Source organism: Phacochoerus africanus, chromosome 8 (genome assembly GCF_016906955.1).
Source record: "Phacochoerus africanus isolate WHEZ1 chromosome 8, ROS_Pafr_v1, whole genome shotgun sequence".
Lineage (NCBI taxonomy): Eukaryota > Metazoa > Chordata > Mammalia > Artiodactyla > Suidae > Phacochoerus > Phacochoerus africanus.
The window spans coordinates 104410154-104554332 of record NC_062551.1 but is presented as its reverse complement, the minus strand read 5'-3'; the positions used below and the strand labels follow the sequence as shown (position 1 = coordinate 104554332).

The following is a 144179-nucleotide window of genomic DNA, read 5'->3' as shown; positions in this document are numbered from 1 at the left end:
TATATAATGCTTTATTGTAATCATTTTTATGTTTCATGTGCAGTAACTGCTTTTTCCAGTAATAGTTTGTGAACTTCCTAGGCATAGGGTCTGGCTCTGCTTGCTGAGAATATCTATAACATTGATCAGTGTCTGACACAAAGCTGGCACTGTGACTACTTGGCTGGACCAGTACATAACTGGATGAATAAATGTTGAGTAAAGAAAAGCAATCACAGTCATACACAAGCATCTACCAACTCTGCTGAACATTAACATAAGCAAACATTTATCTTTTGTCTCCCTCCCTCTTACAATGTAAGCTTCATAATGGCAAACATTTTTATATTATTTGTTCACCTCCGTGTCCCCTACAGCTATGCCAGACTCAAAAAAAATTATTCCATAATTGGGCATTGAATAAATTAATTTCTCCATATTACTAATTTCTACCTTCTCATATAAAGGGAGAGTATTTTCTCCAAAGTCTGTGTCATTGCTTTAGATTGATTTGCTCATTAAAATTTTTGAGCATCAGATAGGTGCCCAGCACCATACTAAGTCATGGAAGTAGAAAGATGAATAAGATGCAAAGGGCTTAATTACTGATAGTGACAAGATAATTATCTTTTTGAGAAACACTGATGGCTGAAATAAATAGTTTTCTGGTATCATATTTGGGTTCACCAAATTAAATCCAAACTGTCTGGATTAAACTGTCTGGATTAAACTGTGTTTCTCCAGGTTTTTCATCTGGCAGAGCAATGATTAGCCAACACAAAGGAGGAAGGGGCAATTACAGTGTGACAGCCTATGGCCTACAAATTCTATCATTTGTGGATTCATAACAATTTCTGAAAACCTAAAGTGTTGAAAAAACTTCAAGGGATTTTTTTGTTAAATATGAAGTATTTGCATTTCCACTTCCTAAAAGATAATCCCTATTATAGTGCCTTGTTAATATATCTAAAACAAATTCTCTAAATAAATAATCCATAAAAATAAATATTTCTCTTTAGTCTCTAACAGTCCTCTGCTACAATTTCCAGAGTATGACCAAGGTGTGCCATTTTTAGCTTCAAGGCATTTTATATTAAACATCATTTCCACAAGTCAGGGAAACAGAATGAAATGTTTTGTGTTAAATACAATCTATGATGATCAGTATATTTAAAGAATTGTTGAGAAACTCAGTAATTTTTCACAAAAGGAATAACTTTTAAGAGAAAAAGAATAGTCTTTCGTACATTCTATCCTTCTTTCTTCCTTCCTTCTCACTCTCCCTTCCTTCTCGACCTTCCTTTCTCCCGTCCCTCCCTCTCTCCCTTTCTCTCTCTCTCTCTCTTTCTTTCTCTTTTATCAACTTTACTTACTGTGAGTCTTAGTAAATGGAGTGGATATTTGGACTCCATTATGACGTGGTGATTTTGAATTTCAGAGGACCCTTAGATGTTATGGCATCTTGATCTTGATTTTTCAGACTGTGTGAATGACTAGTACTAAAGACTATAGTATAAGGATCTCAATCCCAACATGGTTTGTGATTTAACTAATAGTATAGGTTGCATGTAAACCTTTATGTGAACACTTATTTTTTATTTTTTTATTTTTTTTAATTTAAAAAAAAATTTTTTTTTGTTGTTGTTATTGTTGTTGTTGCTATTTCTTGGGCTGCTCCCACGGCATATGGAGGTTCCCAGGCTAGGGGTCGAATCGGAGCTGTAGCCACCGGCCTACGCCAGAGCCACAGCAACGCGGGATCCGAGCCGCGTCTGAAACCTACACCACAGCTCACGGCAACGCCGGATCGTTAACCCACTGAGCAAGGGCAGGGACTGAACCCGCAACCTCATGGTTCCTAGTCGGATTCGTTAACCACTGCGCCACGACGGGAACTCCCACTTATTTTAAAAAAAAATCTTATTAAGTAGTTGACACCAATGAATTGTATACTATTTGGGAGCAAGATACCTGACTTTTAACAAGTGCTTAAAGATTGTTGGTCACTTGCTGGTTTAATATCAAAATTAATAAAGTCGGCAGAAGGGAGGAAAAAATCATAAAGATGAGAGAAGAAATCAATAAAATAGAGATTCAAAAAAACAATAGGAAAAAAATCATTAAAACCAAGAGGTGTTTCTTTGAAAAGGTAAACAAAATTGACAGACCTCTGGCCAGACTCACTAAGAAGAGGAGAGAAAAATCCAAAATAAGCAAAATTAGAAATGAAAAAGGAGAAATCTCAATGGATACTGAAGAAATACAAAAAACCATAAGAGAATACTGTGAACAATTATATGCCAACAAATTTGACAACCTAGAAGATGTGGATAACTTTCTAGAGACTTAACAGTCTGCTAAAACTGAATAAAGAAGAAATAGATCAACTGAAAGACCAAACACCAAAAATAAAATCAAATATGTAATAAAAACCACTCCCTATAAATAAAAGTCAAGGACCAGATGGTTTCACAAGTGAATTCTACCAAACATATAAAGAACTTATATCCATCCTCCTTAAACTTTTTCGAAAGGTTGAAGAAGAAGGAACACTCCCAAAGACATTCTGTGACACCACCATCACCCTAATTCCAAAACCAGACAAAGATACCACCAAAAAATAAAACTATAGGCCAATATTTTTGATGAATATAGATGCAAAAATTCTGAACAAAATCTTAGCCAACCAAATCCAACAACATATAAAAAAGATCATACACCACGACCAAGTGGGATTCATGCCAGGTTCACAAGGATGGTTCAACATATGCAAATCAATCAACATCATACACCACATTAACAAAAGTCAAAAACCACATGATCATCTCAATAGATGCAGAAAAAGCATTTAACAAAGTCCAACATCCATTCATGATAAAAACTCTTACCTAAGTGTATATAGAGGGAGGAACATACTTAACATAATAAAAGCCATTTAGGACAAACCCACAGCAAATAAAAGACTCAATGGAGAAAAGCTGAAAGGCTTCCTGCTAAAATCTGGAACATGACCAGGATGCCCACTCTCACCCCTTTTATTCAACATAGTATTGGAAGTCCTAGCCATGGAAATCAGACAAACAGAAGAAATCAAAGGTATCCAAATAGTAAGAGAAGAGGTAAAATTGTCACTGTATGCAAATGACATGATACTATATATAGAAAACCCTTAGGACTCCACACAAAAACTACTCAAACTGATCAAAAAATTCAGCAAAGTAGCATGATACAAGATTAACATTCAGAAATTGGTTGCATTTCTGTATACTAACAATGAAATACTAGAAAAGGAATACAAAAATACAATACCTTTTAAAATCACACCCCCAAAATTAAATACCTAGGAATAAACCTGACCAAAGAGGTGAAAGACTTATATTCTGAGAACTATAAAACATTAATTAAGGAAATTAAAGGGGATATAAAGAAATGGAAAGATATTCCATGCTCTCGGGTTGGAAAAAATATCGTAAAAGTGGCCATACTACCCAAAGCAATCTACAGATTCAATCCCTATCAAATTACCCATGACATTTTTCACAGAACTAGAACAAACAATCCAAACATTCATATGGAACCACAAAACACCCAGAATTGCCGAAGCAAATCCTGAGGAACAAAAACCAAACAGGAGGCATAACTCTCCTAGACTTCAGGCAATATTACAAAGCCACAATAATCAAGACAGTGTGGTACTGGTACCGAAACAGACAGACCAATGCAACAGAATAGAGAACCCAGAAATAAACCAAGACGCAATGTTCAATTAATCTTTGACAAAGGAGGGAAGAATATAAAATGGGAAAAAGACAGGTTTTTTTAGCAAGTGTTGCTGGGAAAACTGGACAATTGCATGTAAATCAATAAAACTGGAACACAGCCTCATAGCATGCACAAAAATAAACTCGAAATGGCTTAAAGACTTAAATGTAAGACAAGACACTATCAAATTCCTAGAACATACGCAAAGCGTTCTCTGACATCAGCCTTACAAATGTTTTCTTAGGTTGGTCTCTCAAGGCAAACAGAAATAAAGCAAAAATAAACCAATGGGACCTCAGCAAAGTGACAAGCTTTTACACAGCAAAGGAAAGCAGAAAAAAGAAAAAAAAAAGGAAACAAAACAAAACTCCAAAAAGAAAACCTACAGAATGGAAGAAAATAGTTTCAAACGATGGAACTTGACAAGGGCTTAATCTCTAAAATATGCAAACAACTATACAACTCAACAGCAAAAATGACAACAACTTAATGGAAAAATGGGCAAAAGACCTGAATAGACATTTCTCCAAAGAAGATATACAGATGGCCCACAGACACATGAAAAAATGCTCAGTATCACTAGTTATTAGAGAAATGCAAATCAAAACTACAATGAGGTGCCACCTCACACCCGTCAGAATGCCCATCATTAGCAAGTCAACAAATAATAAATGCTGGAGAGGGTATAGAGAAAAGGGAACCTTCCTGCACTGTTGGTGGGAATGTAAATTGGTACAACCACTATGGAAAACAGTATGAGGTACCTCAGAAGACTAAATATATAAACTACCATATGACCCAGCAATCCCATTCCTGAGTATATATCTGGACAAAACTCTTTCAAAATGATACATGCACCTATATGTTCATTGCAGCATTGTTCACAGTAGCCAAGACATGGAAACAACCTAAATGTCCATTGACAGAGGAATGGATCCAGAAGATGTGGTACATATACACAATGGAATATTACTCAGCCATTAAAAAGAATGAAATACCAGGATTTTTTGCAACATGGATGGACCTAGAAATTATCATGCTAAGTGAAGTCAGCCATACAATGAGACACCAAGATCAAATGCTTTCACTGACATGTGGAATCTGAAAAAAGGACAGAATGAACTTCTTTGCAGAACAGATACTGACTCACAGACTTTGAAAAACTATGGTCTCCAAAGAAGACAGTTTGGGGGTGGGGGATGTCCTGGGGGTATGGAATGGAAATCCTGTAAAATTGGATTGTGAAGATCATTGTACAACTATAAATGTAATAAATTAATTGAGTAATTAAAAAAAATTTAAAAAAGACATGGAAACAACCTAAATGTCCATTAACAGATGAGTGGATTAAGAAGATGTGATATAACACACAATGGAATACTACTCAGCCATAAAACTAATGAAATAACCATTTGCAGCAACACGGATGGAACTAGAGACTCTCTTACTAAGTGAAGTAAGTCAGAAAGAAAAAGACAAATACCATATATATGGAACCCTAGAAAGTTTTTTTGTTCACTCACCTAGCCCCTTCTTTAGACATATCCAGAATAAAAATATTGTAACATTCTCAGCTATAAAGCTGACAGTGATACCAGTTAACATGTAGTAGCCTAACTTGTGAAAGCCCCAAGTTGCTGGCAGAGTTTTACCCATTACAGTGAAAATCAATGAGTTAAATTGGCTAGAACAAATAAAGTGACAACGGGTAATGATGAATGGCAGAAAGAGGGAGAAATTGGCAATTTAGGAACCAATAGTCATTGCAGTTAGTTCAGCACAGCAACTTGATAAGACATAGTAGATAGTTAATTATATGTTCTATAAGTGGCAGCTAAGGATTTTATTGTTTTCTCTTGTGTTATTAAAAGGAGGGTTTCTTATTGAGTATCTTGCTTGGATGAAAAATAGGAATCTCATTCAAATGAGAATTATAGAGGGAGCCATTGGCCAAAGGTGTTTAGAGGAATTGGGGGAAAGTGGAAAAAGTAAAGATATCAATGAAAACATAAATGAACATGGAGTTCCTGTTGTAACTCAGTGGGTTAAGAACCCAACTAGTATCTGTGCAGATGTGGGTTCTTGTGTGTTATACCATATCTGCATGCATGGTACCAATGTGTTAGTCACTCATGTACTTGGAAAAAAATGTAGGCCTGGATAGCAAATGGTGCATGATATAAAATGGTATTAATGTAAAGAAAATATCAGATATATGTTACCTGTGAATAAAAGTGTAGTTAACTGTTACTAAAACTTAATGGAGTGGAATAAGGGCAGATACGCTTTTGCATCCTTCCTTTTTAAGTACCATTTTTTGTCATCCCAGAGCTCAAATGTGCTCGGAAATTTTGTATATAAACCAAAAAAGGGTTTGAATCCTCAGAACATAAGTTGTCAAGCTTTCAAGTTTCTTAGCTCAGATTGCTATAGCAAATTGCCATAGATTGGATTATAAACAACAGAGATTTATTTATCACAGTTCTAGAGGCTATGAAGGCCAAGAGTTAAGGCACCAACAGATTCAGAATCTGATGAGAGCTCTATTCTGGTTTTTAGGAGGTTTTTGCTGTATCCTTACATGGGGAAAAGGGCAAGGGAGCTCTCTGGAGTCTCTTTTTACAAGGAAACTAATCCCATTCACGATGGCTCTCCTTTCATGACCTCATCACCTCCTAACGTCCCCACTTAAAAATATTATCACATTGGAGATTAGGTTCAACAAATGTTTGGTCTGTAGCACCAAGACAAAATTATTTTATGTAACATACAGTAATTTTTGAAAGAATTTTACATTATGATTTAACCTGAAGATTGGAGCACAAAGAATTATGGATTCTGACCCTTGTTCATTCTGTTTCAGGGAGAACTATGTTTTTTGTAAGGGAGAAATTTTCAAGAAATTAGATTGAATGCAAATAATATCTTGGACTTTTTATGACTCATTCATCTTAGTGTTGGGCTAGGAAATGGGAGCCACAACCAAATTCTAATACTTAACTTGTTATAAGCAGTGGTGCTATATGGGGGTAGGACTAATTTTACAGCAGCCAAAACCACTAGGTCAATTCTAAACAGAATACGAGACCTCTTTGCTATTTTATTTTATTTTATTTTATTATTTTTTATAATTTTTTTTATTTTCCCACTGTACAGCAAGAGGGTCAGGTTATCCTTACATGTATACATTACAATTACCTTTTTTCCCCAGTCTTTCTTCTGTTGGAACATGAGTATCTAGACAAAGTTCTCAATGCTATTCAGCAGGATCTCCTTGTAAATCTATTCTAAGTTGTGTCTGATAAGTCCAAGCTCCCGATCCCTCCCACTCCCTCCCCCTCCCATCAGGCAGCCACAAGTCTCTTCTCCAAGTCCATGATTTTCTTTTCTGAGGAGATGTTCATTTGTGCTGGATATTCGATTCCAGTTATAAGTGATATCATATGGGATTTGTCTTTGTCTTTCTGGCTCATTTCACTCAGGATGAGATTCTCTAGCTCCATCCATGTTGCTGCAAATGGCATGATGTCATTCTTTTTTATGGCTGAGTAGTATTCCATTGTGTATATATACCAGTTCTTCTGAATCCAATCATCTGTTGATGTTCATTTGGGTTGTTTCCATGTCCTGGCTATTGTGAATAGTGCTGCAGTGAACATGCGGGTGCACGTGTCTCTTTTAAGTAGAGTTTTGTCCGGATAGATGCCCAAGAGTGGGATTGCGGGGTCATATGGAAGTTCTATGTATAGATTTCTAGGGTATCTCCAAACTGTTCTCCATAGTGGCTGTACCAGTTGACATTCCCACCAACAGTGCAGGAGGGTTCCCTTTTCTCCACAGCCCCTCCAGCACTTGTTATTTGTGGATTTATTAATGATGGCCATTCTGACTGGTGTGAGGTGATATCTCATGGTAGTTTTGACTCTTTGCTATTTTAGATTCAACCTCAGCCATTTGAGGTGAATCATCTTGACATTTAAAAGGGAGAATTTGAATGAATGGCACTGACCTTTTAGGCACTCAATTCCACCTCTGAAATATCCCTCCTCTCCATACACTTCCCTTCATCTTCGCTGTTACCAGCCAGTCTAAGCTACCATCATCTCTCACTGAGACCAATGTGTTTCCCCTAGTTGGTATTTCTGCTTCCACTCTTGTTTCCTGATAATCTGTGCTCCATGCATTAGTCAGTGATCTTTACTAACACAAATCAAATTAGATCATTTCTCTTAAACATTAGTAGTGACTCCCCCTCTCGTCTTATAATAAGATATAAATTCCTTTATCTTATCCCTTGCCTGCTCTGTGATTTCATCCTATGCTGCCCTCCCTCTCATAGGCTATGTCCTAGCCTTGCTGTCTCTGCACCCCTCAACTCTTAGGAAATACTCATAACAGTCAGCATTTGCTGTTCCCTTCACTTTTACTCCCAGTTCCCTTCTTTATTCTTAAGACTCCCCACACCTGCATACCACACCCCTAATTCCTGGCATTTCATCCTTCTCATCTTGGTTTAAATGTCATCTCTATGGCTGAGCCTCCCAAAAATACTTCTTTAAATTAGGCTGATGGTTATATTCCATCACAACACTTTATTTCTTCCATAGCACTTAACAAAATATGTAATATAAAATGTATTTATTTGTACTCATACAGTACAAATAAAAGGACAGTATGGGAGGGTGAGAGAACCACACTATTCATTCAACAACAAATATGTACTGAGTACCTATTATATGCCTGGCACTACTCTAGGCACCGTTCTAAAAGTGAGAAAAATCAGATAAAGTTCTCATGAAGCTTACAGTCTCTTATGAGTAAGTTATGTATTTGAATGTTATAAACTTTAAAAAGGGGAAGGGGCATGGTAAAAGAATTGAGAGTTCCAAGTGATATTTGAAAAGACTTAAAGGAGGGAAGATGTTGGCTGTGCCAACATCTGGAAAAGAAGCATTCCATGTGGAAGAGATGGCACAATCAATGATGCTCATGCAGGAGAGTCCCTGGTGGGGTTGAGGATGAGCCCAGAGGTCAGGGTGTCTTATGCCTGGAACAAAATGAGTGATGGCAAGAATAGTAGAGATTGGAGCTAAAGAGAGCCTTGTAGGTCTTGGTTGGACTTTTGGCTTTTACTTATTTCCCTCAGATTAAAAGCTGCCAAGATATGGAAGCAAACTAAATGTCCATTAACAGATGAATGGATAAAGATGTAACACACAGACACACACAAAATGGGAGATTAGCCATAAAAAAGAATGAGATGTTGCCATTTGCAACAACATGGATAGACCTGGAGGGTGTTATGCTTGGTGAAATAAGTCATAGAGAAGAAGACAAATATTGTATGTTATTACTAATATGTGGAATCTAAAAAATAAAGCAAACAAATGAATATAACAAAACACAAATAAACTCACAGATACAGAGATCATATGTGTGGTTTCCAGTGGGGAGAGGGAAGTGGAGGAAAAACAAGATAGGGGTATGAGATTAAGAGATACAAACTATGTATAAAATGAATAAATAACAAGGACATATTAAACAATGCTGGGAATGTAGCCAATATTTTCTAATAACTTTAGACTATTATCTATAAAGATTTTGCATCATTATATTGTACACCTGAAACTAATACAATACTTTCAATCAACTATAACTTTTTAAAAAAAAGCTGCTAAAGCCATCACAATGGCCCAAAAGGTCCTAAATGATCTGCAATCTGCTGCCTCTTACTTCATTTCTCACCCTTCTTTCCCTCCCTCATTTCTCTCCAGCTGTACTGGTACCCTTGTCCTGAAAAATGGTCACAACCTTCATATCTTGGCTTAAACTGTATCCTGAAGTCCCCTCTGACCATGCTAAATTCAACTTCCCCACAACACCCGGTGTTCTTATCTCTTGTTGTTGTTCCTAGCCTTTAATTTGTCATATTCTTGTAATTTACCTTTTAAAAATATTTATTGTTTATTGTCTATCATACCTCACTAGAATGAAAACTCCACCAAGGCAGATAGGTTTTTCTGCCTATTTTTTCTTGTGACCTATCTCAAGCACCAAGCATAGTGTTTGATACATATATCTATTGAATGGTAAATTTTTATAAAATTGGAATCCAGTCTGCATCTGTTGTGGAGAGCCCCAGCGCTGTATTAAACAGAGGAAGCTTAATTAGAAGGACACTGGCATCACATAGAGAGTTTTGAAAGATGTTATGTGAAGAAGCAGTGCTGTATGAAGTCAACTCTGTGTTATGGTTTAGATCATGTTACTCTGGAAAGAGACAAGAGACAGGAGCAAGTCAAAAGCCTATGGAAGTAATATTATGTTGTGATAAGATCTGAAGTAGGATATATAGGAAAAAAGAAGCATAGATGCAACAGATTTTAAAAAAAGAACAGATAGGACTTGAGGTCTGATTACTATTAAAAATTAAAATCAGTCATGTGATTGGGAAATCATCAGGAATGGAGGCAAAGCTATGCGTTTTTGAAGGGGAGATGCAACGTTTCATTTTAGGCAAGGTAGTTTCAAGGTGATGCTAGAACTTCCAAGAAAATAACCCAGTTCCAGTAGAGCTGTGGACAAGAAGGACAGGTACTCATAAGATATCAGAGTTACCTGAAGAAGAAAGAAAGCTGAATCCAAGGAGGTGAGGGAGGTCTACTTGGGAGAGGCTATGGAACAGGAAACGCAGACAGCAAGTAGAACCAGACTTGGAATTACAGAAAAAGCGACATCTCTGAATTAGAAAGAAATGGTGAAACCAGAAGGATGGGAAGAGAATCCGGATGACAACCTGGTTAAAAAGAATGAATCTTGAGAGAAAGATTCATTGACTTTAAAAAGAAGGCAGTTTGTTTGTTTATTTATTTATTATTTCCCCAATGCAATTTTTTTTTCGTACTGTACAGCATAGTGACCCAGTTACAGATACTTGTATACATTCTTTTTTCTCCCATTATTGTGCTCCTTCATAAGTGGTTAGACATAGTTCTCAGTGCTACCCAGCAGGATCTCATTGCTAATCCATTCCAAAAGCAAAAGTTCATCCATTAACCCCAAGCTCCCAGTCCATCCCACTCTCTCTGTCTCCCTTTAGGCAACGACAAGTCTGTTCTCCAAGTCCATGAGTTTCTTATCTGTGGAAAGGTTCATTTGTGCTGTATATTAGATTCCAGATATAAGTGATATCATAAAGTATTTGTCTTTCTCTTTCTGACTTACTTCACTCAGTATGAGAGTCTCTAGTTCCATCCATGTTGCTGCAAATGGCAGTTTTAAGAGTATATTTCAGTATTATGATTTTAGTAGAGTCAGTTGCAAGGAGTTGAAGGTTAAAGGCTAAAGAATTTAAATATTTGTAGGAATGAAAATTGCAGGGAGGTCTCTCTCTCTCCCTCCCTCTTTCTCTTTATCATTGAAGAGCTCTGCAGATTTATGTGAGACAGAAATTGCCCATGTAAGGCAAGAGACTGATGGTCATAAGGCAAAGTTCCCCTTGGTGAAACAAATAAAATATCCATATCAGAAAGGAGAAAGAGGGCTTGCTTGCTTTTCATTCCTTTTTTTTCCAGTCTTGGTTTCATCAAGAGTGACTGAGATTAGTAGGGACAGAGGACCAGTGCCTGTCTCATCCTCCTCATTTCTTTCAGAGAGAGCTCTAGGTATGAGAGAGCTCTAAGCAGATTGGTCTACTGGACAACGGGAAGCTGACATGGAGTGAGGATAATATTCATGCTGTAAATCAAGAAAATTAAAAGGTTCAGAAGATACTATTAAAATAACAGAATATCTGGAATTGCACTTGATGAGACTGCCTGGAAATTTATGTCTGCTGGCACGACTGGTTCTATTACTGTGGGGAAAATGATTTGTGCTAATAGTAATTTCATCAGAAGGTCTCAGAGTATTTCATAAGCATTAAAAAAAATTCTCTGAATTTCTGATGCAAGTACAGAAAACTTTAACTCTGAAGAACATAGCTATTATTCTTTCTCCTACAATGCTTTCCTAAATATTAAGAAGTAAACATTAAACACCTAATATATTGGGCAGAGGCTTGGGATGGAGCCTGAATACCACTTTTTTTCAAAGCCTGGCTGAGAGATTAGGGGTAATTTACTTACCTGTTCTATTTCTCCACTTATAAAAATACAGGGACTAATAAAGTATATAAAACACCAACTATAGTGCTGGACATGTAAGTCCAGTTCAGGTGTGTTTTGGTATCCTATCATTCGTTCTTTACAGGAAGAATTTTATGACTCTAAAATCTAAAGACCTACATGTTCTCTTATGATAACTCAATCTGAAAATTTATGGCCCACAATGCCTCCATAAAATCATGGTCTGATGCTTCCATCTGTTCCAGACACATCCCAGTAATGGATAAAATATAAAAAATGGAAACTGAAAAGATACATAGCTGGACTTGAAAGCAAAATAAAGACCTCAAGGAGCAGAAATTCATGTGATGAACAGGGCTAAAGGCACAGCTATTGGGGCACTGGGTCTGTGAGTCAACATGTGTAGTAAGAGTCAGATTATTTCTGTGGAAAAAAGAGGAAAGAGAAAAATGCTTCACATCAGTCCAAAGTTAGGCTCATGACTGATGCCAGAGCTGAGGATGGAATGAGGCTCTCTCAAAATGAAAGGAGACTGAATATCAAAATTGTGCTGGTCACTGTGTAGGATAGAGCTCTACTGAGCTGTAGACTCAGAAAGACCCAGGCTCAGCCTTGTGACCAGGAAGCCCATCAAGCTTGGCCCTGGCTTCAGGATTCCCTCAAATCACTCCAGAGACTCACTCTCTATGAAATTACTGCTATTAATATTATTACATCTTTTGAGGAAGACTTTAAAATATCACCTCAAAGCACTGAAGGTGGGATAATGGCAGATGTGGATTTTGATGTCCCATCCCCTCCTGAAAACCATGAGTGAAAAAGCAAATTATGTATACTCATGACTTAATCCACAGCATTCTCAGGAGGTAAAGAAGACTACAAACTCCAATTTAGCAGGAAGTGGTAATTAAAGATTCGAGTTTAGACCAGAGTCCTTGGGAATGCAGGAAGCATAAAAAGTATGCACAGGGACCAAGGAGGGTAGACAGCACTGGTACTGGGGGGGAAGGGGGGAATTAAAAAAACACATCAAAACAAGAAGGGCGGGCAGCACGGTGTGTGGGAACTCTTGAGAACAGGTCTGAAACCTGGTCAATCCAAACACTTGCAACAACGATGGAAGAAAGAGCTTGTGATGTTTATGGGGCCAGAGGGGAAGTCTTGGGAAGTCTGCTTTTGAAAGAAAAAGGGAGAGAGTGCCTCTTGGCAAAGTCAGCGGACAGTGAAGGCCTTAAGGAAACAAGATGGTGTCAAAGATTCAGCATGAAGTTGGACAAATTATAAAATAACACAAGACAGAAAATAAACTAAATTTTCTAGCAGATGAAGCACACTAGAAAAAAATCATGCCAGAAAACAAAGGAAACCTATTAAACAAGACCCCAATGTAAATAATAGCTAATTTTAAAAGAATTATAAATAATTTAAAAAGTACTTGTAAATAGGAAGTAACACAGGAGAATAGAAATGCAAAACCTCAGGGGAAGAAAGGGAAAAAGTAGGGACTGTCAAAATTCAGAAAGGAAAGTGAGGAAAAAGACAAAATTAACTTAGAAATGAAGGTTGTATTTTTAAAATATACAAGGGAGAATGGTTATCATGCAAAGTATAGTCAGTGCTTTTGTGAGTATAAATGAAAGAAATTAAGAAAATAAAGGACAAAGATATTATACACTCCTTAGAAACGATATATCCAAAATCACACATGGTTGACGTATAAACATACACTAGATGAAAATTAAAGGTGGAGAAAAGATTAGCTAGGCAATGAAAAGAAAAGCAATGGTAGCAATATTAAGATCAGACAACACAGACTTAATAGCAAAACTTGTAAGAAGGGATAATTCAATACTACAAGGAACAATCCACCGAAAAGATTTGATGACTCTGACCTTGTATGAGCAAAACAACATAGTCTAGAACTAAGCAGCAAAAATGGGCATAAACTGATTTTTAATCTATCTTTATTTGGAAATGAGAGAACAAATAGACAAAAATTAAGATTTATCATCTGTCTGTCTATCTGTCATCTTTCTATCAATCCAAAATAGAATCCTTACATATGTTTTCTAAATAAAGATTAACCACAGGAAAGATCTCATATTGAGTTTCAACATATTTGACCTAGTGATTTTTGTAATTTTATTTTTTATTGTAAAATATTCATAACAAAATTTACCACCTTGGTCATTTTTTTTTTTTGGTACCATTCATAGTGTTAAGTACATTCACATTGTTGTGAAACCAGCTTCCAGGGCTCTCACTTTGCAAAACTAAAATTCTGTACTCATTAAATAAAATCTCCCCATCTTCCTGTCTACCTTCCTGTGAATCAGCATTCTACTGTCTGTCTCTATGAATTTGACTATTCTATATTCTTTATATAAGTGGAATTATACAATGTTTGTCTTTTGTGACTGGCTTATTACACTTAGAAAAATATCCTCAAAGGTCATCCATGTACCATGTGTTAGAATTTCCTTCCTTTTTAAATCTGAATAGTATTCTAGTGTATGTATATACCATATTTTGTTTATCGATTCATTCATTGATCAATGTCAGAGTTGCCTTTACCTTTTGGCTACTGTGAATAATGCTATGAACATCAGTATACAGATATCTCTTTAAGACCTTGCTTTCAGTTCTTTGTGGTGCATGCTATATCTTACAGTGTTAGTTATATTTTAATGGCAGAGTTTTACTTTCTTTTTAAATCTCTTCTGTTTATTGGTCTATCTAGGATTTAATCTTTTATGCTCAATTTTAATACTATTCTTTCATTTTTTACTGAGAAATAATTGACATATAACATTATATTAGTTTCAGGTGTACAACATAATGATTTTACATATTTATACCTTGTGAAATGATCACAAGTCTAGTTAACATCCATCTCTACACAAGTTACAATTTTTTTCTTCTGATGAGAACTTTTAACTTCTGCTCTCTTAAATACATTATAAAAAAGTCAAGGTTATGCAGCCATTTAATTGCTCAAATTTGCTTTCCACTCTATAACATAAGAGTAATATGAGTATTCACTTTATCCAGTGTAATTTTGAGTATTAATTAAAATAATAACTTTCTGACACATAAAATGACAAATTACACATGACTATTTTCTCGCTATTATCATCACTATCAAATAGGAAGGGATTTTTCTGACATTAAGCACCAGTCATAAAATAATTAATTGCTGTAACATTGTACATATGTTTTTCATATGCTTATCTTCACATTTTTCAAATTCCTTACTGATTGTCAAATGGATGATAATCATGAGTACCTACCATAATTATGGTTCTTTTCCTGTCAAGGGAAATAGAGTTACAGTGTTCTGCCTAGATTAGTTTAATTATGACACCTGAATAGTCCTTGATTTTTGTTTTAAATCATACTCTCTTTACCACACCAGCATCATCATCTGCCTGTGGTGCTGAGAAGGGATGACTGAGGTGATGAAACACACTGTAGTTTCTTGAAGGTTCTAACATCTTCTATCATCCTATCAGGGTGCTTTATTTTCTTAATTTAACAAGCAAAATTTAATTGGAACCATTCACTTATTTAACACATTTTAAAGCACTCACTATGGATCACTCACAATACTTGATGCTAGATATCCAATAGTGAATAAGGCTAATGGTGTCCCTTAGGTCATATAATTTACATGTTAGAGTAAGAGAGACACTCATTTTATAAGCAGTTACATGAGAAACTATGTAGTTGCAATGTAGATAGTGCCAAGAATCTACAGTGGGACCTATGAGATGATTTAACATGAGGGTCTGATCTAGCTTGGGAGTGGGTAGAAAATGTTTCTGGAAATGGTGGTATTTGAGATGATCCACCAAGGATGAGTGGAAATTTAGTTAAAAAAGAATAGACATTTCTCCAAAGAAGATATACAGATGTCCAACAAGCACATGGAAAAATGCTCAACATCACTAATTATTAGAGAAATGCAAATCAAAACTACAATGAGGTACCACTTCACACCAGTTAGAGAGGCCATCATTATTAGCAAGTCAACAAATAACAATTGCTGGAGAGGGTTTGTTATATATGGACAAAACTCTCATTGAAAAAGATATATGCACCTGTATGTTCATTGCAGCACTATTCACAGTAGCCAAGACATGGAAACCACCTAATGTCCATTGACAGATAATTGGGTTAAGAAGATTTGGTATATTTTTTGAGTCATGGTTTTCTTTGGATAGATGCCCAGGAGTGGGATTGCTGGATCAAATGGTAGTTCTATTTTTAGTTTTCTGAGGAATCTCCATACTGTTTTCCACAGTGGTTGCACCAATTTACAATCCCACCAACAGTGTACTAGGGTTCCTTTTTCTCCACACCCTCTCTAGCACTTATGGTTTGTAGAGTTTTTGATGATGGCCATTCTGGCTGGTATAAGGTTGTACCTCATGGTGGTTTTGATTTGCATCTCTCTAATAATGAGTGATGTTGAACATCTTTCCATGTGATTTTTGGCCATCCACATGTCTTCTTTGGAGAATTGTCTGTTTAGATCTTCTGTCCTTTTTTTGATGGGGTTGTTTGTTTTTTTAGGATTGAGCAGTAGGAAGTGTTTATAAATTTTGGAGATTAATCCCTTGTCAGTCGCTTCATTTGCAAAGATTTTCTCCCATTCTGTGGGTTGTCTTTTTGTGTTGTTTAGGGTTTCCTTTGCTGTGCAGAAACTTTGCAGTTTAATTAGGTCCCATTTGTTTATTTGTGTTTTCATTGTCATGACTCTAAGAGGTGGATCTGAGAAGATGTTGCTGTTGTTTATGTCAGAGAGTGTTTGGCCTATGTTTTCCTCTAGGAGTTTGAGAGTGTCTGGTCTTATATCTAGGTCTTTAATCCATTTCAAGTTTATTTTTGTGTGTGGTGTTAGGAAGTATTCTAATTTCATTCTTTTCCATGTGGCTGTCCAGTTTTCCCAGCACCTCTTGTTGAACAGGTGCTCTTTTCTCCATTGTATACTCCAGTGTTCATTGCAGCACTATTTGCAATAGCCAAAACATGGAAACAACCTAAATGTCCATTGACAGAAGAGTAGATCAAGAATATGTGGTACATATACATAATGGAACATTACTCAGCCATTAAAAGGAAGGAAATAATGGCATTTGGAGCAATATGGATGGACCTAGAAATTATCATGCTAGGTGAAGTCAGTCAGACAATGAGACACCAATATCAAATGCTATCACTGACATGTGGAATCTAAAAAAAGGACAGAATGAACTTCTTTGCAGAACAGATACTGTCTCACAGACTTTGCAAAACTTATGGTTTCCAAATGAGACAGGTTGCAGGGTGGGGGGATGCACTGAGGGTTTGGGATGGACATGCTGTAAAATTTGGTTGTGATGATTCTTGTACACCTATAAATGTAATAAAATTCATTAAGTATTTTTTTTAAAAAGATTTCAAATGTAAAAAAAAGAAGAAAATTTGGTATACAGACACGCACATATATCTTGGAATGGAATACTACTCAGCCACAAAAAAGAACAAAATAATGCCATTTGCAGCAACATGGATGGAACTAGAGACTCTCATACTAAGTGAAGTAAGTCAGAAAAAGACAAATACTGTATGATATCACTTATATCTAGAATCTAATATACCACACAATTGAAACTTTCCACAGAAAAGAAACTCATGGACTTGGAGAACAGACTTGTGGTTGCCAAGGAGGAGTAGAAGGGAGTGGGATGGACTGGGAGTCTGGGTTAATAGATGGAAACTATTGCATTTGGAATGGATAAGCAATGAGATCCTGCTGTATAGCACAGGAAATTATATCTAGTCACTTGTGATGGAACATGATGGAGGATAGTGTGAGAAAAAGTCATATATGTATAACTGTGTCACTTTCCTGTACAGTAGAAATTGACAGAACACTGTAAATCAACTATAATGGGAAAAAAAGAGCAACAGGAAGTAAGAAAAGAGCATTTTTGACAAATGGGAATGCACTATGGTGAGACAGAACAGGACCCCATGAAGGCCTTGGTAATGGGATGGGAAAGCTGAGGAAGATTTTTAGGAATAGTTTGGTTTATTCTCAATGTTTTATTGGTGATCAGTAACAGTACCTGCTTTACTGCTGATGGAATCTAATTACAATGACCCCAGATGGTATTTAAGTTTATAATCAGTTGGAGATTAACACAAATCCACTTGAATCAGGATTTGTAATTCAGCATTGAAAGTCCTTATAAATAACCATGAGACATTATTTCAGTATATGTATGTTCATTTATGTTTTCATTGATATCTTTACTTTTCCCACTTTCCCCCAATTCCCTAAAATCTTTTGTTGTGAAAAATCTACATATTTTAATTTTTGTAACTTTAATGTGTGAAAACACTTTAAGAGATACTTCTCCATAGCCTGTAATTAAAACAAACAAACACATGCAGCAGATGAATACACGTTTTTGGAGATGAGAATTAATGTGAAGAGATGTAAGAGCTCTGACTGAGTTGGGGCTGCCAGCCCCAGGTGAGGTGGCTGTTGATGGTGGTCCTGGGAGCTATCATATACATCGAGTGGTTCAGGTCAGGGCTCTTGGTGACTGGAGCCACCTCCAGTGGACAGTCCGCATTTGTAGGCACAGTCTGTTTGTCCATGTGCCCTTTCACTTGGCAACGTCAGATTAAGTTTGTATATTTATAGTTTTCATATAGTGTTTCAACCAGGAGTGAGTAAAAAATAAGGTTAATTCTGTTTTTCAAGGTCATGCTCACCAGCATCTTGGTGAAAGCAATTTACACTTTCTGTAAGTTGAGGTTAACACTGATGTGATCTTATGAATACTAGCTGAACTCCTCAAGATGCTCATTAGCAGTTCTTTGACACTTGATGAACAAGCCAACTACCCATTCTCTAGGTTAGCCTATTTTCTGTTTTTGTTTGTTTGTTTTTTGCTGGTTTGTTTTTTTGTGTGTGTTTCCTTTTTTTTTTTGTCTTTTGTCTTTGACTGCCTAGTATGTACTAATAAATAAATGCCATTCAATCTAAGCATTCAAATTTTGTTACTTTTTCCTCCCAGCTTTCATAGCATTTTATTTTTCCATGATGTCACTCTTTGATATATGTGTTTCTGTGTTGTAAATGCGCTAAGAACACAGGAGGAATTGTATTCTTTCCTATATTCCTTATGGTGCCCATTGGCAAATAGTGGGTACTTAGCAAGTGTGTGTGAGAAATCAATGGAAATTCTCAGATGCAAGTCCATTGAAAGGTTCCTTCACAAAATCATGAAAGCATCACTGTGTTCAAGCAACAAAGGAAGGCAGATCATGCCATGCCAGAGGAACCATACTGCGCGTCCTGTGAAAGCCGCATTATCTAACCCAGCTGAATTGTGGTACTCAGTGTCAACACAGAGCTTATTTAAATATAGATCTTTTGACAGAGAAGTTTCTTTTTTCTTAAAGGGCAGAACTTGTGAACATATTGATGCTGTGGCAGGAGATGGCAGGGAGAGAAGGACCAGCATTAGTGTGGGAGTCTAAAACTGGGTAATCCATACAATTTCCATTTAACCTTTGTGTTTTTAGGGAACTCTGCCCTTAATTTCAGTATCAGTTGGAAAGGATCACAGATTCAATCCTCCACCACTGGGACCTATTTAATTTCTGGCAGTCCTCAGGAAAGTGCAGATAATCTTCATTCATCTTTCACATGGCCTTCTTGTCAGCTCAGCAATCTTTTCACCTTGAATTTTCTCCTTCCTTCATTTCTTAGCTCTCTTCCCTGCAGCTTGCTCTGACCTCTCAGTCAATTCCTGTATGTTATGGGTTGTCACATCTTCAGGGTGAAAGATCTGCTTTTTAAGACCAATTGCCATTCACAACAATAGTCTGATAACTTTATCATGCCAACAATCTCTTCCCCACACGTGAGGAGGATGCTATGAGTACAAAGAAGCAAAGGGACAAAAAGGTGCTATCCTGCCTTATGTTCTCTCATTTGAATATAAATGTAAGTGGTATTTAGAATTTTAAAACATTCTCATGCTTGTTACCATTACCTGTTACATGTGTGGGATTCATGGTTTCATTGAATTTAAAAAACACTTCTTACCTCAAATTCATAAAATAACAGTTTTTCTTATTTACAACTACAGTTACCCCTTGAATGACATGGGTTGAACTGTGTGGGTCAAATTATGCGCGGATATCTTTCAATAGTAAATGCTACAGCGCTATCCTGTCCATGCTTGGTTGAATCCTTGAGTGTAGAGGGCTGACTATAAATTATATTCAGCTTAACCCACTGGTTGCTTAACTATAGACTTTTGTTAATCCTCCTTGGAAAAAGAAGACGATAAACATGTATTGATTGCCTGCTAATTGCCAAGCACTTTAAAGTACTTCATCTGTAAAGATAAGAATACTATTGGCTCAGATGTATTAACTCGTTTAAGATTAAAAAGGTAGAAAGGATAGTCTCAAGACTGGAAGTCAAATTCATTAGATCCATTTCACTGTAACCCACAGCCTCCTAAATGTATTTCTTTGTTTGGAACATACTTCTTATTCTATTTACTATAATGCACCCCTACTCCAAGACAGGCCTTCCTTGCTATGTAAGATTTTCCTTAACTATTAGCATTCTCAATACTCTTTCCTTTCTTTAAATTTCTGTAACACTTGTGAACCATGAATGTTTGTTCTTGTTTCTTTATTTATTAATATTAATTATTTACCCTTGGCAACTGGATTTCATGTCTCTTGAGGTTAGTGACCTTATGAAGAATCTGTAGGACATACAAAAATCAATAAAATGCTCAAGTTTGTGGTTTTCAGGACTCTTGCAAGGAGGTAGAATGAAGATAGGAAGTTGGCAGACTTGTGCCGATTTGTGGGAGTAATTGAAGGAAGCATATAGGAATGCTTACAAAAAACAAGTGTATGAAGCTGTGAAACATGAAATTTTAGTTTGAAGAAAATATAGCATAAGTGGTTTAAGATACACAGAGATTTAAAAATGGGGTCAGCATTTGCAAAAAGAAGATGACAACTAAGACCAAAATTGGGATGTCAACAAAAACCACTCCTTCTAAAGCCCTGGGCCTAATGTTGTTTTTGCAATGTGTTTTAGGGGACAACTTCTTTGGAATTATTCCTGAAGGAGGGAATTACTGATACCCGGGCTATATGACTTATCACGAATACTCTGGTCCTTTTGAAACTCTCTTTTTCTCCCTGTCTTGATCTCTGATTTTGCCTCTCTTTCTCTCTCTCTCTCTCTGTTACACACACATGCACACACCAGCTTCCTAAACTGAGGTTAACAAAAGAATCAAATTCACTTGCCACACAGAATAAACTCTGAAGTACCTATGTGTGATACTGTTCTAGCCCTATATCAAAGGAAGAAGTGATTGGCAGGTTCTATACCTGCTTCTTTTTACTCCCTCTTCATACAAATTACTTATTTTAAACCTGGTTATATTGTTGTACAGTGGATACAGAAGTAGATATGAAAGCAAAAAATGAAATTCTGAGACTATGTTTTTGGTAGACTATTAATTTCTGGGAATGACTTATTTCAATAAAATTACTTATGGTACACATTCATAGGGTGAAATTAATGGCATTATACAGTGAATGCCATTTGTGTCCAGATCTCTGTCTAGGGTGAGATCACTTTCGCTGTATTTCTAATCTGCTCACAGTAAAAGGAAAACATGGAACAAGACACTAAGGTGCTTCTTTAGATCATATAAAACTCAGAATAGAGGAGAAAAGACCAAGTTACAGCTTAGAAGCCATTACAAGAATAGTAACTAAAACAGTCAGCCCTCATTTCATAGCGCATGTTGGAGGGAAGAACAATTTTCTTGGTAATGTAGCAGGGCACTTGGAATTAAGTATCATTTTAAAATAAGAGATTGAGTCTTTTCTCCAATTAGTAACATTTTCCTGTCATAAAAACTACTTCCCTGTGTAGATCAATATTTGAATACTCTGAGAAGAATAGCAGAATTCTAACATTCAAAACAGAGATGAATGAAAAGTAAAGACAATGACTACAGTATCCTATTACAGTAATTCAAGATAAGAATATTTGCTATTGCAAATTGACACATAAAGGGATATTTATATTAAAATGTATAATATGGAATCCACTTATCTTGGATAGTATTTTTAAATTTGCATTAATTGTATTTATTAGGGGTTCATGAAATTAATGCAATGGGTCATAAAAAACATTTAAAAATGAAATAGACTAAACCAGACCAGAATAAAATACAATAGAAAATATTAGCATGAATTGCATGTGTTAAGGTTAAGCATCCATCCATCCATTCAGAGTTCATATGTGAGTCATGGTCAAAATGTATCAAAGATATTTGCCTTTTATGATAAGAAATCATGGAAGGAACTACAGTTGTGGTGATATTTTGGCTTATTATTAATAAAGAAGTAGAAGTTTTTAAGACAAAAAGGGATGGGGATAAGGTTGACATTCTACATAGAAGAGGTAACATTTACAAAGGCAAAAATAGTACTTTCCAAAATTATTATTGTAAAGGATGTTAATATAATTACATATATATATATAAACTCAGTAAAGGATGTTAATAAGATTACATATAAAAACTCTGTGAAAACATTTTTTTGATAACTCCTTCACTGAGATGTAATTCACATAAGAGACAATTCACTCATTTGATGAGCATAGTTGAATGGTGTTTAGTATATTCACCAGAGTTGTACAGCCATCACCACAATCAATTTTGGATCATTTTCCTTACACCCAAAGGAAAAACCATCTTCTGTAGTAGTCACCTGCCTCACACCTGCTGTTCCCCCTATTCTGTCTCAGCCCTAAGCAACTGCTAATCTACATTCTGTTTCTATAAATTTGTATAGTTTGGATGTTTTATGTAAATGAATTTTATGATTATACTAATTGATTTTCAGATGTTAAACATACCTTGCATTCCTGGGATCAGACCCACTTCATCATGGTGTATGATCCTTGTTATACATTGCTGAATTTTGTTGAGCATTTTTTTCCTTCTTTTTTTTTTTTTGTTTTGCTTTTGTAGGACCACACCTGAGGCATATGGAGGATATGGAGGTTCCCAGGCTAGTGGTCTAATTGGAGCTACAGCCGTTGGCCTGCACCATAGCCCCAGCAACATCAGATCCGAGCCGTGTCTGAAACCTACACCACAGCTCACAGCAACGCCAGATCCTTAACCTGCTGAGCAATGCCAGGGATCAAACCTGCAACCTCATGGTTCCTAGTCAGATTCGTTTCCACTGTGCCATGAAAGGAACTTCTATTGAGGATTTTTGCATTGATGTTTATAAGAGAGAATGCTCTGTAGTTATCTTTTCTTATGTTTTTTTTTTTTTTTTGGTCTAGTGGGAATTTTTTTTTTTTAACTGCAGGACTTTTCAGAACTTTTAATATTCTCAGGTCATTGTGTACCTTTATGTAAGTTCACATACTTCTTAAGTTATTTTAAAAGGAAATCTTTATTTTAGGTATGGAAAGGGGACAGTGTTTCATGGAAAATGCTTTGGGAAACCCTATTAGTGACTAATAAATGAGCATGGTGTATTTTGGGTCCTAGAAGAGTTTGATATTTACAAGTTTTTTTTATGAGTTTCTTGGTGAGAAGAAAATTGGAAATGAAAATTAATGTCAGAAACTCATTCTGTAATTTCTGGTTTGTTAGTAGAACATAGATTCTAATTATATAGAAAGGTGATTCTCTCCCTCTCATTCCACAATTTGAGTTCAGGAGTTTTCAGCTTGTACTTTTGTTGTCATCATGGGATCTGGAAGATATCTTTCTTCTAGATGCTGATATTTGAGGTCGGTAGAATCTTTGTGATGATCATGTAAACATTCTGAAGCCAGCATGAGGAAATTGGGTAAAAATGGCAACCATTTAAAAAATTTTCTAAAAATTTTATTAGTGTATAGTTGATTCACAGTCTTGTGTCAATTTTTGCTGTACAGCATAGTGGCACAGTCACACATTTTTCTCATACTGTCTTGCATCATGTTCTATCCCAAGAGATTAGATATATTTCCCTGTGCTGTAGAGTAGGACCTCATTGCTTATCCATTCTAAATGTAATAGTTTGTATCTATTTTTTTTAAGGGCCAAACCCATGGCGTATGGAAGTTCTTAGGCTAGGGGTTGAATTGGAGCTATAGCAGCTGGCCTATGTCACAGCCACAATAAAGCCAGATCCAGGTTATGTCTGCAACCTACACCACAGCTCACGGCAATGCTGGATCCTTTAACTCACTGAGTGAGGCCAGGGATTGAATCTGTGTCCTCGTGGATCTGTGTCAGATTTATTTCCCCTGAGCCATGATGGGAACTCCAGAATGCCAACCATTTCATAATGTTATTGCAAAAGACTTCATTTCTGTCAGAATATGAAGTATAATCTTTCAGAAGTTGTCTTTGGTTTCCCAATGGCCAGTAACACTGTTTCCAGTGTGCGTTTGTCCTTTTTAATTCCCTTCCACCTCAGACCATGCTAGAAACATCTTGCTTTCTCTTCTTTTGCCAGATTTATTTTTCATTTTACCATTTTCCTCTCTGCCTCCATTTTCTCTGTGGATTCATGGCAAGGGTATACAGCCCTGATATACTATCAGCCACCCATAATCCTCCAAGCATTTGTGGTGGTTATTAGGCTAGTAAGCATGTATGCTGTGGTGTGGAGTGCTATGTACATAATTAATGAAGTGTCACCTATCTTGTTACTTTCCTAGCCAAGACATTTACCACTTCAACTTAAGGCACAATTTATCCCTCTTGAGTTATTACAGAGCCAACATCACTTCCTTTGCAAGCACACTGCAGGAAAGCGAGCATAAACACAATCGTAGAGGAAGTGACAGCTATTTTGTTGTCTCAAATGATTAGCTTGACTGTTCTCCCAGTTTGGGATTCCTAGAAGTTAGAGATTTCACTTAAATTGCACCAGGTATTTTAAAAAAGAATGCCTGTAAGAGCTTCACAATACCTAGATTCTGAGTTGGTAAGCAGAAGGTAGCACTTTTAGTCTTTTCCAATTATCTGCACTATTTTCTCATACCCTGGTCATGGAACATTGTGTTCACTATTTTTCGAAGGGAACATTGCAGGATACTTAATAATAAAGCTTTATGCTCTGCATTAGTCTTAGAGTCTGGTATTTGCCATCCCTCACTCTCTGCAAATTTTCCATGGTAACTGTTGACTGCATCTGGAGAGACAGGTGCCTAGCTTAGATATGCCAATGTAATTCTTTCCTTTGATGTGTATCGAGTCCCACAAGTTATTAGAAACCAAGCAATAGACCATCACCAACTTTGAAAAGAAAGAAAAAGTCACAAGAAAAAGGGAAACTCTTTCCTACATTCTTCTTTGTTATCATTGTGACTCAACTACCTTCACGCTCATTAGAAGATTCCTTTTCTTTCCTCTCTTCCAGGTTTGGTTTCAGGCCAGAAAATTGAGAATCATTTGAGATTTTGGTTTCAAAACCTCTCTATTGGTTTCAAACCTCCAGGAAATGATGACAACATAGAAGTTCAAGGGGCATAGGCGATAAGAGCACCCCTGAGGTCCCTGACAGATTGTCTGGCCTGAAGAGTTCCACTCTGCTCCCCTGTAGGGCTCCTTGTTCCCAGAGCTAAAGAATCTTCTGCCTTTCAATTCTCTCACCTGCAAAAAAGGAAGACAAATATTAACTTTCTTTCCAGGCATTATGCCTTCGTAAATAATAAATCCGTGACCTCAGGTTTCCATATCAATCCAAGTAGACCTTTTCTCTCTTTGGCATATATTTGAATTGACATTAAAATTTCAAGAGGAGGAGTATATTAGCCAGGTGGAGCCTATCAACAAAAATTCAGATTTTTATTTATCCATATTGAAAACATACTCACTTTGATCCAAATAAGCTGTCTTACAGGTAGGTCTCTTTTCAGTTTCCATGAGTACCTCCAGTGCATCTGACTCACTGAGAATTGGAAGGATTATTTGACTTCTGCATGAATTGTTTGCACAATTAGTGAGAAAGGGGTAACTATATTCCTTTCTTCTGCCTTACCTTCTTTGTAAAAAACACGATAAGGACTTATTACGACCAGTTTTCAGGCTACTTGACTTCCTATGAAAACATATTTTTTTCTATAATATTATTGTCATTCATCCTATGAAAATTACTAGCTAACAGACCAATTGCTGTTATATGGCCATTTATCAATATGAAAGATAAATAGCTTCTCTCAGATAACATACTTAAAGATCTTCTGTATTTCCTCAGTTAGGTAAACCTGAAGCTGTATCCACAGGAAAAAAAATGCTCCTTGTCCTAAAAAGAAAACAAATAATGTGGCAGATTGGCAACTATAGATCTCCAGTAGCTTAGTACAAGGCTGGCAAATCTATCAGCAGGTCCAGCCCTCCTGACTCTTAGAATACAATTTTGGGGATGGAGACAAAAGCATGTCAGTCAGTTACCACTTGGAATATAGTTGAGTTCTTGTTGAAGACATTTAAATTGCCTGATAGTTGTGTAAATGGTGTATGTTTTTAAATTTTTTTGTAAAATATCTAATTTCTTTCTCTTAATTAGGGTAAATAATTTAGGATGCCAAGAATCCCTCATCTAAAAATAGTTATTGATTTTCTATTGAACTGTTTTTTTTTTTTTCTTCAGTAAGCTTGCTTTGTTTGGTCTTATGAGAATGGGTTCTTATTTTTACTTGCTTTTGAATTTGAAATGAATTAAGCTCATATTTCCTTCCCTAAGGAAAGAGCTGAAATATTTTGGTTATCATACCTTCCAAAAAATTCCATTAAAATATAAATGATAGCCATTAATTTAGATGAACCCCCCCCCTCCCTTTGAAAGCAGATATTTCTTCTTATTCCTATAAAAAAGTTTATAGGGAGGCACTCCAAAGAGCATTTCCTCTGGTATCTGCATGAATATTTCTGATTCAGCAAAATCAGAATTGAGAGCAGATATTTCCTCTTATTCTTACTTGTTATGTAACTTTCTGGCTAATCAGTCACAGGCAGCACCTCATTTCTTCACAGTTCCTGTGTTGTTCTCTATCTTTTTTTAACATCTGGCATTTCCTAAATTGGCATTGGAAGATTATAAGGAAAGAAACAGTTTTCCACTACCCATAAGATAGAGATTCCTTTTTCCTCAGTGTTTTCCTTTCCATTGCATTCTCCTGTAAGGTAGTTTCATTCTTAGTTATTATTTTAGTTACAGTGCTACTCTGGCTTTCCTCCTTGCTTTGCTCACTGAGTGTTATGGCTCTGCTAGTCCTTTATAGTCCCCTGTTTGTTCAGACCTAACATTTATGAGAATTGCCCTTTTTATGACTTGAGTTACCTAATAAAAATGCTGCAGTGACTTCTGTGGAAGATTGAGGGATATGTTTCCTTGGAAAATCATTTTAATGGCACATAAATGTGGGGATAGAAATGGACAAGTTCCTTTTAAAGGTAAGAATCATGACATTTACTTCTTTTATTTTCTGATAGCATCTAGTATACTGAAAAGACATTGCAGGAACCTAACAAATCTTTAGTGAATTGAATTGGACATTCCTAGCAGTGATCCTGATATATGAGCTGACAGTGGGTTTTCTGCTTTTCCCAGGCAGCCTCATGATAGGCTTTGGATATTTTAATGGTTTATGACAAACAACAGTGCAGCATATTTCAAATAATGATATATGGTTGGCATATTCGCAGAGCTCTGTTTACTCTGTAGATGTCTCCTCTTGTGTGGTGTCAGGTACAGTGATAGCCTAGATACCAAACCTCTTTCCAAAGAGCTCACAGCCTAATGCCCTTACCCAGCTGCAGGTGCACTTTTAGAGATGAGGGTGTTTTTGCTAAAAGAGGTAAAGAATTCATGAGACAATGTTTTTGTTGCAGCTGAGTACACATTCATTTCACTTAAAAATTTAAAGCAAACCTTGAGCAATGTTAAATTGATGCCCACATTGTAATTCTTAAAATACTATTTATGTTGATTTTTCTCTAAAATTTACTCAGTCAGCCATTTTTGTGTGTGTATGTTTCACATGCTAATATTCAGGTAACTTGAATACCTAAATATTTACTCTTAACTTCATATTAACACTTTTCAAACTGGCTATCTAACATAATATTATCTTTACTTTGCAACTGCTTCTCAGTTTGTTGGTGAAGTATGCTATGATGCCTGATATTTGGAAGTAAAATACAGAAAGTGTTTATTTGGCTTCTAGATTTTATAGGTTGATGACAGCATTCAGATGATGACAGCATTGTTTTAATAAATACACTGGCATCACCTTAATAATATCTATTGGTATTTTAATTTCATCTGCTCTGTGCTATCTTTCCCTTGGCCCTTGCCTATGCACAACAAGGATTTGGAGGTGCAGGCAGAGAAACACAGTAGTATCACTGGACTAGAGCCAGGGGGCTTCATATTGCAAGGATGAAGGCAGGCAGTCTGGTGGGAGATTGTTCCGCTGGGAGTTGCTACAGTAGCACTAGGATAGACCCAGTGGTCTTACCACTCAGGGAGAGAGGTGGGCGGTCTCTCCAGCCCAGCGCAATCATCTCAGGATGGGAACAGTTCTGGGTCAAAGGGAATTTCCCCACTAACCGACACCACAGTGTAACAGGCTCTTTTAATGATCCATTCTGGTCTCATCTAGGCTCTTTTAATGATACATTCTGGTCTGTCACCCTGAGCGAAAAATGCTCCTGCACATTGCCTCTGAGGTCGCAATCAAGAGTCAGGTAGCAGTGTACACAAGTTTTACTTATGCCCTCAGAGAGAGTGGGTCGCCCTGGGTAGGGACTGACTCCAGCTGCAACTGGGTCTTTCCTTGTATCTCTATGTCACAGACATGTCTGGGGACTCCTATTCTCTTGAGCCACCACTCACTGATTTCCTGTCCCATCCCCCTGCGTTGTGTGTTGTTTTGATCTCCATATGGGGAGGGCGCGTGTTGGGATCCTCTGATTGATTCTGGGCTAGGATGTCTTATTTGTATGGGAAAAAGTTTATAGGGAGGTGCTCCAAAGAGTATTCCTCTGGTGTCTGCATGGGTCTTTATTGTTTGATTGCAGGCCTCCTGCTTTTGGTAATTAGTAAATGGCCTATTTTGAATCACCCAGGTCCTGGTCCCTATCCTGTCCTACCTAACACTAACATTGCATTAGACAGAAAAGGGATGTGCATTACTATAGCAGATCCATTTTCTGTATGAAATAATGATGCCCCATGAGTTTAAATGGTATGTAATTATTATCTGAAGCCATTTTAGCATTTAAAGTACAAGTAGAATACATGAGGCACTCGGTGGACATTCCACACTTTATCATGTTTGAAATTTTCAGTGGAAGAGTTAGTACGGAAACTAGAATTTAGACATCCAATTGATGGAGTTAGCTAGGATTAGGGCCCTACCTTCACGACCTTACCTAACTCTAATTACCTCCCCAAAGTCCCCTCTACAAATGCCATCACATTCAGGCTAGGTCTTCAAATATGAATTTTGCAAGGACACATTCAGCCTCTGACTGAATGGGTCTTGGGCCCCTCCCAAGTCCTCCTACTTAGTTATCAGGGCAGCACCATGTTCTTTATCAAGTCTTTCCATTGTGAGACAACATTCAAGCATTTGTTGTGGGCAGCTTCAGTGAACAGTTCCCTAAAACTTTGACCAACATGTTATCAGCTAAACATCAAATTGATTGTAGTCATTTTTTAAACATTTGGGTACTGACACTGAGATAAAGTTACAGTGTCTTTGGAAGCAACTCTCTCTCATAACCTGTGAATTATAAATATGTAAATATACACCAAGTACAACCCATAGGGTGGGTGACATAAAACTAAAAGAAGAATTTAACATATCCATGTAGATTAAACAATGGTCTTACCTTAACTATCCTGAGAAAAAGACCTACATTTCCTTACTTTGTATCTACTGTAGTAGCATGCAACTTTAATGTTTTCTACAGAAAATACTAGAATGACCCTTCATTTGAAATGCTGGCCCATTGCCCTCTCCCTCCCTTCCCCAGTCCTGGATACATCTCCAGTGCTGGTCTAGGTCTATTTCCCACTGCTCTTTAATGCCTGTGGCAGTACTGTGCTCTTGCTCTTCAGAGTGGAAATGCCAAGGTGCAGAGGAGCATGGGAGGACTTAGCTGTATCTAAATGTCCAAGCCCCCTCAGAAACTCTAGAGCCATTTAGGTTCACTTTCAAACCTAACACACTTTGAAAGCTTTCCTTGCTGGCCAGTTCTCAAGTCTTCAATTATAATAACTCAATTCTTCTGTAAGAGTCTGAATAACAGAAGACATAAAATAAAATGATTTGCATTATTTGCTATGTTGATTTGCATTCTGAACCCATTCACTTGATATGTAGAGTGTATTAAGCTGAATATTTTAACACCAGCAGCGTAAAAGTTTTCATGAAGGACAAATGATATACTTGGACCATTCATTAATCATTTTTCAAAAGTCTAAAGCAGTTGTCTTGACTTGACTATACATATGAATCACCTAGGGATCTTATGTAGTTAAAATGTCAATTTGAAGGTAGGCCTGGGTTGGGGCCTGAGAACTTACTTTTCTGTTAAGCTTCTAGAGGATGCTAATGTTGCTTGCTTGTGAACCATTTTGTATAAGACACATTAAAATACATGTATGTGTATATATATATATTTATTCTAAAAGTATCATGAAAACATTTTTCAAATTAACAATACAATAAAGGAATTAAGTAGTGTTTATCTCAGAAATTGCTTAATATCGCCCTAGAAAAATTGGCTTTCTTGCACTTATTAAAATTTTTTAGAGAGTTCTCTTTTATGAATACAAGAATGAATGGGTAACTTGAGTCTGCTCTTTTGTATGGCTTAATTCATACAATAAATCCAAAGTAATTGTAATTAGTTTGCTAACTCTGAGTTAATAGCTCAAAGCGGCATTGTAAACATTTGTAGGTAGCAGCTTTTCTTCTTAATGTCAAGTGAAATATTATAAATTTTTTCTTTCTCTTTGTTCTCCTTCCACTATTTTGTTAAAACGTTTGGTAGAATTATTTTTTAGTCTTCCTCAGGTGACTTTTTTGGAGAAGGTGATTATTCCAAGACTTCTCTAATCAGGAAAGGGGTCACTAAGAGAAGACGGAATTGCCAGAAGACATCCAGCCCTTCTTTCTTCTGTCTGTCTGCTTAAGAAATGCTCAGGGTTTTTTTGATTTTGGTTTTTTTTTTTTTTGCTTCTTAGGGCCACACCCACAGCACATGGAAGTTCCCAAGCTAGACGTTGAATTGAAGCTGCAGCTGCCAGCCTGTGCCATAGCCACAGCGACACCAGATCTGAGCCGTGTCTGCGACCTACACCACAGCTCATGGCAACGCTGGATCCTTAACACATGGAGCTAGGCCAGACGTCAAACCCTCATTCTCATGTATACTTTTGGATTTGTTTCCGCTGTGCCACAACTGGGAACTCCCAAGAAATGCTCATGTTTTGTTTTTGCATTACATGCCCTGGGCATCTGTACGATTCGAGGACTTCATGTCACTTGGATTTTCCATGTGTACACAGAAAAAAGTAGCATCTGGAAATATTCTTTTCAAACTATTCTGCCTGCAATTAATGTGAATACATTTACTTCTTGGATAAAGGAGAAAGAAGCCCAGGCTCAAGCCATTTGATGAGATTAGGCAAAGGAAACAAAAGGGGATTGCTTTGTAGCTCCCTGGTGGCTCAGCAGGTTAAGGACCCTGGGTTGTCACTGCTGTGGCACAGGTGTGATCCCTGATTGGGAACTGCATGCTGCAGGTGTAGCCCCCCACCCCCACCCAAAAAAGGGAGGATGGCTTTGTTGCCCAAAGTTCAGTAACCTATAGTTAGGTTGGATTGAGAAACTTTTCTTGGTTAGTTGGGGGAAAACTGTGATTTTTCTTATTCAGATTCTTTAAGACTTCCTCTTTGGGTATATTTTCTCTCTTTTTTGCTCCTCTTCTCTTCATTTTAAGGGCACCAAGATTCTCTTCTTTTAAAACTGTTAGTCTGTTTTGATCTATATATATCTTGAAGGTACCTGTAAGAAAAATATTTCTTTTTCTTGAGTGAAGTTTAAAAACAGTGAAGGAGGAGTTCCTGAAGTGGCTGAGCAGAAACGAATTCGACTAGTAACCATGAAGTAGCGGGTTTGATCCCTGGCCTCACTCAATGGGTTAAGGATCTGATGTTGCCGTGAGCTGTGGTGTAGGTCACAGATGTGTCTCAGATCCCCCGTGGCTGTGGCTGTGGTGTAGGCCAGCAGTCGTAGCTCTGATTCGGCCCCTAGCCTGGGAATTTCCATATGCTGCAGGTGCGGCCTAATAAAGCAATAAATAAATAAATAAATAAATAGAAGCAGTGAGGGAAAGAAACATCCTAGTTGGGTTAATCTAGAATATAAGGACACCTGGAAAGAAAAAGATTTTTTTTTTTGTCTTCAAGATCTCTGTTTTGTTTTTAATAGTTATTTCCCCAATACAATTTTTTTCCCTACTGTACAGCATGGTGATCCAGTTACACAAACATGTACACATTCTATTTTCGCACATTATCATGCTCCATCATAAGTGACTAGACATAGTTCCCAGTGCTACACAGCAGGATCTCACTGCTAATCCATTCCAAAGGCAATAGTCTGCATCTATTAACCCCAAGTTCCCCAACCACCCCACTCCGTCCCCCTCCCCCTTGGCAACCACAAGTCTGTTCTCCAAGTCCATAATTTTATTTTCTGTGGAAAGGTTCATTTGTGCCATATATTAGATTCCAGATATGTGATATATGGTATTTGTCTTTCTCTTTCTGACTTACCTCACTCAGTATGAGAGTCTCTAGTTCCATCCATGTTGCTGCAAATGGCGTTCTTTTGGTTTTTTTATGGCTGAGTAGTATTCCATTGTATATTATACCACATCTTCCTAATCCAATCGTCTGTTGATGGACATTTGGGTTGTTTCCACATCTTGGCTATTGCGAATAGAGCTTCAATGAACATGCGGGTGCATGTGTCTTTTTCCAGTAAAGTTTTGTCTGGATATATGCCCAAGAGTGGGATTGCTGGGTCATATGGTAGTTCTATATATAGTTTTCTAAGTATCTGCATACTGAAAGAAAAAGATTGACTTAAACAGTTGAAGTAATGCAATGATATCTGGAAGAGGGCTGTGCAGGTAGCTGTTTCTAAGATAAAACAAGAAAATCACTGGAGGTTTATTTGTTTATTAAGTTAAATTAAAACTTCAGTTAAATATACAATAATGACCATATGGTGAAATGCTCCAAGAAAGCTAGTAGCCTCTTCAGCATCCTACAGAGTTCAACCTAAATATCTCCTTAGGAATAATGCAATAGAAAAAGTATATTTCAAAATGACAGGTTATTTAACAAATTATTAATGCTTTTCCCAAATGGTCAAAAATTTCCCACCCTGTACCCTTTAGACAATTTTTAGTAATTTTCTTGGAATTATTGCTAATCTCATCATTTTATTTTATTTGACACCTATGCTTTCCCTGTTCAACCACCTGTCTAGTTTAATTCCTGGGCTTCCTCTATTTTCTATAATTTCAGATATTTCTTGCAGTGATGTAATATATGCATCTATTTTCTGATAACTTTGTAACATAATTTGTACAGATCAGGAGAGAAACTAGATGATGGGCGCCATGAGGTCAGCTGTGCTCCGCTGTGGTCATGAGTATAACTGCCCGTCACAGGCACTTGATCTGTTTAGAATCTTTCCTCCAATATCTGTCATTCTAAAATATTTGACATATGCCTTTTCCTTTTGAGACTTGACTACTGATAAGCAACTATTTCAATTTTAGATGATAAGAATAGGATATGAAACTAAAAGTAAAAGATCTTTATTTTTCAATATTTAAATTAGTTGTAGAATATTATGTTCACCATAATAAGGAGGTTTAATTAGTGAAAGCATAAGGAAGTTTTATTTTGTCTATATTCTTAGCTATTGCTGACATTTTAGAGGGAGCACAGAGTAGCCTTATTTTTCCCCAGGGGCCAAAGGCAAAGCATGATAATTAGAGATAATGAGGATGGTGGAGTAGTTTATAATTTTCCCTAGCTTTCTAGAAGGTAACATATTTTATTTGACATTGCCTTAAAGATAATAGAGCTTTCAAAAGTATATTTAGGAGTTCCTGTGGCTTAGTGGCTTAAGAACCTGACATAGTGTCAGTGAGGAAGCAGGTTCAATCCCGGGCTTCACTCAGTGGGTTAAGGATCCAGCATTGCTGCAAGCTGCAGCATAGTTGCAAATGGGGCTCAGATCATGTGTCATGATGACTGTGGTGTTGGCCTGCAACTGTGGCTATGATTTGATACCTAGCTTCTAAACTTCCATATGCTACAGGTGCAGCCATAAAAAGACAAAATATATTGCAACAGTACAATATAAAGCACTGTTTTATTTGTTCAGCTATAGCTTAAAAATCATAAATTTTCCTTTGAAAATTATCAAGAAATTTTGAGTGAAATTCAGTGTTGAAAATATCAAATCAACAAATATCCAAAAAAGTAAGTTATGGTATTTTGTATGTGCAATTGATCATGTTATTTTAATAGTACCACTTTTATCTGACTGATATTATATGGTTCTGTACATATAATTAATAAAGAACTATCAGTTTAATAAAAATAGGTTGAATGATATAGAATGTATATGAAATTTATCATTATATATATTCACAGTGTAGAGGACATGGTAAAATTATTACTTCTATAATTATGGCATTTATGAGTTTTTCTCTTGTTTTTGGAAATCACAGATTAAGCTAAATGAAAGGACACATTTTAACTTATGAGTTCACAATTGATTCCAATAAATAAATGAAAATCCAGAAGTAAATCACTGGAATAATGAGGAATTAAATGTTGTAGAATCTGGTGATTGTTACAAGTGTTTCTGCAACTTAATAGTAAGACTGACTGGTCATGAAATTCACATAAAATGCTTTCAGAATAGATAAAAGTCTGTTTTAATAAAAAGGATTTTAAAATCTCATTGATATTGAAGAGATGATCAGGGCCAACTTACAAAGAGTTAAAATAAGTTCATTGTCAAAAATAGAACTTGATTTTAATAAAAGACTGCACTAAAATAGTACTGCTGGAAAAAAAAATGTAAAACTGAGTGTCATGATGGCAAAATTTAAGGTGAGTTAGCCAGAGTTTTGTTTTGTTTTGTTTTGCCTTTTCCAGGGCCACACATGTGGCATATGGAGGTTCCCAGGCTAGGGGTCTAATCCGAGCTGTAGCCGCTGGCCTATACCACAGCCACAGCAACGGGGGATCCAAGCCGCGTCTGCGACCTACACCACCGCTCACGTCAATGCCAGATCTTTAACCCACTGATCAAGGCCAGGGATCGAACCCACAACCTCATGGTTCCTAGTCAGAATCATTAACCATTGCGCCACGACAGGAACTCCCAGAGTTTTTGATACACATTGTCAGCATATCTTTTGGACATTGTGATAATGAGGATCAATGATGAAGAATTAGAACTCCAAAACACTTAATACACTTTCAGTACCATCAGTTCTTCATGAGCTACTAAGTATGCAGATTTAAAACACTGGAAAGCATTCCAGGTATTTATAAACAAAGGTTTAACAATAGGAATGTGATGTGTTTTATTAAAAAGCACATTATACAATGCTGTGTGCTATCCATTGTGACTCAGGAATTTCTGGAGTTACCTCATAAATTGAAGGTTGTGTCAGATGATTTAAGTATGAATATGATAGTGAACAGAACATTTGTTAATATGATTTTCTAACTTGAAGGTTTGCTTGAAATTTCTTTACCTTTTTCCATTTGTTAGATTAATTCTTTCTAAAGACTTTTAATGTCAAACCTATAGAAACATGGTTTTAACCTTTTATGAATCATGACCATTATGAGAATCACTTAAAATTACGGACTTCTTAAGAAGCCCACTTAACTGTATATAAAAGACACTTAGTATATAATGGATTTTACTCTACTGAATACTCACTTATTTCACAAGGACAGCATCTAGTGAAATTTTGTTCTTTGTAAAAAATTTTTTATTTTTTTCTAAGCAAAGAATTCATGGCAAAAAAGAAAACGTAAATAAATTTAAATTCTGCAGATAGAATAAAGTAAAATTTTACTTCTTGATAATGTTCAATAAGAAAATTATTGAATTTTTGCTTAAGAGGGAGGTTAAAACTGAAAAGTCACATTTTTTAAAGATTATAATTTTTTCTATTGTAGTTGATTTACAATGTTCTGTTATCTTTGACATTGCAAAGTGCATGTTATTTTTGACACCCAGATGATTTGGGATTTTTAATTTGTATAGCACTAAGCACAGTACCTGAAACATGAGTTGTGCAAAAGTATTTGCAGAATGAATTAATCAATGTGTGTCAAAGACCTTGACACCAGTTTTGGAACTGAATTTATCACTAGATGCAATTATAGACAATACAGAAAGCATTGTTAGACTTTCTACTGTGTTCCTAGATTTCAGGCAGACCACAACTGTCTGTAAACTCCATGGAGAGATATAGATTATCCTTCAAGTGGGAAGAAACAGAACATACTTCTTGCGCTCCAAACTTCTTACTAGAGAACATGAGTGATTGTATCAGTCTAATTTCATTGGTGCTGTGATCTGGGCTCTCTTACTAGTTTTTGTATTCACTTTATTGAGTTATCTATGAAATTCTTATGTATCCATCATCTTCCGTAAATCAAGAGTTCATTTATGTAAGGACATTTGCAAACTCTTAAAAATCACTCAGGTGCTTACCCTAAATAAGGAAATTAGAAATGATCAGTTTGTTCTAGGTAGGTCTGCACTGTAGATTCCATTATATCCCTGGAGAAAAAATTTCTAGTAATTGATGATGGAAAATAAGTTAGATATCACAGAATCACTTCAAAATAAACCTCATCTCCCTTCAGTAATGTCTACTGACATGTTTGTAATAAACTGAATAATTTCAAATACTTTTTACTATTTCTTAGCTTTTTAATTCATTGATTGGTCTTTTGATTCTGTGCCAATGTTTCCCCTTTATTATTCTTGAGGCTAATGCTAGTTATTTTATTTAAAAAAATATTTTATTGTTATTTCCCCAATACATTTTTTTTTTTTTTTTGCTGTGCAGCTTGGTGATCCAATTACACATACATGTATACATTCTTTTTTCTCCCATTATAATGCTCCTCCATAAGTGAGTAGACATAGTTCTCGGTGCTACACAACAGGATCTCATTGCTAATCCATTTCAAAAGCAATAGTTTGCATCTATTAACCCCAAGCTCCCAGTCCATCCCACTCCCTCCCCTTCTCCCTCGACAACCACAAGTCTATTCTCCAAGTCCATAATTTTCTTTTCTGTGGAAAGGTACTACTCAGCCGTAAAAAAGAACAAAATAATGCCATTTGCAGCAACATGGATGGAACTAGAGACTCTCATACTGAGTGAAGTAAGTCAGAAAGAGAAAGAGAAGAGAAGACAAATATCATATGATATCATATGATTTGTGCCAACAAATGCCAGTTATTTTAATTATAAAAATGTTAGCATTTGTGAGCACTTACTATATACCAGGAATTATGTTAAAAGCATTTATATTTAATCTGATTCATGATGCAAGACACCTCCGAGTTATTTGTTCTCATTTGAAAGATCAGGAGAGACAAAGTGGCATGAAGCAACTTGCTCAATGATGACAACTACTTTGTGGAGCCTATATTGATACAAGTCAGCTTCCTTTGCTGGGGTATTTGAATCTCCATGAATTCTCTCTTATTTCTCTTCTTTGCAAATACGAATATTTATAGCCATTTTCCCACTTTAGTCCTTCGTATTAGTCCTAGTGTCACTTTGTCATGACCCTCTTCTAACAAACCTTTCCCTCAAATTTCACTGTAATTTTATAAGTACTTAATTTTTGTATATATATTCAAAAAGGAATTATTATTCTGCAGGTGTGATTTTTGTTCTGTCTTTGTCAGGATTTATTGTATAACATATATAACCTTTATAAAATAAATTGTTCAGTGTTCTTTCTTTTTATATGCTCTGAGAGAATTGGTATGCTGTGGAAGTTACGAGCTCCTTCAAAGTTTGATAGAATTTAACCTAAGTCATTTGACCTCAGAGCTTATTTTAGAGCTTATATTTTTGACCATGGAGAGATTTTTGGTTTCTCCCTTCTTTATTATTAAATTGTTCAGGTTTTCTACTTCTTATTGAATCAATCACAGAAACTTATCCATTTGGAATTTTAATATTCATTAACATAACATCATAAATAATATTTGATTATAATTAAGAATATAAAATTGTTACTCATTTTTCTTTGTGATTTTGTTACTTAAGTTTATTTTTCTTTTCTTTATTAGACTTCTGTTTATTTTCCGCCAAGAACTTGCCCTTATATATCAGTTCTGCTATTAAAAATAGAAGTTTTATAATTCACTGAATAAAATTTTACACTTTTCTTAGGCTTGTAGAACTCATTGTCATTGATTTAGTTTTAAATGATATACAAATTTACAATAATTAATATGACTTAGTAAGTTTTGCCATATGTTACAGAGTTTTGCCATATGTTACAGCTTCCTTTAAATAGCATATATTTGAGGTTTTGACTGTACACTTTATCCAATAAATTAGTATGTAAGCTGAAAACAAAAATTGGTTGTAGCTTTGATGGAATTTTTGTTCTTTTTTATTTTCCAATTTTTATTAAAAAAATTCTTCAAAGTTTTGTTTAAAAAGTTTCTTCAAGTGTTCTCATCATGGCTCAGTGGTAATGAGCCTGACTAGTGTCCATGAGGATGTGGGTTTGATCCCTGCCTTGCTCAGTGGGTTAAGGATCCAGTGTTGCTGTGAGCTGTGGTGTAGGTCACAGACATGGCTCGGATCTGGCATTGCTGTGACTGTGGTGTAGGCCGGCAGCTGCAGCTCCAGTTTGACACCTAGCCTGGGAACTTCCATATGCCATGGGTGTAGCCCTAAAAAGCAAAAAAAAAAAAAAAAAAAAAAAGTTTCTTCATAGAAACTTTGTATTTTTGGGGAGTCAAATTTTTTATAAGTCATGTGATGTAAATTTTAAATAATTCTATGAACTTTTGAATAAAATATGTATCCCTATTTATATACATATAGCTTTCAGCAATTAAATCACCTTGATTATAAAATTATAATATTATGAATAATATATATTATATTTAATAACTATAAATGTTATTATGTATATATATCACATTCCAGTGTATAATATTCAACTGTATGTAACATATTATATATATTAAAGTCTATACTGTGATTATTTTTTCCTACCAGATGAGTGTGCGGAAATAGACATTTAACTTTTTACTTTCTGAGTCCAGCTTTTCTCCTTTTGTTCTTTGCTTAATGGAAATTCCTCCTTGGGTCAGGTAGATCATTTATTACTGTTTTTTTTCTCAGTACTGTTAGCATTTTACATCTCTGTGTTGTTTCGTAGTTCATTGAGCATGTATCAAAGGTCAGATCAAGTACTGTGAGCTTTTCTTTTTCTTTCTTTCCTTTTTCTCACACTGTCCCTGATGCCCAGCACAAAGCCAGATACATAGCCAGCCACTGCTCCAAAACATGTGTGTCATGAATTCCTGGAAAATCCCCAAGTTTCTTTTCTAATTTTAATATAATATCAATATTTGGTGACTTCATTCTCTCTCAATTTCTCTCTCTTTTAAACACATGGATTGTCTAAAAATACAGAACTGGGGAGTTCATGTTATGGTGCAGCAGAAAAAAATCTGACTAGTATCCATGAGGTTCCTGTTCAATCCCTGGTCTTGCGCAGTGGGTTAAAGATCCAGTGTTGCCATGAGCTGTGGTGTAGGTTGCAGATGCAGCTCGGATCCTCTGTTCCTGTGGCTGTGGCTCAGGCCAGCAGCTATAGCTCTGATTTGACCCCTAGCCTGGGAACTTCCATATGCTGTGGGCACGGCCCTAAAAAGCAAAAATAAAAATAAAAATAAAATACCAAACTGACTTGTGGCAATCAGTTCCTATCTTGTACTAATAGCTTTAACTATGTATAAAGTATTCATGTTGTTTAGGTTTATCTATTTTTTAAACCTTATATAATAGAACTATAATGTGCATTATTCAGATGCTTATTTTTTTCATTCAGTGTTATTTTTGAAATTCATTCTTCTTAATACCTTTAGCTGTGATTCATTAATTTTTACTGTTTTTTTTGTGCTTCATTATATATTAAAATTCTTTTGCTTTATCAATGACGGATATTTAGTTATTTCCATTTTTAGGTATTTTGGAAATGATTACTCTGAATATTTTTATTTATGTATGTCTTCTCGTTGTCCACATGCAGTGGTTTTCCTAGAGCAAATAGATGGGGGTAGAATTTCAGTGTTATGAGTGTGTACAAGTTAAATTGATTATTCATTGCTATACAGTTTCCCCCAATATTATATGTAAGGATTTATATCCCCATGATCTCTGTAATCTTGTTCACATTGATTCACATTCTTACCAACATTTGCTGCCTTTAGAATTTAAATATTTCCTGTTCTGATGTGTTTGTTAATGACAGCTTTTCACATATTTATCAGCCATTCATGTTTTCATTAATTTGAAAGACTTATTTGTGTCCTTTGTCAATTTTTATTCCTATTGTGTCATTTGTATTTGCCTTATTGATTCATAGGAAGTCTTTGTATATTTTGAGTACTTTATTATAAGTCATATGTGCTGCATAGATATATTCCATAGAAATTTGGGGATCAGATTTTCATGTTTGACTCCAATTGAGATTTTTATTAGAATGACACTAAATAAGTAGACAAATTTGAAAGTAATTTATATTTCTATGAATTTGAATCTTTCTATCCATGGTTATGACATGTCTGTATTTTTAAGTCTTCTTTGATGATTTTTCAATGAAGTTTTGTCAATATTCCATAAAAATCTTGGGCACAGTTTGAAGTTAATTTAGTGACAAAATTTTTTGCTTATTATAAAGTTTTTTAATAAAATAAGTATTTCTTCTCCTGGTATTTAGAAATGTGATTAACTGTGGATATATGTTTTGTGTCACACTAAAAATACTAAACCCTTTTTTTTTTTGTCTTTTTGTTGCCATTTCCAGGGTCGCTCCCACGGCATATGGAGGTTCCCAGACTAGGGGTCTAATCGGAGCGTAGCTGCCGGCCTACACCACAGCCACAGCAATGCCAGATCCCAGCTGTGTCTGCAGCCTACACCACAGCTCACGGTAAAGCCGGATCCTTAACCCACTGAGCCAGGCCAGGGATCAAACCTAAAACCTCATGGTTCTTAGTCGGATTCGTTAACCACTGTACCTGTACGACAGGAACTCCCACTAAACTCTTTTTAAATCTATCGGTATATCTGAAAGTTCCTTTGGCACCTATACATAGACAATTATATCATTTATTAAAAGAAAGATAGTTTTGTTTCTTCCTTTTTAATCCTTATACTTTTTATTCCCTTCTCTTCTCTTATTATTGTCATCAGTACTTCCAGTAGAGTATTCAATAGGAATATTGGTATCCTTGAATTGTGAGAGATGTTAAAGGAATTTTAACAATGTTTCTCATTTTGTAGATGAATGATTCACTTTTACGATAGGATAGTTTGCTTTATGTTGACCCATGTTTGGCTTGTTTCTAGTGTTTGATTTTTATATTAAACCTCCATTTAAATTCATGTACAGGTCTTTATTGCGTCTATGTTTTCATTTCTCTTGGACAGATACTCAGGAATGGAATGTCTGAGTTGTTCAATTTTACACTCCCACCAGTAGCATATGAGTTATCCCATTTGGTTCCTAATACTTGATGTTCTCTTCTTTTAGTTTCAGTCATCATGGGGAGTATGGAATGGTATCTCATTGAGGTATAAAGTGCTCTTTTCCAGGTATCTAATATTTTTGAGCACTCCACTTGTTTTCTTTTTCTTTTCTTTTCTTCCTTCCTTCCTTTCTGTCTCTGTTTCTCTTTCTTTCTTAATTTTTTTTTTCTTTTAGGGCCAAACCTGTGGCATATGGAAGTTCCCAGGCTAGGGGTCGAATCAGAACTACAGCTGCTGGCCTGTGCCACAGCCATAGCAACGCAGGATCTGAGCCACATCTATGACCTATACCACAGCTCACGGCAATGCTGGATTCCAGACCCACTGAGCGAGGCTAGGGATCGAACTTGCATCCTCATAGATAGTCGGATTCATTTCTGCTGCACCGCAACAGGAACTCCCTATTCATTTTCTTTTCATCTGTCTTTAATCTGTTATGAAAGTCATCTTTTTAATTCAGTTCAGTTTTGGTATAAGTCTTGTCTGAATCTGAAGGCCTGGGATCCAAGAGTTTGCCATCTGAGGGCAGGGGAAACTTCCTGTCCCAGCTCAAGCAGAGGGAATAAATTTGTCCCTCCTCTACCTTTTTGTTCTGTCTGAACCTTCATCTAACTGGATGATGCCCTTTCATCTTGAGGAGGGCCTTCTGATTTACTCAGTTCACCTTTTCAAATGCTAATCTCTTCCAGGAACACCTTCACAGACACACCTAGAAATAATATTTTCCCGGCTAACTAGGCATCCTTTAGTCTAGTCAAGGTGACACATCAAATGAACCATCCCATCATCTGACCTACCTCCCAATCTGATTGGACTCAGGCTTGTTTTGTTGCAAAAAACCAAAGATTCATATCAGTAGGGACTGGCAGATATTTTCAGGGAAAATGGCATCATTTACTCCAGAGCTTGGTTACCCTTTTTGAAGATTCTTTTATTTTTGACTGTAGCCTTCTACAGATTTCCTCAATAGCTAGCTAGCTAAGCTTTTTTTTTTTTTTTTTTTTTTTTTTTTTCAGGACTGCACTGGCAGCATATGGAGATTCCAAGTCTAGGGGTTGAATTGGAGCCAAAACTGCCTGCCTATGCCACAGCAACATGGGATCCAGGCCACAACTCAGAGCAATGCCTGATCACTGATACACTGAGGGAGGTTAGGGATCAAACCCGCAACCTCATGGCTACTATTTGGATTCATTTCCGCTGTGCCACAACAGGAACTCCCAGCTAAGCTTTAAAATATGTTATGGATCATTTGAAACTATTTTCTCCCATTCTGTAAGTTGTCTTTTTGGTTTCTTTTGGGTTTCCTTTGCTGTGCAAAAGCTTTTCAGTTTGATGAGGTTCCATGGGTTTAGTTTTGCTCTTATTTCTATTGCTTTGGGAGACTGACCTGAGAAAATATTCATGAGGTTGATGTCAGAGAGTGTTTTGCCTATGTTCTCTTCTAGGAGTTTGATGGTGTCCTGTCGTATATTTAAGTCTTTCAGCCATTTTGAGTTTATTTTTGTGCATGGTGTGAGGGTGTGTTCTAGTTTCATTGCTTTGCATGCAGCTGTCCAGGTTTCCCAGCAATGCTTGCTGAATAGACTTTCTTTTTCCCATTTGATGTTCTTGCCTCCCTTGTCAAAGATGAATTGACCATAGGTGTCAGGGTTTATTTCCGGGTTCTCTATTCTGTTCCATTGGTCTGTCTGTCTGTTTTGATACCAGTACCACACTGTTTTGATGACTATGGCTTTGTAGTATTTCTTAAAGTCTGGAAGAGTTATGCCTCCTGCTTGGTTTTGTTTCTCAGGATTGCTTTGGCGATTCTGGGTCTTTTGTGGTTCCATATAAATGTTTGGATTGTTTGTTCTAGTTCTGTGAAAAATGTCATGGGTAATTTGATAGGGATTGCATTGAATCTGTAGATTGCTTTGGGTAGGATGGCCATTTTTACAATATTGATTTTCCCAATCCAGGAACATGGAATATCTTTCCATTTCTTTACATCTTCTTTGATTTCTTTGATTAAAGTTTTATAGTTCTCGGCATATAGGTCCTTTACCTCTTGGTCAGGTGTATTCTGAGGTATTTGATTTTGTGAGGTGCAATTTTAAAAGGTATTGTATTTTTGTATTCCTTTTCTAATATTTCATTGCTGGTATACAGAAATGCAACTGACTTCTGAATGTTAATCTTATATCCTGCTACTTTGCTGAATTTGTTGATCAGTTCAAGTAGTTTTTGGGTTGAGTCCTTAGGGTTTTCTTTTTTTTTTGTCTTTTTGTTGTTGTTGTTGTTATTGTTGTTGTTGTTGCTATTTCTTGGGCCGCTCCCACGGCATATGGAGGTTCCCAGGCTAGGGGTCGAATTGGAGCTGGAGCCACCGGCCTACGCCAGAGCCACAGCAATGCGGGATCCGAGCCGCGTCTGCGACCTACACCACAGCTCTCGGCAATGCCAGATCCTTAACCCACTGAGCAAGGGCAGGGACCGAACCTGAAACCTCATGGTTCCTAGTCGGATTCGCTAACCACTGCACCACGACGGGAACTCCCTTAGGGTTTTCTATGTATAGTATCATGTCATCTGCATACAGTGACAGTTTGATCTCTTCTCTTCCTATATGGATGCCTTTTATTTCTTTTGTTTGTCTAATTGCTGTGGCTAGGACTTCCAAAACGATGATGAAGAGCAGTGGTGAGAGTGGGCATCCCTGTCTTGTTCCAGATTTGAGTGAGAAGGCTTTCAGTTTTTCCCCATTGAGTATTATATTTGCTGTGGGTTTCTCATAAATGGCTTTGATTATGTTCAGGAATGTTCCCTCTATACCCACTTTGGCGAGGGTCTTGATCATGAATGGATGTTGGACTTTGTCAAATGCTTTTTCTGCGTCTATTGAGATGATCATATGATTTTTGACTTTGTTTTTGTTAATGTGGTGTATGACGTTAATTGATTTGCATATGTTGAGCCATCCTTGTGAACCTGGGATGAACGCTACCTGGTCATGGTGTATAATTTTTTTGATATGTTGTTGGATTTAGTTAGCTAAGATTTTGTTGAGAATTTTTGCATCTATAAGGGCTTAATTACTAGAATATATAAGCAACTTATACAAGCCAACAGTAAAAAAGCCAATCAATCAATGGAAAAATGGGCAAAAGTCCTACATAGACTGTTCTCCAAGGAAGATATATAGATGGCTAGCAAACACATGAGAAAATGCTCAACATCGCTGATCATAAGAGAAATGCAAATCAAAACAACCATGAGATACCACCTCACACCAGTCAGAATGGCCATCATTCATAAATCCACAAATAACAAGTGTTGGATGTGTTGTGGAGAAAAGGGAACCCTCCTGCACTGTTGGTGGGAATGTCAACTGGTACAGCCACTATGGAGAACAGTTTGGAGATACCTTAGAAACCTCTACATAGAACTTCCATATGACCCCGCAATCCCACTCTTGGGCATCTATCCGGACAAAACTCTACTTAAAAGAGACACGTGCACCCGCATGTTCACTGCAGCACTATTCACAATAGCCAGGACATGGAAACAACCCAAATGAACATCAACAGATGATTGGATTCAGAAGATGTTGTATATATACATAATGGAATACTACTCAGGCATAAAAAATGACATAATGCCATTTGCAGCAACATGGATGGAACTAGAGAATCTCATCCTGAATGAAATGAGCCAGAAAGAGAAAGACAAATCCCATATGATATCACTTATAACTGGAATCTAATATCCAGCACAAATGAACATCTCCTCAGAAAAGAAAATCATGGACTTGGAGAAGAGACTTGTGGCTGCCTGATGGGAGGGGGAGGGAGTGGGAGGGATCGGGAGCTTGGGCTTATCAGACACAACTTAGAATAGATTTACAAGGAGATCCTGCTGAATAGCATTGAGAACTTTGTCTAGATACTCATGTTGCAGCAGAACAAAGGGTGGGGGAAAAAAAATGTATACATGTAAGGATAACTTGATCCCCTTGCTTTACAATGGGAAAAAAAAAATGTTATGGAGTTCCTGTTATGGCTCAGTGGTTAATGAATCTGAATAGGAACCATGAGGTTGTGGGTTCGATCCCTGGCCTTGCTCAGTGGGTTAAGGATCCGGCTTTGCTATGAGCTGTGGTGTAGGTTACAGATGAGGCTTGGATCCTGCGTTGCTGTGGCTGTGGTTTAGGCTGGCAGCTACAGCTCCGATTAGACCCCTAGCCCGGGAACCTCCATATGCCATGAGTGCAGCCCTAAAAATGGCAAAAAGACAAAACAAATAAATAAATATAAATAAAATATGTTATAAATATATTTTTCCTGTGTGTTCTATATCAAAAACTGGTTCTCTGCACAGTTTTTTTTTTCTAATGTTGTTGGAAAATGGAAGTTCGTAATAATTTCTTTAGTGATTTATTATCATGAAGAGGAAAATGTGCACATATGTATGAGGAAGTATTTGCACTCTTTAAAATGCTATGAAAATATTTAGTATTATAATTCATATCTTTTCAGAGCCTGATAGAAGAGATTGCTCTACGGTAGATACATATGCTGCAGTGGTTAATCTGCAGATTTTTTTTGCTCTAGTTATACATTCCTCTATTCGGTTAACATACTTTTACTGAATTCCTAGTATATGCCACATACAATATGGTTTTGAGTTATTTATTTATCATGACATTTTGAGAATATATCCATTTTTGGAGACCGTGAATAGCAGATTTACATTGAGTGAGTTGTGTCTGGTTATTTCCCAGGTACTCAACTGAGTTTTTCAGTGACTAAAGAAATTGCTTTTTTTTGGCCATGCCTATAGCATGTGGAAGTTCCTGGGCCAGGGACTGAAACCACGCCACAGCAGCAACCCAGTTTGTTTCATTAAAAAAACTTTACAAAGGTAGTATAAACAATTTTTGTCAAATAAATTATGACTTTATTTTTCCTTATAAAGTAATACCAAATTTTACTTAAATTTGAAACTCAAACCATAGTGATTCTTTTTTTTTTTTGTAGTGAAAACACTAATAAACAATGTGTATGAAGCTACATCAAGCTGTCTGTGGTAATGTAGTGACAGTGACAAAAAGATTTATAGAATCGGAGTCAGTGAGTCCAATTAGTTCTTTCCTGAATGGTTGTTAGGATTGTAGAGATATACTTCTGCCTTCCACATTCAAGTCATTCCACTATCAGCAATGACTTTATCTAAGTGCGTTGAAAGTGAATAAAAGCTACATCACAAAGGATAATTCTTTGAATTAAAGATCCATGTGACAGTCACTACACTTCAAATAAAAACTAAATGTTTCATTGAGAAGCTATAGGTCTGTGGAGCCTGAAAGATGGAGGCTATCCGACCTCAGGTCAAAGTGTTGCACATAGCTCTGAGAGTAGTGAGGCCACACAAATCACAATCCTGCTTAATGAGAACAACTGGACTGCAATGACCACCAGAACTGGCCCACATGGCTGTCTTCTTTCTATTTTTCCTGGCTCCAGGCCTGATTATTATTTGCCCTGCCCATATTTCCATTCAGCCACCTTGCCCTAAAGGTAGTGGTGGGGTCAATTCTATTTTAATGACTGTCAGGAATAACCTTTATTGTTGTAATCCAGTATCCTTATTTCAGTGGATTTTTTTGAGGGGTGGGATGGTGGTTCTTTTAGCTACCAGTTCAACCCACTTCAAGCAATTCTTACCCATATCCAAGATTCAGTCCTCTCTTTAAGACACTCTGATTGCATCATCCAAAGCCTCTTGTGGTGTTTAGACAATATATTTCAAGTGCCCTGGCTAGATATTAAAGGTCCTCTATAGTCTCGCTCCTCGAACTCTTGTGACCTCCAGCCCATCCCCCCATGTACCCACTTTTCCCTCTGAATAGGTTGTTTGTACTCCTTGCATATGCTTTGCACATTTCTAAGAAATAAGGCCATGTAAGGAACTCCTGTTTACTTAAAAAATCTATGTTGTCAGATTATTTAATACAGAAACTAGTCTTTCTTAAATGATAATCCAGTGAAGAGAAATTCATCCTTTTCTGTCTGTAAAACTAGTCAGAGATTGCTGTCTTTGCTCTAGAATAATATGTTCTTTTTTCTTTTTTTCAATCACAAAGACATTGAATAAGCTCACTCTTATGTATTGACGTGAATCATGTTAATGCAAATTGTCAGGCCAAAGAAAATGGACACATAAATAAATGAATTCAGAGTGAGTAAAGTTTCTGCATATTTTACTGGTTTTATTTACATATGCTTTATTGGTCTTTATGAAGGAGAAGGAAATAAAGGACTTTTCTGGAGGGTATTTAATTTCTAAAGACATAATTATTGGTTTCTGTAGGCACCATTTTTATTGTGGTCCTGTACATAATATTTTACAATCTTTGATCTCTGGTCTATTCCTGATCACATTTCTATAAACAGCTATAACTAAATGTTTCAATCAAAAGAATAAAGAGGGGTTCCAGTCATGGCTCAGTGGTTAACAAACCTGACTAGTATCCAAGATGTAGGTTTGATCCCTGGCCTTGCTCACTGGGTTAAGGATCCTGCGTTGCTGTGAGCTGTGGTGTAGGTCGCAGATGCAGCTTGGATCCTGAGTTGCTGTGGCTGTTATGTAGGCCAGCAGCTTTAGTTCTGATTCGATCCCTAGCCTGGGAACCTCCATTTGCCACAGGTTCGGCCCTAAAAAGATGAAAGGCAAAAACAAACAAACAAAAACAACCCCCCAAACCAAAAGAATAAAGGGACAGGCAAAGGAGGACCTAGTACAGTTTGAAAGTTTTGGGATTTTACTGCATTGTCTGTGTGGCCTATTTTTTTTTTTTTTAGGGCCACACCGTGGCATATGGAGGTTCCCAGGCTAGAGGTTGAATTGGAGTTACAGCTGCCTGCCTGCACCACAGCCACAGCAACATGAAATCTGAGCCATGTCTGAAACCTATACCACAGCTCACAGCAATGCCGGATCCTTAACCAGCTGAGCAAAGCCAGGGGTTGAACCTGTGTCTTCATATATACTAGTTGGGTTCGTTACCACTGAACCACAATGGGAACTCCTGTGGTGCCTGTTAAAAATTTGAAAACATTACTTTAAGTCATTGTTTCTGTTTAGCTGAAGAACTGGTTCAAGTGTGGAGTTGGACTGGAGATAAATAAGACTTGAAGTAGAGAAACTGATTTGTTCATAAGTAAATGATTTGATGTAAACAAAGAATAGAAGAGCCAACAGAATGGGGGATATGGTTTAGTACTGATTAGGAAGTATAACTGATGGGATGAGTTTGTTGATCGAATGTGAAAGGATATAGGAAATTTAGTTAATTGAAACTTCTAGCTTGGGTAGCTGGATGGTTTGAGTGGCCACCAAATTAGACAAATGTGTAGATCACATACTATGTATCAGGTACTGTTTACCACATGAAGGATACTTACAATAAAAAAATAGCACCTTTCTTGTCCTGAAATAGCTTACAGTCCAGTGTAATCAGTGTCCAGCTCTAGCATAAGACAGGATGTGAAAGCCTCAGCCAGGGGTTGTGTGTATCTGTCTTGCTCACTATTATGACCTGACACTTTGTAGGTGCTCAATAAATATTTATTGGCCGACCTAAGCCTGGGAAGAAGGGAGGTAGGAGTGAAAGATCAAGCCCTCTGCATTTGTCTTGCTCAGTAAGTTATTTTCTCTGTTGTGGTCTTCTTGACATGAGACACACTTTTAAAACAATGCCTCACTTTCACAGAGAAATGTCAGATGGTGGGCTTTGTATATAATTTCCAGCAGTTCTTTTCAACTACTTTATTGCTTGTTTTCATGGTTGACTTGAAGGCTTCTTTACACATTTTTATTAGGCAAGTGGTCTCTGTAACACAAAAGCTGCCTTCAAGTCTAAAGAAAACTCTTGATTTAACAATAAACCCAGAATTACCAGTTTTTCCAGCCCCTGAATGCCAGAGGATCTTTTGAAGTTTCTTGCCCTCTTCTGGCAAGAATCACAAAGAGATCAAAGCTGCTTCTATCTGTGTGTATGTGTGCTCATGTGCACATGAACACACATACATGCATGCTTATACAAACTTAGGCACAAACACACATGCATACTTACACACATATACACACCTCTGAGGAGCAGATGCTCAACTGGTGATGTAGAAAGATTTTTAAAAAGATGTTTGTTATTCCTTTCTTTGATTAAACATCCAGTCAAAGAAAATAAAACCCGCAGGCAATAAAAATTAGGAAATGTGTCTAAAAGCTGGGAACTTTACTCCAGTAAAATATCCTTTTAAAAATAAAAGTTTTATAAAGGCTGTAGTTAGTAAAGAACATTATTAGCCTTTTTCCAAAAATTGGTTATCACTGTTTTTCTTATAAATTTTAATGCCTCTAGCATTCTAGACCAAAATGAATCATTTACTAATCCATGTTAGAGTCTTTATATACACAGATAAAGATATAGATATGTTTATGTCTGCTATTAGCATTGATAAAATATTCTCATAAATCCCTTGTGAAGTAATGGAAAAACACTGAAACAATATATTCACTGCCTGAAGAAATGAGATTCAACCACAAGTGTAGGCATACAAGTAGGGCAATAATAGTGATTTAATTGCTTTGCTAATAGACTTTTCCATTTCCTTAAAACATGAGAGAATTGCTGCTTCACTTCAGTGTGGCATTCCTGATGGTTACTAAGTGTAATGTGCTTTTAGAAGAAAAAATTCTTAAGATATAGATACATGCAATACCCCATTTCCCTTATGCTTGCTATTACTAAATCTCAACGAGAGAGTATATAGGCTGCAAAAATACACTATAACATATATAACAAAGGGTTAGACATGTAACAATTAATAAATGTCCTACATAGGTTAAAGTACTAGTTTTGTTTTAGTTAGTACTGACTCTTGCTAAGTTTCTTTCTGAATAGTTTCAGCTATACAGGAGTATTCTTAGCTCCTGATTAGAAATTTTTATATCATAATGACTTAATAATAAATATAAAGAATAACTGAATTTTGAAATAGCTAGAATTAATAGGATAATAATGGGGAATGACATTAGTTATTTCTTTTACTAGAAAAGCTGCTAGAAGAAGCAGTGTAGATAAATTTATAGTGAGGTGAATATGCCTAAGGTTTAGAATTTGACCAGTCATAACTCGGAAATCTATTGCTATAATTGAACCTATTGCTTGAGAACCTAGCCAGGATCTAATGCAGTAGTTCTTGGCTGGGACAGAAATCTGTGTGTGTGTGTGTGTGTGTGTGTGTGTGTGTGTACTTTAATGATTTCTTAGGAAATGAATGAGGATGGAACAACTGTATAAGGCCGTGTATCAGTTTCTTAAGTTGTATTCTATTTATCACAGAGTCTGTGAGAAAAGTATTTATTTAGTGTGGCATTTTCCAAAAGTATTTGACTACAGAACCATTTGTGCTTGTGAAACTTCCAGCAACTTGGATTTAGTTTTCAGTTCTGACACCTCATTATTAAATGCTGGTCTAGTCATGGTTCCAGACTGCTGTGGATGGTCCATAAATGAATGAAAAAAAAGTGTTTCCACTTAGTGTTGAGCCTGGTGATTAAGAACATAGTTTCTGGAAAAAGACTGCCTGGCTTCAACTGCTGGGTCTACTCTGTTTGCTGTGTGACCTCTGGCAAATTACCCAACTTCTTCTTGTCTTAGTTTTCTCTTCTTGAGGTTGGGAGAACAAATAAAATGACATCTTAGGACTGTTCCAAGGCTCAAGTGGGTTAGTACATAAAAAGCACTTTGGAGCAATGGCTGGCACTTAGAAGCACTTGTTATTATTGTCATTAATAACAGTGGTAATGTGGTATCACTCTTGTCATTTGAGGACACTAGCACAGAATTCTAATGTTCTATTGATGGCAATGTACTGTTGGAATCTCAATTTTGTTCTTTCTGAAGTTTTGTTTAAAAAATGTGTAAATTACTTCATGTTATTATTTCCTTGCAAGTGTTTATTGTACACTATCACATGCATGGCAATATTCTAGCCATGGTACAGAAAGAGGATCAGGGAGGTTTTGTACTGGGTCTTAAAGAACTTATAACATGAACTAAGGTCAGTTTTCTGTGCAATCAGATTAAAATCTGCACTGAAATTCATATGCTTTCATAAGTCTGTAAATAATGTCAGCAAAACCGTCTCTTAAATCTTTCATGTATGGAGTTCCCGTCATGGCGCAGTGGTTAACGAATCCGACTAGGAACCATGAGGTTGCGGGTTCGGCCCCTGCCCTTGCTCAGTGGGTTAACGATCCGGCGTTGCCATGAGCTGTGGTGTAGGTTGCAGACGCGGCTCAGATCCCGCGTTGCTGTGGCTCTGGCGTAGGACGGTGGCTACAGCTCCGATTCAATCCCTAGCCTGGGAACCTCCATATGCCGCGGGAGCGGCCCAAGAAATAGCAACAACAACAACAAAAAGACAAAAAAAACCCAAAAAAACCCTTTCATGTAGTCATGAAAAAATACTGCTGGCATTTCAGCCCATTGTTTAGAGAAGCCAAGATGCCATATGCTCAGAAAAAAATTATTATACGAGGTCCTCTGATTAATACTCTAAAAGTGAAAGAACTAATTCTATGAAAAGGAAAGCAATCCAGAAGGATGAGAGATCATATTGAGGTAGAAGGATTGAGAAAAACTTCATGGAAGGAGTGGTATTAGAGCCAGATCTTGAAGAATATTTTAATTTCAGTAGCTCCAGAGATAGAGGCATAGGGTAAAGAAGATTGGTGGAGACACTATGCATTTTATTTATTTTTAATTTTATTATTATTATTTTTTGTCATTTTTTAGGGCTGCACCTGTGGCATATAGAAGTTCCCAGACTAGAGGCTGAATTAGAGCTGCAGCTGCCAGCCTGTATCAGTCACAGCAACACTTGATCCAAGCCACGTCTGCAACCCACACTACAGCTCACGGCAACACCGGATCCTTAACCCACTGAGCGAGGTCAGGGATTGAATCTGCATAGTCATGGATACTAGTTGGGTTTGTTGCCACTGAGCCACAATGGGAACTCCAACACTTTGCAATTTAGAAGAAGGAACAATGCAAACACACTAATGGATGGGGAATGCTGCAGACACATGCAATGTATGAGGGATACCAGTTGAGATATGAAGAGTAGTGAAAGATTACATTTTATGCTAGTCAAATCTCAATGACCCAGTTCTCAAAATTACTAAATAAAATTGTGTCCATCTTTCCCCCCAAGTCTTTCAAAAATCATTTAAACCTTTAAAAGTTTCACAAAAAATAAACAAGAAGGTTTTTATAGCCCATAGAATCAGACAGATAAAAATAACAGTTGATGTTGCAACGGGAATTGTTAATATTTATATTCAAAGCATTTAAAATGACATGTTCTAATATTCAGTTAATGTAAGGTGAACTTATCCACAAGTGCATGGGTCATAAGAATAAACACAGGAAAAGTAAAATCATAGTTAATAACACTACATAGTGGTTTGTTTATTTTTTTGTTTTTTTGTTTCATTTTGTTCTTTTTGGCAGTGCCCATGGCATGTGGATGTTTCAGAGATCAAAGCTACACCACAGCAGTGATGCAAGCCACTGCAGTACAATGCTGGATCCTTAAATCACTGAGCCACAAGGAAACTCCAGCACTATATAGTTTTGAAACTAAGTTTAACTATGGCATGCAATAGAAAAGTCTAGAGAAGGAAAGAATTATGTACTTTGATTAGGAATAGCTCCCCTCTTGATTGAGCTTTATAGGAATTCTGACAGAGGGGAAGTAATGAAATCTCTTGAAGACATCGTCCCAGAAATAATTTATCCCAAAATGTGATGAGAAGAAATACTACTAATAAAGTTATAGTGTCTACTTATATGGTATCAAGAGAAAGCTGACTTGTGATAAAATGTACTCAATCAAAAATGCTCTACTTTTGAGATATTTTAGGACTGTATGATAAAATGAGGAAGGCAATAATTGAATGACAAGAATAAAGAGAACAGTTCCCGTTGTGGCTCAGCGGGTTAAGGACCAGTGTAGTCTCCACAAGGATGTATGTCAATCCCTGACCTCACTCAATAGGTTAAGGATTCGGCATTGCCACAAGCTGGGCATAGATCACAGATGCAGCTTAGATCCAGTGTTGCTGTTGCTGTGGCTGTGCTGTAGGCCAGCAGCTGGAGCTCCAATTGAACCCATAGCCCAGGAACTTCTATATGCCATGGGTGTGGCTGTAGAAAGAAAAAGAGCAAGTGAAGTGGTCTGGGGCATCTCAGGGGTGAGAAAAGACCGCTGGAGGATAAAAATGTATCATACTAACACCCAGTACCACTGAGGGGAGGAAGTACCAGGGCTTCAGGGAACCCAGGTAGCACTGCTCTCTCTGGGCACTGCCAGACAGAGCTGGCTGGTTTCCAGTCCCTCAGCAGAGCAGGGCACAACCTACATAGATGCCCACAGTTGCCCTGACATGCTAACACCATGGTATGTGGTAGTGTTTATAGGAATAACTTCATAATATAAAAAGATATTTCACCACACCACTATAGCTCACTGATAATATTCCTGAAGACTTTCCAATTCTTACGTGTAACAGGGTCATACATTTTTCTCGGCAAACCTCTGATTTTTAGTATTTCCTAAGTAACAGGGGTGGAGACACCCCTCAAGTTAACTCAGACTTTTGACGTACAAAACTCTGAGATAAGAAACTTGGGCTATTTTAAGCCATAAACTTTGTGATAATTTGTTACAGAATCAATAGGAAACCAGTACACGTATTGCATGTTGGCAGTAAACATGATTTAACATGGCTGCCTCAGGGGAGACAAATTGCAGCCCTGCAAATAGACAAAGTATACTTAAGCCTCCAAACCCCTTGAGAGAAAGCCATGTGTTATCTAGTCACCTTCACAAAGGAGACTCCCAATGCCCCTTTCAGTTTCCACCTTCCTTAGAAGTTCCCTAATCCAAACAAATCTGGTTTCATGCTTGGCACTTATACTTTACTTACTCTTGACTTTAACTTTTCTGTTAGTAATGTGTCTACCTTGACACTATCTTCCTTGTTGCTTACTGTCCAACACTGCTATTGCTATTAACCCAAGATGACTTGATTTGGTCCTTTATCCCAGTCAGTCTAGCACTCACTCCCTGGGACATCGTTTTGGCATCTTATCCAATGTCTGGCTCATGGCTAATCCTCTTTGTGAGTTAGGAATATATTCACTGAAATTTGACCATTCCTTGGGGGAACTGACACCATTGAGTTTCTGAACATGTAAAGCTGAGATTTCAGTGGCAAGGCTGAGTTTCCAGCTTAACAAAGATGACAAGCTCTTCACCTTGTCGGCTGGTCCCTTGGCCTCTTCTTTTGCTAGATCTTCTCCTTGCATATTTTACATAATTTGGTAGTTTCCCAGCTTGCTTGGGACTCATCTCATGAGTTCCTGTTGTAGTGCAGCAGAAACAAATCCAACTAGTATCCATGAGGGTGTGGTTTCGATCCCTGTCCTTGCTCAGTGAGTTGGGAAACACATTTCCATGAGCTGTGGTGTAACTTGCAGACGTGGCTTGGATCCCACATTGCTGTGTCTGTGGTGTAGGCTGGCAGCTGCAGCTCTGAGTGGATCTCTAGCCTGGGGACTTAGATATGCTGTGGGTGTGGCCCTAAAAGAAAAGAAAAGAAAGAAAGTAAATAAATAAATAAATAAAAAACAAAAGCTCAAGAAAAGTATCATGTCTACTGGAGCTTCTGTCAAAAAAGTAGCTTCAACCATGGAGGAAATAGCTCTAACCCACAACATTTAGAAAAAAATGCAAAATCCATGCTGCTTTCATTTTGACTGTCATTGTATTACAGAAGTGATTCTCCCTCTCCTTTAATTTCTTAAAAATGTGGTTTGGGTCAGACAGTAATTATGTCTCCTTTTTTATCATTCTGTTCATAGAAATTATCTAGTGGGGGAAATAACTTGGCTTTGGAATTTATATTAAGAATTCTTCCTTTTTTAAAATATAAGATCATTTTCTAGACAGTTTAGAAATTTATAAAGTTTACCAAGCAAATCTTTTCTGAATACAGATTATGTTAAAGCAATATGTATATGGCACTATATATGGTATATATATAGTGTTTGCAAGAGTAAATTAAAGTTATTATTATAATTTTCCATAATGGGAGAGGCTTCATAAAAAACTGGACCATCGTTATTAGACATTATCTGAATTTCTTCTGTGAAAAGCACTTATAGAGGTCACATAAGGTAATTTTGCCCTCAAAATATTTGAATTTTTTTTTCCAATTTTTTTTATTACTCAAATGAATTTATCACATCTGTGGTTGTATAATGATCATAACAGTCTTATTTCACAGGATTTCCATCCCACAGCCCAGGTACATCCCCACACCCCCCAAACTGTCTCCTCCGGAGACCATAAGTTTTTCAATGCCTGTGAGTCAGCATCTGTTCTGCGAAGAAGTTCAGTCTGTCCTCTTTTCAGATTCCACATGTCAGTGAAAGCATTTGATCTTGGTGTCTCATTGTATGGCTGACTTCACTTAGCATGATAGTTTCTAGGTCCATCCATGTTGCAAAAAATGCTGGTATTTCGTTCTTTTTAATGACTGAGTAATATTCCATTGTGTATATGTACCACATCTTCTGGATCCACTCCTCTGTCGATGGACATTGTTGTTTCCATGTCTTGGCTATTGTAAATAGTGCTTCAATGAACATTGGAGTACATCTATCTTTTTGAGTCATGGTTTTCTCTGGATAGATGCCCAGGAGTGGGATTGCTGGATCAAATGGTAGTTCTATTTTTAGTTTTCTGAGGAATCTCCATCCATACTGCTTTCCACAGTGGTTGCACCAATTTACAATCCCACCAACAGTGTACTAGGGTTCCTTTTTCTCCACACCCTCTCTAGCACTTATTGTTTGTAGACTTTTGGATGGTGGCCATTCTGGCTGGTGTAAGGTGGTACCTCAGAGTGGTTTTGATTTGCATCTCTCTAATAATGAGTGACGTTGAACATCTTTTCATGTGTTTCTTGGCCATCTGTATGTCTTCTTTGGAGAATTGTCTGTTTAGATCTTCTGCCCATTTTTGGATGGGGTTGTTTGTTTTTTTGGTATGGAGCTGCAGAAGGTGTTTCTAAATTTTGGAGATTAATCCCTCGTCAGTCGATTCACTTGCAAAGATTTTCTCCCATTCTGTGGGTTGTCTTTTCATGTTGTTTAGGGTTTCCTTTGCTGTGCAGAAACTTTGCAGTTTAATTAGGTCCCATTTGCTTATTTTTCTTTTCATTGTCATTCCTCTAAGAGGTGGATCTGAGAAGATGTTGCTGTTGTTTATGTCAGAGAGTGTTTGGCCTATGTTTTCCTCTAGGAGTTTGAGAGTGTCTGGTCTTATATCTAGGTCTTTAATCCATTTGGAGTTTCTTTTTGTGTATGGTGTCAGGGAGTGTTCTAATTTCATTCTTTTCCATGTGGCTGTCCAGTTTTCCCAGCACCACTTATTGAACAAGCTGTCCTTTCTCCATTGTATAGTCTTGCCTCCTTTGTCATAGATTAGTTGGCTGTAGGTGCGTGGGTAAAATATTTGAATTTATACTCTAAAAGATACAGGAGCTTAAAAGCTCAAAAGAAACTTGATATCCCAGTTTAACCTGACACTCCCACTGTTATTAGGGCAAGAGGAAGGCATGACTGAACAATGAGCACAAGGATGGACCATGTCTCATATGCTTATAAGTTGTAGTGCTGCTTTTGTGTCCTTTGTCTTGGGTTCCATAAAAGCTCGAGGTAATAAGTAACTGGTATGGGATTTAGGCATAAGGAACAGAACTGCAAAAAATATTGGTTCACTGTAACACAGAAAAACTCAGGTGTAAAGGAGTGTGTTTATAAATATGTATATATAGTATCTTTGCTGTATGGTGAAATTGGCACAACATTGTTAATTAACTACCCTTTTTTTTTTTTCAAGGGCTGTACCCACAGCATATGGAGGTTCCCAGGCTAGGGGTCATTCAGAGCTACAGCTGCTGGCCTACACCACAGCCGTAGGAACATAGGATCTGAGCTGCATCTGTGACCTATACGACAGCTCAGGGCAACACCAGATCCTTAACCCTCTGGGGATTGAACCTGTTCCTCATGGATACTAGTCAGATTCGCTTCCACTGAGCCACAACGGGAACTCCTCAACTATACTTTTTTAATTTTTATTTTTATTAAGTGTAGTCAGTTTACAGTATTGTGTCAGTTTCTGCTGTCTAGCATAGTGACCCCATCATACATTTATATATATACATTCTTTTTCTCATATTATCTTCCATCATGTTCTATCCTGAGAGATTGGATATAGTTCCCTGTCCTATATAGTAACACCTCATTGCTTACCCACTTTATTTATTTATTTGTTTGTTTGTTTTTTGGTTTATATATATGATCTTATTTAATATACCAGTTTTACAGACACGAGGTAGAGGAGATGAGGAGGTGCCACACCTAGCCCAAGGCCACACACAACTGGAAGGCAGCTTTCAGGACTGCACCCAGTTCTGTGGGTGTCCAAAACCCATATCGTACTGCCAAACTGCACTCTGTCCTTCCAACTACTTGGTGAACTTGGTCCAGTCAAAATAATATATTGCATTCTCTGATTAAAATATATAATTGTCACATAGCCAGTCACCCTTTGTTCCTTCAGCTTTAGTAAGGGTTGGACCAGAAGCCTGAGAAGTCCCATTCCTTAAACTGCATCCCTGCCTCTTGACAGTTTTCTTTTTAATGTATAAGATGGTATGTTTGACATGAGCACTACTGTGTTGCCTTATTTGAGGTTGGGGGTTGGCAGGGCCATTATACTCAGCCTTGCTTCTCATGGAGGCTGTAGTAGTCTTTCCTAATGGCCATCAGCAAAAGGAACAGGAAACATAGCTTCTTCCTTTCACTCCAGCCAGCTCTTTCCACATCTCTACCAGTGTTCATCCTGATGCCCTTTCTCCAAGGGCCTCTCTTCCAAGAGGTGTGCAGTTAAAGCTAATAGGACTGCTTACTCATTTTAAATGAAATAGTTTGCATCTACCAGTCCAAACTCCCTGTCTATCCCACTCCTTCCTCCGTTTCTCTGGGCAACCACAAGTCTGTTCTCTATGTCTGTGAGTCCTTTTCTGATTTGTAGGTAGGTTCATTTGTGTCATAGATTCCACATATAAGTGATATCCTATCGTATTTGTCTTTCTCTTTCTGACTTAATATGAGAATCTCTGGTTGCATCCATGTTGCTGCAAATGACATTATTTTGTTCTTTTTTATGGAAAATGTGCACCACATTTTCCTAATCTATTCTCTATATTTTAGTAAAAAATTAAAAAGGATAAATGTTCCTTTTATAACTCTTCTGTCTTTTCCAAATATATTTATAATTAAGTTTCAAAAAATAAAATATTGCATTCTCTGATTAAAATATATAATTGTTATATGAATCCAAAATAAGGATAAGAGAAGGATCAAGATGGTGGTAGAATAAGACATTGCATTCACCTTCTCCCATAAACACATCAAAAAAAAAAATCTACGTGTAGAACTGAAAGCTGGAAGAAGTTAAACCTCCAAAAAGGGCAAGAAACCCTCTGCATAACTAAGTAGAACAAAAGAAAAAAGAGAGAGAGATAAAAGGAATCAAGATGGGATTAGTACTCTGAGAGGGAGCTGTGAAAGAAAAAAGGAACCTACACCCTGGGAAACCATCTAACTGACCTGGAGATCAGCCGAGACTGAGGGACCTCTAAGTCACCAAGAAAAGCACAGCATCTGGACTGAGGAGGGCCAAGCAAAGGGAGAGCCATACAATCATCTGCACCAGTGCTCTGGAAACCACAGCCTGAGATACTTGGGTGGGGGCTGGGCACTGAGATTCAGGCTCCAGAGGTCAGTTCTGGGGAGAGGACTAGGGTTGGCTGTGTAGAGACAGCCTGAGGGGCTAGGGATTAGTGTGCCACGGTCTGGGGAGAAGAATATCACAGCCAAGGGAAACCAGGAGGAGGTCTGAGCCTGCAGGAGAAGCAAGGTGTCATTGTTGGGGAGGGTAAGGAGAGGAGGGGCAGACCACCACAGGAATCTTTTTCCTTGCACATGTGTGTGGGCTCTCAGAGGACGGGGCGCCTCTAGCACAGGCTATAAGAGGCAATAGACCACTTGCTCAGGATAGGGAGACTGGACACTTCTTGTGCTGGCTACAGGTGGCCAGGCATCTCTTGTGTGGTCTAAGAGCAGCACGGGACTAAGCACGATCCAGCGCCTCTTGTGTGATCTTCAGGCACTGGGGACAAATCACAGGAGTTATTTCAGAAACCAAAGGGGGGTGTGGCCTAGACCTAGGGGCCTGTGAACAGGCTCCACCTGTGGCCCCAGTCACCACAGAGGTCAGTACATAAAGAGGTCACTGCAACTGAGAACTGCCTGTTGTTCTCACTCCCCTGGAAACACACCCACCTGCTGCTGCCACTGCCAAATGCTACAGGCAGCACCCATTCATGCCTGATCACTGTCACTTTCCAGGACCCTATGTGGGCTAGGTGGGATGGGATGCTCATTGTGTGGCCTACAGGTGGCAGGGGCAAACCACTGCAGTTATCTCTGACTCCATGGGTGTCCATGAACAGGCACCACTTGTGGCCCCAATCACCTCAAAGGGCACCACAGAGGAGAGCATTGCAACTGAACACCACCTGTTGTTGCTCTCACTCCCCTGGGAACTCATACACCCTGCCTCTTCCACTGCAAAATTCTCCAGGCACTGCCTAAATCTGCCTGAGGCTCATTATCACTTCCCAGGGCCCTGCAACTAGGAGTAGGCTGCGCCACCTTCCTGCAAGTGCTTGCTACTGTCAAGAGCCTAGCAACCAGACACTGATTACTAGCCCTGCCCATTGTCTCTTTCACCCTGGAGGTACACTCAGCACCCTATCAAGGCGATATACTGCTCACACTGAAGAGACAGCAAATATCCAAACTCCCATGCCAACAATAAACAGTAACCCCTCATGAAATACAAAGGGTCTTCTTGCATAGAAATAGCCCTCCAAGACTACAGTAGTCGGTTTCCCTAAACTCACAGAAAAAGAAAAATATAAGCAAAATGAAGAAGCTCAGGAACCATTCTCATTTAAAAGAACAGGAGAATTCACCTGAACCAGCAAACAATGAATTGGACCTCTGCAGTCTGATAGACTGAGTTCAAAAGGGAAACAGGAAAATACTGAAGGAATTAAGGGTGAACATGAAGGAATTAAGAGTGTATATAAACAGTAATGCAGATTACTTTAGAAAGGAATGAGAAAATATAAGGAGGAACCAGGAAAAATTAGAAGATTCATTTGCAGAGATGCAAACTGAGTTAAAGGCACTAAAGAGCAGAATGAAAAATGAAGAGGAATGAGTTAGTGACTTGGAAGATAGAATAATGGAAATCACCCATTCAGGACAGCAGACTGAAAATCAAATGAAAAAACATGAAAGCAATATAAGATATTTATCTTTATCTATATAAAGTGGGCCAATATATGCATAATAGGGATTCCAGAAGGAGAAAGAGAAGAAGAAAGGGGAATTGAAAATATATTTAAAGAAATTATGTCTGAAAACTTTCCAAATCTAAAGGAAAGAGATGTCAAGATACAGGAGGCAAAGAGGGCCCCAATAAGTTGAACCCAAACAGGCCCACACCAAGACGTACTATAATAAAAATGGCAGAAGTTAAAGAGAGGATTCTAAAGGCAGCATGAGAAAAACAAAGTGTTTATTATAAGGGAACCCCCATAAGGCTTTCAGCTGATTTCTCTGCAGAAACACTATAGGCCAGAAGAGAGAGGCAAGATATCTTCACAGTTCCAAAAGGGAAACATTTGCAGCCTAGAATACTCACTCTACCCAGCAAGAATATCATTTAAAATAAAAAGAGAAAGAATTTCTCCAACAAGCAAAAACTAGAAGAGTACAGCAATACTGAACCCATTCTAAAAGAAATATTGAAAGGGCTTCTCTAAATAAAAAAGAAGAAGAAATAGAATGGAGGAAATCACAATTGGAAAGCAATTACTTAAGCCAGTATACAGATCTAAAACGAAATTGCAAAAGTGATGAAAAACACAAGGAACAGCAAAAGGACAAAAGGACTTCAAAATCATAGAGTGTGGGGAGAGAAAGTAAGACAATCTAGACTCTTTTTTTAAAAAATGTGTTTGAGCCTATAAGGCTATCAGGCTAAAACAAGCAGATATAGGAAGGGGTTAACATGCTTAAAAAACAGGGCAACCACAAATCAGAACCAAACATTACATTTACAAAAACTAAAAAGGACACAAACATAAAATAAATGGAAATCATCCAACCAAAAAAAGAAAGGATCAAAGAAGAAACAGAATAAACTGGAAAACAAGGTTTAAAATGGAAGTAAATACATATCTATCAATAATTACCTTAAAATGTCAGTGGGCTGAATGCTCCAATGAAAAGACATAGAGTGGCAGACTGGATAAAAAAGCAAGAGCCTCCAATATGCTGTCCACAAGAGACCCACCTTAGGGCAAAGGACACAGATAGATTGAAAGTGAGGTGTTGGGAAAAGATATTTCATGCCAATGGACAAGACAGGAAAGCAGGAGTTGCACTGCTCATATCAGACAAAATAGACTTTGAAATGAAGGCCATAAAGACAGATAAAGAAGGACACTATTTAATGGTTAAAGGATCCATTCAAGAAGAGGATATTATAATTGTCAATATATATGCTCCTAATATAGGAGCACCCAGATACCTACAACAAATACTAACAGACATAAAAGGAGAAATCGATGGGAATACAATAATAGTAGGAGACTTTAACACCCCACTCACATCAATGGATAGATCCTCTAGACAGAAAATCAATAAGGCAACAGATATCCTAAAGGACACAATAGAAGAGTTAGACTTAATTGACATTTTCAGGACATTACATCCAAAAAACTCAGAATATACATTCTTTTCTAGTGCACATGGAACATTCTCAAGGATTGACCACATACTGGGGCACAAAAATAACCTCAAACAATTTAAGAATATAGAAATTATTTCAAGTATCTTCTCTGACTACAATGGTATGAAACTAGAAATCAACCACAGGAAAAGAAATGAGAAAAAACTGACTACATGGAGACTAAACAACATGGTACTAAAAAACCAATGGGTCAATGAAGAAGTCAAAACGGAAATTAAAAAATATCTTGAGGCAAATGGTAATGAAGACACAGACATTCAAAATCTATGGGATGCCACAAAAGCAGTGCTTAGAGGGAAGTTCATAGTAATACAGGCCTTCCTCAGTAGAATTGGGGGAATGGGGTTTACTAAGTTTAGATTACCTTAATAATAGGAATTGTTACCTTGAAACAAAGGAGAAGAAACCTATGGCTTGTTTTGAGCCCCCATTTTGAGATAAGGAATGCTATGGAGAAATAGGCCACTCCTTAATGTAAGATCAGAAAGCACACTGAGTTACTTAGCCCCATGCTCACAAACAATAACAAAGGTTTGAAATCCCTCAGAGTGCCCATTTGCCAGCCTACAGCAAAAGGAGTACTGTAGATTGATTTTGAGATTTGGCATTACTGTTAAAAATATGTAAAATTCTGCAACCTTTTTCTGTCTCTCCCTATGTATTGCTTTCATATGCCAAATTTCTATTTTATAACAGAAACAAAATCCTTTTAGTTAATAGATCTATGCATTTTAATTTAATTAAAAATTTTTTTGAAAGAGAGAAAGGTAGGATGAAAAAAACTATTTCTGTAACTAGGCTGGAGGAAGACAGAATCTTAAGGGAGAGAAAGAGAAAGGAACAGTCTGTATGCCATGGAGACTGCTGTGAGGGAGAAAAAGAATTTACAGATTATTTTCAAAGAATAGAGATAGCACAGGCTAACCATTTTCTAAGAGCAAGAGCATCTCTTTTTGTCAAATAAATACATAACCTAACACCATTAGCAAATTTGGATATATGGTACTGATATTTCAACCATGAAATATATCTTTAGTTCATTCGTGGTTAGCCACTTTGAAAAACCTACAGTTTATTACCTACAACTTTGAATTAGAGAATAATAAGTCTTCCTAACAACAGCTTTTCTTATGCATTCTTTATGCTTATATTTATTCCAAGTATAATGACATGATTATGTGTTTTGCATCTCTAAATGTTATCAACTTTCTTTTTGCTGGTAGTGTTACATACAGTCATGGATAATCATCTCACATACATATGATGAAAAATACCTAAAATATATTCAGAGTATTTAACTTGACATTAATGCTCAATTTGATTGTGATAATTACCTGGTTGAAACACTATAGCAAAATTTACATTGATTTCTGACACTTTATGGGTAATTTAAAATAACTGTCCACAGGAAAAAAAGTATATATATTCATTAATAAAATTAGTTCTGTCTCTTTGAGGGACATCAAACATCCAATAGCCATCCAAATTAAATTTAAATTTACTCTAGACCATGGGAAACCTGCAAATGACCCTGTTATCAAATAAACCTAATCTAATCCACACCTAGTCAATAAAGAAATCTTTAAGACAAGCCATGGTAAATGTGAGTGGGCACTGCCAATTTTATAGGGCAAATATTATTTAATTATTTATTTATTTTGCTTTTTAGGGCCACACTCATGACATATGGAAGTTCCCAGGCTAGGGATCCACTCGGAGCTGTAGCTGCCAGCCTACGCCGCAGCCATAGCAATGTGGGATCCCTGACCCACTGAGCAAAGCTAGGGATAGAACCCGCATCCTCATGGATACCAGTCAGATTTTTTTTTCCTCTGCACCACAACAGGAACTCCGGCAAATGTTGTTTTTGAAAAAGTTTTGATAAGTCATAAAAAATGCCCAATAACCACTTTATTTGTAGTTATAGCTGTCTTGTCCACCATGGAGCTGCATTAGTGTTTGGGGTCAAAGTCACATACTTATGGAGGCAAAAGGGGAATATTTCCTATCTATTTTTCAGTACATGTAGTTGAGGAATAGTGGCTGTGGTTGGACAGGATTAGGTATTTTAAATTCTAACTTCATTCTGCATTCAGTATTCTCTTTTATCCTATGTCTTCTTACATGCCCCTTTTATCATTGCTTACACTATACTTGACAGGTCAAGAGATTCCTTCAAAATGTATCTATTTACTTTGATGGTCAACTGGCATGGGCATTTAAAAATGGTCTTAAAAGGCTACAGTGCTAAAAACAAAACACAGTGAAAACTCACAGCCCATATTGTGAAAATGAAGTGCATCAATGCTCCTGAGTTCTGTAGTTAACTCCTCTGCTGACTTCACTTCTATTGCATTATCTGTTTCTTCTATCACATCATGCCGATAAGCAACTTTCATGGCCTATTTTAACACAGTATATCTAATTTCACATAGGTATTATTAAGACTCTTGTAAGACACAAACATAGAAATATTTTTGTTGTATACAGGAGTATATGCTATTTACACAAATTGGATATTACCCTTTTTTATGAATACTTTTAATATACATTGCTTATAAAAATGAAGATCTGAGCCAGTCTTCTGGAGTCCCTAAAAATGTTTGCATTTATTTGACCTCTTTCCACCTCCAAGCAGATTTTGACCTAACTAGACTATTTTTATTCTTCAAACTCACTACTGCTCTTGTTCTTTCCTGATTAACATGGAATCACAACTAAATATGGCACAAACAAAGCTTTCCTACCTTCTCTAAATTTCTTTATATATTTGTCTCAGAACATTTTCTATTAATGACACTCTAGTAGGAAGAAAGGAAGCCTCTCTGGAAGCACGGTAAGAGATTCCATGTGAGAGTCTGGCAGCCTGAGTTTTAACATGATGCTTCTTAATGTTGCGACCTTAGTAATTCCATAACCCTCCTAACTTCTCTTTATATGTCTTAAAAGTTAGAAAATAAAACTAAAAAAATAGTCTCTGTGGACTTACTATCATTTCTTTTCACTCTCAGAATGTCCTGGTTTGGGCAATAAATATATATAGCCACACAATTGATAATGAGTGCAAGCTGTACAAGCAATACATGTTAGTGTTACTTGTTAGTAACCTTTGCCAGAGCAACCATAAGATAAAAAATGGCCTAGTGGGAGTTTCCTATCGTGTACCGGGAAGTTATAGTAACCACCTTGAGGGTAAAAATGAGCAAAGAAGAGATAAAATATGCAATTAGAAAGTAATTTTCTGGATACTCCATAAGTGATTGTGTTATTGTGCTGTCATGCAAACAGGCATGTCAGAAATCTGATTATTTATTCCATAATTCTTGTGCTTAGTTATTATTATTATAAATGTTTTCTCGTTCCTGTCATTATATTTATAGTCACTTGCTTCTTTTTATTTTTTATTTATTTTTAAAATTAATTTCTTTTTTTCTTTTTAGGGCCGCATCTGTGGTATATGGAAGTTCCCAGGCTAGGGGTCGAATCAGAGCTATGGCTGCTGACATATGCCACATCCACAGCAACATGGGATCTGAGCCACATTTGTGACCTACACCACAGCTCACAGCAACACCGGATTCTTAACCCACTGAGCAAGGCTGGGGTCGAACCTCCATCCTCATTGATATGTTGTATTTTTTCTGCTGCACCACAATGGGAACTCAAAAAAAATTTTTTTAATAAAGTATAGTTGAGAAGTTCCCTTCTTGGTGCTGTGGAAACAAATCCGACTAGGAACCATGAGCTTGAGGGTTCGATTCCTGGCCTCGCTCAGGGTTAAAGATCTGGCCTTGCAGTGAGCTGTGGTGTAGGCTGGTGGCTACAGCTCCAATTGGACCCCTAGCCTGGGAACTTCCCTATGCTGTGGGTGCAGCCCTAAAAAGACAAAAAAAAAAAAAAAAGTTAGTTCAAGTTCATTACAATGTTGTGCCAATTTCTACTGTTCAGCAAAGTGACACAGGCATTAGGGGTCATTCTATACACACACACACACACACACACACACAACACACACACACATTCATATTCTTTCTCTCATATTATCTTCCATCATGTTCTATCCCAAGAGATTGGACTATTTCCCTGTGCTATGCAGTAGGGTCTCATTGCTTGGTTTTTTAAAATTTGAATGGTGTATTACATTATTTTCTTAGAAGTAGTAATACCAAAAATCCATTTGCTCCTCTACATTTTTTTAGACACTTTACAACTAGGAGGAATCATGCAGACCAGATCTGGCCAAAAAGTTGTGGAAGTAATGCTTAGTGTCATTTCTAGCCCAAGGCTGTGTGTGGGCTTATTGATTTTCCAGCTAGTGGAAATCTCAGAGAGAGGGTCTCCGTTGGGATGGCTGGGGCACATGTGCTGTGATGGGGAAACACCGTTTGGTGTGTGAAGCCACAGAGATGGAAGCTATTGGTTATATCAGCATCACCTTACCTGCCCTAATAGAGACACTGGTACCAGGAGAGATGTGCTGCTGTAACAAAGGAGCCAAAATCGTCAAGGGCAGGGCCCTGGGTTTTGTGGCAACTGAGGAAATGATTATTGAGCTAGAAATGTAGAAATAATTTTTTTCAATAAACTTTTTAATTTTAAAAATATTTTAGATTTATAGTAGCAATCTGTTTTTTCAGGGGTAAAATATTTTATAAAATTTGAACCTGTGGTAATCTGGGAAGCAGATCTAGCATATCTGATGCAGCTCCCTGAGAAGGGGTTAGAAGATGAAAGATGAATAGTGTATGCTGGTTGCTTATGGGTTGTAAGAAGCTTGAGAAAAGTTTTATGAGATACCTACTCAGTACAACCTTTCAACTAATTAAAATTCTTAAGGGAACAATTAAACTAAGAATCAGAGCCCAGAAAAAAATTTTTTTTTTCACTGAATTACAAGGGACTGAAAACCACTGTTAACTTTAGAGAAAGTGAGAGTTGCAGGGGTGAGAAAGCAAATAACTGTTTTGTATATGAGAACTATGTCTCAAAGAGAATGTTAGGCACATTTACTGACATACCAGGCTGACTGGAGTGGACTGGATAAGAAACTGTTAAGCTGTTGAAATTATATTGCCAAAGAAACCACTGGCCTAACAGAGATGGGCCTAAAAATGACTTAAGCTTGTATATCAATTTTACATTAATTTATTTTTATTTTAAAAATTGTAGTTGATTTGCAATGTTGTGCCAATTTCTGCTGTACAGCAAAAATTGCAAAAAAGTGACCCAGTCATATATTTATATACATTTGTTTTCTCATATTATCTTCCATCATGTTCTATCTCTAGAGACTGGATAGCGTTCCCTGTGCTGTACAGCAGAACCTCATTACTTATCCATCCTAAATATAACAGTTTGCATTTACTAACCCCGAACTCTCAGTCCATCTCACTCCCTCCCCTCTTCCCCTTCCCAACCACAAGTCTGTTCTCCATGTCTGTGAGTCTATGTCTGTTTTGTAGGATAGGTTAAGTTATGCTGTGGCAGCAAACAGCTGAGAATATTAGTGACTTAACAATCGGCAAAGCTTACTTTCACACACATGAGCATCATAGATTGCTGTGCTCCATGCTGTCTTTACTCTGGATACCATCTGAAACAACCACTGTGTGATATCTTGCAAATCAAAGTGGCAGAGAGCAAAGAAAATATGGGAGCAAGTCCTACCCTAAATGGAACACATGCCACTTCCCATGTGATCTTGACTGAAACAATAATAAGGCCTGAGATGAACAGAGTGGGACAGATGATCCCCTTGCTCAGAGGGGAGGTAATATTGGTGAGCCGTGATGGACACAACTATGGTTACTAACGTCCTGTGCGCAGGAATTGGGCTCAGAAGGTTACACAGCCACAGTGAAGGTGAAACTCCCCAGTGCCCGATTCCAATATGAACGAGGAAAATCAAGATAAAAGAATCAAGGATAATCCCCCACCGCAGCTGAGGTTGCCCTCAGCAATGTGGATTTGGAATTGGTACAAAAAGTCATTACCGTGCGTTCCCTATTTTTCTCTCAAGTTTTTGGTTTTCTATTGCTCTTTTTTGTTAGTTAGGACAGTAACAGATCTTTTTAGTTCATAAATCGCTGGACCTGGAAGAACCATGTATGGGCTGATGTTGAAATGGCTGTGCATCTCCAGAGACCCAGGATTTAAGCTGGGTCTGTGACTTGCTGGAAGTTTATGTGAACTCCCTTGGGATGTGGTTAAATGTGGCCCTTCTTTTGGAAGAAGAGAGCAGAAAGACATGAGGTGATTAGGCAGTAAACTGGAACATAGCTGGTAATGCTCACCAAGTGGTCCATTTCCACTTGTGGGAACATGATGGCCAATGAACTTTGAGTGGAAGCAAAGAGTCCCTTCAAGGCAGAGATGGTGAGAAGCTTGCATGTGATCTACAGCCTCTCCTTCCCAGCGTGGGGCCTGAGCATGCCTCCTGTGGCAGAGAGCGCAGTCCCAGAGGAGAACCCTCCACAGAATCCATCTCTGAGAAGAGGTGTGGACCTGGGCCTTCATCACCCGGCCTGAGGCCTGAGGCCTGAAAGAAAAAGCAGCCTTTCTTAGGTGAAGTGCTGGTGCTTAGGGAGTGGTGTGTTCCTCAAGAAGATTCTGGTCTATCAAGTTAGGCTGGGTAAATCTGACTATTCTGTATGAAGAATTTTTAAAAAGGTCGTTTTATTTTCCCTTCACATTTATGAGGACACTTTGTGTAGCTTATTCCTCCTATTCACCCGTCTCCCTGCTCCTGGGGAAAAAATATGGATCATAAGAATTACTGTGAAGAAGCAGACAGACAGCACTACCTAACCATAAAGGCCCTGTTTCAAATACAGCAAATGCAGTTGGGGAGTTTGTTTTTCCCTCTGCACATAATGGTGCATCAGAGGTTAGACACACTCAGGAGAAGGTTACTGAGGACATCCGTTGGGAATTCCATAACGGGCACTGGCTCTTTATGCATCCTTCTAATCAATGCAAAATAGCAGATTGTGGGTTCCATAAGCAAAAACACAGACATTTAATCACATGGATGCACACACATCCAAAAGAAGAGTTAATTATTAATGATGCTGTGGTTAGGCTCCACTTCAATTAATAAATAATTTAAAATGCTGTAGACAAGGAAACCACATTATAATAAAAAATAAGGTAGAGTCTTAACAGAAACCTCCAAATCAAAATGTAAGAAGTCCATTTCTGGACATTGATAATTCCTATCAGTGTAACATTCCACTTAGTCCACTCCTCTTTGTTCATAGCAATATCCATAGACAAGCATGAGATCTTTTTTTTTTCTTTTTGTCTTTTGTCTTTTTTAGGGCTGCACCCATGGCATATGGAGGTTCCCAGGCTAGGGGTCTAATCGGAGCCACAGCTACCAGCCTACACCAGAGCCACAGCAACACCAGATCCCAGCTACGTCTGCGACCTACACCACAGCTCAGGGCAACACCGGATCCTTAACCCACTGAGCGAGGCCAGGGATCGAACCTGCAACCTCATGGTTCCTAGTTGGATTCCTTTCTGCTGTGCAACAATGGAAACTCTGAGAAGCATGAAATCTTTATTAATATTTACAAAGTTATTTTTGTAAGTGTTTGATAGTTTATTGTAAAAAGGACGTAATTCAACATGTAATGTGGTCTGATAGTATAAAAATAGGTACCAGCCAAAGCATCTTTCACTAATACATATCAAGGCAATAAACTTATTTCTACTTGCAGTTAGTTATGCTTAGACAGTGCCAAAATCTTTCAAATTGCAAAACTACTTTAACATAAATTAACAGCTATCTTAAAAAATAATGCTACAGCAGGTACCCTTCTCATCCAATGGTCCATCTGCTGTGGCAAATGTACATGCCAGGTGCTTATTCCAGAATCTACTAGCATTTAGGCTTCAAAATAAAAAGAGAACAGCATCATGAGATATTGGTTTCTTTTGACAGGTACTTGGTAAACACTCCTTGTGGTCATCTAGCTACAGAGTTAAAATGACTTCAACAGGATGTAGACATAAGAGAAATTAATTTGGAAAGTCTAACTTGAGAATTACTTTCAAGAATCTGTTGTCACTCCTTCCCTCCCCTTCCTTCCACGACAGTAATATAAAAAGGGAAAAATTAGTTCCAAGTTAGTTTCAAGCTTCTTTTGGCAACAATCACAATTCCAAAACCCAAAATGCTTTTGGATGACTTCACATTCAGTAAACTGTGTATGATCTTTCCTGTTACTCCTTGTACAAGCTAATTTTTGGACAGTGTGATGTTGTGGCTAAAGCTGCCTCTAAACATAATTTAATTTTCATAATTTATTGTCTTTCAAAACCCAGAATTTATTCTAGGCCAGACAAAATATTAATCATGTGTGCTGTCTGGAGCTTTTGTCTGAGATTATAGAATTAGAAAATAAAGATGTCGATATAATGCTCAGTTTTGTTCTACTGGCTTATTTTCATTCTTATTTCATGTTAAAAGTGATAGCCCTTAAAAAATTGCTCATACAAAGTTAACAAATATAATAAAAGGAAATAAGAGCCTTGTGAATGCTTCTGGTTCTACTCAGTGTTTAGCTTTGTTTTCTGTTTTTCTTTTCAGACCTTTAAATAGATGCAATAGTACCAGTGCCTCAGAGATAAAAGAATACTTGCAAATTTTGTAATACACATTGTGTTCTTATGGAATAGGTATTCTATAATTCAGGGGGTTAAATTTTAAAAGATGTGCCTCATTTGTGTATTTAGAACTATAAGATAGGCAATTAAAATTAGTTAAACTGGAGTTCCCATCGTGGCACAGTGGTTAACAAATCCGACTAGGAACCATGAAGTTGTGGGTTCGATCCCTGGATTTGCTCAGTGGGTTAAGGATCCGGCGTTGCTGTGAGCTGTGGTGTAGGTTGCAGACCTGGCTCGGATCTCCTGTTGCTGTGGCTCTGGTGTAGGCTGGCAGCTGTAGGCTGCTGTGGCTCTGGTGTAGGCTGATTAGACCCCTAGCCTGGGAACCTCCATATGCTGCGGGAGCGGCTGAAGAAATGGCAAAAAGACCAAAAAATAAAAAATAAAAATAAACTATATTGGTATATTTGCGAAAATAAAAAGGAATGAGAAGAATTTGTCTTCTAAGGAAGAAGAGGAGTCCTCATGCTGACATTTATTCAGTAGTTTCTACTGTTTTAGTGCCTAAGTCTCATGGACAAGAGGATCTTTCAAATGATAGGTTCCAAAGGGTCCTTATCCTAGTGATGGGCAATAGAAGACTTCAGGCTTAGGTATCAGCATGTATAACCAGAAGCTCAGGTGATTCCAACAGGCACAATCCCCGTCCACATCTTTAAAGATAAAGATGAAAGTGGACACAAAACAGAGATAAGCTGGGTGTTAAGAAAGGAGTCTCTGGGGAGGGACCAAGTATTATAAATAAAATTTTAAAAGTTCCCTTGGTAAAGAAAACCAACGGGGGGGAGTTTCCATCGTGGCGCAGTGGTTAACGAATCCGACTAAGAACCATGAGGTTGCGAGTTTGGTCCCTGGCCTTGCTCAGTGGGTTAAGGATCCGGAGTTGCGTGAGCTGTGGTGTAGGTTGCAGATGCGGCTCGGATTCTGCATTGCTGTAGCTCTGGTGTAGGCTGGCGGCTACAGCTTGGATTCGTCCCCTAGCCTGGGAACCTCCAAATGCTGCAGGAGCAGCCCTAGAAAATGCAAAAAGACAAAAAAAAAAAAAAAAAAAAAAAAGAAAAAAAAGAAAAAGAAAACCAACGGAAAAAAATAGATGGACCATCCAAGAAGTAATTAAGAAGTAGGAAAAAAGCCAATCTATCAAACCTAACTAGACCAGAAGCAAAGTTAACAAGTGTAAGAAAATGGTGACAAAGGAAGTAATTGGATAACCTTCATTTTATTGTATTTTAGTTTTTCTTTTAAATTTTGTATTAGCAGTTATCTTTTTCTATAGTCATGTCTTTAATGTTTTTCTGTCCCTTCCACCCTCACTACCCTGACTCTTCCCTGTCTGTAGAAATAACCCTTTCCCTAAATAGCTGTTTTTTGACACCATTTTCTTGTGTGAGGAAAGTTTAAGAAGAAACAGTAAAAACATAAATGGGGAGAAACTATCCTCCTTGACTGATGGATCCTAGTCTTGGGGGCACATAAAGAATTGGGAACAATTTTGAGGTGTTCAAACTCCTTAAGCCAATCCACTGGATTTGTTTATTTATTTATTTTTCTAGAGTTTTAATGCAGCCCATTTTAAGCACCCTGGGGGGAGAACTTAGACATATTTTTCAGATCTAAAGTCTTTTTTGGAAAAAAGCTTTTTATAACACAGATGCAGAAAAGAAACATTAAACAGTTTTTTTCCCCCCCAATGGCCGCACCCTCTGCATATGGAAGAGATCCTGCATCCTGGACCAGAGATCAAGTCCAGGCCAGAGCTCTGACCTACCACCACAGCTGCAGCAACATCAAATCCTTTAACCCACTGTGCAGGGCCAGGGATCAAACCTGAGGCTCCCCAGGGACTTGGGCTGCTGCAAACAGATTCTTAACCATGACACAGTGGGAACTCCTAAACAGATTTATAATTTAACAGTTTTTTTTTTTTTTTTTTGTAGATTGGCATGCTTTGTATTATCCCATGTCTCTTTTTTGCTTTCATTTGGCTTTCTGTCTGCTGTTGTGATTGTGTGATTTCCATTATTGCATCTTCCTGATCACTTATTCATTCTTCTGCATTATTCAATCTGCTATTCAATGTCTTTAGCTCAGCTTTAGTTGTGGCAAATGAGTTTTCTAATTTTTCATGGTTCCTCTTTATAGTTCCTTTTTGCAGTAATCTGTATTTCTGTTGATAGCCCTCCTAAATTCCCTTAACATTTTTATTATTTACTTTTTGACCTCAGTGTCTTATACTGAAGAAGTCTATTTCAAGGAACAAAAAACCTTAGGAATTCAAGAACACAGTCCAAGAACTCTACTCGAAAACCCTCAATATGACCCTTCCTTATCACCTCTCTGCTTTCTACGCTAAATAAAACTATTATCCTTACTTTTATGGGAATCACTTTCTTGCTTCTGTAAAAATGTCTCTTATCATTCCAAGTATGCATCCTAAAACATTCTCTTTTAGTTTTTCAACACCATACTTGTGTTAAGTCTCATTACTTTTTTTTACTATGCTTTTTTCCTCTTAAAATCTATTATTTTGGAAAATCAAGTGGTTTTAATTGGAGACTTTCCCATAGTATGAAAGTTGCTGATTTGATACTCATGGTATGTTTTACATGTTCTCTGTCTTCCCTGTAATTGGTAGTTAAATCTAAAGACTTGATTAGATTTCTTTTCATCCCACCCCCTTATAAAAAGCTATGATATATGTTTCATTCTTTCAAGATAATTAATTGATTCCATATCATTCTCCAAAGTTAATTAGTTTTTTCTTTAAATTTGATGCAAACTCATAAACCTAAATGTATTTGCTGTTTCAGTCTGTTCCAATTAATATCCTTATTGGAGCTTAAATTATTTCAATTATTTTGTCAGAATTTCTTTAAGTTGGCTCCTAGGTCATTTCAACATGACCTTAGTTAACTTTGGTAACTTTCTATCTAATATGAATGATGGTTTTAGCTCACTTTCTATATCACTTTTATGTTTCTGTTTAATTGATTTTTATGCTTTTGTTCTTCTTTCTTTAGATTAAATTTGCTTATCTTTTTCTAATTTCTTAATTTCATTTATTTCTCTCTATATATAATTTAGTCTTTATTCTTTCCTGCTTTTGATTTAATTTTATATTTGAATATGTGAAATAATATAAAATATTGCTCTGGTTCAAAACTTAGACTATATAGAAAGGTGGTACACTTCTTACCATTTCTGTTCTGCCTCATTCCCGTCTGCTCCCATAGGTATCATTTCCATTATTTTATGCCTTTCCCTCCCTTTCTGCCTTCCTCCCTCCCTTCCTTTTTCGGTTTTCTTCTTCTCCTTCTTCTTCTTTTGGCACAAAGTCATATATTATACACACTTGTTTTTACCTTTTCACTTAATGACATATACTGGTAATTACTCAAACCCATTTATAGAGAACTTTCTTATCCTCTTTTGGCTGCAGAGAACTGCAGATTTGATTTAGTTTACATTTCCATCAAAAGTGAACAAGATACTAGAAGCACAGATAAGTCTTGGCCTTCAGAATTGACAATATGATAAACAGCAAGATGTAACATGCTAAGATTCACAAACAGAGGAATCTTTACCCTAAATTTACTAGTTGGTCAAGAATGAGACAAGAGAAAAGAGTGGCCCGTCTTTGCTCTCTCCTGAGAGTGAAATAGGGGCTTCATTCCCACTAAGGCAATATAAGGAAAAGGCTACTCTCCAACAACAATGTCTGGCCATTATGTATGTTTATTGGCAAAATTAGGGTCATACAATTTCAGGGTTGTGGGAAGAAGCACTTTCTTTACTCTTAGCAGACTCTTCTCAAAAGTCCAATTTGATCTGGAGTTATTCCAAAGCAGTTTTTGGATTATGTAAGCTTCCTGGGGCATTAAATTATGCCATCATAAAGGGATTGAGTTGCCATTGCCTACCCTGCTGATGAAGATAGGGAGAGAGACTTCCTGAGAGTAACAGGACAAATGATGCCTGTCGTTACCTCAACCGCATGTTGCCAATGAAGATGGGTGGTTTTTCCTTCCTCAAAAAAAGCACATATTTAATCTCCTCCTTATTGTAAAAATATTTCACTTTATGCTGTCCCAGTACAGTTTTATTTAGTTGCAGAGCCTGATGTGTTGCACCCTGAGGAGGGAAATAATGAACAAATTCTCTCTTCTTAAATATATATGCACATAACCCTGTTAGAAATGACTTAGACCATGTCCATTTGTTTGCTATAATGAGGCACCAATATTTACTTTGCTAGGGACTCAAGCCTGAAGTACCACTGGGGGTTGGTAACACTATTCTGTAATGTGGACTGTAAAATAAAAGTGAAAAATCTATTTAATATATCTAGACCAGCAATCTAATATGTGTATTACTTTTGAAGACCCTAAAGTATGAGCACCAAAACCTAATATTAAATTGTTTTTAAAATTTTTAATGGTTTTACTTTTCACCATGGAGGTTAAAAATGTGTTGCTCTATATATTGGGGAAAGATTGAACATTTACAAAGAGAGTAAGTACAAACAAGGACATCACATTTGCCAGCTTCTCCTGTTTCTTTCCATTTTGCCTTTGGATTCCTAAATAGTTAATGCTGCGTGTTAACATAATTTCCCACCACGTAGAAATCCCACATTTTCATTAAGAGACTCTTATGAAGAGATCTTGTCAGAACAATCGTTTTTACTTATGTCAGCTGCCTGTTCTGACTATGGATTAATTACAGATAAAATGATTTGGAGGATTAGCCAGAGGACTATTTCTCATCTTTGTTGGCATTGTTGTTTCTTTTCTACTCTATACTAATAGCAAATGCACTGAATATAAAAGAATAATATTAAGTACTATCCATTAGGTGCTCTCTATTTTTGTGTATTCCTACGAATTCTTACCACTTATCAGAGTAAGATGGCATTTTGCTCCACGATAAGCATTCTTTTGCAAAGGAATTTCTATCAAGAAAATGAAAACCAAATGAGAGCAACAAGATAAAGGCTCTTCCTTATGGATTAATTACTTCCAAACAGACATAAACGAAAACCACTCTGACAACCAATTAAAGCATTAAAACACACCAGTTGTGTTTTATCCTATTAGATTAGAAGCCACTTAGAAGAGGTGTTACAGAAAAGTACTAATGAGTCTGAGGAAGCCTGGTGAATTTTTAATAGCAAGTTAGTGTTTGACCCTTAATCCCTGGAACTTTTGACAAGGTAAACCATAGGCCAAGGTATGGGTTGGCTTCTACCCCTGGGTTTCTGAAATTCCTTCCTCTTATCATCAGCTTTGTCAGCATTTTTTGGCACATGGATCAGAATAAAGCAAATCTAAAAAGGGACTCCATAAAAAAGCCAAATAGGAATAGTACACTCTGAGACTTCTAACCGTGTTTTATACTTTTGAATTCTGAAACATGGCTAAATATGTTTTCACATACATACATAACACACACGAAATATACCATTGCCAGTTGTAGAGAGGCTGTAGACATTCTTAGAGTTGGAATAGCAGTTCAGTTTCATGGAGTCAGTTATTACAGCATCAATTTTGTTGTGGCAGAAAGAAAGATAACAATCTTTAGTGTCACTTAGCAATAGGCAGCAAAACTATGAGCATAACTATTTGAAAACCTTGCCTAATTTTTCCATAGCTTCCCAGATGAACTTTTCAGTAAGATGAACTTAATTAATGGGTTATGCCTCCTTGATGATTTTTAGCCATCTCAGACAAAAAGAAAAACAAACAAACTGTTTTGGTTTCATCTCTTGACCCTCGAGAGATTTCAAGAACAACAATTATTCTTACAGCTGGATGACTAAGGGCAAATCTTCCTAGATGAAACAGGCTAGTCCTCATGGCCTCTGAGACTTAAAACTCCCTACCATTATTCTCATCATTTTGCAAGTGGTTTTTGTTTGTCTAGTTTTGAGAAGTGACTTTAGAGTTATAGTTCTGGAATTTTTGCATTGTACTTGATTCTCTTTTAATATACTTATCTTTCTTATTTAAACTCAGCTTTACAAATTGCAAGGACTCACAAAAACCTGCAAAAAGTTCCATGTTAATGACAAGTAATGTGAAAATGTCTCCAATTCACACTATATTCAGTAATCAATATTAATGATTTTTTCAAAAGTATTTATCAGCTGCATGGCTGTCTTTTTGATTGCATGTGAATTTTATAATACAGAAGTATAAATATGCTATGAGTCTCACTCATGTGTTGCTATATCTGCTATCTAATCTTGAATTTTAAAAAATGATGACACTTTTTTCAGGAAATAAACAGGCCTTTTGTGTTATTTTGCAAAGATTTTTTTCTGCCTAAAGTTTGATTGGTTTTCAGATAAAGTCATAATGTTGTCTTAAGGTTTTATTAGCTGATTTGAAAATAACAGAAAATGCATCTGGTCAGTTTTAACCAAAGGACATTTTTTGAAAGGCTACTTAGACATCACAGAATTGGTGGGAGATCAGAGGGCAAGGCTGAGAAGGCATAAAGAAGCAAACTATGAAAGAAAGCAGTGGTCATTTTGAATACATTAAAATTATAAAATTCTGATAAAAAAGTTACTTTTAGGAGTTCCCGTCGTGGCGCAGCGGTTAACGAATCCGACTAGGAACCATGAGGTTGCGAGTTCGGTCCCTGCCCTTGCTCAGTGGGTTAACGATCTGGCGTTGCCGTGAGCTGTGGTGTAGGTTGCAGATGCGGCTCGGATCCCGAGTTGCTGTGGCTCTGGCGTAGGACGGTGGCTACAGCTCCGATTCAACCCCTAGCCTGGGAACCTCCATATGCCGTGGGAGCGGCCCAAGAAATAGCAACAACAACAACAACAACAAAAAAGACAAAAGACAAAAAAAAAAGTTACTTTTAACAGAGTAGAAGAAAACAGCTCAGAGACAGAAGCAACTATATATAATGATCAAAACTGATAATAAATTATTTAAATTATATTAAGAATTTTAAACGTCAGTATATAAAGTACAAAACTCCTTTTTTTCATTTTTTAAAATTTAATTTTATTGGAGTATAGTTGATTTACAATGTTATATTAGTTTCAGTTGTACAATAAAACTCTTAATATAGGAGTTCCCATCGTGGCTCAGTGGTTAATGAATCTGACTAGGAACCATGAGGTTGCAGGTTTGACCCCCAGCCTTGCTCAGTGGGTTAAGGATCCGGCTGTGGCGTAGGTCGCAGACGTGGCTCAGATCCCGCATTGCTGTGGCTGTGGTGTAGGCTGGCGGCTACAGCTCTGATTAGAGCCCTAGCCTGGGAACCTCCACATGCTGGGGGAGCGGCCCTAGAAAAGGCAAAAAGACATGAACGACAACAACAACAACAACAAACTCTCAATATAAAAGTATTTAAAGGAAACAAGCAGGCAAGGCACAGAATAAATTTAAATTTCTCATAAAAATAAGATGCTCCACCCCACTGGAAATGAAAATAAAATTAAAATGATGTTTCGATTCACATCCATTAACCTGATCAAGATTAAAAAGGCTGAAGATGCTAAGTGCTGGTGAGGGTCTGGTGTAATGGTACAGTTTGTACACTCCTGGTGGTATTATAAATTTGTTCACCAGCTTTGTACAGTGACTTTCAATATCTGATAAAGCTGAAGAAACTTTCCACCTCTAGGTATATACTTTACAGCAACTCTTATAAATGTTTATATGGAGATAAATATAATAATGCTTATGGTAGCTTTTTATGTAAGAGCAGTAGAATTGAAAAACATTAGTGTCCATAAACAGGAGAATAGACAAATAGTTTTGGTATGTTCATATAGTGGAAGATAAGATTATCAGAGGGAGAAACTGAACTAGAGTTACCTAAATGAATATAATGTGGATAAATTCCCAAAATATTATGTTGATTAGAATAAGTTGGCAGAATAATGTGTGGCATTTGAGCCACAGACAAAAGCCAAAGTGCAATGTCTTTTTTCTTTTTGGGAAACTTCAGCCCTGCTTTTAAAACATTCCAGTGGATTTAATTCAGGCCCACCCAGTTATTCTGGTCAATCTCCCTTGATTCTAAAGTCAACTAATTAGGAACTCCAATTAAATCTGCAAAATCCATTCACAGCACACCCAGACAAACATTCCATTAAGTCACTGGGAATTATATCCTAGCCAAGTTGACATCTCAAAAAATTTATCACAATAAGATTAATAAAGTATTTAAAACTTCTGTGAGACAGATTGGGAAGCTAGAATTTTCTGCATTATCCCTGGGCAATTTAAGGACACAAACACATGGTGGATTGGGAGTGGGTCCCTGATACTGTTCGCATCTAGCGAGGATTCAGAAAAGAACTATTAAATGAATAAATTAATATATCTGGGTGACTCTTGGGGGTCAGCTATAATATTGTGCATAGGTATATTTATGAAGTTGTTGCTGGGGAGAACATCATGTAAAGAATTGTTTTAGGTTTAGGTATTGTTTTCCTCAGGCCTCAGTCTTGCTGTGTCAAGAACAAGGCTTTCACAACAACTCCAAAACATTTCCTTTTTTATCTTTTAATACTATTGCATAAGAGAAGAGTTACTCCAGCCATTTTCTGTATCATACCAGTATCTTATTAGATGTTAATAGGTATCCTGTGAAAAGCAGGTTCCAAGGTGAAACAAATTTGAACACTAACCAGGGTAAGCCAGATAATAACCAGTAAATCTTAGTAGATTGAAACAACTAAGATTTATGTCTCAGTCACAAATGTTCATTGTGGGTTAGCTATAGCCTCTGGTCTGTGTCAGTTATTATCTCTACTCAGAGCCAGTAGGTCAGAGAAGCCACTGTATGGAATTGTGTATGTGAAATGTGTTACTTCTAGAAGAGACGTTTAGAGCCCAAGGATGCTGTCTCTGTTATTTTCTACCTCTGTCATAATGACATACACAAGGGACAACACCATAGTTGCCTCATGACCAGTGCTTGTATTGATTGAATGCTACATGTTACAATTGGCCAATATGTATAAAGTACCACCAACTACATCATTATAGGACTATTGGTTTTATTCTGTGGATTTTAATGATATTTTCTTACTATGAATCATTGGCTAAGAGTTTGGTTACAGAGTAGATAGATAGTAAAACTTAGTTTTAAAAATATTCTTGGAAGTATTGTTAATTTATGTAATTTAATTGATAGCTTCAAGATTTGTAATTATTTCTAAGGACTCAAATGTACACTGACATTATGAGTTATCTTAAGGAATGCTGCTATAGAGAATGATTCCTATAATTATTTTTGGGTGAAGACTTTTTTGTACTGGAATAAATAAATAATGTCTACTTATTTAGAGTTTACAATTTTGCTTATTTTATATGAAGGTCAATTAAAATTTCATAATACTGTTACATAATTTCTAAATAAACAAAACATGTTTCTTCCATCTCCTCAAAATAAGAAGCCTGGACAACTAAAATAAGTTCTTATAAAAAAGAAGATACATTTTTATTAAATGTCAATCAGTAGATTTCTCATAGAATTTATATTTCTGAACCGAGATTAACTTTTATGGAATTGAATAAAATTGAGTAATTTGCATAATAATAGATTTCCCAGTGTTCCTAAAAGACAATATTCATATGTATTATACTCTTCACTTCAAAGTATGATATTCCTTTGAGATTTGGGGCCTTAAGAAATTCTTTGCAAAAAGAGAAAATGGCATGTTGACAATCTGCAATTCAGTAAATCCATACGTCTCCAATTTATAGTTTGTAAAACTTAAATACTATTATCATTTTTTGTTGTCTTCAATAAAAATGTAGGAAAAATTTTTAAAAAATTATTTCAAAAAGAATTGGGACAAGTATCCTATTCTTTATCCATAATCAATGTTTAACTTAAACTTGCTAAAGAAGGGATACCTCAAAGGATCTGGCTTTCTGACAGTCTTTAGCATCAACTGAAAACAAAATAATTGCTTAATTGTTTACAGAAATACACAGTTTTTGTTATGGTTTCCACTTTTAAAGAGTTAGTAGATAATGTTGTGTTACATAAACACATGGAAGAATTTCAGATGCCCAAATATATATTAACCAAAATAATACTGGTACATTTATCTCTCAGGTAAAATAAGCTTATAAAGCATAGTCCTTTTGGAGCTTCTGGATAATCTGTGAATATTAAATGCTCACCTTCCAGTCAAGCATGTTATGCTGCATTACTTTTCTGGATGGATATATATATATATCAGTGTATTTTTAATTAATTTTTTATTGCAATATTGTTTTAGTTTCAGGTGTACTGAAAAGTGATTCCATTATATATATTTTTTCAGATTATTTTCCATAATAGGTTATTGAAAGATAACCTGTAATATGGTAGTTACCTGTGATACAGAGTAGGTCCTTATTGTTTACATATTTTAGACATAGTGGTGTGTATCTGTTAATCCCAGCTCCTAATGGGAGTTAAATGTAAATTCCTGCTGAAGTGAAAATATTTCACTTCCAATGTAAATCCCAGATTAGTTTAAAATCTAATATGCTAGTAGGAAATAGAAAGTAAAATACTCATACTTACTTTAGACATCGAATAAGGAATTTATATACTTAAATTTTGATTTTGAAAAAGGATGTCTCATATTTTCTCATTACCAAATACTTTTTAAAAGACTAGTTCTAGGATTGATGTGATTTGAGGGTTTTAGTGATAGATTCTGGGCTTGATAGCAAAGCACTGCTCAGTATGGGCCGCCCAAAGACACTGGAATTCTCTGCTTGTTCCCTCCTTAGCACTGAATCTCAGAGAGAAGTTAAAATGCAAGTATGTCATCTGACGTGGTGATGGATGTTGAGTGATCAGAATTAAAGATATTAGAATGTTATCATAATTTTGCAAGACAAATATGAACAAAGAATATACTTGTTTATACAAAGAGGATTTTCTATGTGGACATTAAGTGTAATAAAACCTAAGTCCAAAGGGAAATGAACTTTAATCTTTTTTGGTTTTCAGAATGTTTTGAGAATTTGAGAAAGAGCTATTGCAGTGCTTGCTTTAGCAGCACACATACTAAATTTGGAATGATACAGAGACGATGAGCATGGCCCCTGCCCAAGAATGACTTGCAAATTCATGAAGCATTCCATGTTTTTACGTGGAAGTCTACTTAATGTTCTCTAAAAACCTATATGGGAAAAAAAGAATAAATATATGTTGGTGTATCTGTGATTAATTTTTCTGTAAACCTGAAGCTAATACAACATTGTAAATCAACTATAACGCAATACAATATTTTTTGTCTTTTTTTTTTTTTTTTTGGTCTTTTGTTGTTGTTGTTGTTACTATTTCTTGGGCCGCTCCCGCGGCTCCCCAGGCTAGGGGTTGAATCGGAGCTGTAGCCACCGGCCTACGCCAGAGCCACAGCAACGCGGGATCCAAGCCGCGTCTGCAACCTACACCACAGCTCACGGCAACGCCGGATCATTAACCCACTGAGCAAGGGCAGGGACCGAACCCACAACCTCATGGTTCCTAGTCGGATTTGTTAACCACTGCTCCACGACGGGAACTCCCTTTTTTTTTTTTTTTTTTTTTTTTTAAAGCACCTGAGTCATATATGTGTGTGTGTGTGTGTGTTCTTCTTCTCAAACTAGCTTCCATCATGGTGCATCCCACAGGACTGGATATAGTTCCCTGTGCTATATACATAAGTCAGAAAGAGAAAGACAAATACCATATGATATCACTTATATGTGGAATCTAAAATATTTGTAATTCTTATAGTAACTTTAAAGATGTAGAAATGAGGTTCAGAGAATTTAGGAAAATTCACAAGTTTGTGAGAATAATACATAGTATAACCATTATTTTAATTTGGGCTCTGTCCCATACAATGTACAGCCTCCCTAGTAGGTGGAAAATCACCAACTAGAACTGACAAACTGTGGTCCTGTTTTCTTTTTAAAAATTCTACAAATAGTATTACTTTGATAAGAGAACAGAAGTAGCTAGGCTGAGGGTAAATGACCCAGAAGATGCAGAGCAAAAACTTAAATCATAAAACAAGGCAAATTTTAATGTTTTAGGTTTAGGAACACTGAGAAAGGGGCAGCTGAGATTAGTAAGACAATTTCATACATATATATTGGAATTACTTTTTCTGTTAATAAATGGGTTTCCATGTGACCTAGGGCTTTTCCTAAAATGTAAAGACCCTATAATCCTATCAGATTCATTCAGTGAAATACTATTACGCACTTCTTTAGGATATCTTCTACTAAAGCTAATGTTGCTTGCAAAAGACTTTTTTATTAATTTGATGGACTGTCAGACAAAGGTAGGTTATATAATTTTTATAATAGCAAAGGGGGAAATTAGATCACTTTAAGAGTTTTTATTAGCATAAATTTCATTTAATATCTGAGTTTAATCTATTTTATTTTCATTTTGTAATTTGTTCCTTTATAATATTACCTACTAGTCTTTCCCTTTCCTCTTGACAAGATAAAAAATGCCTTTATTTTTGTATGGGAGAGCTACAGGAAATATTCTGCCTTTTTAATAATCCACACAATTTATAAATGTCCCTCCTTTGGCCTATTAATTATTTTCAGTGTATAAGGTGAAGTTGGGTCTTAAAAATATTACTTTGATGTGATATGTTGATGTTTTTGTTATTTAGCAAAACATAATTAACTAAATTATTAGATCTTTATCTCATCTCTACAATACAGTTCTAAGTATTGCTTTCTTTTTTTTAAATAATGCTCATCTTAAATAATTTTATTTTTCCTTTTATCCTCCTACAGATTTATTAAAAGTCAAATGTCTTCTATTTTTTATTAGAGGAAAAGAAAATTATTTAACACATTTCTTTGAATACTATGGGTTATGTGTGAAGCTAATGCATCATACTCCTACTTGTATGTACTCTTCCTCATTGGCCTTCACCCAGGGATCCAGAAACAGTTATTGCTAGAATAACCTTAAAGGTAAGGACACAGATATGAATATTCAATGCATGATGAATTAGTTGTGGTATTATACAGAATCCCCTCCTCATGTCTTTAGTTTAATTATTCTTATTCATTATGTGGTCATATTTATTGTTACTAGTATTATTAATTTCATAAAAATGAGTATTAAAATTTCCAAATTCATTGGCTTATTTCATCTTTGTGACAACACCTTGGTATTGGCACAAAAGATACAATTACCCCAACTTATTGATGGTAAGCTGAAGCCAAAAAATTCATCCAGCCTAATTTCAAATGACCATTATTTAGCCTTTGGCTTTTGCATCACGGTCTTCTGGATCATCCATTGCATTCTTACGGAAGTGATCTCCTACAGCACCAAATCTTTCCTACCCCTCTGTGCCTTATTGGACATCAACAAACAGTGCTCACTGAGTGTCATCCCTGCTTAGTGTGTCACATTGAGTGGTTCCATCCTTGTCTCTGTGATTGGAAGAGGTTCCCGCAGCCATCTGTAGCATCTCCACACAGCCATGGGAACTCGAGTCCAGTCTGCAGTCTTGTCTCTGAATTTTGATGGCTTCTTCCCATGTATCCTAAGGGTTACTTTTGTCTTTGGTATTTGTGATTAAGTTAATCCTGTGGAAATTGAATCCTATCTAAGAGATGAAACTCAAGGATAACTGTGGAACTAGAGTTTCTGCAAGTTCATTTTCATTATTGATATATTTAATTTTGGCAAATGAACCAGAGCAAATTTGATGGAAAAACTATGTTTGTTTTATATCTATATTACATTAAATCATATTCTTAAGTGTTTATGTCCAGAAAAAGTTGAGCATCTTAGTATGATAAACTATTTTTGGATTTATATTACATTAATATAAATATTATGCACTTCTTTAGGATTATTTATTAACTTGCTACTTACTAATTTGTATTTGCTGGGTATATTCCCTATGCTATATATAGGTCAGAAAGAGGAAGATAAATACCATATGATATCATTTATATGGGGAATCTAAAATATTTCTAATTCTTATAGAAATATGCTACTTATTAATTTGTATTTTTTCTCTGCTAGATCTTGGAAGCAGATATTCATTGATTGATAGGAAAGTTTTTAAATAAGATTTAGGGGATAAATGATTGATGGGATTAATTAAAAGATTTATATTCCTTAAATTTCTTTTTTTCAAGAAAATTCAAATGATTGTCATTATTCAACTTTAGAAGTAGAGAACATTGGTCCATCTTGTAGAACTCTGAAGTAGTGTAGTTTAAAGGTCTTAAGTAATTTAAACTTTCTTGGCTAATTAAAAAGCTAACAATAACATTTTCTTGTACACAATGGATATGAGGTTAGGTGGTACAAAAAAAGACTAAAACCTCTGACATTTTTTTTTTGGTTTGTATTCTGTTCATTTTTTTATTACTAATTTTTAAAATGAAGTTTAAATGTAAACTCAACAAATTTATGTATTATATTATATTACATTATATTATATCTCTCACTTCATTCAACTCATTAGCAGAGAATGTTTCTGTCTTCCAATAGCCTCTCCCTTGAAGCATCCTTCCTGATTATGCTTACTCTGCCCTGATACCTAAGCCACAGCCTGGTCTTTGTCCTTCAGTCACAGCGGCATGAGGAACAGATGGCTCCCTCCTTCTTCTTTTTTCACTCTGCCCCAGCCACACTGCCTTCTTGTTTTCTGTGCATATGTCAGACACATTCCTTCAGCAGTGGCTTTGCATGGGCTAAAGCAACCTAGAAATGCTTCTCCCAGGAAGCCATCTTCCCTTCTTCTTCAGCTACATCAGTGTTTTGATCAAGTGTCACCTCAGTGTGGTCTTCCAAACCATTCTCACCTCTGGTACTTCCTCCCTCCCTTTCCTCCATATTTTTCATCATATTTACAACCTGTAATATACAATAATATAGATTGATACATTTTATTTATTGCTATATGAGTCTGCTTGCAGACTATATAAGCAAAATATATCATTAGATATTATGAAAAATGAAGAAAGGGTGAAAAATGGAGTACAGCCATCCCTCTGTGTTGTGGGAGGTTGGCTCCAGGACCCCTGACAGATGACAAAATCCACGGATGCTCAAGTCCCTTAAATAATTGGTATAGTATTGCATATATCAAATCTTACATTTTCCCGTATACTTTAAATCATCTCTAGATTACTTTTTTTTTTTCTATTTTTAGGGCTGCACCTGTGGTATATGGAGGTTCCCAGGCTAGGGGTCAAATCAGAGCTGTAGCTTCCAGCCTACACCACAGCCACAGCAAGGCAGGATCTGAGCCACATCTGTGACTTATACCACAGTTTACGGATAATGCCGGATACTTAACCCACTAAGCAAGTCCAGGGATAGAACCTGTGTTCTCATGGATACTAGTCAGATTCGTTTCAGCTGAGCCACACCAGGCACTCCATCTCTAGATTACTTATAACACCTAATACAATGTAAATATTATGTAAATAGTTGCCAGTGTGTGGAAAATTCAAGTTTTGCATTTTGAAACTTTCTGGAAATTAAAAAAAATGTATTATTTTCTATCTGAGGTTGATTGTATCCACGGATGTGGAACTCTGGATATGGAGGGTCACTGTATTATCTTTTGACTCAATGAGAACTGAATACTTTGTTCAGAAAATAGAAATGACCATGTATTTGTTATTTATTCCTAATTGTATTAGGGCAAAAAGATATAAAGGTAACTTCCATGCTGTCTATAACAGTGTTTGTCAAGATGTAGTTCCATGGCAGGGAATAAACTAGTCTTCTAAACATGAATCAATGAAATTAATAACTCCTGAACATGTCAGGATGTTGATTTAAATTCATTTGATATTTTATACACTATACCTTATAAAAAGGAAAATGGAAAAATAATGAACAAAGGTTAATATATTGCTTACCAAAATAGTAGCGTATCTTTAAAAAAAGAAAAAAAAAAAACAGGTAAGGGAATATTTGAGAAACTGGAGTGCACTGAAAACAGCAAGCCCAGATGGTACACACAATAGGGTACTAAAGAGAACCATCTTGCGAACTTACTGTAAGTAAGCCACTCCTTCAGTCATAAATCATAGATATCTGAGCACGAGGACTCCAGTCCACTTCATGGAAGAATAAGCATCATACAGCCCATCCAAATAGAAAGAAAAATGACAACGGACTTTGTAAGAGCACTGAGTTTACAATTGAAAATATTTTCTACAAACACACAGATAGCAAATATATAGTAAATCAATACATGGATGCATTAGAAAAATAGTCATGTGGAATTTACACTTGTTTTTCTCAAAATGAAATAATCAACTGTTTGATACTATAAGTTTGGTTAGATTTATAGTCTATGCAATTATAACAAAGCAGCAAAGTTAAGTTTCTCTATTTATTCAGTTGGAATTTGAAACAACACAATTTGGCAAACATCTGGGAAAGTAGTTAAATATTACTTGAAAAAAGTTTTCAGTAGCTGGAAAATGGGCCAACAGTATGGGCTAATACCAATAGCAGTATATTTAATGTGCTTTACTGATATGTAATTTTATATAAAAAATAGGTACTTACTCCACAAAGAGAAGACACGCATCTGTTTGGAAAAATAACATAGCTAGATATTTTTTGACCGCACGATGTAGCGGAAGTTGCATTTTTTTTAAAAAAAATTGTTGTAAGTAGATTGCAATCCCCGCTCTTTCCTCCTTATGGTCTTTACTCTTCTATTTACATGGAGAACGAAATCTTGTTCTTGCTAAAGGAGTCTGTCCACTTTCTGGATACTCATTTTTGAAAAGAGCTGTGCATGTGGAGTAGGTGGGTGGTACACCAGGCTGGAGGGACTTGTCACCCACGAACAGACATACACATACAAAATCACTGAGTTGAAGCAACACAGAGTAGAGCTTCAGTTAAAAAGACATCTCTCTTCCATTTCCCTGATAAGATGGTGGTTAAATGAAACAAGAGGAAGCAAGACAGCTACTTTATCTTGCCATGTATCACGAATGCTCACTATGTTACATTGTCCTCCATCTTTCATACACATTATTTGTAATCAACTCTCAGTCTGTCCTAATTTGATCAATGGAGACACTGAGTCAGGAGAAACCGTGCTTCTAATCACAACAAAGCTTCTGGTTAAGCTACTGCTGTGCTCTTTCCATCTTAAAATAGAGCAGCTAATAGAGGCTTTCCAAAGGCCAGCATATAAATGTTGCATTTTCCTCTAGACACACACACAAAAATCTAGTTTCCTCAGTATGGCAGAGAGACTATTTCTTTTTCCTCCTTTTTCTTCCTCTTTCTTTTATTTGGGATGATACGTCTAGGCCATTGGAGATGTGTTTCAACTTGAAAGGAAGCAGCTAAATTTAGCAAATGGAATGGGTTGCCTGCCTGAAGGCATAAAACCAGGAAGCGTTAGGGAAGAGAACTTCTCTCTATAAAAGGAAAAAAAGATATAATTGGATGATGATGACATAGTAGACATTGGGTTGTTATTTTTTTCTTTTAGTTGAAACCTATAAAATGATGGCTTCTTTTGAAACTGAACACCCTATTCATGTTTCAGTGTATGGTGAGATCCTCCACCCTTGTGGCTGTGGCATTGTGTAAAGCTCTGAGGGGACCAATAAAGGTAAAACAGTAAGAGAGATGGAAACTTAAGTCTACCACAGGAGGAAAAAAAGGAGAAAGAAAAAACAGGAAAGGCCACTTCTTGATGTTTTGTTGTTTCTAAGGGTGGACTTTTTTATTCAAGGTCACTCCTCTTTGCTTAGGCTTTTTAAATTTTGTATCTTTCCCAAGTGCAGAGATTTCATCACATGCTGTTGGTCCTTTCTTCTTTCTTTGCTCTGCTCTCTCCCCCTGGAGCCTCTGAAATGAACATAAATATAAGCAGATAGCAACACAAGCATCTCCCGAGAAAGGGTGCCCTTATTGTTTTTTGTCTCAGTGAAGCTAAATGTCATGCATGTATAACCCAGGACATCTTGTAGTTTCTGCATTTAAAAAATAATAAATAAATAAAATTTAGGTCCAAATCCTGTGTACATTTGAGTACACCACAAAAGGCTGACCGACTTGTAACTTTTATGCACTGCCTTGCACAAACATCTATGTATTCACTTATCTCTTGGTTTCTCTTTTGCAGTCTTCTTCAGCAGCTATGGCTGTAGCTTGGCTCTTGTTCCTCTCCCCCCCACCCCCCGCTCCCACCCAAGTCATCTGAGTTGCAGTTAGATTAGCTCCCTCCATGGGTAAGTGGGATATAGCTGAATTTGCAGAATCTAGGTAGTCTATAATGACTCTTTATCTTTTGTAATTTGGGAAAATGGTGGGAATCCCAAATGACAATATGGAAGTTTCTACAGCTGTCTATGTCACTTTCCTCTCATATGCAGCTAAAGCACGTGACAAGTGCCAAAGAATTCATTATAGCCAAGGATGTGTTAAGCTGCAACCGTGCTATGTCTGTGTTCATATTTTTGCAGATGTTTTTATGGCTAATTCTCCTAAAGACTTTATAGTTTGGTGCAAGGCTATGTCTCTACTCTCACTTGAGTGAGCACTTTGTGTTGTGATCTGTCTTTCAGTCTCAGCAGAGCCTCTGCAGTGATGGCTGCACTTCAGAGACTCAGTTGTGTTGCACATCAGGGACTCAATAGTGTTGGAGCCTAGAGTTGTCACCTGGGGAGTTTATTTTGTTATTTTTCTTTGAGTTTGAATGTTGGGTCTTCAAAAAAGAGGAAGTGGATACATGAAAAGGGGTTCATTTTGGCCAAGAACTATCAATGAAAAGCATATTCATGAGTTGAACGATAGTTACTAATATACTTCCCTTACCTCTAGAAGCTTCCAGTTTCTCCCTTCACACTGAATCCTTCTCAAATTGGAGTTTGTATGAGTGTGTCAACTTCAGGAGCCTAAAGGAGGCTCTAAATAGACCCTCAAGTTTGCCTTAAAAGCTTAGTCCTATACCGTCCTAAAGGCTCCTTTTCCTAACCCTTGAATAGTTTATTTGATGCCTTGAAAACAGAATAGGTATTAGTCACTATCTCTAATAAAGAGTTTAACTTCTCTGTTCGTTCCTTTTAGAAATTGAAGCTCATATTTCTCAGCAAGCTGGCTCTGATGACTGTTTTGAGGATTAGCTAGATAATATGATTTATCTCTGTGTTAGAAATGTCACTTTATTACAAAATGTTAATATCACCAGGCAGATCAAGTACATAGTGAGGCTAAGAACCATGCTGTATGAATTTCCCATAAAAATATTATCACCCTCTGAACTGAATCAGAAGGTGCTTTAGTATTAAGAAATTTAATTGAATACAAATCTCAGTCTAAAATTATATAATTTATTGTGGATTAAGCTGCTTAAAAGTTCCTCAGATAAATTAGAATGGTGAAGGCCATAAAAAGTGAGTTGTGATCATCATTAGAAATATTTTTAGCTTCCAGCTCACTTTTGGCCAACAATTAAATAATGCTCGTTATGTTAAGAATATACATTTCAAAAACCATATAATGTATTTTAATACTATTATATTATTCCCCTTTTTATTTTCATTTTATAGTTACTGATAATTAAATTAGAAAGCTCCAAAATGTACTATTTCTAAGGAAGTTACCAGATTTGTTGTTCAAATAATAAATGAGGAAGAGTTAAAAAGTAATTTTTTTTCTGTCATGTGCAATTTGTATTCAGAGTTGAATACAAACTTTAAATCTAACTCTAGTTAAATTTAACAATTAATTGTTTTAGCTTATATAGCTCAATATAAAAAAAAATTAAAAAATGGGCAGAAGACCCAAGTAGACATGTCTCCAAAGAAGACATATAGATGGCTAAATTCACATGAAAAGATGCTCAATATTGCTAGTTATTAGAGAAATGCAAATCAAAACTACAATGAGGTATCACCACAAACCAGTCAGAATGGCCATTATCAAAAAGTCTACAAATAATAAATGCTGGAGAGGGTGAAAGGAACCTTCTGACATTGTTGATGAAAATGTAAATTGGTGCAGCCAATATGGAGAATAGTATGGAGATACTTTAAAAAACTAAAAGTAGGGGAGTTCCCATCATGGCTCAGCAGAAAAAAATCTGACTAGTATCCACGAGGATGCAGGTTTGATCCCTGGCCTTGTTCAGTGGGTTAAGGATCCAGTGTTGCCATGAGCTGTGGAGTAGTTTGCAGACATGGCTTGGATCTGACGTTGCTGTGGCTGTGGTATAGGCCAGCAGCTGTAGCTTCAGTTTGACCCCCAGCCTGGGAACTTTCATATGCAGCAAGTGCATCCCTAAAAAGAAACCAAACAAACAAAAAAAACAAAAAATCCCAAAACCCCCTAAAAATAGAGTTACCATATAATCCAGAAATCCCACTCCTGGGCGTATATCTGGAAAAGACAAAAACTCTAATTTGAAAAGATACATGCACCCCAATAATCATGGCAGTACTATTTACAATATCCAAGACATGGAAGCAACCTAAATGTCTACTGACAGATGAATGGATAAAGAAGTTGTAAGTATATATACACAATGGAATATTACCCAGCCATAAAAACGCATGAAATAATGCCATTTGCAGCAACATGGATGGACCTAGAGATGATCATATTTAGAGAAGTCAGTCAGACAGGGAGATAATAAATATTATATGGTTATCACATATATGTGGAATCTAAAAAGACAATAGAAGTGAATTTATTTACAAAACAGAAATAGACTCATAGACAGAAAACAAACTTATGATTAGGGAAAGAGGGGGTAGGATAAATTAGGAATTTAGGATTACCAGATTCACTCTACTATATATATATAATATGTAAACAGAGACCTACAGTATAGCACAGGGAATTATATGCAATATCTTGTAATGACCTATACTGTAAAAGAATCTGAAAAAAGAAAAAGATATATATATATAATTGAATCACTTTACTGTATACCTGAAACATTATAAATCAACTTTCCTTCAAAAAATCAATTTGTTGTTTTGATTCAAATATAATGTTAAACTATGGATTTCTAATGGAATTATGGATATGGAAATACTGGTTATAAATGTTTATTTACAATTTGATGAACCTGTTTATTCACATCAATGTTTCTTAATATCTTAATTTCCTTTCTTAAAGGAAATTATCAGAGGCTAGTACCACATTTAGAGAATAGTCAGTATTTAAAAGACTGCTGCGAACTGCAATGGTTTCAACATAAGTATGGAGTTGATACATAAAAATATTTGTCTCACAATAGATTTCAAATTTTTGTTGTATTTTAAAATTGGTGATGTGTTCTAATAGCTTACTCAGCAAAACTCTTAATCAGGTTCACTTCAAACAGTGGCTGTGCTACTAGCGAGATCTGTGACACTAGACAAGTTCATTATTCTCTCTAGGCTGAGACTTTTTTTTGGGGGGGGCACACCTAGAGCATCTGTAGGTTCCCAGGCTAGGGGTCCAATCAGAGCTACAGCTTCTGGTCTATGCCATAGCCACAGCAACGCCAGATCTGAGCAGCATCTGCAACCTACACCACAGCTCCCGGCAACACCAAATCCTTAACCCACTGAGCAAGGCCAGGGACGAACCCGCAACGTCATGGTTCCTAGTCAGATTCGTTTCTGCTGTGCCATAATGGAAACTCCATAGGCTGAGATTCTTTATCAATATAGTAAGTATGAAATTTCCCATTTCATAGGAATTTTTTTGGGGGGGTGAGGAATAAAAGGGATAATTCCTACAAAGGAAATATTATTGTGACTGGCACATATTAATTTCTCAGTGGATCTTAACTCTTATTATTATTCATGAGGACAACCAACTTCTTTGCCCCTCACCTTGTGTAGATTTTACATTCCACCTTCTCTATCTGTATTTTCCTAAGATAGATAAGAGCTGTCTACAAACTCTTTGTTACTGCTCCCATTGCGAGGTAGGGATTTGTTTCTACTTTGAATTGGAGGTGAGTTCTATGACTATTGGACCAAAGGAATATGGCAGAAATAATGCCACACCTATTTCTGGGTCAGCCTCATGGGACCAGGATACTTGAGAGACTTGCTCTTGAATGCCTGAGCCATCATGTAAGAAAACTATATGCCTCTATGCGACACGTTGGCTTCAGTGTATTGTTAATCATAGATTTCAGCACACTCTCATGTTCCCTTTTACTATATTCTGTAGCTTTTATGACCTATACTATTTTTCATATTTTTAAATCACAAATAGACATTTGATATAAATATTCATATTCTTTTTATAAATATAAAATTAACATATTTGTATTATTGATATTAATATTTAAAATAGTTACTTTAACTCTTTAAAAATATTTTAAAATTTCCCTTTGTTATTTTCTTTGCATTAGTGTATATATGCATCTGTGTATATTTGTACCCAAATATAAATATATGCGTTAGTATATGCATATAAATATGTATATATAATCCTTTCTTTTATAATTTTATAACTCTGATAACATTTAGGATAGAACTCATCCAGGTGCACATTCAAATACTTCTTGAATAATTAAATTGCATATGCTTTTAATTAAATTAATATGTTTTAATCTTCCCCAATAGTACCAATAGTCTACTTTCAACCTTTCCTGTTTTCTACATTGCAAAGGCATTTATACACTACATGAAATTATCAACACAGAAATGTTATTAGGATCCCAAGCCTTCCTTAAAACCTGTGAAGGTCTTCCAATTGGCTTTAAGGCATATGGAGGCTATTTTTCGTTATCCTAGGAGGCCAGGCATGGTGTGATGCCTGCCTGCCCCTTCAGCCTTGTCATGGACTAAGCTCTGTGTCTGCATTCTGGCCACATGGGCCTCTATGAGTTCCTCATGCTGGCCATGCCTCCTCCCATTATGGGACCTGAATGTGTTTTCTCGTTTCTTGACTGAAGTACTCTTCATGCTTGCCCTGAACCTACTCAATCTTAAAAGCTTAAGTTAAGCCACCACAAAGACTTTTCTATTTCCTCTGCTAGGAAAGAATCCCTTCTCCCTATGTCTTACTAAGGAATTTTAGCTCTATGTCTCATATATCATTTATGATAGTACATTTTTTTCACAATTATATTAGAATTGTTGTAAAGCTGCCCAAAATATTGCCCTGAGTGAGGCACAGCGAACCTCCAGCACAGAGAAAAGATCACCCATTAGGAATGTTATCCACACAAGAAAATTTTAAAACAAACACTATAATCAATTATGAGTTATATAAAAATGAATTTAGTCAACAACATTTGTGAGACATTTTTGTCAGAGGAGTGGTCTCTGAAACTGTAACTAAAAGAAAACTTTTATGCAGTTCATTTTACCATTAAATTCACATTCTTGATTGCAGGATCCATGGATAAATAGTCTTTGCCTAATTTACCAGTTGGATGCTCTTAGTTCATTGTCTTATACACAGGAAGTTGATAAGCATGTGATGAAAGGAAACTTTCAACCATTTCAAATAAGCAACAGGTCATCCATTGGAGGGCTGTCATCAACAGCCTGTCAGTCATCAACATGACCTCCTGGTGATGTTTCCTTAAAGGATTGAAAGTCTCTTTAATGACTATCTCTAAGGTACAAGTCACCAAACTTTCAGAAGAATGACAAGTTAATCATACAAGAAGTAAAACCCTAGGAATGCACAAGATGCCCTTTGAAATAAAGTGCAGTTTACAATATTCAAGGACCCCACTATCGAGGGCCACAGATTGACAGCGCCTCCTACAAAGCCACAACATGTCTCCCCATATGCATCCCAGCACAAAGAGATAAAGACAAAGTGAAGCTTAAATTCGAGCATGGTGATATTAGTGAACAAATGGCTGGAGATAAGCATCAAGTGCTACTTTGAACAAAGATGAGAGAAGTAATTGCAATGGTAAACTCCAAAATTCAAAAATTTTGATGCCAATAAGCTAAAATAATTGATTAAGATATTTTCAAAATTGAATGTGTAAAATGAAATATCACCATAGATTAAATATTAGCATTTGAATTATTGCCCTTTGATACTACCTTAAATTATGGAAATCTGGAAAGTAAAAGCAAAGAAAGCAGGGAATAGGAAGAACTATGTTAATTTTTTTCCATAAGTTAGAATCAAAAATTACTATTTTAATTTTTATGTAATGTGATTATTAAAATACAGCAAAAATGTGTTAATCAACTGTGTTATTAATAATGCTTCTGGTCAACAGTAGGCTTTCAGTAGTTAAGTTTTAGGGGAGTCAAAAATTATACACAGGGAGTTCGCTGTGCTCAATTGGTTAAGGATCCAGTGTTCTGTCTGCCATGACTTGGATTGCTACTGTGGTGCAGGTTTAATCCCTGGCCCCGAACTTTCCCATGCTGCAGGCATGGCCAAAAAAATTATACCTGGATTTTTCTGTGTAAGGGGTTGGCACCCCTAAACCATATGTTGTCTAAGGGTCAACTGAAGTTGTGACAAGGTGAGCAATTCATTCAAAATGAATTAACCCAGGAATTATCATTTTCTGTAATAGGAACTTTTAGTATGTATATATGTCAGATAGTGATTTATGTCAACTTTATGTATTTAATGTGATGGTGAAAATCATATAATTCAGCCCTTCCTAGGAGTGTTAGCAAAGGAGTTCTTATCCACCTGCCAAAATACTGTGAAATATTTCACTTAATTCACAAGAAAATACTTTTAGGAAGAGGTGATTCATTAAAAAAAAAAAAATGTTATTTAAAACATTGTTATGGGAGTTCCCGTCGTGGCTCAGCGGTTAACGAATCCAACTAGGAACCACGAGGTTGCAGGTTCAATCTCTGGCCTTGCTCAGTGGGTTAAGGATCCGGCGTTGCCATGAGCTGTGGTATAGGTTGCAGATGTGGCTCGGATCCCGCTTTGCTGTGGCTCTGGTGTAGGCTGGCGGCTACAGCTCCGATTTGACCCCTAGCCTGGGAACCTCCATATGCTGTGGGAGTGGCTCTAGAAAAGGCAAAAAGACAAATAAATAAATCAACAAAAATAAAAATAAAAAATAAAACATTGTTATGTATCATTAATCTCTTCCATTTTTTATTGCATGTATTTCAGTGAAAGTGAGAAAAGCCTTGGATTTAGAAATAGGATTGAGTTCTATCAGAGGCATTAACTCTCCTTTGAAACAGAGCAAGTTATTTCTGTATCACTATTATTCTATTTATAAAAATGGGGGTAATAATATTTCTCACATAATATGTGAATGACTAAGCTAGTACTATACCTGAGATATAGCAGCCAATTTCTGTTATGAGATCACACCTTTAGCAGGCTTTATCATGTAACAGACACGCTTGGGGTTAATCCAATGTCATTAAGAGAGAATATGGCCAGTTCTCACAGTTTCAGTATAAAATATGGGCATCTCCTTTGCTCAGTTTGTTGAATTTTGTAGTTGGGTTTTTGCCTTTCTCATGCAAATGTTGAACACTTGGTTTGATGAAACTGCTATTATATCAAGTTAATCCTCTATATGGGATTGTCATTCTTGTCATGAATGAACTCTGTCAAATTTCTAATCTTCCCTTATCTGGGGTGAATAAGCTAATGGTTATTCAATTCCAAGGCTCTCTGAGAATTGTTTTTTCTCACATTTTTCAACCCCCTTCTGACCTAGAAGATGGGACTGCTGAGAAAAGAGAATAAAGGAATTACCTAATTTGGTAGACAAAACAATCTATATATGTGGTTCCTAAGGAAATAAAAGATATTTCCCCCATAGGTTAAGATTCTCAGAAATGTTCTTTTCTTCAAATGTATTGTTAAATAGAAATATAAGATATTTCTTGGAAAGAAGTTTAATGCTGACCAGGCTCTCCCCAACAACATGGCTTACAGGATGAGCCTATTAAATTAATTTATGTTTCATCATTACTGTTTTAATCTCTTCTAAACAGATTTTATATTTGGGAGGAGAAGAAATATCAAGAGCTTGCTTGGACCTTTTCACTGAGCTTATTATTTTATCTTCTCATCAGAGCACATAGGTGAAAAATTTCCTCCTCTTCTTAGACAAGAATGGTAAATTTAGTTCTTTGACCTCTGCCAGTTCGAGTCTAAAAATATTTAGGCTTGGTCATATTTATAGCTTAAAGCTCTCTTTTGTAGAATTTCACAGGAAACATTAAAAATATGGGCAATATATTTCCAGAATGAAGAACAAAAAATTGAAATCAATGAAGAAGTTAGTCTTTAATAAACTTGACCTGGCTGACCCTTAATCATATCTTTGAGGTCAGGTTGAACAATAATTCTCCTGGAATTCTCTGCTGACTTCCCAAGGCAAATTTTGGTGTTTTTCTTCTGTGCTCCTGAGGTCTTAAGACTTCCCTTGCATAAAGCATTTCCCCTTGTATTGCAGTTATTTGTTGTTCTCATTATTACTAGAGAGTTAACTATTATAATAGGAATTACATCTATCTTCTTTGCCATGCACTTCATAACCTAAGCACAATACCAGACAGGTAGCAAATATTCAATAAATAGTAGTTGAATGAATCTATAAATCTATTATGTACAATGCCAGAGATTAGTTTTTACTAAAGTTATATTGACAAAATGAGGCAAGAAGAAATCAGAGATGGACTGAGGAAATTCTGGAAACATTGATCCTGACTTCATGGTTTTCCTATTTCTCTTTCTTTGATTTTGAATTGAGCCATCCAATGTCTTTCCCAATTATGTATGCCAAAAAAGATCTTTTTTTTTTAAGCTGTTTTGATTTCCCTGCTTTATAATGACAAAAATCACAACTAATAACTTTGGTATCGGTCATTCAGATCAGTTAATGTGGAACAGTGACTTGTTAAAAGAAAATGTATTTCTATATTTATGGATTGCCTCATTGTGACTACCCCTAGTTTATTTTCTGAGGACATACACATTCCTGAGACAGAGTAGCTGTCTTCAAGAAGCTTGCAGGCTAGTGGCAGAAATAGTGTATTCATATATGTCCTACCAAAAAAGTGCTAGTATAAAACACCAGATTGCATAGGGGTGAAAATAAGAACTGTGGGGGACTTGGCTATAAACGTTGAGGAGATATTTTATGTAGTGTATTGAGCCTGCACATTGACAGCAGCAGTGATGAGCTGGAACCATCTAAACTGGCTTATAAGAACTGATGGTTTATTTTTCAGGAATTTTGAGAACCAGTCACTAAATAGAATCAATATTAAAAATTAAAGCATATAAACTATGTATGAAATAAGATATATTGGAAACAAAGAAAATACCTGCATACAACTCATCACTTACTAATTATTTGACTATATTTTTCTACTTCATATGCTATTCAAGTTATTTACATCTATTCTATTTGTACAGAGAAAATACTACATAGTGGTGTCTAAATAATAAATCAATGGATAAATATTAATAGATGAGATTAAACTTAAAAATATATTGTATCTGTAGTTCTTACACTAAAATAGCACAAAAATTGAGGAATTCTCCTTCCAATATTTGAAAAGAGTTTTGGCATATGTCTCCGTTGTTTCACTTTCATCTTACTCCATGTCAATAAAATTCTCAACTGATATTTATATTGTAGCAGCATTAATTCATCACATGCAACCATAGATTTGATGTGGATATAAGTTTAAGAAAAATTGATGACTGTACTCTGGCAAAAACAAGTGGCTATATGGAATTTGCAGAAAATAGTACTGTAATTGTTTTATTACTTAGTAGTTAGGTGCTACTAAATATAAGAATCAGATTTATAAGATGTGTGTGTGTGTGACTTTCTAAAGAGCCATTGTTAAACATTTTCTAGCATGCTATTGGGGTAGAAGAGTGTAGGAGTTTAAAAAAAAAAAAAAAAAGGAGTGTTCTGCCTATGTTTCCTCTAGGAGTTTTATAGTATCTGGCTTTACGTTTAGGATTTTAATCTATTTTGAGTTTATTTTTGTGCATGGTGTTAGAGAATGTCCTAATTTCATTCTTTTTACATGTAACTGTCTAGTTTTCCAAGCATCACTAATTGACGAGACTATCTTTCCTCCATTGTATATTCTTACCTCCCTTGTTGCAGATTAGTTAACCATAGTGTGTGGGTTTATTTCTTGGCCTTCTATCCTGTTCTATTGATCTATATTTCTGTTTTTGTGCCAGGACCAGACTGTTTCAAAGCTTTGTAGTATAGTCTGAAGTCTTGGAGCCTCATTCCTCCAGCTCTGTTTTTCTCAAGATTGCTTTGGCTGTTTGGGTCTTTTGTGATTCCGTACAAATTTAAATTTTTTTGGTTCTAGTCTGTGAGTAATTGGTAATTTGATAGAGATTGCATTGAATCTGTAGATTGCCTTGGGTAGTATAAGTCATTTTGACAATATCGATTCTTTCAGTCAAGAGCATGGGATATCTTTTCATCTGTTTGTGTCATCTTTGATTTCTTTCATCAGTGTTTTATAGTTTTCAGAGTACATTTTACCTCTTTAGGTAGGTTTATTCCTAGGTATTTTATTCTCCTTGATGCATGATTATTTCCTTAATTTCTTTTTCTGATCTTTCATTGTTGTGTGTTAATTTTGTATCCTGCAACTTTACTGAATTCATTGATGAGTTCTAGCGGTTTTCTGGCAGCATCTGCTCATTGTAAGTCCTGAATTTGTACATGCAAAAGGAAACTTCCAGATTTAGATCTGAATAAGTGAGTGGAGAATGATGAGAATAGCAGTATATAAGACAGGCAGAGCAACAGCATGTGCTAGGAGAGATATTTGTTTTGATTTTTAATTATTTTCCACAGTAACAGTTTAATTACTTCACTAACATTCATTTTTCAACACTTTCAGAAATTTGTTTAAAGCTCAGTTATAGTTCTTATCATCCGTGATTTATTATATAACTCTTTCTAATCACAATAGTTCCTAATAGTTTATCTCTTTGTATCTGTCATTGTTCTTAGGACAATGCTTTCCACAAAGTAGATAAAAGTAAATGCTTGTTGAAAGAGCTGGATTTATATCTCTAAATGACAGATATATAATAACACATTAAATATTACAAATATAAGTCCACATTAACATAGTCTTATATTAAATTTAAGAATGTATTCTCTTTATAAACTGGATTATAGGAAATTTCCTACTTAAATTTTGTAAGAAAGCTACAAATGAAGGTGGGGATAAGGGTGTTAGTAAATTCATAATATGCCCATTAAATAAAGTTTGCAGGTGCCTCACCAGCATGGGTCTGTTTTAGAACCACAGCACATGTAATTAGCAGGTGAGATTCCAGACCTCCAATTGCCATAGGGTTGAGTATAAAATCAATAAGTAGCTGCATGAAGGAAACAATTATCAAAGGTGAGAAAAGAACATATCCACAAAGCTTCAGTCCCAGGTCCAATTGTATTATTGATAATGCTAAAGAGGTATAAAGCCATTTATTATATAATTTTCTTAATATAATCAGTGTAAGAGTTGACACTAGCAACCTATGGGAGGACAGGCAAAAAGAGGTTCCTCATTTATCACAATTTGTCTTTTTATTGATAATGGCCTTTGACACAACAGAATAATTAACTTCCATTGTGTTAATCTGTTAGAAAGTACAAGCACATACTATTGCAAGGATAGAGAACTTTTCCCTAACCAATAATGTCTTTGGAGTAAGACCTTTTAGCAGCTGTCATAAAGATAAAAAGTCGTCTTTATTATTTTTTCTTTTCTGTCGAGATGAAGATTCATGTTCTTACATATTGTAACTGGTAGAGAATTTACTGTTTTGAAAACTAGTATTGCATTCTAAAAGCAACAGAGGATTGTGTAAATGTATGATGTAAAACATGAAAGTGGAAAGAAAAACATTAATAATGGGATGGTAGTTTCAAAGTCCCTTCATAAATAAATATTTTGACATGTGTGTCCTTTGCAGATAAGACCATTGACAACCAGCTATTTATAAGTTCCCAAACATCATAAATTACAAATTGTATTGCTTTAATGTCTTATTATAATTACTGTGTTCCTTTGGTCAAGAAAGGCAAGTAGTACATTAGGATTTCTCAACTAAAAATAATAGTAAGAGGAGTTCAGCAAGTTAAGGATCTGGCATTGTTACTGCTGTGGATCTGGTCACTGCTGTGCCATGGATTTAATCCATGGCCCAGGAACTTCTGCATGCCATGGGTATGGCCAATACATACATACATACATACATACATACATACATACATACATACATACATAAAATAATAAAGAAAATGGATAATTTGATCATGATTGATTGATTTCCCTGAGCTTCAGTGGTTTGGTATTTCTAGTTTCTCCTATCCATTGTTTAAGTTTCAGGAATACTTAATCTGTTTTCTACTTTGTCTTTACTGTTTAATAAGATCTATTCACCTTTTCCTATTAATAATAGCTCATTAATCTCTATAAAAGTTTACTCATTTATCCCAATGCCTATCCTGGGCAGGAGAAAGCTTTTTTGCTCATCCAGGCCTACTGACAGTTATCGATTGTTCTAGGGGCTAAAAGGGTGTTGAGGAGTTAAGAAAATGCCTTGAGCACCACATACAAACTACCAAATTCTCATACCAAAGTATTAAGTCCTTTGTTGTAGATGCAAAGAAGACACTTTTGGATAAATCAGCGGTCTTCAGCATACACTTATATTTTATAAATATTTTTTGGTTTTTTTTGGAACACAGCCAGGTCCATCCATACTGTTAGTGGCTGCTTTCTTGCTACAATAGCAGAATTTTGCAGTTGTGGGCAGTGATCTGTAGTGACTTTATAGTCCACAAAGCCTAAAATGCTACCTCATCTTTTACAGAAGTTTGCTTACCTCCAGCCATATGAAGTGGAAGATGAAATTGTCTGGTACCCTTTGCTGTTTTCAGTTCTGAAAAGATGACCAGTTACCTACCACACACACACACACACATACAAACACATAAACACTTTTATTTTACACATAGGAGGCAAGTATCAAACAAAAAGAGTAATTGCAATTCCTCTGTATATACTGATATTTCTAGAATAAATACAGTATAAATATATGTTTTTTGCTTTATATTCTGTTTTATAGGCTAGTTTCTCCACATAATCATTTAATTTTATTAGAACATCTTCTAAAATAGAAAATGTAGATATTACTATACTTGCTTTCAACCTGGAGAAATTGGAGTTCTAATTTAGAACTTCATTAAGTACCCCGCAAATAATTATAATGAAAATTTCATCCCTAAGCTCACACTCATATTTCTGACACTCTTCATTTGGAAGAGCGGGTGTTCTGTGTTTATGGTACTGTTACTCCATTAGGAATGTGGGAAAGACTACATTTTCTAACCTGTCTTACAGTTAAATTGGGTGATATGACAGAGTTTTGACCAGTGGATTGTGGATGAAAGTCATTCCTGTTTCCCTGCTCCCCAGATACCATAGCTGCAAGATGAGAGAAGACTCCACCTTTCCAACTTGCACTAGATTTTGTGAGAGTGAGAAATAAATCTTATTTGGTACAAGCCACCAAGATTTTGGAGTTAGTTACCATTGCAGCATAGTCTATTCTATCCCCATTAATACATACAGGAGGTCTCCACTTGGATGCCACAGTCATCTTGAACACCTTGTGTTCAAAATGACTCATTCTTGTTCACCTCTACCTTGCCATTACCCCAAATGTGTCCTTGATCCAGTATCCTTTTTATAGGTTGACACAATTTCTAAGATAGAAGGCAGAGCATCTTTCTAAATTCTTTCCTTTTTGCTGACTCCTAAATCCATCTTTGCCCAAATTCTTGTATTTAACACTTATCCATATGTTTTGGGCTGTATTACTGATTTATTTGTCCTAATAGTTTTCTAATATGAAAGTTACATAATCTAATTATGAGAATTATGTACTTCCTTTTAAAGTCTGTAAGTTTTTTGGGTTTATTTTGTCATGTTCTCTAGAAAAATGTTATATCATGTTGTAATACTGATCTTCATAGGCCCTTGGATTTCTCTAAAGGATGATACTTACTTGTAGGTTTTGAATATATATTTTTTGTATCAAAACAAGAAAGTTTTCTTGTATGAGTTTACTATAACTTTTAAAATAATGAAAGACTACATTGAATTCCAATATTCAAACATCACCTTGTGTCACCTCCTTTTTTCAAACTTTTAGGTAAATATTTTTGTCCTCCAGGTTCACATGTAGCCTTTACATATATTATCATATTGTAAACAAATAATTGTTTGCTTTTCCATCTTTTTTAAAAGCCTGTGAAATTTAGTGAAGAAACTGGTTTTCTTGCCTTCGTGTCCTTGGTACTCAACAGAGGGCTTACCATAGACCTGTATCTTTAACACATGTGTGCGATACATATGCTAGCTTATTTTCTTGCACCTGCTGATCCAACAAATACTTTATGGATCAAGAGAATGGGTTTGAATAGATTTGAATTCTGACTCTTTAAGGCCTGGTATGATAAGAAAAAAATTTGATGGTTTATTAGGACACCCATCACAACTTTTTGGTGAATGAGGGATACTCTGTTATCCTTAGCTTGGCTCTTGGCCAACTCTCAGTTAGTTCCCAAGGTTCTTGGTAATGAAATCACAAAACTTTAATCTTACCCAGGGTGTTTGTTCCACATCAGTCTAACTAGGGTCCAACCTGATTCATAGTTTATTCTTTATTTCTCTGTTGAGTCCTCATCCTTGTTCTGGGATTTGAGGACCAACTATACTAACTGGATCTTGACAGCATACCAAATTTCTTTTCCCTGGGATTAGACAATGATGCGAATTTATTAAAAATGTGTATTGCTGCTGCTAAATTATCATGCATTTGTTAAGACTCAGGTTGATGACCAATAGGTTATATTTATGGGGCAGGAGAATGAAATCCTAATAATGAGCTTCTAGAGAATATATGCTCTTCTTAGAACAATGTCAAAAAAGAGAAAAGACTCACTAAGTAATTTATTCTCAGAGCCTCTAAAGATGCATAATAGAATCTCACCACTGTAGGTGTGATGGGAAGGTCAGGGACTGATGTGTAGAAACTGCAGCATTAGGTGAAGGATTTGATCGTTGGAAAAAGGGCTCTTAATCATAGGAACACTATTCTGGCTATAAGAATGAGACATCTACAAATGACTTTGATCTCATCCTGAGGAAATCAGCTCTGAATGAAATGGTCTCCAAACCAGTGATAACAAGAGCTCCCCCAGATGTTTGAAACCTAAGACTATAAACTGAAAATACAGCAAATATCTTTTTGCATCTGAGAAACTATTAGGGACTAATTTTTGTTAGAGAAGTTTCTCTGTAAGTAATATATAGTCATAGATACATCTGAAAAAATGGAGAAATGAGTTAAACTGTCGTTATTATTGAATTACCATTAGAGAATTCCCTGTCTGTAAATATATTGAAAAGTTATGTAGTATCAAATACACGTAGTAATCGGTTTGGACATCATTAGCCAGGTGTCTGAGAGCATCCGTCACTGCAGAAAATGATTTGGCATGTTGGCTTCTGTGCTTGATTGCTGCTAAGAATCATTCCCACTCATGGAATTTTATGAATCCCATAAATTGTATTAAATATAATTCATTTTTTCCTTTACTTATTCATTTAACAAATACTCCTTGAGCTTTTCTTCTGTTCCATGTAGGTACAGAACAAAAGTTAGGAAGAAAACTGAAGCACTTATCTCGACCAAGGAAAAAGTTACTGTGGAACAACAGTCTCAGTGATCATGAATATGTAAAAAATATACTTTATCAGAATTTGGGTCAGGGCAATCCTCAAACAAGTGCTAGGAGGACATACAGCTGAAACTAAAAGCTATAGTTCTGAGTGTAGTCAGGTACTAAGGAGTAAGGATTTAGTACCTGTTACCTTGGTTCGCTTGGAATTATTGGAGGCATGTCAAAAATGCTGAACTTTGCTGTGGTTAGGCTTGGGGGAGTCTTTATTGAGGAAGATAATTTAGAGCTCCAGGAAATCTCAGCCCCTACCTAAATGCCTTGGGAAGAAAAAAATTCCTCCGTAAATAATAAATGAAAACACAGCTGAATTTTAACCCTCAGTATAATCAGGAGTTTTCTACCCAGTTGGATCACATAGGGTACCCAAGAGCTGTGAGTCATAAACAGTCAGTGTTCCTGGGAAAGGAACAGCATGGACACTGTGAAAACTCTGCTGTGTTCTAATTAGTGTTGACTAAATGAGCCTTCTGCCCAGAAATGATTGCCCCCTTTTTTAATAAAAAGAAAGATAAAATTCCAGAGGTAGGTGTGAGGACAAGAACAAAAATATTAATTCAAAAGGTTGATTCCCTCAAATGCAGATCATTTTGTTCTGTGGAAAGATATACTAGAGGGAAAATGTGCAATGGGTCCCTTTTGCCATGCACTTTCTTAATCTTGTCACTAAGACCTCTCACAGCCCTGCTCAAAGCCCACTGACTCACCATCCTTTATCATCTAGTGCTTACCTTTCACTGAATTTGTACCCTGGTTTCCAGCAATCAGGTTTTTGTTCTATTACTAAACTCATGGTTTATATTACAGTTCTGGTGAAAAGATCAGTGTCTCATTCCTTAATGCTTTAAACTATCATTTGAGCCCTTGAATATATTTCAGTTTTTCTAGAGATGGGTTTAAACTTATTATCACAAGTTCTTCTGAGGATTAGTTCTCTTCTAAATTTCATCAGCTTTGCTGTGGATTCCATTGTTATTCTTTCCTGATGCCAGTTACCCTTCTGTTTGGTTCTTCTGCTGTCTACACTTCCACATACATGATGGTGTCTGCCACTAAAATCTGGTCTTTGTCTCTGAATCATCTTTATGTGACCTGAAGATAAGTTATTTAATCTCCTTGAGGTTCAGTTTCTGCAACAATAAAATGAGCAAGTTGAACAAGATTCCTAATATCGTTATGATCAAGATTCCTAATATTGGTATGTAGAGAGAGCATCCTTGTTGTTGTTGTTTCAGAGTTTAATGATGCTAGCTTGCTCCTTTGTCACAAAATAGCATTACTTAAAAGCATAAATGCGACAGTTTTCTATTGCTGTATAACCAATCATAAACTTAGCTGCTTAAAACAACACACATTTGCTGTGGACTATAAATATGGCCAGAGTTTCTGGGTCATTTGCTCAGGTTCTTACAAGGCTATAGTCTAAGCACAGACTGGGACTGCAATGTCACCTGAATCTTGAGGTCTTCTTCTGCAGACATTACTGGTTGCAGAATTCAGATCTTTGTGATTGTAGGACTGAGGCCGTCAGCTCCAAAATGTTGCCCACCATTCCCTTCCATGTGGCCCTATCCATGAAAAATGGCAGTTTGCTTCTCAAGGGAAACAGACCAGCATTTCTGCTTCTTCTTCTATTTCTGACCTGCACACCTGCTTTTAAAGTCTTACCTGATTGAGTCAGGCCCAACCATGACAATTACTCTTTTCACTAACAAAATCAACTGATTTGGGACCTTAATTACATTTGCAAAATCCATTCACTTTTGCCATTAATGTAACATAATCAAGGAAGATATATTCTACAATATCCATAGATCCAGTCCTTTCTCAAAGGATGGTTTGTATATATAGGTCATGTATATCACAGAGAAAGAATCTTGAGGCATCTTATAATTCTGCCTACTACAATAGTCCTATTCATAATGGAAAAGGGGTAATTTCTTCAAATTTTCACAGTAACAGCCATTATTTACTATTTAACCAGATAATCCCAAATTTTTAACAACTATTTAATATTATTTGATATTTATAGGTATTGTTAGAGCATTGTCTCTGCTCTGCAGTGACCACTATAAAAATAAGAAAATAGGAGTTCTCATCATGGAACAGTGGTTAACGAATCTGACTAGGAACCATGAGGTTGCAGGTTCAATCCCTGGCCTTGCTCAGTGGATTAAGGATCCGGTGTTGACATGAGCTGTGGTATAGGTTGCAGACTCAGCTCGGATCCGGTGTTGCTGTGGCTCTGGCGTGGGCCGGCAGCTGCAGCTCCGATTTGACCCCTAGCCTGGGAACCTCCATATGCCAGGGAGTGGCCCAAGAAATGGCAAAAAGACAAAAAAGAAAAGAAAAAGGCAGTGTGCTTGCATATCTGTTTCAAAAAGTTTATCTAATATGTAGATAGAGAGTTTCATGATACAGTTTTCTTCCCATAGCTAACATTAGCTTAAAATAGGAATTACATGCTCCCAAACAATTAGCCTATGATAGTAGTTCAACCAGTAATATGATTGGTTATTGGCTAGAGGAAGTTTATCTGCCAGATACACAAACATTCAGATCACAAACTTAAATGTCAGAAGATGGAGTCATTCGCCACTTCCTGTGTTTCCTGACATCTGTCTGTTTCAGCTTACTCATCCAGCAGACATTTTCTGAGGTCTTCCAAGGATGGAGGTGCAATACCAGGCACTGATGAGATTAAAGTGAATAGGATTGTATATATTTGGGAAGAGATATAAGCCCGCATTCAAGTACAATGTGGAATTTATATGATAGCGATAGATTCAGAGAAAATGCTGTCAACTCTGAGAAGCAGTGTTAATCAACAAGGAAAGACTTCCCTAGAAGTGACATCTGAGCTCAGTCTTGAAGGATGAGCACGTTTCTATGTGAACAGGAGGAGTCATGGGGATTTGGGGTTGGGGAAAATGTTTCAGTATGACACAGGGACATTCAATGAATGCTCCAGATGAAACCTAAGGTTAGACTGAGGTCAAATAATGGAAGTCCCCATTTACCCAGGGAGCGTATAGACCAAATAAGAGGCTTTTTAAAACTGGTTTTCCCGATTTGTCTCTGTATCCCATCCATCTTCCTAAGGCTCCCCTGGTAGAACCACTTGCCTCCCCTTTGGATGCCCATTATTCACAAGCAAGTTCTAACTAAGCATTCTGACTTGTCATTTCAGATGCTCCATCATCCGTTTCCAAACTTTTCCTTCAGTCTTTTGAATCTGAACATTTTTTTCACTTTCTTAATACCTACTAGGGGATTTTTATTTTACTTAGAATAAAATCCAAACTCTTTCCCATGCCCTTGAAGCCTGGACCTACTCTGGCTTCTGCCACTTGGACTCAGTCCCCCAACACACATGTTTCAGCTCTGTCAGGCTCTTAGAAAGCACTGAGATGCTGCAGCAATGGCTTTGCATTATGTGCTTTTCTCTACTTGAAACACTCTGCCCACAGATTTTCACAAGTCTGGTTAATCCTGTCGTCAAGGCCTCAACACAAATAATAGCAACTCCTTAGAAAAGTCTTTCCTGATTCTAAGGTATAAGAAACCCTCTCTTACCATATCATGGTGGGTCACATCATCCTATTTAATATTTCTTTTTAGTGTTTCTCATTTTGTGAAATTGTCCTTGCTAGTACTTATTTTGGTTTTTAATCTATTCCTGTTAGTATGTAAACTCCTTGGTCAGGCTCCCTTCTGTTATCTCCAGGGCCAACAGCTGAGCCTGCCTGGCATAAATTAGGCAATAAATATTAGTTAAATCAATGTATGAGTAAGGCATGAAGCTTATACCTCTTTACTGTTCAGCCTTTTGCTCCTTGAGTGTTACCTTCTCAGTAACATGTGGAAAAGGCTTGGCTATCATTTTCTTGTTTCTTTTCTTGTATTATCACTTTGCATTCCCTCCCATTTCAGTATATATTCCTTCTCTTCATTGAAAGTGAGCAGAAAATATTGTATCTGCATATTATACATTTTTAGCTCACTGAAAACTTTGTGCATTATATATTATGTATATACATTAAAATATATAAAATACTTAAATGTGTCTTCTATTGAATTGGCTAAATTCTGTATTTCGTTAATAACTGATTTTAATTTGAATTATTGACAGGGTGTTTTCTAGAGCATGTGATGGATTTCTCTCTCCCTGCTTTTCTCTGCCTGGGGTGTGTGGTGTTTCTTGTTAGCGCCTCTTCTGCAAGGCAGTTCTGCACTATGTACCACAGGGTGGCTGTGAAGAATTAGTCAAGTTCAACTTAAATACGATTTATAGCACATCAAGTCTGAGAGTAGAATTGGGAGCCACACTTTGACCTCGAAGCAATCTTTATTGATCTAGCTAGGTTTTAATAATATCAATCAACATGTGCTCTGACAGCTCCTTGATATTTTTTGGCTACGGTGAGTTTCACCAACATCTTTAGACTCTTTGCTTGTCTGCTGTCCTCTTTATATTACCCAAATCCATTTATGGCTGGGTCTGTTGACTCAGGGGTGCTAGCCTCTTCATAAATATAGCAGAAAAGGAGGATATTGTTGGGCTGCATTTTGCCTCTTTGTTTTAGACTGCTAGGCATGGTGATGCAAAAGCAGCTGCCCTGCTCTTTGATGAAAATACATCTTCTCTCAACCATCTAAGATTTAAATAATTCCCTTTTAAAAATATGTATAGAAATGAGGCATAATATTACAGTGAAAACTTTTCCAGTAGTGTTCACTTTAAGAGGATTGTTTTAGAATAGGAAGTCCACTCCAGTGTCATTTCCCCTGTATCAACTTGTTCAGTGGTCATTAATTCTGTTCGTACAAATTCACTTTCTTCATCTCCACTTTTGCCGAATGAACCATGTAAACTGCTAGTCAGCACAGGGGAAAATGTCTAGGAAAGAAATGAGTGTTGCTTTATTTTTTTTTCTAGTTTAACTTTTCTGTATACTTTCCCCCTCTAATCTGAATTGTTTCTTCTTTAGTTTATAAGTCTGTTGAAGTTTTCCTGACTTGTATTCTAGTTAGTTGGATTCAAATTCTAGCCTTTACTAATTTGGAACTATGTTTTTTTTACTCATGTTCTCATAACTACCCATTTCAGTTACTGAGTTATAACAGTGACTAAGTGATCACTGAACTTAATCTAGCATGTTGGCAAAGTTTGGACCTTACAAAAATGGGTGTTAAACACCTACTGTGTGCAAGGCAGTATAATTATGTATTTGATGTATTAAAAATACAGTGTAAGACAATATGATAGCTGTTAATATAATGGAAAATACATATAGGAATTTTGACTCAAGATTATGTTATGATTGCTCTATTAGAAGTCTCAAAAGTTAGAAGTAAAAACCAAACTTAGAATTGTATGTATTCTTTTCATTTTGAAACAGCAGCTGTAAATGTCACCACTCCCGTTGTAAACCATCCACTTTTCTTTTTGCAGAAGAAGCAAAAGTAACTTGAGCAATATTTTAGAAGAAACAGAATTGCCCTTGGTCATGAAATCATTTACAAACTGGATTTTCCAAATACTCGCATGTTTCTAACACGGTTTATGGTGTGTCCTGTATTATGAGCAATGTCGTGTCCTTATCATCTTCAGTTCTTAAGACAACCATTTGAAGTGATCGTATAGTTATTTCCACCTTCTGGAGAAGTAAACTGAGGCTTAGAGATGTTAAATAAGTTTCCTAAGGTCTTAATATTAATTGAGCAGAGATTTGAACTACTCTGTCCTCTTCAACCAGCTTGCTTCTAAGATAAATGAGCGAGCTCTAGTTTCTCACCCAGAATTCAAGTAAAAATGGTCTTGAGCTCTCAGTTCTATATAAATGCATTTCCCCAAAGACTTGAACTTTCTTCAAACAATCACAAGATGGCAGTGTATCAAACCTTAATTCAGAATGTTAAAGCTTATATATTCGTAGTATATTGATACTGGCCTCAGATGTAAATCTGAAACATGATTGGTAGATGTTTAAATTGAAATGAAAACTGAGAAAGAAGTTCTTATAATTTCATTAGGAATTTAAATTTTAGATGATGTATTTTTGGCTATGCGCTTTTCTTCTATAACCTGCATGGAAAATAATTCATTTGATAAGATACCACATATTATTGTTTTGGGCATTTTGTTATCTTCCTTATGAAACATAAGTTAGTGAGTTTCCTATTCAATTGTATTTGTATGACCTGAAGTGTTCATGATGGTTCTTATGTGAAAATATATTGGCAGGTTATGACTGTTTCTGTGGATATATAGTTCATATGAATCATGATAGAATTCTAATGACATATACAATGCCAAAGAATTATAGAGTAGTTTTTATTTTTTTTTATTTTTTATTTTTTTTCTCTTTTTGTTGTTGTTGTTGTTGCTATTTCTTGGGCCGCTCCCGCGGCATATGGAGGTTCCCAGGCTAGGGGTTGAATTGGAGCTGTAGCCACCGGCCTACGCCAGAGCCACAGCAACGCGGGATCCGAGCCGCGTCTGCGACCTACACCACAGCTCACGGCAACGGCAACGCCGGATCGTTAACCCACTGAGCAAGGGCAGGGACTGAACCCGCAACCTCATGGTTCCTAGTCGGATTCGTTAACCACTGCGCCACGACGGGAACTCCCAATATAGAGTAGTTTTTAAATGAAACTTCTTAACCATTCCACATAAGTTTAACTTTGTTATCATCATATGTGTTATGATATGTACGTCATCTCTTCATTCTATCACACTTGCTTTCAGGCATTATATCCTGGTAAGGATATTATATATCCTGGTAATAATATCCTTCTGTAACCAAAATAGCTAATTTGACTTCTTTCTAAGAGGAAGATTATTATAATTCTGATATTTCAGATAGATTGACACAGAATGAATCAGGAGTGACATTTAGAGTTCTATATGCCTTAAATATAATTTTTAATTAAGGATTTCTTTTCTCACTGCCGGATTTTATAATTATATTCAAATAATAAGAGGAAAGACCTTTCCAAGGAGGCCAAAAGAATACATATACATCCTTCAAGATACTAATCATAGATTATGGAGCATAGTAATTTGATCAGCCCTGTAATTTATAAGTCTTTTCTATTTTTCCCCCCTTGTGTGAGTTTTTATTTCTCTACCTCAGACATATCACAAGTCATTGTTCACCTTATTCATTCTCTATTCTGTCTGCAACTGACTATAAAATAGCATTATGATAATGATATTCTATAGGTAATTTTGAATATAGATCAACTTCCTTATGCATGGGGGCAGTAAAATGTAGGTGTTCTTTTGATGTCTCCAAAACATTTTATTCTGCTTTTCTTGATGTGGTATGTTATATAACTACAACAACAAAAAACCCTCTAAATTTCTACTGATAGGTAACCAAAAAGCAAAACTATGGTAGAAATTAGTATTTGAATTAATGGCAAAAATATAGTTATTTTGTTGTTGAATGCACATTCATGCAACAATAAACACCAGTGTTTCTGTGTTTTAGCTCTAAATTTAAACATTACTTCAAAATGCTCTTTTATTACTTTCTGTAATGCTGCCAATTTACTAAGAACAAATTCATCAGATGAATTCAATTTGTTTTACATTTTATTTTCTTCAGTTTATCTTGTACATAGAATATTTCTCAAACTTAATTCTATTTGTATATTATGCCCTCATTCTATTTCTTCTTTTTAAAAATGTCTTTAGTTTTTTCCCCCTTGCTGTCCTTCACAGGATGTATCTGCTGCTTGGAGAGGAGGAATGGGTAGAAGAGCAGCTTGAATGCTAGATGTTGTTTATTACTCAAAAATAAGCTGAAAAATAAATAAAGAGGAAAGATTCACCTCACCTCACCTCCTAGAAAAATCTAATGACAAAATCAGATAAAAATTTCAAAATTTTTTTAATGGATTTTGCAAAATTAAATTGTGATCCCTACTTCTAGGTTGAATTCTCAGCTTCATACATGAAGAATGCCTGTTTTATGTATCACTTTTAACATTTATCTCCTAAAATTTGCCCACCAGAAGTTGAGAGACAAGAATGAGAAACATTGTATTCTTGTCTCAAGTGCTTTTAAGAAAAAAGGGTGCGAAAATTCTTAGAAGAGGTACCAGAGAGGTACTATTCCCACCTAGCTTTCCTGAATTATTTTCTGGCTAAATGCAATGCTAGAAGGTGTTTGCAACAACCTTATATGTAAGATTATCCATATTCTTGTAACTGTACACTATTTTAGGTAATAAAAGTAAATGGTTATACACAAGCTTGGTTTCTTAAATAAAAATACTGCATGGCTTCCTCAAGTTAGACTAGTTGGAAGGAAACATATGCTCCTACACTGAGCTTGTTGTCTGGACCTTCTACTTTGCCGAATATACTCTTTCCCCCTGGGGGAAATATGGCCTTATTTTGTGTCAAAAAATTTGCTAACTCTGCTTACAACTGTCTTAACATAAGTTTAATAATTTTCTACTTCAGTTCAATTTTATATTTATTATAATTCAGCTTGAAACTTTAATTTCTAAAAGTAGAGCTTATTTGGAGTTCCTGCTGTAGCACAGCAGATTAAGAACCCAGCATTGTCTCTGAGGTGGCATGGATTTAATCCCCAGCCCAGTGCAGTAAGTTAAGGATCTACTGTTGCCCCAGCTGTGGTATAGTCACAGCTGTGGCTTGGATTTGATCCCTGGCCCAGGAACTTCCATATGCTTCAGGTGCAGCTGAGAAAGAAAAAGGAACAGTATAGCTTATCTGAAATAATGAAAAAAACTTGTCAAGATTAGGTAGTGCTATTTATGGATGTAATAAAACAAATAATGACATTTGAACCATCAGTGTATTCTTTTATTTTATTTTATTGTTATTATTATTTTTAGCAGTTATTTCCCCAATACAATTTTTTTTCCTACTGTACAGCATGGAGACCCAGTTACACATGCATGTAAATGTTCTATTTTTGCACATTATCATACTCCGTCATAAGTAACTAGACATAGTTCCCAGTGCTACACAGCAGGATCTCATTGCTAATCCATTCCAAAGACAATAGTCTGCATCTATTAACCCCAAGCTCCCAATCCATCCTACTCCCTTCCCTTCCCCCTTGGCAACCACAAGTCTATTCTCCAAGTCCATGATTTTCTTTTCTGTTGAAAGGTTCATTTGTGCCGTGTATTAGATTCCAGATAAAAGTTATATCCTCTGGTATTTGTCTTTCTCTTTCTGACTTACTTCACTCAGTATGAGAGTCTCTAGTTCCACCCATGTTTCTGCAAATGGCATTATTTCATTCTTTTTTGTGGCTTAGTATTCCATTGTGTATATATACCACATCTTCCTAATCCAATCATCTGTTGATGGACATTTGGGTTGTTTCCATGTCTTGGCTATTGTGAATAGTGCTGCAATGAACATGCGGGTGCGTGAGTCTTTTTTAAGGCAAGTTTTGTCTGGATATATGCCCAAGAGTGGATTGCTTGGTCATATGGTAGATCAATGTATAGGTTTCTAAGGTATCTCCATACTGACCTCCATGGTGGTTGTACCAGCTTATATTCCCACAAACAGTGCAGGAGGGTTCCCGTTTCTCCACACCCCCTTCAGCATTTGTTATTTGTGGACTTATTAATGATAGCCATTCTGACTGGCATGAGGTGGTATCTCTTGGTAGTTTGGTTTTTTTGTTTGTTTGTTTGTTTGTTTTTATTTTGTCTTTTTGCCATTTCTTGGGCTGCTCTCATGGCATATGGAGGTTCCCAGGCTAGGGGTCCAATCAGAGCTGTAGCCGCTGGCCTGCACCAGAGCCACAGCAACATGGGATCCAAGCCGCATCTGTGACCTACACCACGGCTCATGGCAATGCTGGATCGTTAACCCACTGAGCAAGGTCAGGGACCGAACCCGCAACCTCATGGTTCCTAGTTGGATTCGTTAACCACTGCGCCATGACAGGAACTCCTCGTGGTAGTTTTGATTCACATTTCTCTAATAATCAATGATGTTGAGCATTTTTTCATGTGCTTGTTGGCCATCTGTACATCTTCATTGGAAAAATGTCTATTCAGGTCTCTTGCCTATTTTTCAATGGGGTTGCTGGCTTTTTTTTCTGTTGAGTTGTTTAAGATGCTTGTATATTCTGGAGATTAAGCCCTTGTCAGTTGCATCATTTGAAACTTGTTTGTAAGTTGTCTTTTTGTTTTCTTTTTGGTTTCCTTTGCTGTGCAAAAGCTTGTCAATTTGATTAGGTCCCATTGGTTTATTTTTCTTTTTATTTCTGTTGCTTTGGGAGACTGACCTGAGAAAATATTCATGATGTTGATGTCAGAGAATGTTTTGCCCAAGTTATCTTCAAGGAGTTTGGTAGTGTCTTGTCTTACATTTAAGTCCATCAGCCATTTTGAGTTTGTTTTTGTGCATGGTGTGAGGGTGTGTTCTAGTTTCATTGCTTCGCATGCAGCTGTCCAGGTTTCCCAGCAATGCTTGCTGAATAGACTTTCTTTTTCCCATTTTATGTTCTTGCCTCCTTTGTCAAAGATTAATTGACCATAGGTGTCTGGGTTTTTTTCTGGGTTCTCTATTCTGTTCCATTGGTCTGTATGTTTGTTTTGGTACCAGTACCACACTGTCTTGATTACTGTGGTTTTGTAATATTGTCTCAAGCCTGGGAGAGTTATGCCTTCTGCTTGGTTTTTGTTCTTCAAAATTGCTTTGGCAATTCTGGGTCTTCTGTGGTTCCACATAAATTTTTGGATTGTTTGTTCTAGTTCTGTGAAAAATGTCATGGGTAATTTGATAGGGATTGCATTGAATTTGTAGATCACTTTGGGTAGTATGGCCATTTTTATAATATTAATTTTTTCAACCCAGGAGCATGGAATATCTTTCCATTTCTTTACATCTTCTTTAATTTCTTCGATTAAAGTTTTATAGTTCTCGGCATGTAGGTCCTTTACCTCCTTTGTCAGATGTATTCCCAGGTATTGTATTTTTTGTGGTGCAATTTTAAAAGGTATCGTATTTTTGTATTCCTTTTCTAATATTTCATTGTTATTATACAGAAATGTGACTGATTTCTGAATGTTAATCTTATATCCTGCTACTTTGCTGAATTTGTTGATCAGTTCAAGTAGTTTTTGGGTTGAGTCCTTAGGGTTTTCTATGTATAGTATCATGTCATCTGCATACAGTGAGAGTTTTACCTCTTCTCTTCCTATTTGGATGCTTTGTATTTATTTTATTTGCCTGACTGCTGTGGCTAGGACTTCCAGTACTGTGTTAAATAACAGTGGTGAGAGTGGGCATCCTTGTCTTATTCCATATTTTAGTGGGAAGGCTTTCAGCTTTTCTCTATTGAGTATTATATTTGCTGTGGGTTTGTCATAAATGGCTTTGATTATGTTAAGGTATGGTCCCTCTATACCCACTTTGGCAAGAGTTTTGATCATGAATGGATGTTGGACTTTGTCAAATGCTTTGTCTACATCCATTGAGATGATCAAGTGGTTTTTGACTTTTCTTTTGTTAATGTGGTGTATGATGTTGATTGATTTGTGTTATGCTGAACCATCCTTGTGAACCTGGGATGAACCCCACCTGGTCATGGTGTATGATCTTTTTGATATGTTGTTGGATTCGGTTGGCTAAGATTTTGTTGAGAATTTTTGCGTCTATATTCATCAAAGATATTGGCCGATAGTTTTCCTTTTTGGTGGTATCTTTGTCTGGTTTTGGAATTACGGTGATGGTGGCATTGTAGAATGTCTTTGGGAGTGTTCCTTCTCTTCAATCTTTTGAGTAAGTTTAAGCAGGATGGGTATAAGTTTCTCTTTGTATGTTTGGTAGAATTCACCTGTGAAGCCATCTGATCCTGGACTTTTATTTGTAGGGAGTGTTTTTATGACATATTCAATTTCATTTCTAGTGATCAGTCTGTTCAGTTGATCTTCATCTTGATTCAGTTTTGGTATGCTGTCTCTAAAAAGTTGTCCATTTCTTCCAGGTTGTCAAATTTGTTAGCATACAATTGTTCATAGTATTCTCTATGGGTTTTTTTGTTTGTTTGTTTGTTTGTTTTTTGTATTTCTGTAGTATCTGTTGTGACCTCTCCTTTTTCTTTCCTTATTTTGTTTATATGGGTTTTTTCTCTTCTTCTTGGTGAGTCTAGCCAGAGGTTTGTCAATTTTGTTGACCTTTTCAAAGAACTAGCTCTTGGTTTTATTGATTTCTTCAGTTGTTTTTTTGACTCTCTATTATTGATTTCCTCTCTGATCTTTATGATTTCCTTCCTTCTTCTGACTGTAGGTTTTGTTTGTTCTTTTTCTAATTCATTTAAGTGTTTGGTTAAATTGACAATTTGAGATTTTTCTTCTTTTTTGAAGAAGGCCTGTGTTGCTGTGCATTTCCCTCTGAGCACTGCTTTTGCAGCATCCCATAGATTTTGAATGTCTGTGTCTTCATTACCATTTGCCTCAAGATATTTTTAAATTTCCTTCTCAATTTCCTCAGTGATCCATTGGTTTTTTAGTAGCATGTTGTTTAGTCTCCACGGAGTAAGTTTCTTCTCATTTTTTTCCCTGTGGTTGATTTCTAGTTTCATGCCATTGTGGTCAGAGAAGATACTTGAAATAATTTCTATATTCTTAAATTTGTTGAGGTTAGCTTTGTGCCCCAGAATGTGATCAGTTCTTGAGAATGTTCCATGTGCACTTGAGAAGAATGTATATTTTGATTTTTTTGGATGTAATGTCCTGAAAATGTCAATTAAGTCTAACTTTTCTATTGTGTCCTTTAGGATCCCTGTTGCCTTACTGATTTTCTGTCTAGAGGATCTATCCATTGATGTGAGTGGTGTGTTAAAGTCTCCAACTATTATTGTATTCCCATTAATTTCTCCTTTTATGTCTGTTAGTATTTTTTGTAGGTATCTGGGTGCTCCTATATTAGGGGCATATATATTGACGACTGCAATATCCTCTTCTTGAATGGATCCTTTAACCGTTAAATAGTGTCCTTCTTTGTCTCTCTTTATGGCCTTCATTTTAAAGTCTATTTTGTCTGATATGAGTATGGCAACTCCTGCTTTCCTGTCTTGTCCATTGGCATGAAATATCTTTTCCCGACCCCTAACTTTCAGTCTATATGTGTCCTTTGCTCTAAGGTGAGATTCTTGTTAGACAGCAGATTGAAGGTTTTTGCTTTTTCATCCAATTGTCTTTTGATTGGAGCATTCAATCCATTGACATGTAAGGTAATTATTGATACATATTTATTGCCATTTTAAACCTTGTTTTCCAGTTGATTCTATGTTTCGCCTTTGTTCCTTTCTTTTTTGGTTGGATGGTTTCCACTTATTTTATGCTTGAGTACTTTTATTTTCAGTTTTTGTGAATGTAATGTTTGGTTTTGATTTGTGGTTGCCCTGTTTTTTAAGTATGTTAACTCCTTCATATATCTGCTTGCTTTTGCCAGATAGTCATATAGGCTCAGACACATTATTAAAATTAAAAAAAAAGAATCAATATTTTCTTACTTTCCTTCCCCACATTGTATGATTTTTATTTATTTTTTTTAACATCTTCACGTTTAGATCTGTGTGCTGGCTTATTTAAGTGATTGCTTTCCAATTGTGTTTACCTCCTTCCTAATTCTTCTTTTTCTCTTTTTTCTCTCTATTTTTTTTAATTGAGAGAAGACCTTTCAGTATTTCTTTTAGAATGAGTTTAGTATTGCTGTACTCTTTTTGCTTTTGTTTGTTGGAGAAATTCTTTGTTTCCCCTTCTAATTTAAAAGATATTCTTGCTGGATAGAGTATTCTAGGTTGCAATTTTTTTACTTTCAGCACTTTAAGTATATCTTGCCCCTTCCTTCTGGCCTGTAGTGTTTTCTGTAGAGAAATCAGCTGATAGCCTTATGGGGGTTCCCTTATAATTAATGCTTACTTTTATCTTGCTGCCTCTAGAATTGCCTCTTTATCCTTAACTTTTGCCATTTTTATTATAACATATCTTGGTGTGGGCCTGTTTGGGTTCAACTTGTTTGGGGTGCTCTGTGCTTCCTGTATCTTGATATCAATATCCTTTAGATTTGGAAAGTTTTCAGCCATAATTTCTTCAAATATATTTTCAAATCCCTTTTCTTCTTCTCCTTCTGGAATTCCTATTATGCGTAGATTAGCCCGCTTTATATTATCCCATAGGTCTCTTATATTGCTTTCATGTTTTTTCGTTTGGTTTTCTGTCTGCTGTCCTGATTAGGTGATTCCCTTATCTTATCTTCCACATCACTAATTTGTTCCTCTGCATTATTCATTCTGCTCTTTATTGCCTTAAGATCAGTTTGTATCTCTGCATATGAATTTTCTAGTTTTTCTTGGATCCTTCTTATATTTTCTAGTTCCTTTCTAAAGGAATCTGCATTACTGTTCATATCCTTTCTTAATTCCTTCAGTATTTTCAATACCTCCCTTTTGAACTCAATGTCTGTCAGACTGCAGAGGTCTGTTTCATTGTTGACTGATTAGGTGAATTCTCCTGTTGCTTTAACTGGGAATGGTTTCTGAGCTTCTTCATCTTTCTTGTGTTTTTCTTTCTTTGTGAGTTCAGGGAAGGCAAACTGTGGTCTTGTAAGGCTACTTTTATGCAAGAATACCCCTTTGTATTTTTTGAGGGGGTTACTATTTATTTTTCGGTGTGGGAGTTTGAATATTTGCTGTCTCTTTCTTTGGTGTGAGCAGGCTGTTGTTCCCAGGATGCTCAGTGTGTTTTCAGGGAGAAGGAGGCAGTGGGTAGGGCCAGCAGTCAGTGCCTGGTCGTTGGGTTCTCAGTAGCAGCAAGGACCTGCAGGAAGGTGGCACAGGCTACTCCTAGTTTCAGGGCCCTGGGAAGTGGTAATAAGCTTTAGGCAGATCTTCAAGGTGACCAGAGCATTTGGCAGTAGCAGCAGCAGGGTACATGAGTTCCCAGGGGAGTGAGAGCAACAACAGCTTTTGTTTAATTGCAGTGCCCTCCTCTGAGGTGATTGGAACCACAGGTGGTACCTGTTCAGGGACCTGTATGGGAGCAGACCATGACCATCTCTAGAGTCAGTGATAACTGCAGTGGTTTGCCCCTGCCACCTGTAGACCATACATGGAGAAACCCATCTCACTTAGCCCACATATGAGGTGTTGTAAAGGGTTCTCCTAGTTGCAGGATCCTGGAAAATGACAGACATCAGGTGTGTGGGTACTGCCTAAAACGTTTGGCAGTGGCAGGAGCAGGGCGGGTGTGTTCCCAGGGGTGCAACAGCACCAACAGTTGGTGTTTGGTCACAATTCCCCTCTCTGTGGTGCCCTTTAGGTGAATGGGGCTGCAAGTGATTTTTGTTCAGGTATGTCCAATGGCAGTGGGCCATGCCCACCTCCCCAATCAGGGATAACTGTAGCAGTTTGCCCCTGCCACACAAGAAGCACCCTGTCCCACTTAGCCCACGCAGGAGGTGCTGCACCAGTTGCTCCTAGCTGTAGGGTCTTGGGAAGGGACAGTAACCAAGTATCTGGGGGTCACCCAGAGTGTTTGGCAGTGGCAGCTTCAGGATGGGTGTGTTCCCAGGGGAGCGAGAGCAACAGCATATGGTGCTTGGTTGCAGTGCCCTCCTTTTTTTCTTTTTTGCCAACCCCTGAGGTGAATGGGGTTGCTGGTGGAGCCCACTCACAGGCCCCCAGTGGTAGCAAGCCACGCCTCCCTCTGGCCTCTGAGGCGACCGCTACAGTCTGTCCCTGCCACCTGTGGATAGTGCAAGAGGCACCACATCGCACTTAGCCCCTTTATGCCCTTAGTCCATACAATAGGTGCCTGCCCACCTGTAGCCTGCACAAGAAGCACCTAATCTCCCCTAAACGAGAAAGAGGCTTCTCACCCCCGTAGCCCCCTCAGAGCCTCCCTGCCCTCTAAGCCTATAGGCATGTACACACTCTGGCCCAGGGAGTTTCCTATGGTGGCTGGCCCCTCCTCCTCTCCTCTCCCCAACAATGGCACCTTGCCTCTCCTGTGGGTCCAGACCTTCTCCTGGGTTCCCTCTGCAGTGGCGTTCCCCTCCTTAGCCTGTGGCACACTGCTCCTTAGCCCCTCATGCTAACCCCAGTTCTCTCCCTGGGATTGACCTCTGGAGCCTGAGTCTCAGTGCCCAGCCCCCACCTGAGCATCTCAGGCTGTGGTGTTCAGGCCAGTGGTTCAGATAGTCTGTGTGGCTTTCACTCTGCTTTGCTGTTCTCAGTCCAGTTGCTGCATTTTTCTTGGTGGCTTTGAGGTCCCACGGCTCTCACTCTGTTTTGCTGTTCTCAGTCCAGCTGCTATGCTTTTCTCGGTGCCTCTGAGGTCCTGCCGACTCAGCCGATCTTTTGTCAGTTAGGTGCCTTCCCAGGAGGTGAGTTCCTTTTCTCCTTCATGGCTCCCTCTTGGGAACGCTAGTCCCATCCTCATTCCTTTTCTCTCTCTGGTTTTCTTTTGTTCTACCCAGTTATGTCAAGAGTTTCTTGCCCTTTTTGGAGGTTTAAGATCTTTGCCAGTATTCAGTTGATGTTCTGTGTGAGTAGTGTTACATGTAGATGTGTTTTTTTGATGTGTTTGTGGGTGAGGGTGTGTGCAACCTCTTACTCCTCTGCCATCTTGCTCCACCTCCCATCAGTGTATTCTGATGTAGAGAATTACAAAAGCAACATTTTTTAAATTTAGCAAATTGAAAAATAATTCAGAGTCAGTCAGAATTTATTCAATGTGTTTTATAAATGTTTTACCTGTTTGGATTTTCAGGTCTATAGAAGTAACGAAATAACCGGACAATGAAAACCTTTGTACACTTTACTAGATTGATCAACATTTTAAAATATTTGCTTTACCTTTTTCTTTATGTCAGTTTATGCATCTATAAATCTATTGTTCTCTCTCCTGTATATGAGCTATTTGAAAGTAACTTACAGGATCATGACACTTAAAACACGTGTCTTTTTGGCATTAGAGATTTGTTTACATAAGCACAATACTACTGTCACATCCAAAGTGACTATCATTGATTCAATAATGTTGGCTCTGAAAATTCCTCTGAGCTATTCCAGGAAATTTCCACCTACCATCCATAAATATAGTTCTGACTTCTATCACCATAGATTAGTTTTGCCTCTTCATACAATGGAAATCATACAATTGTAATCTTTGTCTTTGGCTTCTTTTATTAATGTTTTTGAAATTCATGCTGATTATGTTTAATGTATAACTTTATTAAAAACTCCCAGAAAGTTTTACAGTGGCTTTTCCGTATTCCATTTTTATTGGTAACATATCAGAGCTTCATTTGGTTTACATCATTACTAATATTTAAAGGGAACTCTCACTTTTGTAGACCTCAGAAGCTACAAAGAAGCTTGAAAGAAGTTTGGCTATTTTGGAGACTCCAGACAGGGGAAAATCTCCACCCGCATGGAGAGGGGATGCATAGGTGCTGTGCTGGACAGCTCCAATCACCTGGTCCTTAGTCATCCCAGGCACAGGTACCAAACAGGTGAGGAGAGATGTCACCCAATAGTCCAGCTCCAGCCATTGAATTGCCCCATATGTTTCAGTCTTCTCAGTTCAGGACCAGACACTGGGGAACAGAGACATGACACCCCCACATTCCTTTTGTCTGAATTCCCAAACCACAGAATTCATGAGCATAATAAAATGGCTGTTTTATACTATTTACTTTTGAAGGGGTTTGTTTTGCAGTGCCAGTAACTAGGCATTTAGATATATTGTACTTTTGTTATCATTCAGGTTGAGATAGTTTCTTATTTTTCTCATGATTTCTTCTTTGACTTGTAGGTTATTTGGAAGTGATGTGTTGATAAATATAAAAATATTTTGGAATTCTCTATATTCATAGAACATAAATAAGTACAGTCTTGTGAAATTTGAGACTTGTTTTATTGCCACAACTGGTATTTCTTGGTAAATGTGCTATGTATACATAGCATACACCAAATTGCTGGTGAGGATATGGAACAAGAAGAACTCTTCACTCATTGCTGGTGGGAATGCAAAATGGTGTAACCTCTTTGGAAGATGGTTTGGAGTTTCTTAAAAAACTTAACATACTCTTACCATATGACCCAGCAATTTGCACCTCTTAGTATTTACTCAACTGATTTGAAAACTTATGTTCACAAAAATATGTACATGAATTTTTGTAGCAGCTTTATTCATATTTGTCAAAACTCAGAAGAAACCAAGATGTTCTTGAGTAGATGAATGGGTAAACAAACTGTGGTACATCCATACAATGGAATATTATTCAGCAATAAAAACAAATCAGCTATCAAGCCATAAAAAGACATAGGAGAATCTTGAAAGTGTTTTGCTTTATGAAAAGTAATCACTGACTTGAGAGCTAATGAAATGAGCACAAAGTTTTGGCAGTCTCTCTTTCTTAAGCTTTACTAGAATATAACTGCCCTAAACTATACATACATCTAGTGTATAATTTGATAAATTTTGATATATGAATACCTTGAAAACTATCACCAAAATCAAGACATTGAACATATATATCACCTCAAAAGTTTTCTCATGCTCATTTGTAATCCATCTCTTCTCTGGATCCTACTCCTGTGTCTCCAGGCAACCCTTATCTACCAAGACATAATCTTGACAGTGAGGAAAGAGGTGGTGACATGTTTATATTTCTGTTTAAAAAAGGAAAGTCTGGTAACAGTATTGAGTAGAGATGAGGGAGGAACCTGAGTAAATACTAGTATATCAATTAGGAAGCTATTAAAGTAACCCTTAATATTAGCTTAGACTAAGGTAGTGATGATGCAGATGGTAGAAAGAAAATAAAGATGTATAAGGCATAATAGCAATAGGATCCTGTCGATGGGTGAATAGGGGAATTAATTAAAGGAAATTAATTATCAAAAATTGGTTCTGTTTCCATTTGCATAATTGATGAATGATAGTATAATTAACTTCTGTAAGAAGATCCTAGAAGACAATGAGATATGAAAATTTGGTTTTACTCCTTTTGAGTCTTTCAAGAGGAGACAATTGAATACATTATCAAATACCCAAGATTTGGAGTTTAAAGGAAAAGGTCTAGTATGGAAATAATAGGTTTTGAATCACAGGTGTTTTTCATTATGCTGCCTGCTTTTCACTTTTTATTTTTTCATTTCAAGGCAACAGAAATCTGTCTGGTTGAGTTGGGGTACAGTAAAAATATGTTCATAGTGTATCAAAAAGATTCTTTTTATAAAAGAATAAAATTTACAGATAGAGTGATTTTCAGCTTGGTATGCATTTATTTCTCTATGTTATATTTTTTCTTCTGTTTTTCATAGGTTTACATACTGATTCAGCTTCCATGATTGTCTTTATTATTCTTATTTCTCAGGGTCTTTTATGTGCTCAATTGTCTGATTATTTCTTCACTGGCTGGCCCCCAGTTTGGGTTTTTTTTTTTTTTTTTAATTTTTTTGGCACTTGCCACAGGCTCTTCACTCTCTTACAGGGGAAAATGATTTCTGGTTTATTTGTAAACTCATTCTACCCTCTTTATCTGTTGAGCTTGCCTATTTGTTCTCAAACTTTGTTTATTCATTGAGAAAATGGAGCATAACATGGTGTGAAAAACAGCTCCTTTTCTTCAAACTTGAGTAGTGATGTTTTACAATTTTTAAGATTGTGGCAGATACTACCCCTTTTCTCATTGCTTATTCTTTGCCTTTCTTAAAAGTAAACCCAATACCCCTGATATTAAGATGTTAGCATAGAATATTAGAGTTTAAAACAAGCTTTGTGGGATAAAAATTTGTTATAACTGACTTCTTGCTTAAAAATAACTAAATATTGCACTGTACCATATGCCATTTTGTTGCTCTGTTATCATGTTACTTTTATTTAGTACTATACTAATTGCTGTAAAACTTTCTCAGTATTTTAGTATTGGTAGTCTTAACAGGACAAATATGTAGCTAAATCAAAAGGTGCAGTTTATTTCCCTGTAGACATTAATCAGCTTTGTATCTAATGCAGCAAATTTATCCAAAACTATCCTTTATTAAATTTCTTATAAAATCCTGGTTGCAGCAAATCTGTGATGTGTATTCATTTGCTATTTTTACAAGCCATGTTTTTTAGACTTTAAAAATTATATTTAAGCAGTTTTGGAGGATGTTCTCTGAGATGTTTAAGTGGGCTGATCTGTTTGGGAAGTAATAAAGCTATATTTCTTGGAAAGTATCTCTGATGGGCTGCTTAACCTTGGCCCAGAGTAAATCCTAAACAGCAACTTTGCAACTCTGTTTCTCTAGATTTCTCTTACCTTCCTATTGATTTTATTCTTTGTTTTGGTTGCTGGTTCATTCATGGCTAATACATTATTGTTGGCAGTAGTGATTAAGAATTTTGCTTTTTCCCAATCACTTGGTAATCTCTGTTAGCTGGATCATTAAGATCTATTCTCTCTTTGGTGAGATATAACAGAGAATCTGATTCGTTGGTGTTTTTGATTTTTCTTGTAATTTGTGAGCTTTGATAAATTCAAAATTTAGTTCATTATAGTTCCTTGAAATCCAGACTGGTGAGTTTCTATTTCCATGTTCACTTTGTCCTATAGCTGGATTTCTACAACTGAATCTCTAAGACCTCTGTGCATCTGTGTCCATCTCGGTGTAATTAAGAAGTCCTGACCTTGTACTGAGTGAATACAAGATATTTCTCTTCCATGTGACCTAACCTGCAAGGAACCCTGACCATTCGTGCCCCTGGTGTTCAGTCTGACGTACTTCTATCCTGCTTTGTGCCAGGTTGGTCTGGGTGACCCATAATTTACAGCAGATGTGATGGCATGTCATTTCTCAGATTAGATAATTCAAAAAAGACTGTGGCTTCCTTCTTGGGCTTTCTTTCCTCTTTCTAGTATTGCTTGTCTGGGAAATTGCCATGTTGCAAGAGGTGCTGTGAAGAGATCCATATGGTGAGAAACTAGAGTCCATTTTAGTCAGGAAGAACCTTAGACCTACCATGTAAGTGTGTTTGGAAGCCCTGTTGAGCTTTGAGACTTCTACAGCCCTGGATAGCAGCCTGGCTGCAAGATCCTGGCCAGAAGTACCAGATGTTTCTGTGTTCCCGACCTTCAGAAACTATGTGATGTAATAAATGTTTGTTGTTTTAAGCTGCTTAATTTGGAGTAATTTGTCAAGCAATAATGGATAACTAAAAACCTACCTCTAGAGGGTGTTAATAAACTTCCATCTCTTGAATTAAAAATGCTTTTTTTTCTAGTTAATTTCTGGTAATGATGAATAGCTTACTTATATAAATCTAATATCTATAAACTCCATAAAATGAGAGAATTGAACTTAGAATAATTTATAAGGGTTTTTTTTTTGCCCTTCTTTTCTTTTTTTTTTTTTCAAGAGCTGCACATATGGAAGTTCCCAGGCTAGGGGTCAAATCAGAGCTGCAGCTTCTGGCTATGGCCACAGCCACAGCTACTTAGGATCCAAGCCATATCTGAGACCTACACCAGAGCCCCAGGGCAACACCAGGTCCTTACCCACTGAGCAAGGCTAGGGATCATACCCATATCTTCATGGATCCTAGTCAGGTTCATTTCTACTGAGCCACAACAGGAACTCCAATTTATAAGTTTTATTTATTTTGTTTTGTTTAGTTTTTTTATTTCCCCAGTACATTATTTTTTTCTACTGTATAGCATGGTGACCCAGTCACAAATACATACATACATTCTTTTTTCTAACATTATCATGCTCCATCATAAGTGAGTAGGCATAGTTCCCAGTGCTACACAGCAGGATCTCACTGCTAATCCATTCCAAAGGCAATAGTCTGCATCTATTAACCCCAAGCTCTCAATCCATCCCATTCCCTCCACCTCCCCCTTGGCAACCACATTCTGTTCTCCAAGTCCATGAGTTTCTTTTCTGTGGAAAGGTTAATTGTGCCCTATCTTAGATTCCAGATATAAGTGATATCATATGATATTTGTCTTTCTGTTTCTGACTTACTTCACTCAGTATGAGAGTCTCTAGTTTCATCCATGTCACTGCAAATGGCATTATTTTGTTCTTTTTGTGGCTGAGTAGTATTCCATTGTGTATATATACAACATCTTCTTAATCCAATCATCTGTTGATGGACATTTGGGTTGTTTCCATGTCTTGGCTATTGTGAATAGTGCTGCAATGAATATGCGGTGCATGTCTTTTTCCAGGAAAGTTTTGTCTGGATATATGCCCAAGAGTGGGATTGCTGGGTCATATGATAGTTCTATGTATAGTTTTCTAAGGTCGAGTTTATAAGTTTTAAATTAAAATTTTTTAGAACTAGAAACTGCTAGTTCAGGCAGTTTTAATATGAGAATCCAAGTTATAAAGTTAAGGTGAATTTGTTGAAAATTAGTATACTAGTTTAATAATTTTGGTTAAAAATTGTACTTATGTCTTTTCCTTGATTTGTCATTATGAAATACTAGATAAGTACACATTTTATTCTTTTTAAAAGTAGATTAGTGTTCATTTTTTCATAAATAGGCTAGTTCATTTGATTTCCTTGACTACTATACTGATAAAATAAATTGAGTAATCCTACATAACTTTTAAAACTATAAAAAATATAAAGTTGTGTCCAACTAAATTGAATAATTCTGAAAAATTTTTAAAACAAGTAATTACATTTTCTGTGTATCAGTTTGAGCATTATTTCCTTAAATATCTTAAAAATCTTTTCATGGTATTAAATTGAATTAATTAACAGCTAATTATTTACCTATACAGTTTCTAAGTAATGTTTCTGAATATAGAAACACTGGTTGATTATCATAATAATGTTTACATATGTTTGTTCCTTTTTAAATATATCATGTTTGTAAAATATGTGTGTCCCGCTAGAAAATTTTGACCTTTGCTAGTATTCTAAAGTGTTTGGTGCAAAATTTCTTCATTATTATTCTGTTAGTTTTTTGTGAAATATTAGTTAATTTTTTTAAAAATTATAATTAATGTGGGTGCTCAAGACTAAGAGCACCATCAATAGCATCACAACCTTATTTTCAGGCAAGTGGATGAGATTTGGTTTTTCAGGGAATAAAAGAGTGGGGTTTTCCTAAATAAAGCATTAATTTGTTCTAGAATATGAAAGATGATAGTGAAGGATAAATTTTATCTATTTGGTCCAAGTTTTAAAGGACACGAAGGAAGGGAATTGAATTTTCTTTGGTTTAGTAACAGATTCCATATCTCACTAGAATAATTATTTTCCTTTAAATTGACTTTGAAGTGTTTTGATTATTTTAAAAAATGGTTCCTTGATTCTAAAAGAGCTAATATTTCTCACAACTGTATAATGTTTTATTTTTAAATAATGCTTAGATACAATAAGTAACCAGTTTTGATCCCATTTCAGTTAGTTAACTAAATTATCAAAACCAGATATCCAGGTGTCCTCAAATAAAAGAGACAAAGGTAGAACTTTTCCAAGCTAGCAATAAATTAAATCTACCTCCACATAAAATATTGCTAACATTTAATATGTTGTGATCGTATGTGTTTTAGAAAGGCCATGGGAGATTTGTCAGTAAACTTGCTGCCCACACTTTTTACCCTAAGAGAAATTATTGATCAAACCTTTAGGAAATAGTCACATCATACCATACCAATAAAGTATTCTATCATGCAACCCTAGGTCAGTGGTGGGGGAGGATCCTGGGGAGAACTAGAGGGAGGACAGGCAAGAAGGGCTTTTCAGGGTTTCTGAAGATAACTGGTATTGTCTCTTGGGTCATAATCAAGATATAAATTTTTTATTCTTTAAATGCAATTCACCAAGCAATTTAGTCTCCATTTCAATGGCGATAACAATATTGGAATAAACTCTCACTGTTATATTAATTAGAGTACTGAAAATTTCAACCTGGCAGAGCCTGCTTTGGGTAGGGCTGGTGAGGAGTTATTTTGGAAGCTGCTGAAGAAAGTGGATTCAGTTGCAAGGAGCCACCCTCATTTCTGTTCTTAAAATCTATAGTTTTTCCAACTAAAATATGTAGAAAACATTTTTTTTTCTGGCCTTATTGGTTCTTTGTAGTGGGATAAAAGACACCTCACAAGATAGTTGGTAGAATACAGAGATCTGAGGGCTACTGGCTGTGCTGTTAATAGGCAAAAAGAATAAGTAGTTGTAGTTCAGTGATACCACTTTCCAGCACCCACAACTTCAAACACATCACAGAGAATAGTTGTGGTGAGTAGTCACGTTCTTAATGGTGCTTTTGGCTCTAAAATAAGAAGTCCTGCCAGAGGCTTTAACCTTAAGTTTCATTGGGTGTCTCTAGATGTCATGTATACTTTTCTAATTTGTTACTTGGCACATGGAAGCAATGGTATCTTGTTTTTTGATTTATTCTGAGACAAAATCTATCCTTCTGTTTTCCTAGGAATGAAAAAAAAAAAAAGACAATTAGATTCCCAACATTGTCTGGAAAATCTATATGTAAATGCCCTGTGACCTCCTGTTGAAGAAGTTTGAGCTAGGAGGCTGAGTAGATGTCAATAGATATAAGTGGATATATATGTATAGTGGTCAGTTTGAGTTTGCATGTAATTCTTGTTATTTTGTGATGTATTTATTTAAAAACCTCCATATTCCATTAATTGGAATTAATACATTCTGAAATAAAAAAGCATTTTTAAAAGCAATACAATTTTGTTACCCTTAGGAAGAGTATAAATAAAAAATACCTAATGTTTTTATAGTACTTAGTCTTTGAAATTTTGTATGAATAGACAAGACTGAATTAATAGAATTGATATTTTATGTAAATATAATCCTGAATGCTTTAAATATGTATAAAGATAGAACATTTTAAAGTCTATATTTTCTATAAAAGTAAATATTTTTGATAAAATAGGCTATCCATTGATAAATTAGTCTCAAGTTTTATATGCATACAACTTAATAAATTTTTTTCAGAATAAATATCTTTAAAAGAAAAATGCCATCATATTATTTAGTTCAAGAAGGCAGGATTTTTTCCTTCTGTAAAATCTAAGAGGGCTATTCTTACTTTCCCCCCAAATTTAGAATATTTTTTCAGATTATAGCAGACAAGTGTGACACGAAAGTTACTAAATAGACCAAGGGAGAAAGAATTGTTGCGTTTCACTTTTCCTTTCATTTAAATATTGTTTTAAACAAATTTAACTTGCCACACTTGAGATTGGGTCAGGACATTGGCTGAGTTGGGAGCATAGATACCTAGGAGCTATAGCAGGCATTGGCAAAGCACAGCCAGTGTACAACATTAGTCCACTATCTCTTTTCATATATAAAGTTTTATTGAAACACAACCAGCCATGCTCCTAGTTTATGCTCTTTTCTATGACTACTCTCACACCACAATGGCAAGATTGAGTAGTTGTGACAAAGATCGGATGGCCCACAAAATCTAAAATATTTAATATCTGACCTTTAAAGAAAAAACTTGCTGGATCTTAAATGTACAGCAATTATTCAAAGACTTAGGCTAATGATTAAAGAGAAAAGGCAGTTTCTAGGACTATCTGGCCTACATGCAGAATTAAAAAACTGGCAATCAACAAACAAAAAAAATCCCCAGCAATATACTTTTTCTCACTGAGTTTGTGTCTTAGAGGAACAGCATACAATATGGCACAATTACCCAGTATTTTATTGAAATCTGCCCTAAGATCAATAATTGTTTTCTAAGGATTACAGAAACGTATAGTAGTTTTTTTCAACTTCCTGTTAACCTCAGAGAACATCTTCAGTAGGATGATTCACATTAAAAACAAAACAAAACAAATCTTAGAAGCATCTGGGATGATTTCAGTGAAAATGGTGAACCCCTCTATAAAAATGCTGAAAAAGAAGAGAAATCTGTCAGAATCAACTTTGTTGGGAGAATAGTCAAAGGTTTAAAGCAACCAAGCAGATGCTGACTTAAGAAAGAGACAACTTAACAAATGATAAAAGAACTTAGCTGCATTTTTACTTTCCTCTATCCTATTGTCTTCCTGGCTTTGTAGTGGTATTGAAGCCATCAGCCTGCATGCCTAGTGTGGGATGCTGATCCCTGATTCAGGAGACAGTAGAGCAGACCTGGTTTTCAAAGAACTATGTTTGTCAATTTTGACCTTCTTGGGGATTGTTACTTTTTTCCACCTAATTTGGAAAGTTCTCAGGGTGGAAAAGGAGCTATTCAGAAAATGAGGGCTGAAGCAGAGTAGTAAATGGCCTAAGTGTTGAACGAAAATGAATGCCCCTAAATAGAGCCAATCTGCAAAAATAGTTGAGTTTTTTTTACTTTTTTTTTCCTTTTCTTCTCCCCTTTTTATTTAGTTCCAACTATTCAAGAAAATACCTATAGAAATACTAGTTAAACACAAGGTAAAGGAATAACAACTTTGTACAACCATGTACAATAAATGAGATAATCTCTACCAAAAGGTAGATAACACATATTTCCTGATTTCAAAACTTACTAAAAAGCTACAGTATCAAGACAATATAAAAATGGCAAATGATAGATCTATTAGCTGGTGAAATAGAACTGAAAGTCTAGATATAAACCCATGTATATATAGTTAATTGTTTTTTGACAAGACTGTCAAGAAGATTCAATAGAAAAATAAGTAATCTCTTCAACAAATGGTGTTGGGACAATTAGATATCCACATGCAAAAGAATGAGTTGGGTCCCTTTGTCATAAGATACATAAAAATTAACTCAAAATGAGTCAGTGAGTTAAACATAAGAGTTAAAACCATGACACTCTCAAAAGAAAACAAAGAGAGAAATTTTGGTGACTTTGGATTATGTAATAGTTTCTTAGATGTAACCCAAAAGCACAAGCAACAAAAGAAAAAAGAAATTTGTAAGTTGAACTTTGTTAAAATTAAAAACTTTTGTGCATCATGAGATGTTATTAAGAAAGTAAAAGATAACCTCTAAAATGGTAGAAGATATTTAAAATTTGTATATCTGAGAAGGGTCTTGTATCCAGTATATGTAAAGAACTTTTGCAATTCAACAATAGAAACACAATCCAATTTACAAAATAAGCCAAAGAATTTAATAGACATTTCTCCAAAAAAGATATACAAATGGTCAACAAATACATGAAAAGTGCTCAACATTATCAGTCATTAGAGAAATGAAAATCAAAACCACAGTGAGACCCCACTTAACACCTACTAGGATGGCTACATATTTTCAGAAAGGGAAAATGAAAAGTGTTGAAGAGGTTATAAAGAAACTAACTCTCATACATTGTTAGAGGGAATGTAAAATGATGCTGCCCCTAATGAAAACATTTTGGTTATTCTTCAAAATGTTAAATGTAGAAATAACATAAGAACCAAAGTGTTAAATGTAGATATACCATAAGTATATCAAATCATCATGGTGTACACCTTAAATATAAACAACTTTTATTTTATTTTATTTTTGTATTTTCATAATGATTTTTTATTTTTTTCCATAATAACTGGCTTACAGTGTTCTGTCAGTTTTCTACTGTACAACAAGGTGACCCAGTGACACACATTCTTTTTTCTCACATTATCATAAATGACTAGATACAGTTCCCAGTGCTACGCAGCAGGATCTCATTGCTTATCCATTCCAAAGGCAATAGTTTGCATATATTAAAGCCAAATTCGCAATCCATCCCCCTCCATCCTCCTCCCCCTTGGCAACCACAAGTCTGTTCTCCATGTCCATGTTTTTCTTTTCTGTGGAAAGGTTCATTTGTGCCATATATTAATTTCCAGATATAAGTGATATCATGTAGTATTTGTCCTTCTCTTTCTGACTTCACTTAGTATGAGTCTCTAGTTCCATCCATGTTGCTGCAAATGGCATTCTTTTGTTCTTTTTTATGGCTGAGTAGTATTCCATTGTGTATATATACCACATCTTCCTAATCCAGTCATCTGTTGATGGACATTTAGGTTGTTTCCACATCTTGGCTATTGTGAATAGAGCTTCAATGAACATGCGGGTGCATGTGTCTTTTTCCAGTAAAGTTTTGTCTGGATATATGCCCAAGAGTGGGATTGCTGGGCCATATGGTAGTTCTTTGTATAGTTTTCTAAGGTACCTCCACACTGTTTTTTCCATAGTGGCTGTATCAGTTTACATTCCTACCAATAGTGCAGGAGGGTTCCCTTTTCTCTATACCCTCTCCAGCATTTGTTATTTGTGGACTTATTAATGATGGCCATTCTGACTGGTGTGAGGTGGTACCTCATAGTAGTTTTGATTTGCATTTCTCTAATAATAAGTGATGTGAAGCATTTTTTCATGTGCTTGTTGGCCATCTGTATATCTTCCTTGGAGAAATATCTATGCAGAAATATTTTTTGCCCATTTTCCCTTTGGGTTGTTGGCTTTTTTTGTGGTTGAGTTGTATAAGTTGTTTGTATATTTTAGAGATGAAGCCCTTGTCAGTTACATCATTTGAAAGTATTTTCTCCCATTCTGTAAGTTGTCTTTTTGGGTTTTTTTTAATGGTTTCCTTTGCTGTGCAAAGGCTTGTCAGTTTGATTACGTCCCATTGGTTTATTTTTGCTTTTATTTCTGTTGCTTTGGGAGACACCTGAGAAAACATTTGTAAGGTTGACAAAACAGAATGTTTTGTCAGAGAATGTTCTCTTCCAGGAGTTTGATGGTGTCTTGTCTTACGTTTAAGTCTTTCAGCCATTTTGACTTTGTTTTTGTGCTTGGTGTGAGGGTGTATTCCAGTTTCATTTATTTACATGCAGCTCTCCAGTTTTCCCAGCAGCACTTGCTGAAAAGACTGTTTTCTTTCCATTTTATGTTCTTGCCTCCTTTCTCAAAGATTAATTAACCGTAGGTGTCTGGTTTTATTTCTGAGTTCTCTATTCTGTTGCATTGTTCTGTATGTCTGTTTTGGTACCAGTACCACACTGTCTTGATTACTGTGGCTTTGTAATATTGTCCAAAACCTGGGAGAGTTATGCCTTCTGCTTGGTTTTTGTTCTTCAGAATTGCTTTGGCAATTCTGGGCCTTTTGTGATTCCATATAAATGTTTGGATTGTTTGTTCTAGTGCTGTGAAAAATGTCATGGGTAATTTGATAGGGATTGCATTGAATCTGTGGATTGCTGTGGGTAGTTTGGCCATTTTTACAATATTAATTTTTCCAACCCAGGAACATGGAATAAACCTGACCAAGGAGGTTTATATGCAGAGAACTATAAAACATTAATCAAGGAAATTAAAGAGGATTCAAATAACTTTTATTTTAAAGAATTGGAAATTCAGTTTAAAAAATGCAGTGTACCTATCTGTGAATGTTCAGAGTCATGCAATTCACAGTATCCAAAAGGTAGAAACACCTTAAACATTCATCAAATGATGAATGAATAAACAATATGTAGAGAAATCTTTTCAGTCATAACATGAACTAAAGTACTGGTACATGCTACAACATTTAGGATGAACCTTAAAAACATTATGCTAAATGAGAGAAGAGGACTCAGTCATTGTATGACTCCATTTAAGTAGAATATCCAGATCAGGTAAATGCAGAGACTGAAAACATTAGTGATCACCAAGTGTTATGGGGAGGGGGGAATGGGGAGTGAGAGTTTAAAGGATAGAGAATTTTCTTTTGGTGTGATGAAAGTGTTTTGGAACTTGATATGGTGGTAGATGCACAGTATTTTAAGTGTAATTAATGCCACCTAGTTGTGCATTTTAAAATGTTTAATTTTATTACATGAATTTCATCTTAAAAAAAAAACCTCTAGGAAAATTATATGGATTGATCAAGATTACAAATTAGTGTATAAAACTCATAAGTATTTTTACCATCTGTAAACTGAAACAAGGAAGATAGTGTTCATTTATTTACTCATTTACTCATCCACCAAATATTTATTCAGCATCTTCTAGCACTAGGTACTGTTTTAAGCTTTAGAGATAGATTACCAAAAAGAAGTTCTTACTCCTGTAGGATTACACTTTACTTATGTGGTAATCTAAGAGTGACAAAGTTTATGAGGGAAAATAAAGCAAGGCGAAGGAATAAGGAAACGTGGGGTAGCTGGGATGTTATTTAGGTAGTTCTCTTAAAGGTAACATTTGAACAGAGACATACAAGCTGTACATATATCTGGGGGAAGAGCAGTTCAGGCAGAGGTAGCAGTGGGTACAAATGCCCTGGTTAGCAGAATGTTTGGCCAGTGTGAGGAACAGCAGAGGCCTGAGGCTACGGAGCTATCTAGTTTGAGAGTAGGAAGATGTAAGGTCAGAGAGAGCCTAGAGGTCAGCTCAGTGAGGGGCTGTATCTTAACCACTTTGACATTAACAACTTTCCATTTATTCTGAGAGTAATGGGTTAGGGCCCACATGAAATGAATATGAATAGCCTTTAATGCTTTTTAAAATATTAATCTATACTAAAACATTTTAATGACTTTTTACCATATTTCAAAAATCTTTTTTTTTTTTTACTGTGCTTTCAAAAAAAATGATCTGAATTTACTTTTCATTATGTCAAAGTGTATCTCTATGAAAAGACCTTTTCCTGTGTCCTCCACACAGATGTTTTTTGTTTTGTTTTGCTATTAATTTTATGACTTGGAATTGATCCTAATCCATGTACACTCAATTTGTTTTCCCACTATTGTAGAAAAGGTTTTCAGAGTTAAAACGGCTTTAGGAGACTTCCATTTAAAAGGCATTTTGGGTTTGAGAAGAAGTCATCTTACCCCATTGGTTAGAAAAAAAAATTAATAGATAATAATAGATTAGTCAATTCGTATAAATATATTCAGTTATCTAATATCCTTTGGTAGATGTCTAATAAAGGATATGGATCAGCATCAGGTCTGAGGGATTTGGAATAAAGTATTCATTTTTAAACAACCACTGAATTTGTTTTTTTCTCTGAACCTGAGGGACTGTTTCCCTGATTACCACCACTCCATCCATTTCAGACAGTAGATAGGAATCACCCACTCATTGAGAAGAACACTGTAAAATTAAGCAGGCAGAGGAGCTTCCTTCCAAATCTTTTGAGTCAGATTTTTAAAATAGCAGGAAGAGAGATATTTTTAGAACAGCTTTTTCCCATGAGGGAAAAACAAAATAGCAAAAACCAGGCCATACTTGAGAGGTGGTGGAGCCTGGTGACTAGAGTTATCATAGAACTGAGTGAAAGATTCAGCAAGAAGTTGCTGCTGAACTTCACTGGGGTAAGCAAAGTAGTTGGGTCTCAGCTGTCAGGAGGAGAGTGTAGGTATGGAATTGGCTCCTGGAATTCAGGCCAGCCTGTCTCCAGGACTGTGAATTCCATGTGTTGTTAATAATCAGGGTGCTTTCCTCTATAGCTCTCATTTCCCCTGCTGACAATTATCCTGTACACCTGTCAACTGCTGGCGGCATATTCATCTGGGCAGACGAACATTGGACCAATCCCAGCTCTGTGTTCCAGGCCCCTTGAAAACCTTGAGATTAGGGAGAGGCCTCACCCCAGGGTAAGGTTGGACAAAGTATAACCAGTTGGGGGAGTTCCAGTCATGGATGCATGTTTGATCCCTGGCCTCGCTCAGTGGGTTGAGGATCTGGCATTGCTGTGAGCTATGGTGTAGATGGCAAACGTGGCTTGGATCCTGAATTGCTGTGGCTGTGGTATAGGCCAGTGGCTACAGCTCCAGTTCCACCCTAGCCTGGGAGCTTCCATATGCCATGGGTGTGGCCCTTATATAAAAAACCAGTTGGTAATCTCCCTCTAGTCAAGAGCAGTGTTGGAATACACCCTGCTCCCATTAGTACAGTGAAATATGAAATCGATTTGGAAATACTTCCATTAAAATATTGGTGCTATCTTATGATTTCCTGTGCAGTCTTATCAATGTCAATAGACTATATGAACACTGAGTATAACAGGAAAGCTGAGATCAAAATTATTCATTTGGTTTCCTTTTTTAAAAAAGTAACTGATTCCATGCTATTATTATTTCTAAACCAACTATCACTATAAATAACAGCTGCCACTATTTGAAATTAATATACGTTTACTTGTTAACCTCTGCATACCCACACTGAAAAGCCAGCACTGCCAGGGAAAGACCTTTAGGTCACGTTCATCACCCTATGATTAGAAGTAGATATCCTAATAGTTAAGTCATGAGACCTGGAGTCAGACTACCTGAATTTATACTCCAGTTCTGTTATACCTGTAAAGCTCTATGTTTCGTATTTTCTGTTGTAAAATATAGATTATAACTGTCCACACTTCATGAGTTGTAGTTGTGAGGTCTTCAAGTGCCTGGCACATCATAAGCACTAATTAAGTGTTAGATGGATTGCATCCCCAGCACCTACAACAAGGCCAGCATGTCTACCAAATAAATATATTAAGATGACAAATGAATGAATGGTCACCTTCAGAAAATGCAGATGAAAGCTTTGTAGAATGAAAAAGATTAAAAAGGGAACTGAGTAAATAATTAGTAAAAGTTTTTTGATCAATTACTCTATGTTAGGAAGAGAGAAAAACATAAGATAGAATGAAACCACAAGTAAAAGAGGACAGAAATTGTGTAGAACCAAACACAAAATGTTTACTGCTTTAGACCTGGATTTTGTCTCTAACTCTCTAGAGTCTGCAGTAGTGTGTGGCCTTGAGCATGTGAGTGTAGTGGAATAAATTGGATAATTGATATGTGATTAGCACTTAGCTCAGAGCTTTGCAAATCATGACACTGATGACATTATGAATGACATAAAAATAAGAGTCCTGGGGTTCCCACTGTGGCACAGCAGGTTAAGAATCCAAGTGCAGCAGCTTGGATCACCTCGGAGGCACAGGTTTGATCCAGCACAGTGGATCAAGGATCTGGCATTGCTGTAGCTGTGGTGTATGTCACAGCTGAAGCTCAGATTCTATTTAATCCCTGGCCTGGAAACTCCCATATGCTGCGAGTATAGCCAATAAATAAATAAATTAATACTAATCCTAAGTATACGTAATTTCAGACCATGAAAAAATCAGTACCTCAAGAATACCTCCAGATTTTTATGATCGATTTTATGTCTACATTTTGACCTTGACTCATTATTATTAACATTATTTTATTGATTATTCATACTATTAGATATTCCCTGTCTTTTAGGACTTAGTCAAGTTAAAATAGAAATGCTTCTAGGAATTATTACACTATACTTTTAACCTCATTAATTATTAGCAGTTCACTTTAGTGCGGATACATTTTTTATATTCTTTTTTGAAAACACAATTTGAGAAGCATTCCGATTGGAAAAATAAAATATTTTGATTCCTTGTTTGCGATCTAGGAGTGATGAAACTTGGAATATCAATAATAAATTGAACTTACCTCCAAAAATTGGGAAGGGCACCACTGTGTCTTGAAATGAGGCTAGAATGTATATGATATCAGAGACTGAGAAATGTTTATTGCAATTTCTGGGATGTTTTTAAAGTGTTTTCGTGTTAAATAACCAGGATGTGTGCTTTCAGCGTCAGCTTTTCTTCTGTCCTTGCATCTTAATGATCCTATGAATCACTAGACAGAATGTAAATAACAGAGCCGTTTGCTCCAGTGGGCTGCTAACCAGGTACATTTATTCATCCCTCAGCAGAAAAGCAGAAGTCATATTTATTCTGCTCATTATGGAATCCATGGATGAGGTGGAAAACGACCTTGCAGAATGTACAAGCAAGGCAAACTAGCAATGAGTGCTTCTTGTCTCATCAAAGAAATACATAATGACTCTTGTTTTATTTTCCTGGGTCACAAATCAATACAGTTTCTCTAAAGGTATTGTCTGCTGATTCTACCAAATGGCTAATGGCCATGTACTGATTCCAAATAACAGTGCTTAAGAAGAAAGTTATTTCAGCAACTTTTTCCAGGCAAAATAACCATTAATTTATGTGATTACTCAGATTTCAAGACCCTTAGTTTACATTTGCCTCCTCTTCCAATAAACCCTTTAGCTCTGACTCACTGGTTTAGTCCCTGTCTTTAGAATCACAGTCTTAGCTCTTTAGGATTGAGTTCTTTCATCCAGACATCTCTACTCACCATCCCATAGGACGAAAATAATATCAACTAATTTCCATGCATGACTTTCCCTCTCAATTTGGATCCAGGAAGACTTCCTAGGTTAAAGAGACAAGCGTTTTTTGCAAAGCAAGGAATGTATTTTCTGTTCCCATGGCATCTCCTTTTGAATTTTTAAATTTAATGAGCAATAAGGGGAAAAAAAGACATAAACCAAGCTAATTCACCTTTAAAAATTATCTCTTTATTTTAGTGAGCTTTGATTAAAAGATAAGTTGGGAGTTCCTGTTATGGCTCGGTGGTTAACGAATCCAACTAGGAACCATAAGGTTGCGGGCTCAATCCCTGGCCTCGCTCAGTGGGTTAAGGATCTGGTGTTGCTGTGGGCTGTGGTATAGGTCGCAGATGAAGCTCGGATCCAGCGTTGCTGTGGCTCTGGTGTAGGCTGGCGGCTACAGCTCTGATTGGACTCCTAGCCTGGGAACCTCCATGTTTCTTGGGTGCGGCCCTAGCAAAGACAAAAAGAAAAAAAAAAAAAAAGATAGTCTCTCACCTCTGCCAGTATTTAAATAGTTGACCTAGGAAGCCGTTTAACCCTTCAACTCCCTCATCCATATAAAAGTAAAATATTGTCTATCTCACATCATAGTAGTAAACAAAAATGTTGAGAAAAGATGTAGACTGCTTTGTAAATTGTAAAATCCCAAATGGGTTTGAAGTTTGTAAACCCAGAGTGAACACTCTTCAGTTAGGTAATTAAAGGCTGACTAGGAATAAGCGATGCAAGCCTTGGGTTAACCAGTGAACCTAAACTTTTGTTATGACATATATCTATCAGAAAAAAAAGATAAGCACAAAATTTCAAAATATATATTTTGAAATATATGTTCAAATTTGTGATTAGTATTTGTATTTTAAATACAAATTTGTATGTAAATTTATATACCCACTCTACTGAGAAATGTATATTTTTAAGAATATAAATAATATAGAAAAACTAAAAGGTGACATAAACACTATTTAGCAAATCTATTTTACTTTTTAAAAAATGTCTGTTCTCGTCTTATGTCCATTTTTTTAATTTTTACTTTTTATCTTTTTTTTTTTTTTTTTTTTGGCTGTACCGGAAGCCTGCAGAAGTTCTTACGCCAGGGATCGAACCCATGACACAGCAGTGACCTGAGCCACAGCAGTGACATCACCAGATCCTTAACTCACTAGGCAACAGGGAACTCCAGACAAATTAATTTTAAAATCTAGCTTCTCTTCATTTCAATACTTGGTTTTATTGGCTGATACATTTGGAAGATGCAACACAGTAAGTGCATAGGCCCAAAGGAAGAGGTACTCATTTCTTGCCATTTATCAGCTTGCTCAGAATTGACTTCACATGTGGTATTCTTTCTTTGGGATACTTTTTATATTTCAGTCAAAGCAGCCATTCCATCAACATTGTACTTAGACTTTTTTCCATAACTGCATTGATTTTTAACTTGGGAAGTCACTAACTATTGAGTACATCTCTTATTCTCTAATTTCATTAAAAAGAATCTAGCTAGTCCATAAACTGAGAAATGTGAAAATCATGTATACCTTCATTAATCTTAAGTAAGTGACCCACATCAGGTAATATATTGAAACATTTATTTTTTAAAATTTTTCTACAATGTTGTTAATACATTTTAAATAACACTTGATGACAAATGTATTTTACTTTGTTACTTTATTATTTCTTGTATATTACCTCATTAAAAATTATTTTGTGACAAAAAACATAACTTCATGAATAGCATATTAGGCTTTTTGTCATTTTAGTTCAGTAAGAAACTCTAAGATAATTCCTTATGTCTACTATTAAATTTAGTGAAATATTACATTAAATACCATGTGATTAAAACAGAGCACTTGCCTCTTTATTCAGGATTTTTTTTAATGTCCTATAATAATTACGTCTTCTAATAAAGTTGACTTCCTAATTTAAAATAGAAACTAAGACATTTTTGATAGTAAAAACAGATTAAACATAGAGCAGGCATTCCTCAACTTGAAAAAGAATATCTACAAGAAGACTTTAGGTAAATTCATACACAATAGGAAGAAACTAAATTATTTCTTCCTAAGATCAGAAACAAGGCAAGAATGTCCTTTTCTCATTCCTGTTCAACATCATACTGGAAGTCCTAACTAATGCAATAAGGCAGGAAAAGGAAATATATTGCTTTAGGAAAGAAGAAATAAAGTCATCTTTGCTCATAGATGACCGGATTTTCTATGGAGAAAATCCCAAAAAATTATCAAAAAAACTAAAAAACCTCTTCAAATTAATCAATGATTATGGTAATGTTGAAGGTACAAAATGAATATACAAGAATCAATTTTTTCCTAGTATAGTATCAGACATATTTCATTACAAGGGTCTGCTACAAAATACCTAAGTAGTACTTCTTAAAACTGTCTAGGCCATCAAAAAAACAAGGAAAGTCTGAGAAACTGTCCAAGCCAAAAGGTGCCTAAAAAAACATGATAACCAAATGTAATGTGGTGTCATGGATGAAATTCTGGAATAGAAAAAGCACACTAGGTAATAACCTAAAGAAAAGTCAATGTATGGTGACTTAATTTGTAGTAATGTTTCAATATTAATTCATTCATTATTTTTAAAAGTACCATACTACTGTGATTTGTTAATAATAAGGGAAACTAAGTGCAAGGCATATGAAAACTCTCTGTGCTATCTCAATTTTTCCATACATTTAAAGCAGTTTTAGGAGTGTCCGTTGTGGCACAGCAGAAACAAATCTGATTAGGAACCATAAAGTTGAGGGTTTGATCCCTGGCCTTGTTCAACAGGTTAAGGATCCAGTGTTGACATGAGCTGTGGTGTAGCTCATAGATGTGGCTTGGATCTGGCGTTGCTGTACTGTGGCATAGGCTGGCAGCTGTAGCTCTGATTAGACCCCTAGCCTGGGAACCTACATATGCCACGGGTGTGGCCCTAAAAAGCAGAAATAAATAAATAAATAAAACAGTTTTAAAAAGTAAAGTCTGTTTAAGAAATAAAAATACAACAAATGTTAAAACAGATGGGACAATAGGCATAAACCCATAGTGTTTTAGAAAACTGGGACATATGATCAACCTATTAAAAAGATCATAAGCTAGAATCTCAAAGCATACAACACCATTATTATGAAGTTGACCTTGAAAAACAATTTATGAAAATTAAATATATCAAAGAATCATCCTGTTATTCTTAAATAATAAGATTTATAGTGACAGCCTTCTGGTATTATAATCTATCTAGATTGCTTTTTCATGTTTATATGCATTTTAAAATAAACTTGTCAATTTCCATAAAAAAAGCTTATGGTGAGTAGAGGTAGTATGTTTAACCCATAAATTAATATGGGAAATATTTGTATCTTAATATCTATCTAGGAACATAAGCTTAGGTCTTGATTTCTCTCCGCCATGTTTTGTAGTCGCTTATAAGCTATATGACTTGTAAATATTTTCTACAGCATAGGTTTTATCTTCAAGTTTGTACTGGTATCTTTTGAAAGGCAAAAGTATTTAATTTTTATAAAGTCCAGTTGTCTGTTTTTCCTATTATCATTTGTGCTATTGGTGTCATATTTATAATGTAGTTGCCTAATTCAAGGTCATGATTATTAATTCTTTTGTCTTCTAAGAATTTTATCACTTTTACTCTTATATTTAGGGTTTATGATGTATTGTGAATAACTGTGTATAGTATGAGGTATTGCAAGTGGATCTTGATTGATTTTTTAATACTGCACTAACCATATATTACTGAGATGAATCACATTTGATAATATATTATGTATATATATCTACACAGATATATATGGAAGACATACATTATGTTTTTGACAGTTATTTCCTTTAACCACTTTAAAAAAGTCATTCTGTCACCTGAATGTCATTATTTTTTATGAGAAGGAAATAGTCATCTATATCCCTCCCTTCCTTTTTCACATAATCTGTCAGAAAATCTGCTCCTAGTCCCAAATGAATAAGTTAGTTGAGTTACCTTTTTGCCATAATAAAATAAACTATAAAACTGGACAAAATAGAGGAAATAGCAATTTTCAGATAATGAACAAGGAAACAAAGATGACTCTTCCTATGAGAAATGAAGTAATTTTGATATGCCCTGTTGTCTCCTAGGCTTTCTGTATCTTGGAAAATGGTTTAAGGAGGGGAGATTGAAACAGAGCCTACAAAACAAGATAAAGAGTAGATATAAAGATCAGAGTTTAGGAGGCCAAAGTGGCTGGGATTTGTAAAGCAGAATACTACCGAAGAGGGAGCTATACACACCAGAAAGAAATTCAGAAATTAGGATAGTGTCTTCATGAGTCTTTGGCTAAATACCTATCTGTGGATGCATAGGGTGAAATCCCACAATGTCAGATAAGGAAAGCTTCCTCATAACAAATATAGGTACTGGGGAACTATGACCTGAACAATTCTCTGAGCTCACACGGGACAAGGAATCCTTTGAGTTCCAACCAGAGTAGAGAGACATGGTTAGAAGCAAAAGATTTTAATTAACACACCAAAAGGGCTACGTTTTCAAAGTGGGAGTTAAATTAGACCTTTAATAACGACTACTCTCACAAGCCTTCAAAATATCTTTTATAAAACCATTAGTGATATCAAACTAATCT

The 144179-nt window shown here is 36.3% G+C and overlaps 1 non-coding gene across 1 annotated transcript; it reads left to right on the top strand.

The window, feature by feature from the left end:
* Nucleotides 1–82653: 82653 nt before the first annotated feature.
* On the top strand, nt 82654–82760 carry LOC125134866 (U6 spliceosomal RNA). The gene has a single exon (XR_007136853.1). It is a non-coding gene; the product is annotated as a U6 spliceosomal RNA (small nuclear RNA).
* The last annotated feature ends 61419 nt before the right edge of the window (nt 82761–144179 follow it).